The following is a 144179-nucleotide window of genomic DNA, read 5'->3' as shown; positions in this document are numbered from 1 at the left end:
ACAGAACGAAAGCCAAGGAACAAAAGATACAAAGAATGCAACTAATTGGCAGCAGATTCCTCTCTGCTGCCAGCACTGTGCTTAGAGTAACTTGCGTCGCTCCCACACACACACAGTAGACAGGATCTCCAACACGAGCAATTCAGCCAAGGATTGTAGAAGTAGAGTAGACCAGTTCCGTTCCGTAGATCAAAGCCAGAAGCAGACGTTTGTAGTTTTTCCAAGTCCAAGAAGGGGGGAAGACAAGCCGTGGTCAGTTCAGTCCGGGTTCTCAAAGCAGGAGATGGCGTCCGTCAGAAAGACGACGGAAGGTCAAGCTAATAAGAGTAAGCACAGGTTTGCACAAACAAATGCCCACACAATCCCTCCCGCCGTCTGACCTTGGATTCCAATCAACTTACGTCTCAGCACAGGAAAGCACACAAGTCTTCAGGGAAGCGTCCCACACACACACACGGATCCCAAGCGTTTGCCCAGATTACCTTGCCCGACGCAATTTGCAATTGCTCCCAAGCCCCATTTTATGCCAGTTACAAATCTTCATCACTGTCAGCTGTCCTCCTTAACCCGGGCGTTTCCTCATCACTTTCCTCGTCAGAGCTGGAACACCTCTGACTACGCCCAACAGCATCTCCAGCTGTGGATCCCGTCCCATCCCTCCAGCTAAGCCATGGGTCTAATCCTGAAGGTCCCCATTCATCTTCTGTCCCATCATGGCCAGTGGCACCCAATTCCTCCCTTACCCGAGTCCAATCCATCTCATCCTCCTCTGAGCTAACCAGCCCCTCCTCCATTCTCTCCGTAAACCCTTCGAAAGATTCTTCGTCAGATGGTGCTGCAAATATGTCTCGCAGTCTTTTTCTCTCTCGCTCCTCGAGAGTATCTGACTCTCGAGGAGTCTTACGCCCACGTCTGTCAGTAACAGAGCCATGAGGCTCAATCATAACAAAATCTTTGTGTGTGAGTATGTGCCAATGTTCAAAACACTCGTGCCAAAAACACACACATATATTTCTGTACATGATAACTTTCCAAAATACTTCAGAATCTGTGCCTATCGCCCAAAAGCTGAGCGAAATACTCAGCCCAGTATGATTCTTCCTGGCCAGTTTCGCAAAGGTGAGGGACTCCGAGAAGGGAACACAAAGGGAACTTCTCCGAGAAGGGAACACCAAGCGTGCAGAACATCTGTTCAGATTTCGCAACCGAGAAGGACGGGCTTGTTTCTTTGGAACCTGAACTAGCAAAGCCCATCGAATGGCACCAGTAATGGCCCAGGCCAATTAGGATAAGTGTCACAGAGCCATTCGGAATCCACCGCATCATTATTTATAACAATAACTAATCTCATTATTGGAACGCACACTTTCCACTAAAGCACAGCAGATGCGGCACGTTGTCTGTCTCCGAGCAGTGTAAGGTTTTAATCATATCACCAATGAGTCCGAACGGCTGATATGTTTTCTTAAAAGTCCATAATTACTGTGCGGCGCATTTATTAACACTAAAAATCGTGGTGGGCGGCCATTTGGTGGAATTGCCGTGAGCCATAGAAACCACCTGCGCAGGTCGCCTTGTCCCAGGCAAAGATGCTCTAATTGACTTTGGCCAAATGCTTCGTTGGGTCCGGCGGAGGAGACAGGCCATCGCTGGTAGATTGACTGCGTGCAACCTGGACAAACAATGCCTCGATTGGCAGGGCAAATGCGCCAAAATGATGCATTTAGTGAACACATTCCCACCAAAGAGCCTTTGCCATCGGACAGTGTTCAACGGCCGGATGAAATGATCCAAACGGGGTTCGGGTTTCCTCCGGTCTCCTTTTTATTGTGTTCTTGGCTTTGCCAATGTTTTCAGATCTTCTACATAGAACCTACATCTATATATATAAAAGAGTGATGGAATCCTGGCGACCGACAAAACAACAAAACTAAACACCCTACAACCTCGAAAACTGACAGCACAACCCCTCATCCACGCCTCTAGGTTGATACAACAAAAAGAAAAGAAAAATAAAGTCCTAATTAGAGGGAGAGGAATAATTGTTTTTATCCAATTGCTGCCAGTTAGAAGGCTAAGATCTGCCCACTTGGTCTCCTAGCAACCCACTCAGCCCAGGGGACAGGCAGAGTTTGGCCTCAGTTAGGCCTCTTCCACACTGCCTATAAAATACAGACACCACCAGACAACGCCACAGCAACGCGTGGCCGGGCACAGCTAGTAGAATTATAAAGTTGGAAGAGACCACATGGGCCATCTAGTCCAACCCCCTGCCATGCAGGAAAAGCACAAAATACCCCCAACATGCCATAACATGTCCATGTGACCACATTGACCTGGATTTGGAGGTCAATTTTTTGGACTCAATCATCTAGACTTATACATGAGTCATCAGGAATGGTGGCTTTGCTTGGTTAGCAGCAGATTCGCACAGATGACTTCCCCTCACATCTGGATCCATGGCCCTCATGATGTCTCCTCTCAGCCTTCTCTTCTGCAGGCTGAACATGCTCAGCTCTTTAAGCAGCTCCTCATAGGGTTTGCTCTCCAGACCCCGATGGTTGCCTGTCACATCTGTGATGTCATAATGGGATGCCTATGTCACCACATTGACCCGAATTTGGAGGTCCGTTTTTGGAAACAATAATCTAGAGAAGCCTCTCTTATCTTCCAACCATTGTTGAAGCCTTTCATGGGGTTGCTGTGACTTCTCCAGGCTGTATGGCCATGTTTGCTAATGCTAATCAAGGGGATTAATTACAACATCCACACCGGTCTCCAACACACAAGAGTTCTTTCTTTCTCCCTCCCTGGACCTTCCACAGATATATAAACCTTCCTTGCTTAGTTTTTCCAACATACCTCACAACCTCTGGGGATGCCTGCCATAGATGTGGGTGAAACGTCAGGAGAGAATGCTTCTTGAACATGGCCATACAGCCTGGAAGACTGACAACAATCCAACTCCTACATCCATTCCTGGAATTCATATAGGAATGCACATCTGTGTATAATAGTGAACCCTTTTGCAATGAATGACGTCTGATGGAAGTCTACCACATAACCATCCTGGAGGACCTTCAAAATATCCACAGAGAACACCTCTCTGGGTCCTCCATACCAGAGACAGGTTTTTCCAACATACTTTACAATTTCTGGGGATGCCTGCCATAGATGTGGGTGAAACGTCAGGAGAGAATGCTTCTTGAACAGCCCGGAAAACACACAACAATCCAGATCTGGCCCTACGTAGATTCCAGGATCAGATGGGATCGGGAGCCTCATTTTGGTGGAATGCCAACCCTGGACCGTTGTCGTTGCTTACCGTCCACTCCTTTTTTAAGCAAAAGAGTCCATTGTTCCAAACCGCATTGTTAACAACACAATGCAGGAATAACAGGTTCTGAAAAAGCCATCAGCCATCAATTCAGCTGCGGTGGCTCATCAATCAAACACATAAAGCTTTTGAGCTGCCGTGCTTTAAATTAAACTTTACAAAGCGTTATGTGGAATTTAAAATCGCATGTGCATTTTATCCGTTCTTCAGCCCTGGCGAAATGTTGGCCTCATGAGCATTTCCTTCTGGGCCCAGGATGGCTTGGCGCTCTTTAAGACGCTCCTCAGAGGGATTATTCATGGTCTCCAGATCTTTGATCCTTTTAGTTGCTCTTGAATTGCTTTGCCCATATCTCTTTTAGAATTGGACACAGAATTTATTCCAGGTGAAGAGGTCTGTGCAAAGCAGAATAGAAAGGCACCAAGAATTCTTCCCTCAATCCAGAGTCCTTTGGATGCAGCCCAGGATCCCATTGGCTCTTTCAGCTGCTGCATCACACTCTTGGCTCATGTTCAGCTTGTTCTCCAAGATCTTTCACATGCGTTTCTGTTGTGGAGCCAGTCGTCTCCCATCTTGCATCTTTGCATTTCATTTTTTCTGCCTAAGTGTCGTATGGATTGGATAGATAAAACAAATACTGTATATACTCGAGTATAAGCCTAGTTTTTCAGCCCTTTTTTAGGGCTGAAAAATCTCCCCTCGGCTTATACTTGAGTGAGGGTTCTGGCTGGCTTCTATTCAGGTCGGCTTATACTTGAGTATATAGGTATTCAGAGTTGGACAGTCTTATCTTATTAAAGTCTTATTATTATCTTAAATTACAGTTTTATATAAATATTCAAAAACATTTAAGCTACTGATGCCTCAAATAATACAATTGTATTAATATCTATTTTTATTTTTGAATTTGACCCGTAGCTGCTGCATTTCCCACCCTCGTCTTATACTCGAGTCAATACGTTTCCCCAGTTTTGTGGTAAAATTTGGTCCCTCGGCTTATATTCGGGTCGGCTTATATTTATTTATTTATTTACAGCATTTATATTCTGCCCTTCTCACCCCAAAGGGGACTCAGGGTGGATCACATTACACAGATAGGCAAACATTCAATGCCTTTTAACACAGAACAAAGACAAGACAAACATAGGCTCCGAGCGGGCCTCGAACTCATGACCTCCTGGTCAGAGTGATTCATTGCAGTTAATTGCAGCTGGCTTGCTCTCCTGCCTGCGCCACAGCCCGGGCCTGAGTATATACGGTAATTCAGGATTCTTCTTGGGAATAAAGGTGTGATGAGCACAATGCACAATTTCCAGCTCCCTCATGGGTCGTGCCGGCCCAAACATAGGCTGCGATGTGGAGCTAAATCCACCTGATTATTCCCAGTTAGACCCATCAAATAAACAGAAGTTATGAAACATCTCCTAACCATTTTCCCATTGATTTGATAGGCCTCTAATCTAGTTGGGAATCCTTGTTGGATTTAAGGGGTAATATTTTCAAGGACAAGGAGACATTAAAGGTAAGTAAATCATGTTGCAACACGTGTCCATTACTATGTGCATGATATACAGTACATATACATATAATATACATATGCATATATAGCTGGAGTTGCATTTAAAAATGTTCCTGTTCTGATTTACATGCAAATTCAGTTCAAGAACAAACCTACAGAACTTGTGTTTTCATAACTGCCTATATCCCATATACTCATCCATAAATCAAGGGCAGGTTTGGGGGCCAAATTACAGATTTTGATATGACTTGATATGACTGTGGTGCAGCTGGCTAGTAACCAGCTGCAATAAATCACTACTGACCGAGAGGTCATGAGTTTGAAGCCCGGGTCGGGTTAAGCCCCCGACCATTAAATAGCCCGGCTAGCTGTTTACCTAAGCAGCCAAAAGACAGTTGTATCTGTCAAGTAGGAAATTTAGGTACGCTTTATGCGGGGGGCTAATTTAACTATTTATTTATTTACATCACTTTTACCCTGCCTTTCTCCCCGAGGGGACTCAAAGCGGCTTACAATAAATAGGCAAAAATTCAATGCCTAAACTATGGTTTACAACACCATAAAACTGCCAGCAACATGCAGGAAAGGAATGAGGAAGTACAGTCACTAGTGGACGGTGAAGTAACAGCTCCCCCTGTGGCCAGAATCATGAAGCTGGAAATGTTAAATGCCTCTGTGTGTGTCTATACTGTATGTTGTTTGTCTGTTGGCATTGAATGTTTGCAATATATGTGTTCATTGTAATCCGCCCTGAGTCCCCTTTGTGGTGAGAAAGAAGGGCGGAATATAAATACTGTAAATAAATGAGAATGGAATGTCTAACTTGAATGAAATCAGTGCTGCTCAAACTCTGCTAAGAACCCACGCTTGGTTGGATGGGAGGGGATGGGAGGCTTGGGCTGAAGTCCCACGTCAACTCAACATCATCTCGATCGGATGTGACTCAAGGCCGTGACTGAACCCCAGGCTGGGTTGTAACTCCGACATTGTGTTACTGACAGGACGGTGGATGAGACATGAAAAGGCGGTGATTAATTGCTGCCTGTTGTGATTGTCTAAATGGGAAGCTAATTAAATATGTAGTGTTTATGGGTTTCGGGAGCCTTTCTGTCGTGCTGGGACACCGTGAAATTGGCTGTTCTTACAGTTGCCTCCAAAAGCCGAGGGGCTGATTATCCTTCCACGGCCACAGATGGGCTCCGTTGGGTGGAATGGTCTTAATCTGTTCCTTGCACCATCGCTTCTGAGCCGTAGGAAGAACTGCCGGTCACAGATCAGTGAGGAGACATGAAGAGGGCTCAGATCTTGATGTTTGCTTGGAGAAGCCCATGGTCCTTCTCCTGGTCAGGTCCTGCAAAGGGATCCATGTCCTCATCCGGAAGATGCTCTCCAAGGTCCTGCCTCTCCAAATGACCGTAAGAGATTGGAGAGCTGATTGGCCAAAACTGACACGATGAATTTCAACAAGGACAGACGTAAGATACTTCACTTAAGCAGGAAAATGAAATATAAAGATACAGGATGGGAGTCCCATGTGAGAAAGGTCTTGGGGTCTTCATGGAGAACAAGCTGAACATGAGCCAAGAGTGTGATGCAGCAGCTCAAAAAGCCAATGGGGTCTTGGGCTGCATCCAAAGGAGTCGAGTGTCCAGATCGAGGGAAGAAGTCCTGGTGCCTCTCTATGTGGCTTTGGTCAGACCTCTTCACCTGGAATCACACTGTGTCCCGTTCTGGGCCCCACACTTTAAGAGAGATATTGACTGTCAGATGGAAGGTATCCGGAGGAAGAGTATCAAAGGTCTGGAGACCACGAATCCTTCTGAGGAGCGGCTTAAAGAGCTGGGTCTGTTTAGCCTGCAGATGGAATCCAGCATGGAGAGGAGACATGAGAGGAGTCATGTATAAATACGTTAAAGGAGGCCACAAGGAAGAGGCAGCAGGCTTGTCTTCTGCTGCCACGGAAACCAGGACTCAATGAAGCCATAGATTCAAACAACAGTATAGGATTTTACTGAAGATCAGGAAGAACTTCCTGATTATAAGCAGGGGAACTCTCTGCCTCAGAGTCTGGTGGAAGCTCCTTCCATGGAAGCTTTTAAACAGAGGCTGGATGGCCATCTGTCAGGAGGGCTTGGATTGTGATTTTCCTGCATGGCATCATGGGGTTGGGCTCGATGGCCCAAGTGGTCTCTTCCAACTCTACTGTTCTGTGGTTCTGTGATTCTATGCAGAAGACAGGGCTACTTTGGGAAACTGCAAAAGAAGAAACACTCTGGACCATTCTGGATTCCATCTGACTTCAGAAACTGACCAGAATTGGTTTTGAGGAGAATTGAGATTGGAGGTGTGAAGGAGCCAATGAATGCCTAAGGTTCTTTCAGGCAGGGGGAAATCTTCTTATCCCACCGCTGCCACCAATTTGTAAGGAGCTAATTACGACTGCCACCAATTTGTGAAGATGCAACCACCAAAGACTCAGGGAGGAAACCTTTTACTTTTTAAAAAATTCTTCTTATTCACTTTAGGTAGTGTAACTTCGTTTATAATATATGCGACAGAGGCTTCGATGTTGGAAAAACAAGAGCAAGTTTATTCAGGCACAGAGCTTAGTGGTTACAATATTGTTTTCACTTAGAGGTATTTTTATTAACAATTACAATACTAGAATGAGATGAGTCAAACTCTCTAAAGTGTCACTTCTTTCTCTGCTACTTTTAAAACCGCAGTCACCCCTGTGGTATATGATTACAGATTCTCTGTTCCTTACCAGGACACAGACTACATTAAATAAGTCACCAAACTTATTTTAACCCGACTCAAAATGAACAATTGAGTCTCCCTGATCCCCTCAACCTAGGATCAATCTTCCCTGTGCCTCATCAGAGCACAGACTGACTCTCTTTTTTTTAAACTCTGCACTTCTTCAACTAACGGCAGTTGGGTCCGCCTACTTCTCCATGGCAACCAGCCTCTGAGTGCTGAGATGCAGTAACTGTAATACTTACCCTTTTAAAACATAAACACACAATTAAACATAACGTCTGTAAACCAAAAATTCGTACTTCATTACAGGAGGTCAGCAAGGACTTCTAGGAATGAGTTTTATCTGAAGCCCTGGAAAGTCTGTGAGGGCAGACAGAGTTGGCAATAGTGGGCCAACTGGACCAATGGTCTGACTTGGTATATAGTGTTGTTGTTGTTGATGATGATGATGATGCTGTTGTTGACCTAAACACTTGTAGAGATGTGTTCTCTCTAGCAATCTCTGGGTCCTCCAGTGCAACTCTAAGGGCAACTTCTGCCAGAGGTTCTCCATAGGATTGCATGGGAGGTCCTTGAGAAAACACTACATAATTATATCTGTAAATAATCAAATCATTAGATGGTTACAACTAGCTGGATAGTGTAACCAGGTTACAATGGGTCTGGTACTTAACAAGGAAGGATGCCATTGCTTTGTGTGCTGCATCATTTGAGTGACTTTTATATTAAAGCTCACTGGCGGGTGGAGGGCTTCAAATTATACCTCGATTGAGGGCTCACGAACTACTTTCCGAGAAGCTTAGGACTGTAACTATTTCCATTCGCTTTCAAGGGAAACTCCCCGTGATCGGCTACCGATTCAGTTGCGTCGCCTCATCCCAATCCTTGAATCAAAAACACGCTTCGGACTTTTTTTCCTTCTTCTTACTAATAAAATATCTTTATTCAACTGGAAGAGGAAAATTCAATCAAAGTGAAGAAGCAAAGAATAGGGGGAAATAATAATAATAATTTGCTTTTAAAAAGACCGAGGGAGAGATTGGGCTCCTTTGAGTTCCTTCGGGCAGAGCCATCTGCATTCAGGCGCATTTTATAATGACTAAACAAAAAGGGAAAGATAAAGCCCGTCATTGCCATCCCTCAATTAAATTGTAATTTAGAATCCACTGTGTCTGCGATAATGAAAAAGAAGGAAGGAGAGAGAGAGAGAGAGAGAGAGAGAGACAGAGAGAGAGAGAACACGTCTTGTTCATCCGAGTGTAAAACAATATTTACAGTAACATTTCATTGTTTAATATACTGCTCTTTGGTTCCAAGCGTTCTCCCACACCAATTAATTTTGTTCATTAAATATATCTTACGCTTTATGGGGAAACGCTGTCCTTGGAGCTTTACAGGCAGGTACCTCAATCCACGCATACATTCATGCGCTCCTCTTCCACACGTTCCTCTCCGTCTCCGCCTGACTTGAAGAAAGCGTCCAAAGAGTGGCTTTGACCCCATATGTTGCAGTTGTATATGTATGTGTGTGTATGTATGTGTACATATATATACACACACATACAAACACACACACATACACACACATATGCCATCCCCTCCACCAACCTGGTGGTCCATTTTATTTTATTTTATTTTAACTGATTTTATTTTTAATTGATTTATATGCTAACTGAGTTTTTATGATTTACTGTATTGTTTTGGTTAAGGTAACTGTTTTGAATAACTGCTGGTTTTACTGTCTCTGTATTGCAATGTGTTTTTAACTGATTTATTGTTTTGTATTTCAGGCTTCTGACCCATGTAGCTGCCCTGAGTCCCTGCCGGGAGATGGTGGCAGGGTAGAAAAATAAAGTATTATATATATATATATATATATATATATATATATATATATATATATATGTGTGTGTGTGTGTGTGTGTGTGTGTGTGTGTGTGTGTGTGTATATGCCCCCCGGTGGTGCAGTGTGTTAAACCACTGAGCTGCTAAACTTGCTGACCGAAAGGTCAGTGGTTCAAATCCGCGGAACAGGGTGAGCTCCCGCTGTTAGCCCCAGCTTCTGCCAACCTAGCAGTTCGAAAACATGCAAATGTGAGTAGATCAATAGATACTACTTCAGTGGGATGGTAACGGCACTCCATGCAGTCATGCCAGTGGCCACATGACCTTGGAGGTGTCTATGGACAACGCCGGCTCTTTGGCTTAGAAATGGAGATGAGCACCCACCCCCAGAGTGTGAGTAGATCAATAGGTACTGCTCCGGTGGGAAGGTAACAGCACTCCATGCAGTCATGCCAGTGGCCACATGACCTTAGAGGCGTCTACGGACAACGCTGGCTCTTTGGCTTAGAAATGGAGATGAGCACCCACCCCCAGAGTGTGAGTAGATCAATAGGTACTGCTCCGGTGGGAAGGTAACAGCACTCCATGCAGTCATGCCAGTGGCCACGTGACCTTAGAGGCGTCTACGGACAACGCTGGCTCTTTGGCTTAGAAATGGAGATGAGCACCAACCCCAGAGTCGGACATGACTATGTATATAATCATCAGTGAAGCAAAGACCACCAGCACTGGAGCCATGTTCTTCTGCCATCAACTCCGCTGGCCATGAGCGAATCATCAGATCCATTCATGGCTTCCACCACCCCCTTCCTTTCCCCATCTGTGATGTCCGTGAGGAGGTGATTCTCCCTTTTGTTTTAGCTGGAATGGCAAAAGCGCTGTCCCGGGTGCTGAATCTCCTGTGCTGAGCATGGGGACAGATCTTGGGGACTGAGGCTGAAGTGTCTTCATCTTCACCTCCGACCGAAGCCACTGTCCGGTCGGACATCTCAGGGGTGCTTTCGCATTGTGTGCTGCCCTGGGTCCCTTCTTGGAAGGCAGGCGGGATAGAAATGATATAAACACATTTTCCAAAATCTTCACATTGCTTTGTAAAAATTTGGCAGAATGAATTTGAGGATTTTTTATTTTCGAAAAGGAAATAGTGGGAGAAACGTTTGCCCTTCTGCCGAGACCGAGATTTCCCCTTTCCCGTCCTTCTGCCGATCTGCCCTGTTCAATTTGGAACGGAATAAATTCCGCAAACACACTCCCACTCCGGCTGGAGAAGAAAAATCGCTCTCTGCACTTACACAGCTCAAAGCAGCAAATAACCCAATTCTTTAGTGTAGCATATGAATTAATTTAAATGCAGCATATATAGCCATCAAAGCCGGCTTTTATTATGACTGTTTTTCCAGGCAAAAGCCTTCGGTCTATAATTTCGGCATATTGTTTTTAAAGCTAATTCGCCCCGGGGTTCATTATTCCATTCTCTCCCACAGCCTTTAAAACCGTATTGCGATGAACGGTCTCCCTGCAATCCCACAGACCCTTCCATTCAGCCCCACGCAAGGAAATAACCACACATTTTGATGAGATGATGCATTGTCCTGGTATTTTTAACACTATCTATTAGGGTTTAGACTATCAGAACAGGGCGGCCATGCATTTAAAATGGAGTGAATCATATTTCAGCCTTGAAACACTTGAGATGGCGACAGAACAGATCTCCATCTCCATCTCTCACTATTTTTGCTCAACAGCAAAGTTTGGCAAAGTTACTCTTTGGGACTAAAGTGCCCAGAATCCCCAGGCAGCTTGGCCTCTAGACCTGCTGGGAAGTGTAGTCCTCAAGGGAAAAGTTCTCAAGTTCTACTCATACGTCAGGCCAGCTTCCTTTAATTGGAATTAATTTCCTTTAATTGGCCCGGGCTGTGGCGCAGGCGGGAGAGCAAGCCAGCTACAACCAGCTGCAATGAATCACTCTGACCAGGAGGTCATGAGTTCGAGGCCACTCGGAGCCTATGTTTGTCTATCTTTGTTCTATGTTAAAAGACATTGAATGTTTGCCTATATGTGTAATGTGATCCGCCCTGAGTCCCCTTTGGGGTGAGAAAGAAGGGCGGAATATACATGCTGTAAATAAATAAATAAATAAATTACTCCCAAGTAATGGCTTCCGTCAATCCATCTGGAATGGGGTCTTCCTTTTGCCTACGGACCTCCACCTTCCCAAGAATTATTTCCTTTTCTAGTGAGTCAGGTCTTCCCATGATACAGCCAACAGCCTTGGTTTAGCCATCTTTGCTTCTTGTGAGACTTGGCACAACAGTTATGAATGTTCTAGATATGATCCTGATACGTAAAGTAGTAAAGTTAAGGTGGTCCACCATATTGTATTTCCCATTGCTCTATATAGTTACGAGTGCTGGACAATGAAGAAAACTTTCATACTAGCAGGTACTTCTGATCGGTTGCACCCGTATGGTTACTTTTTTGACATAGCCTCAGGCTTCACCCCATTTTAAGGTTTTCCCCATGATCTTATAGCACTTTAACTTTCTGCTAAAGCTGTGGCGCAGGCTGGTGAGCAGTCAGCTGCAGGCAGCTGCAACAAATCACTCTGACCAAGAGGTCATGAGTTCGAGGCCAGCTCGGAGCTGCGTTTGTCTCTGTCTTTGTTCTATGTTAAGGCATTGAATGTTTGCCTTATATGTTTACTGTGATCCGCCCTGAGTCTCCTTCAGGGTGAGAAAGAAGGGTGGAATATAAATACTGTAAATAAATAACTTTCTCACTCAGTGCACTTTCGCCCAGTTCATTTTATGATTGTATCGCAGCGTTTTAACTTGCGTTTTACAAATGTCTGTGACTTTATTTTATGCCTTTTAATTTTCATTTGCATGTTTCTCAATACAGTAGAGTCTCACTTATCCAAGCCTCACTTATCCAAGCCTCTGGATTATCCAAGCCATTTTTGTAGTCAATGTTTTCAATATATCGTGATATTTTGGTGCTAAATTCGTAAATACAGTAATTACAACATAACATTGCTTCGTATTGAACTACTTTTTCTGTGAAATTTGTTGTATAACATGATGTTTTGGTGCTTAATTTGTAAAATCACAACCTAATTTGATGTTTAATAGGCTTTTCCTTAACCCCTCCTTATTATCCAAGATATTCTCTTATCCAAGCTTCTGCCGGCCCGTTTAGCTTGGATAAGCGAGACTCTACTGTATTTGATATTATTGTATGTTTGTTTTGTATCTGTAAACCGCCCTGAGTCCCCCTGTGGAGATGGAGACGGGGTATAATAATAATAATAATAATAATAATAATAATAATAATAATAATAATAATAATAATAATCCAATAGGAAGAAAATCTACTTCTAAAATAAATATGGTGTTGATGGGTTCTGGAGCAGATCAGGTCCAAACTGAAACAAAGGCAGATATATCTGAATAAATTACAAGGTTATAGGAACAGAAATGTTCCTCACCAGAAATAAGTCGGGCCTTTGGTCCATCTACTCAAACAATATCTACGTATGATCTCTTCATGTTCTTCAAACGGAGATGCCAAGGACAGGGCTTGGGAGGTGTGCAAAGATGTTCAAAGGCCACTTGATTTTCAAAGTTCATGATTCAGCACCCACCCGCTATCATGGTGGGGGGATTTTCTGAGAGCCACAGCCCTTAATTCAATGCAATGCAAGATGTGGTTCAATGGGCTGCAAGACCCACCAGCTCTCATGGGGAGGATTTCTTGAGAGTGACAGCCCTTGATTCAAGGGAATGCAAGATGTGCTCCGGAACTTCTCGACAGACCACGATGCTCAAGACGCCTTCAATGGCGGGTCTCACTGAATCGGAGGCTATTAGCGCTCCTCGCCCCATCCCTTCCCTTTTTATATCTATTAATACTCCCCGAGTGACAGCAAAGTTCGATTCTGAAGGACAGATCCCAGTCAGTCGGGGAAGGTTCATTAGCATGCAAATCGGAGCAAACTCATTAGTCCTGCAATGGATACTCCAAGAAAGTGGTAAAGGTCCGCCTGAGTAAATCAGGCCATGCTAATGAGCCTGTTAATGAAGTTTTTGTAAGGCTGGCCCACCCACCCCCATCTGCCTCAGCCAACGTGATAAATACTCCATTGACTTAGAATCATAGAATAGTAGAGTTGGAAGAGACCTTATGGGCCATCCAGTCCAACCCCCCGCTAAGAAGCAGGAAATCGCATTCAAAGCACCCCCGACAGATGGCCATCCAGCCTCTGCTTGACACGGCTCCGGCCTTCCTTGCCTGGAGTGAGGGGTCTGTGGTGGATCCCCTGCCTCCAGGAGACGGAGAGAAGAAAAACCAGACCTTGGGATAGAGGGTCTGTATAAATTCCATATTGAACTGGATTATATGGCAGTGTGGACTCAGATAACCCAGTCCAAAGCCGATATAATGGGTCATCTGCCTTGATGTTCTGGGTTATATGGCAGTGTGGAAGGGCCCTCAGAAGGACTCTGAGGAATGGAGACGGAAAGGCATCGGTCCAAGAGACAAGGAGTCTCTCAACCTCTCATTTATAGTGTCTATATCCTTCTTTATAGTGTCTTTATTCTTCTTTGGGACCCCGGTGGTTCAGTGTGTTAAAGCGCTGAGCTGCTGAACTTGCAGACCGAAAGGTCCCAGGTTCAAACTCTGGGAGCAGAGTGAGTGCCTGCTGTTAGCTCCAGCTTTTGCCAACCTAGCAGTTCAAAAACATACCAATGTGGGTAGATCAATAGGTACCGCACTCGCAGGTCATGCCTGTGGCCACATGACCTTGGAGGTGTCTATGGACAACGCCGGCTCTTCATCTTAGAAATGGAGATGAGCACCAACCCCCAGATTCGGACACGACTGGAGTTAACGTCAGGGGAAACCTTTACCTTATACCTTATATTTTTCTTTTATGTTGTAGTTCTTGTTCCTTCTTTGCCAATTTCCAAAATTGTCCATATATTAAAAGAAAAGCTGACCATACTATTGTCTTAGGCCCACAATGAGGTCACTGAGGTTGAGAGGACAGGACATGTGCTGAGAGGTCTTGGAAACAGCCCTGGCTCAAAACTACCTTTTGCATTAGGAGAGCAATCAGGCTGAGATGACACCAACCTGAATGATACTCTAGTGCCATCTATAAGGTGGCCAGATACAGAACTAGAGCTCTGTGGTCCATCTCAGGCCACGTGGCAGCAGCAGTTCCCAACACACAAACGCCCCAGCCAGCTTGACCAACAGCCCAAAAACATCTGGGTGACCAATGTTTGGCAGCCCCAGGCTTACAGAATGAACAGGGCATGAGTGGATATGCAATACATCTATAACTTCTGCCCCAAGCGTAGTCCCTGATCAGATCTTGGATTAGTGCAGAATCTGCACCAGTGGTCTTGGTTTGCAGCTAATTTGTGACACATCACCAATGACCTTTCTGGCCCTGCGTTGTTGGTCCACCAACATTCAATACATCTTTGAATCGTGCCTCAAAATCTTGATCCTAGAGTCCAGCCTGCTCCTCATCTTTGACCACGTCATCGGTTTTGGGGTGCTTTGTCCACTTTGGCAGAATCAAACCCTCGTCTTGAAGAACTACTACCTTACCCAATCTACTTTTACAACCTCTCCATTTTAATCCATGTTTTTATTAATTCTTGTCATTTGTTTTTATTGGCTAATATTTAAATTTTTATAATTGTGCATGTCTCTTGTCTATTGTTGTGTTCTATATTGCTATTGTTTTTATTTGGGCTTGGCCCCATGTCAGCCGCCCCGAGTCCTCTTTGGGGAGATAGAGGCGGGGTATAAAAATAAAGTTGTTGTTATTATTATTATTATTATTATTATTATTATTGGTATTTGAACTTCTCAATCCTTTTTGGTTCCACTCTTAATTCAGTACATCACACTGGGTGATGCTTTGATACATTACACTGGGCGATGCTTTGAAGTCATACCAAGGATAACACAAATATTGTAAGTGCTATATAATATAATATATATAATATAATATAATATAACTTTATTGTTATACCCCGCCCCATCTCCCCGAAGGGACTCGGGGCAGCTTACATGGGGCCTTGCCCAACACAACAATGTAAACAACAACAACAATGTAAACAACAACAACAAGTGCTACCCTGTGTTATGTTTCCAAGACTCGGCATCGCATTCTTGGTGCACACCATTCTATCGAAAAGAAATCCTGCCAACTCAATGTGTGTGTGTGTGTGTGTGTGTGTGTGTGTGTGTGTGTGTTGAAGAGGGCAGTTGTATCCCCTTGTTCCTCCAGCCAATGAACAAACGTAATAGAATTTCTTAATCAAATTGCCCTCTGCATGGCGAGGAATTTTCCTTTTCTCATACAACATTTCCCTGCTGACTTGCATTAAGAGGTCTGAAATGGCTTCATGTACTGGAAATGCAAAAGAGCCGCAGAAATGGTTAGAATGACCCTCAGACGTTTTCCTGCAGAATAGCCTTTCCATCCGAAATGAGCTCCGGGGACTCGGCGACAGGAAGGGCAGCGTGAAGAGGAAACACACAACGGAGACGGAGCATTCGCTCCAAGCACTTTCTAGACGCCGTTGGTGCCGAAACAGGACATTTTGCTCTCCTCAAACCAAGCCTAGGCATCATGAGTTTCGAGGATACAACTCCCAGGAGTGTGTCTCTGGAAAAGGAGCAGAGCAAACTGTGGGCATGGCCTCTGGTCACAAAGAAAGCTTTCCTTCAGTCCCCAAACATCAAGTGTTGAAGAAGTTAAAAATTTGCACCATTTCGGTGCCTCACTCTTTGTTCTAGTAGAAACCCATGAAGGAAAATGTTGATGGGAGGTGGAATCCCCCCATAAAAACCACAACCCAACTCCTACATCCATTCCTGGAATTGCCATGGGAATGCACATCTGTGGATCATAGTGAACGCTACTGAAATGAGTGACGCCTGATGGAAGTCTACCATAGAACCATCCTGGTGGGCCTTCAAAATAACTATAGAGAAGATGTGCTCCATACCAGAGACATGGAGGACCTTAAATTGCATGGAGAGGACACTTATGGGAAAGTGAAACCTCCATGGAGCCGACTCTTCCTGGAGAAGACACACTTGTCTGACTTCCCTCCGGCCGACAAGAGCCGGGCCTCCTTCTGCACCGGGTGGCCCTGTTCAGCAGCAGACAGTTAGTAAGTGATGCCAACGCCACGCATTGCAGGGGGAATTGATGCTTCGTTCTTTAATTAATGAGAAAACAACGGCATGGTTATTAATGCCTGGCATCAGGAACAAGACTTAGGAGAGAACGTGTCACAATGATTAAGATTGGATTAATCTACTTACACACCGTGGACTTGAGATGAAGAAGCTCAGCATTCAGCTCCATGCCTATTGTGCTCCTATCTTGCGGCAAATAATAGGTAGATAGGCAGGGAATATGGCGCATTCAGTCAGGACGCAGGGAAACAAATGGGATTACTTTCAACATCTGAGGCCAACTCAGATTCAACAAGTGGGACCAAAACATGTTCTCTTTACAAGCCAAACAGCTGTCTTGATTGAAGCCGGGTACCAAGCCAAGTGGAGGGTGGCTTAAGCCAACCCAGGATTTTATCAAAGCATGTCTATTTTATGTGATTTCATTAGTTTTATTATTTGTTTTATTGTTGATTAATTTGTTTTATTGTATTTTATTATTTTATTTTCCTGGCAAGAACTGTCTAGAGGGGATTTGACTTCCTTTGGGGCTATTATTATTATTATTATTATTATTATTATTATTATTATTATTATTATTATTATTAATACCCTGCTTTATCTCCCCAAAGGGGACTCAAAGCAGCTTAACATAAAAGCATCATCATCATATTATTATTATTATTATTATTATTATTATTATTATTAATACCCCACTTTATTTCCCCAAGAGGTCCCCAGTGGCGCAGTGTGTTAAACCGCTGAGCTGCTGAACTTGCAGACCGAAAGTCAGCAGTTCAAATCCGGGGAGCTCCCGCTGTCAGACCCAGCTTCTGCCAACCTAGCAGTTCGAAAACATGCAAATGTGAGTAGATCAATAGGTACCACTCCGGCGGGAAGGTAACAGCGTTCCATGCAGTCATACCAGTGGCCTCATGACCTTGGAGGTATCTACGGACAACGCCGGCTCTTCGGCTTAGAAATGGAGATGAGCACCAACCCCAGAGTCGGTCACAATCTTGGAGCCCCCAGTAGCCTAGGAGATAAAAGCCTTGTGACTTGAAGGTTGGGTTGCTGACCTGAAGGCTGCCAGGTTCGAAGCCCAGCCTGGGAGAGCACGGATGAGCTCCCTTCTATCAGCTCCAGCTCCATGCGGGGACATGAGAGAAGCCTCCCACAAGGATGGTAAAAACATCAAAACATCCGGGCAATGTCCCTGGGGCAACATCCTTGCAGACGGCCAATTCTCTCACTCCAGAACCAACTCAAGTTGCTCCTGACACGGAAAAAAAAAAATATTTACCTTTACCTTATCTCCCCAAAGGGGACTCATAGAGGCTTGGCATAAAAGCATTAGTATACAATTTAAAATATACAAGTATGCAGCTATTAACACAGAATTAAACACAAACCGGACTAAAAGATTCATAGTTAAAATCCATCAAAACGTAAGTTTCAAACCACAGCAGCCCCTGACTAAGGTGCCTGAGATTCGCCAAGAACAGCCAGTTTCCGTGTCTGAGTGAGAATCGGATCCTGCTCTCCAAAGTCAGAGTCCAATGCTCAAACCAGTGGAGCACAATGACTCTCACACTGCAGATTGACACCGCTGAACGTATTAATTCAGCATTTCCTTTTCAAAGCAGACCCAGGTGGGTCCTAGACCTTTGCTATTTATTTTATTTATTTATTTACAGTATTTATATTCCGCCCTTCTTTCTCACCCCGAAGGGGACTCAGGGCGGATCACATTACACATATAAGGCAAACATTCAACGCCTTAACATAGAACAAAGACAGAGACAAACGCAGGCTCCGAGCTGGCCTCAAACTCATGACCTCTTGGTCAGAGTGATTTGTTGCAGCTGGATGCTCACCATCCTGCGCCACAGCCCGGGCTACTGCTGATCGCATCTCCAGCCTCCAGAAGGGCGCATTATTCCTGATGGTGAGGTCTCCATGGGATGGTCCAGGTTTCACTTCCAAGACAAACTGGGAGCTGCCTGGGGCTACTGATCTTGAGCCACTGGTATCCATTCTGCTAGTCGCTTTCTTCATCAGAAGAAGCTCTTCCAGGTGGATCGCGACAGGTCGCAGAGGACGTCAAAGGCAAAGGCACGGTTGTCCCTGCTAATCATAAAGTGCCCAAACACTGACCTTGGCTCCCTTTGCCATGTCATGAGAAGTGAAGGAGAAAGAGGCCCACCTGCCAGGGAGTCCGTACCTGAGAAAGCGGAGAGCCTTTGAGGGAGTGTCGGGGGTCAGCCCTCAAAGAGGGGCCTGGGGCGCAGGTGAGCCTTTGGTGCCGCGAAGGAAAGGACGGAAGGCAAGGCTTCCTTTCTCCTTCTTCCTCCCACAGAGTTCAGTGGGAGTGAGTGGGGTGGCTGACCTCCATTAACATTCATCGGGCGAGAGAACACATCAAAGGGAGAACAAAGTTGAGACTTTGGATTGAGGATTTAGCCAAGGATTAGTGGGGAAGAGGCTTCGTTGAGAGCGCGGAACTGGCGCTAATCTTCCGATGTCAAGGGACGGAACAAGTGGTGAGTGTGTTGTAGATGATAAGAGATATAATAATAATAATAATAATAATAATAATAATAATAATAATAATAATAATAATTTTATTCTTGTACCCTGCCTCCATCTCCCCGCAGGGACTTGGGGCGGCTTACAAATACAAAACAAGCATACATACCATAACATCAAATACCGAAAACGCACAAATGAAAATTAAAACATACGATAAAATCATAACCATTAATAAGACAAAATTAAAACACAGCAATAAAACATAAGGATGGGCAGGTCAAAAGTGCACTAAGTGAGACTTGTAAACATGAAGGAAGTTAAAAGTGCTATAAGAACATGGGGGAGAACCCAAAAGTGAGTTGAACCCTGAGGCTATATCAAGAAATTACCCATGCGGATGCAACCGATCAGGGATAACCATTAGCATAAGAATGTAACATTCAAGTGGTTGGTACTTATACCAAGAGCGATCCTTTGAGAGGCCAAAAAGTCCGGTTTATTATTTTCAGCTGAAGACTCTGGGGTGGACTTTCATCCAAAAGCAAACCAGAGCCCCGATCAAGACGTTGACATTGCCTTTTATACATTTTCAGACAAAGAACATACTTCTACATACATCTCATCATCAGTACGTCACTTCACATGTTTACATACATGGGCATAAATATGCACGTATCAGCATTTTCCTATCTAAGCCCTCTAAAAGCCTGTAGCAAGTTACAGATTTTTTATTTTATTTTATTTTTTCGTGTCAGGAGCAACTTGAGTCATTTCTGGAGTGAGAGAATTGGCCGTCTGCAAGGACGTTGCCCAGGGGACATTTCCCAGATGTTTTGATGTTTTTACCATCCTTGTGGGAGGCTTCTCTCATGTCCCCACATGGAGCTGGAGCTGACAGATGGAGCTCATCTGCACTCTCCCCGGGTGGGATTCGAACCTGGCAACTTTCAGATCAGCAACCCAACCTTCAAGTCACATTTCAGTGCTTCTAATGTGCATACAATATATGTCTAAAAATCTATATTTTCCCGTTCCTCATCAAGTGAGTGTGGTGAAGGGTTAACCCTCCTCTGTCCATGCCCAGGCTCATCCTCCTCCCTTTTGAGCAATCCACTTGGTATAATAACTACATCCCTTGATGTCAATGAGGACAAACTCGCTGAAAAACGCACTCGTCCATCACGTCATGTTCCAATTGGAAGCCCAACCTATTCCAGCAGACGAAACATCTCTGGATGCTACTAGTATCCCGAAATGTCCCATTGAGATAAGCTTGTCTTAATATGACCCAGATTGGGTATGGAAATGTGTGGACTACAACTCCCAACATTCCTCACCATGGGCATGGAAGACCCATCGTGCCAGCATTTGCCATAATTCTTGATAATGATTCATCCCTAGGTCGAACAAAAGATGCGCTCCTCACCAACCAGGATATTTTTTGTCAGGGTATTGTGTATTGTGAAATGTTAAAATCAATCTGGGTTGTTAGAAATGCCTTCTGTGTTAGTTTTCGGCAAGGCATTCCAGTAGTTATGGAGTTAATGAGAGCCTGCTATGATTGATGTATCACAGGACCAATGGGGTCAAGTTTGTTTTGACATGGACTTTCTTCTTGTCCTGTGGAATGCAGAGGAGTGTCTTCAGTGTGTGTGTGAGTTGCTTCGGCGAGAGCACTCATGGAGAAAGGACTTATTTGTTCTATTTGTATATAGTTATGTAAATAAAGATTTATTGCAGTTGATTTTCAACCGAACCTTCGTCTGCTGGAGTGTGTTTGACCAGTGCTGTTTTTCCACACGGGAAGACAGTCTGGATAAGGAGGTGAGACCGGGATGAAGAATTTTTGGAATCCACTCTGCACCCCATCCTCCCCTGACATTTTTGTCAAGTGAGATTTCCATGCAAAAATCCCAGTCTAGGAACTTTCAGGATCCTCCAAGGGCCTCCCGCCAAGTGTTTTGGACTCCAACTCCCATCATTCCTAACAGCCTCAGGCCCTTTCCTTTTCCCCCTCAGCTGCTTAAGCGGCTGAGGGGGAAAAGGAAGGGGCCTGAGGCTGTTAGGAATATAAGGCGGATAAAATAATCCCTCTTTCTCTCTCCTCTGTGACTCAGTCTGAGCTTCACCATTCCTAACAGCCTCGGGCCCTTGAATTAAAACTGCCGATATTCGTCCCGTGGATACAGGAACGATACAGTTTACCTTTTCAAATCCCTTAACAGATGCACATTTTGGATTTAGCAAATCGTGCTTGCTTTCATGCACATTTTCGGGCTCCAAAATGCAAGGAAAGATGCATTCCCTTCCACTGCAATCTCTAGAGATACTGGATGGTTATTTCTGCGTCGATGCAAAACCCAACGGTTCCTAATTCCACATGACCTCATCGTGACTAAAATGATTGACGGGATGGGAGGAATCGTTGGTCGGAATTGTAGCCCGAGCTTAACACTTTGGATCAAATACAATAGACCTCCCCCTCCACTCAGTTTGGGTGCCAACTTCTTCTTTCTTTCTTGGCCTCGTTCCCGTTTCCTTAACAGCAGCTTGATTGTCAGATATTAGCCGGTGATAATGTGTGAACTATCTATACACTGAGCAAGGGTGTTTCTGCACTGAAGAATTAATGGGTTTGGCATCACTAAAAGGCCGAGGCACACGGCTAGGGAGCAGCGGGAGCTGTAGTTTCGCAAAGTCTTAGTCGTCCTCTGCCAAAGCGTGACAAAGAGAAGGCCATTGCATCGAGCCATTGCTGTTCACGTGGTATCAGGCTGCATTATTCCTACAGTGCAGATGCCTCTGCTTCATATGCTGTTGTTTATAGGAGTATTTTGATACACAGCATATCCTTCTTCCCTTCCTTCCTTCCTTCCTTCCTTCCTTCCTTCCTTCCTTCCTTCCTTCCTTCCTTCCCTCTCTTTCTTTTTCCTTCTTCCTTCCCTCCCTAACTCCTTCCTTCCTTTCTTCTTCCCTTCCTTCCCTTCCTCCCTCTTTCTTTTTCATTCTTCCTCCTCCCTCCCTCCCTCACTGCCTGAACTCCTCCCTCTCTCCTTTCCTTCTTCCTCCTTCCTTTTCTTCCTACCCTCTTTCCTACCTTCTTTTCCTCTTCCTTCCTTCCCTCCCTTCCTTCCTTCCTTCCTTCCTTCCTTCCTTCCTTCCTTCCTTCCTTCCTTCTATCTGTCTCCTTCTTCCTTCCTTCCTTCCCTCCCTTCCTTTCCTCCTTCCTTCCTTCCTTTTTTCCCCCGAACTCCTTCCTTCCTTTCTTCTTTTCTTCCTTCCTTCCCTCCCTCCCTCTCTCTTTTTCATTCTTCCTCCCTCCCTTCCTTCCTCCCTCCTTTCCTTCCTTCCTTCGCTCCCTAACTCCTTCCTTTCTTCTTTCCTTCCTTCCCGCCCTCCCTCTTTTTCATTCTTCCTTCCTCTCTCCCTCCCTTCCTTCCTACCTCCTTCCCTTCCTTCCTTCCTTCCTTCCTCCCTCCCTCCCTCCCTCCCTCCTTTCCTTCCTTCCTTCCTTCCTTCCTTCCTTCCTTCCTTCCTTCCTTCCTTCCTTCCCTACCTGCCTTTCTCTGGGAACTGGGAATGCGGCTGTTTCCAAGAAACCTCAGAATTTCAGAAATTGTTAATAAGGAATAATATCTATGTTGCTTTTGCCTGAGCCTTCTGGGAAGTGGCTAGTCATCCTTTTCCCTCATCCTTTCCGCATGTAAAAAGGGAAACAATGCTCAACCTTTCTCATTCACAAGGGGAAGGCCCTCCAAAGCGGCCTGGGCAACCATGTGTCTGCGGATCCCCCCGCCTTGCCCCCCGTGGCTGCAGACCGGGCCCGACTCCTCCAGGCGCGACTTGGCTCAATCGCAGCCCTGGACACAGACAAGGGACATTCGCTGCGCTTCCCTGGATGGCTGAAACCAGAGTTTCCACCCAGCACTAAATAATTTCCTTCTGGCTCGCAGTGAAAATTTATAGAGCCGAGCAGCCCTCCACCGCTTCTCATTTTGTCCCCGCGGAGCAGTGCGCTTGCAAACACATGTCAGGTGCCGTGGTAGTAAACATATATGCCGTACTTATTTAAGATGCCTTTAAAAGCTTCTCTCTGTGCCTGGAAATTATGCCTGTGCTTCTTTGCATGTCGTGGGGCCGTCTGGCTGGCTTCTCCCCTCGCTCTCTTCCCAGGCCTTCCCGTCACTCCCAAAGATGCTCTAGGTCTTATTTTCAGGGGATGTCTTATTTTTCCATGAAGAAGAATTCACATTTATTGCTGTACAAAAAAAAATGAACATTTATTCTATACTGTACAGTAGTTGTCATCACAAACCAACATAACCAAACCAGACAAACTGTGACTCCCGTCAAGAATTTCTTGTTCCTACCATTATTTCCATGTACAACTGGTATGTACATTCACCAATCCTGCATGCTCTGGAGTTCTCTTTGGTGGTCATGCTTCCAAACAAAAACTTTGCTAGGTCTTACTTTCGGGGGAGTCCTTATATTTAGCAATTCAGCAAAACCTCTACCAGGTCTTATTTTTTGGGGATGTCTTATTTTAGGGGAAACAGGGTATGTAGGTAAAGGTAAAGGTTTCCCCTTGACATTAAGTCCAGTCCTATCTGACTTTGGAGGTTGGTGCTCATCTCCGAAGAGCCGGCATTGTTAATAGACACCTTCAAGGTCGTATGGCCGGCATGATTGCATGAGCACCGTTACCTTCCAGCCAGAGCAGTATCTATTGATCTACTCACATTTGTTTTGTATGAATGTTTTCGAACTGCTAGGCTGGCAGAAGCTGGGGCTAACAGCGGGAGCCCACCTCACTCCCCGGATTTTAACCACCGACCTTTTGGTCAGCAAGTTCAGCAGCTCAGCGGTTTAACCCACTGCGCCACTGGGGGTTCCTATACCATGTATGTACACACACACCAACATGCATACATTCACAGAGAGAAATTAGAATGGGACGCAACTGGGCCCTGGACAGAGAGGCGCCAGGCCTCTTATTTTGCAGATATTATTATTATTGGTTTTGAAGGTCCTTCTTTAGCGAGATCCAGATCGTGGTTCCCAGCTGTAAGCCGTGGCATTGCCTTCATCCCATTGCACAGAACTGGATCAGCTGGCTTTTTAAAGAGACAGGCTTGTCAGTATCCATAACATGCACGTGTCAAGTGATTTTCCACTGGAGGTATAACAAGCTGATGTGCAGGGCAATTGTGGCGCCGTCTGAGCAGCCAGAAATTGCTACATGACAGCAGCTGACATCCCACATTAGGGTTTTCCTGGTGCAAATCTCTGCATGCGGAGTTATGGACGGGTGGCGTTGCGCAACCGGAGTCTCCAATGGCAGTGGAAAGCACGACCACGTGCACAACGAACGGCACATCTGCATGTGCAAATGGCATCGCATGCTTCACCATGACATATGATCGTCTTGTTGCTCCAAATCTTATTGAGCTACACAGTGGAGATGGAGCTACACAACACCAACGCATCAGTGATTAGGACCATGCAGCTGAATGTACACTCAAATGCCCATGTGCCTCTGCAAATGCACAATGCGCATGGACAACCATGTATGACATTCAAAGGCATGTCTGTCTCCACAAATCCAAACACGGGCTTTCGGAATCGGACACAAATGTACAACTTCTTCTCTAGATCAATTTGTTGATGATGATGATAATTTACACATTCATCTGTAAAGATACTTTTGAAGCTAACTGAGAAAACAGAGTTGGTAATATAGGCTTTTGTAGATTGATGTTGCGCCTCCTCCGTCGAATTAATGTATCTCAACACCACTTTAATGCCACGGTTGAATGCTATGGATTCCTGGGATTTGCAGTTTGGCAGAGAAGGCTAAAGACCTTGAGGAACCACAATTTCCAAGATTCCATTGCATTGAGCTGTGGAAGTTAAAAATGGTGTCGAACTGCATTAATCCTACACCCAACGTCCAACAACAAATGCTTTGATCTGTATCTTTTATGGAAATGAATTTGAATGTGTGTTTGTAGAATTTTTATAGTATTTGTGTGCTGCGAACCACCTTGAACCATAGGGAGAGGGGGGTAAGAAATAAATATTTTTGATACATCAACATTGCATGACACAGCAAACAAGACAGATATGCTGGATTCTGTATCACAAAATCACAAGTCAAACACTTCCCAAGTGTCTAGGACTGTGTGATGTATTTTCGGATGATGTGCGCAGATCCCAGTCGGGTGGCCTTTTGCAGTTGGCAGATCGTAATTTTGTCCATGTCTATTGTTTCCAAATGCCGGCTGAGATCTTTTGGCACGGCACCCAGTGTGCCCATCACCACCGGGACCACCTGCACTGGTTTCTGCCAGAGTCTTTGAAGTTCAATCTTGAGGTCCTGAGAGCGGCTGAGATTTTCCTGTTGGTTTTCGTCAATGCGACTGTCACCTGGGATGGCGACATCAATGATCCAAACCTTTTTCTTTTCCACAACTGTGATGTCTGGTGTGTTGTGTTCCAGAACTTTGTCAGTCTGGATTCGGAAGTCCCACAGTATCTTTGCGTGCTCATTTTCCAATACTTTTGCAGGTTTGTGATCCCACCAGTTCTTTGCTGCTGGGAGGTGGTACTTGAGGCATAAGTTCCAATGGATCATTTGGGCCACATAGTTGTGCCTCTGTTTGTAGTCTGTCTGTGCGATTTTCTTACAGCAGCTGAGGATATGATACATGGTTTCGTCGGTTTCCTTGCACAGTCTGCATTTTGAGTCATCAGCTGATTTTTTGATCTTGGCCTGAATTGCTTTTGTCCTGATGTCTTGCTCCTGGGCTGCAAGGATCAGGCCTTCTGTCTCCTTCTTCAGGGTCCCATTCGTGAGCCACAGCCAGGTCTTCTCCTTATCAGCTTTTCCTTCAATTTTGTCAAGGAACTTTCCATGCCGTGTTTTGTTGTGCCAGCTGTCAGCTCTAGTTTGTAGTGCGGTTTTCTTGTACTGGTTTTTTGTCTGCTGTGCTTTGAGGAGTTTCTGATTTTTGACTTCAATCAAAGCAGCTTCTTCACTTTGTTATTATTATTATTATTATTATTATTATTATTATTCCAAGGCCCATTGGCTAGGTTCAAGCAAATTTGGGAGGGCTTCAACTTCTTTCCTTTTTCAGCGACCATCTCAATGCCTCTGCCTCCCATCCTCACCACCACACTCTGATATTTACGAAGCCCCTCAAATGCCAGAAACTCTTGCAAGGAAGGCAGCACATAAAGCTTTATTTCCTTTCCGAGGACCATTCGGGGAGGGGGGAGGAGGGGCTGTGCTTGCATGACTTAACAGTGACATCCAGCGGTCTGTGGGGTTTCTCAGGAGCCTATTTTCCTTTTCCCGAAATGCATGGGCTCCCCTTCTGTCCACGGAGCATGTCTGATTGGAACCGCCTGTGAGAACCACTAAGTAGAGCACATTTCCTCAGTTGACGCGCACCTCATTTGTCATGTACTGTCCTACATCTTCTTTGCTGGCGTACACAATGTTTAATTATGTTTACGTCTCCACTGCCCGCAAACTACTTTCTCTCGCTTCTTCCCCTTGTTCTTTCTCTCCGTGGTGAATTTCATGTGCATGCAAATTGCCTCGTGAACATAACTCTTAATAAATATGGAAATATATTCTTTCATTTAAGGAAAATGCATCAAAATAAAATACGTTCCCCATGCAATATAGGAGAAAAATGCTCTTAGGTGTATTTCAGCCTGGTGGGTGCGAACCTTCATCACGGTCTACGTCTCACAGCTTTACGAAAATATCGCTCTGTCGCAGAAGTGCGTTGAAGCTCTATTCGCGTATTTCGAAGATAATATGCTTCCAAGGCTTCAGATGCTCATTGAGTACAAGTTTGTTTTAGCCCCAGTTCAGTTTAGCCTTAGTTTCTTTTAAGTCTTGGAGTGCATCTACACTGTCAAATTAATGCAGTTTGAAACCACTTTAATTGCCTTGACTCAAGGATTCGAATGGCCAATGGCTTGGTGCTGACCTCTGAGAGACAAAAGAAGAAAACGAGTGACAGACAGACAGACAGAGGGTACATCTACATTGTAGAAATAATGCAGTTTGACACCACTTTAACTTTCATAGCTATGTGTTTATGTTTTAGTAATGCTGTAACCCACCTCAAGCCAAGAAATAGAACTATTGTCATTACTATTATTGTTATTATATTTTATTATATATGGTTTATTATTATATATAATATATTATTATATATTATGTCATTATTATAATATATAATAATATAATATATATTACAGTAGAGTCTCACTTATCCAAGTTTCTGGATTATCCAAGCCATTTTTGCAGTCAATGTATTCAATATATCATGCTATTTTGGTGCTAAATTCGTAAGTACAGTAATTACAACATAACATTACTGCGTATTGAACTCCTTTTTCTGTCAAATTTGTTGTATAACATGATGTTTCTGTGCTTAATTTGTAAAATCATAACCTAATTTGATGTTTAATAGGCTTTTCCTTAATCTCTCCTTATTATCCAAGATATTCGCTTATCCAAGGTTCTGCCGGCCCATTTAGCTTGGATAAGTGAGACTCTACTGTATTATATATTGATACAGATATATGCATAGTACTGGGATTGCATCTATTATAATAATTATTATATAATTATATTATTATTATTTTATTATGACACAGCAAACAAGATAGACATGCTGGATTTCGTTTCACAAAACCACAAGTCGAACACTTCCCAAGTGTCTAGGACTGTGTGATGTATTTTTGGATGATGTGTGCAGATCCTAGTCGGGTGGCCTTTTGCAGTTGGCAGATCGTGATTTTGTCAATGTCTATTATTGTTGTTGTTGTTGTTGTTGTTGTTGTTGTTGTTTTTATATACAGTCCCAATACCATGCATATATCTATATCAATTGAGAGATAGATAAATAAATAGCTAGATGATGATAGATGATAGATATAGATAGATAGATGATAGATAGATAGATAGATAGATAGATAGATAGATAGATAGATAGATAGATAGACAAGCCCAGGTTTAGGATGTAATTTGAGCATTTGTGGCAGCGAAGGAGAAAAACATCTCTTCAAGCGCCAACTCCGGCATCCAGCGCCAAAGAACTGGAGGCTTCCTGAGATATTCTGTTTCCAAATCAACATATTTCCAGATTGTTGGTGCTGTTTTTTTAATGTTTTGTTTTATGAGCTGCTAATTGTTCAGAACACTGTCAGATGGCCGGGCAAATAGAAACCGACAACGTCAACCTGTTCCATCCGTTTCAAAAACCTCTCCAGGATCTTGAGGGACCTTGTCGGGCAAGTGACGCGGGCCATCCCCGGTGGTGGAACCATCTTATTAATGACCGACAGGCTTTACATGGGAACAGATTTTCCTGAGCAGAGTCCCTTCCCTGCGATGAGCTGTCGGAAGAGGCAGCGAGGTTGCCGAGCCCAAGAGCCCAACGGCGATGCTCCTTCTCTCCACGCTCTTGATGCAGAAGACAAAGGAATGCAAATTAACGGGGAACCTGTGACACGGGCTTGGAGGAGGTGGAGCACCGAGGTCCCAGAATCCCATAGGGCCTCCTGAAAGTGCGAAAGGGCCAGCATTACAATGTTCAATGACAATAAAGTTATTGTATTCTATTAGGAACCAACCCGCTGAAGTCCAATGGGAGAGGTCCGGCTAAGGATGGAGGTCATGCCTTGGTGACTTCCAAGGTTGATTCCTTTAAAGAAAGAAAGAAAACTTCAATTTGGATTGGGATGCCAATGAAAAACTTGAGTTGTTTAGCCAATAGGGTTGTGCACAATTTCATTTTTGTGTACCGGATTCGGAAGATTCAGCTCTAGTTTGTAGTGCGGTTTTCTTGTACTGGTTTTTTGTCTGCTGTGCTTTGAGGAGCTTCTGATTTTTGACTTCAATCAAAGCAGGTTCTTCACTTTGTTGTTGTTATTATTATTATTATTCCAACACCTATTTGCTAGTTTCAAGCAAATTTGGGGAGGCTTCAACTCCTTTCCTTTTTCAGCGACCATCACAATGCCTCTGCCTCCCATCCTCACCACCAAATTCTGATATTTACGAAGCCCCTCAAATGCCAGAAACTCTTGCAAGGAAGGCAGCACATAAAGCTTTATTTCCTTTCCGAGCCCTAGTCGGGGAGGGAGGAGGAGGGGCTGTGCTTGCATGACTTAACAGTGACATCCAGTGGTCTGTGGGGATTAGGCCAATTCAGTTGCCAAATGCATGAAAACGAACCTGGAGACAGCAATCAAAGCCTTCACCGGAACAGATCACAGCAGCTGGATCTTTTCGATAATGAGGCTAATCATGGTAACCAATGGGGCTGAGTGGCACTCACAACTCGCTTTCCCAGCAGCACTTTGAAGGAGCCTTTTTATCCAATGGTGCATCTGTTCCTGGTATGGGCCAACTTCAGCCCTCCCTCCGGGTGTTTTGGACTGCAACTCCCACAATTCCTAACAGCCGGTAGGCTGTTAGGAATTGTGGGAGTTGCAGTCCAAAACACCCGGAGGGAAGACCCGAGCTGGCCCATGCCTTAGCAAGTTACAGTGAGCAACGTAGTTGCAGCTCTTTGGACAATGTCATTACATTGTTAGATATACTTTGGATGGGACTAACAATACAATACATGGTTTCCATGGGAGTTGCAGTCCAAAACACCTGAAGGGAGGGCCGAAGTTGGCCCATGCCTGATCCTTTGGCAGAGAGTGCTCAAGACCTTATAAAACTAACGGCAGCCAGAATGGTGTTTGCCAAACTCTGGAAACAAGATTTAATCCCTACTAAGATACAATGGATCAATAAAATCATGGAAATAAAGGACATGGATAAATTGACATATATGATGAAGCAGAGCAATGGAAAGGGAATCAAAATGATGGACTGGACTATGGTTGATAGTTACCTAAAGGTGGATGAAAAATAAATTAATAACAATATGAAGGACGGACTTTAGATAAATAGAAGAAAATGCGATTCATTTTCAGAAGTTTATGATATACGAAGATCAGATAGTTATGGGGTAAAGGAAGAGCAACTGAAGTCAACAATTTTTCTTTTTCTCTCTTTTTTCTTTTTTTTTAATTTTAATTTGAATTTTTTTACTTTTACTTTTATTTTTATTATTATTATAATTCTTTTTTCCCCTTTGGTGTGTTTTTTTTGGAGGGTAGTAGGTAGGGGGAACTTCGATTATTGTACTCCTTATTGTATTAGTCTCCTGTTTTAATATTGTATGCTTTATGTCGATTTTATCGATTGTTTTACTGATAATTGAGGTTTTATTGGTATAATTGTTTTATTGTTCTATCATTGATATTTGATTGTTTTATCGGGCTAGGCCCCATGTAAGCCACCCCGAGTCCCTTCAGGGAGATGGGGCGGGGTATAAAAATAAAGTTATTGTTATTATTATTACTCTACTCTCTTTTCTTCACTTTCCTTTAAAATTTGTTTTCACTCTTTCGCTGTACAGTCTTGAAAATTATAATAACATTATTATTTTTTTTAAAAAGACCTTATAAAACTACAACTCCCACAGCTGCGTAGCATTGAGCCATGGCAGTATTGCATTGACTCTATAACATAGGTGACGGATTGAGCAATCAGACTCCAAATATTCTGAGGGAAACATATCCATAGAATCATAGAATCATAGAATCATAGAATAGTAGAGTTGGAAGAGACCGCATGGGCCATCTAGTCCAACCCCCTGCTAAGAAGTCCAACCCCCTAGTCCAACCCCCTGCTAAGAAGCAGGAAATCGCATTCAAAGCACCCCCGACAGATGGCCATCCAGCCTCTGCTTAAAAGCCTCCCAGGAAGGAGCCTCCACCACGGCCCCGGGGAGAGAGTTCCACTGTCGAACAGCTCTCACAGTGAGGAAGTTCTTCCTGTGAGAGCTGTTCGACAGTGGAACTCTCTCCCCGGCTCCGTTTCAAGGGCAACTATTCTGTGCATTTCATGCTGCAACACTTAGTTACCAATTTTACTCATACCCTATTAAATCTATTGTGTGTATTCCAAGTTCATTTCCAAGAGGCCCTGGAAACTGTCCCATTCCCTGTTCATTTATTTCCCATTAGTGTTTCAACGTTGAGTATTGTGTGATCCAACAACCCAAGCCAACGACGTGCATGAGAAATTAAGACTTTATCAGGGTTTCCTTTTTTTTCCCCTCCTAATGGAAACAAGCTCTGAGGATGCCTGCCATAGATGTGGGCGAAATGTCAGGAGAGAATACTTCGAGAACATGGCCATACAGCCCAGAAAACATACAACCACCCTGTGATCCCGGCCATGAAAGCCTTCAACAACACACTACTTATATTATTGCAAAAGAGGAGGAGGCTGTTTCACAGAAGGTATCATGATTGATGGTAAAATGGAACCAACAGTTTCAGGCTATATCTTCACTGTGGAATGAATGCAGCGTGACACCGCTTGAACTACAACTCCCAGGATTCCATAGCATTGAGCCATGGCAGTCCAAGAGGTGACAAACTGCATCCATTTTATTTATTTATTGACAGTATTTATATCCTGCCCTTCTTTCTCACCTCGAAGGAGACTCAGGGCGGATCACAGTGCACATATACATGGCAAACATTCAATACCATTAGACATACGACATACAGACACAGACACAGAGGCTATTTAAGATTTTCCAGCTTCCGACTTCATGATGGTATGTTCGATTCCGGCCACCAGGGGGAGCTGCCGCTTCATAATCTACTGTGACACCGAGTCCTTGATGAAGTACTTCCTCATTCTTCTGCACACTGCTGGAAGTTTTTATGGTGTCGTAAATTAGTTAAATTAGCTTCTCCGCATAATGTGGTACCTAGATTTCCTACTCAACAGATGCAACTGTGACGCCTCTAGGCTGCGAGAGCACAGGGAACCAGACACGGAGGCCAATAAACAATGTAATATCTTTATTAAGGAAATAAAAGAGTCAAACAAAAATAAGCAGAGTATATAGTCCAGCAATAGTACTTTTAGGAAAGGTCAAATATAGTCCAGTAATATGAAGTTAGATGTCCAGTATTAGAGTTCAAAGTTTTAAATCCAATAACTGAAACACACTCAAACTTCCAAACAGTTTGAGTGGGGAATTAAGCAAGGTCTTTCAAGGAGTCCCAGGTTCAATGTCCGAGGCTAGGATAACAAGGCAAGGCAAAGTTGGTCGTGGTGGAACTGAAACACAGTCCAGACTTGGCAGGGAGACGAGATGCAACGTCCGGTCTACTTGAGAGTAGCGGCTGCAGGAACTGGAGACGGTGTTGGTTTCCCAACTGACACGTTGACACCGTAAAGGCCAGCCTGCGCGCAGAACTTTTATGAGACTTCGAATCTCCCCTCAAACCAGGTGCCTGAACTCTTTTTCCCAAGGGAAAACGGACTGAAGACAACAACTTGCCAGATGCAATCCTCCCTGGAAACTCTCAAGGGAATTGGTTTAATTAGCGTTCGCTCTCTCCGCTAATCTCCCGCTTTTCCTCGTATTCTGCTTCTCAGAGCAGGATGTTTCCCAAAACAATCTCCTATCAAACGGAGCACTCTCCGGGGAACCAGGCTCCATTTCAAGGGCTTTCGTAATTAACTGTGGGCTAAAACTGTCAACAGGGGACATCTGGAAAGGAGCAGAATCTTGCTGAGTTGGCACAAAACCCATATCTTCTTCAGTCTGATCCATAATGGCTGTGAGGTCATGACTCGAGGGTCTCTGAGACATCACAGCAACTGTCTTTTGAGTTGCTTAAGTCAACAACGAACTAGGCTATTACTGGTCGGGAGCTCAATCCGACGTGGGCTGGCTTCAAACTCGTGACAAACTCACCCTTTGAAAACTCCGCTGTATGTTTCTTAGGGACCCCTAACAGGTCATTATTGGAACCTGAACCAACACGGAGCCCTGCTCTAGCAGAGTGACTCTTGGTCTCCCGAAAGCCCAGTCTCCCTTATTTATTCTCTGCACCAAAACAGCCACAGCTGAGCCCATTCCATTAATAAGATTAATCACCCGCACGGCTCCGTTCGATGAGTGAACAGACCAACGGGTTCAAGCGTGCGCAATTAGAAAGGGACACTTCAATCAATTAGGACACGCTCCTGATGCTTCGCGTTGTGTGATGTGCCTTATCCTTCTGGCCTCACATAACAATCCTTCCTTCCTTTTGCACCTTGTCAAAAGCTTCCCTGGCCTTTTATTATCCCTGTCCTTGCCATTGCCGACAAAGCGTCCAAGGCGTTTTCCTAACAATGTGACCTGACGCAAGCATGCGCCTCGTTGTTCCGCGCCTTGTCTGTGGCCGTCCGTCCCTCTCGCAATGCGACGGCCTCCTTTGAAGACGGAAATATCTCCAGTTTCTATTTTCCCCACAGTTGTAAGCAGTCAGATCACTGAAATACACACAGCCCTTCCTGCGGCTAAAAGGTTCGGCCGGGATATTTATGGCCCTTGTAAGGCTGCTCACAACGTATCCGTAGGTTGCGGTTAGGTGAGAAAACGGTAGTCAGAGCTAAGGAAAAAGCACGTTCCTTTCCATTTATTCAGGAAAGGACAAAGCCTGGCTCCCCAGACTTGCATTTTGTCGGCCGTCCCGAGTCCCTTCGGGGAGAGGGTGGTGGGGTAGAAATAAAATTTGTTGTTGTTGTTGTTGTTTTGTGCCCTATACTCCGGATTGTCCTGGGCTCAATGGTGGCTGCAGCATTCCTTATCAATCATGCAAGGAACCCTGTTTTGTATTATATTCAGCCATCTGCATCCATTGATTCTGTATCCACAGATTCCACTCTCCGTAGTTTGAAAATATTCCCCCAAAAATCCAAAAAGCTAATCTTGAAACAATGGCTTCAAACTACAGGAAAGGAGATTCCACTTGAACATCAGGAAGAACTTCCTCACTGTGAGGGCTGTTCGACAGTGGAACTCTCTCCCCGGGGCCGTGGTGGAGGCTCCTTCCTTGGAGGCTTTTAAACAGAGGCTGGATGGCCATCTGTCGGGGGTGCTTTGAATGCGATTTCCTGCTTCTTAGCAGGGGGTTGGACTGGATGGCCCATGTGGTCTCTTCCAACTCTACTATTCTATGATTCTATGATTTTGCAATGTTATATAAGGAAGGGATACTATTTTACTATGCCATTGTCTACAATGGGGCTTGAGCATCCGTGGAGTTTGGAATTCAACCTCAGTGTTTATACCAAGGGCAGACAATAATAATAATAATAATAATAATAATAATAATAATAATAATAATAATAACTTTATTTTTATACCCTGCCCCATCTGCCCGAAGGGACTCGGAGCGGCTTACATGGGGCGTTGCCCGACACAACAATATAATAATAGCAATAAGACAAAAAAACAAATATCCCATCAATAAAACAGTCATAAAAATCAACATACAGCATAAAATGTTAAAAACAGAGGCCATTCGGACTCAGAAGGAGTTATCCAAGGTGCTGAACCCTATGCAGAGAAACAAGTTCAACGTCACAGCTTTTTACAACTTTGGGCTTTCCTCGAAAGTGGATCTATGGTATGAATGCCACCGCCTGGTACCATTATAGACACTGCTATCATTGTCCATAGCAACACCATGGCATGACCTCACAACCACTGAGGATGCCTGTCATAGATGTGGGGAAAACATCAGGGGAGAATGCTTCTGGAACATGGCCAGGCAGCTCAGAAAAACTCTCAGCAACCCAGTGATTCCGGCCATGAAAGCCTTCCACAACACATTGAACATGGCATTATTTATTGGAAAAGATGGCCATGCTTGGTAAAGGGAAAGGCAGTAGGAAAAGAGGAAGGCCACGTCGCAAATGATTGACATGCCTTGAGTTTGCAAGACCTGGAAGGGACCGAGCATGACAGGGTGTCTCACAAGTTTCCCATCCATAGAACATGACAAGTCAAAGCCAGTTTGACGGCACGTAACAACACGCTATTCCTTTTGCATTTTGAGTCTCATTAGACTCAAGCTGACAAGTGGGTCATTCTTAATTAGCGCAGAACCAGTGGCGAAAGGCTGCCTTCCTTCAACTCCCTATTGATCCCTAAAAGCTTTGACATATTTATCCATGCTTTAATTGCAAAGCATGTCTCTATGGTAAACATGCATCTCCACACATTGATTCTGGTCTCCGGTGTCGGCTCTCTTTCTTGGCCCAAGACTTCCAACATGATCAAGCAGCCGAGGGGGAAATGGAAAGGGCCTGAGGCCAGGAATGGTGGGAGTTGGAGTCCAAAACACCATAAAGAATTCCATTAATTTCACCGCAGCATAAAACTGTTGGAATCTATGAGCGGTTAGGCTCAAAAATAACCCTCTTTCGGGGGTGATTCCTTAAAAATACAGCAGAGTGGCAGAACCACGATTCATAAACAGCAGAAACGTATGCGTGGTGAGGATGGAGAAGCCTTTGTTTCTTATGATCGCAAAGGATCCCAAAGTCTCCTTGAAAGTTCAAAAAGCATTTATTGAGGTAAAAAGACATCCATTGTAGATAGAAAAGTTTCTTGGAGCTAACTAGCTGTCTAAGCTAGCATCTAAGGAAGGTAAGCAGGTAAAAATAACAAAAATATCTAAATAGCTACATTTTCCCAGGAGAGTGGGCAAAATGTGTTCTTCTCGTGGTGAAGACAAAGGAGAGAAAGATATGGCTACGACCACATGGTCAAACCTTTTGGGGCAATTAACATTCCAATCTAGATAGAGGAAGTTGCCTCGTTCCTGAAGGATTACATTGCTAAAACAACAAGATGGATGTAAACAGGAAAGCAACAGAGGGAAATCAGCAAAGGCCTATCTAGGCATGCATGGAATATAGAGAGGTTTCCCTCCGTCTAACCTATCCACTACATAATTAATAGATGAGACTTGCATAGTCCAGGATGATATCCAACAAAAACCCAGCCTTGCAGCTCAGAGAGAGGCAAAGGCAAACTCTCCAGACTTTGCAACAAGTTGAAGGCACACAGCAGCAACAACAACAAACTCCCATCCCAGTTATTTGTATTCTCGGTGGCACATTTCTCCTCTAAAACCTCAAATGAAATATGAGTAAATAGAAAGGATAACATAACTTAAAGTGTAATGAGTATATGGGTGCCTGGGAATGATCAATGAATACTTGGGGGGGGGGGGGCTTTCCTTCTTCTTGGCGGAGGTTAAATGACTTGTGAAATGGTGCGCGGAGGAATGGAGAGCACAAACAAAAGGCAATCCTCTGCCAGCAATCCCTTAAATGCAATATTGATTTTAAAGATTAACCATATTTTCAGAGCGCGCGGATGTCAAAAATTAAGCCAGATGCCCAACTACCCTGCTATACAAGTCAAATAAAGCCTTCGAATTAACATCCTAGTTGAAATAAATGCTTCTTTTGTTGTTCCCTAATCCTGTTTGAAGCTCCAGGGAGTTCTGCCATCCTCAAAACCAATCCGCAGTCAATAGACAAATAAACCCCTGGTTGGATTAGCGGGTTTTGTCTCTCTCTGGGGAAGGACATTTGCATCCCGTGTGTTTGCTTCCTTCCTTCCCTCCCGTCTCAACATCAAGCCAAAGCGGCCCTTGCGACTGCACGGAATAAGCCACAGCATAGACCACGTTTTGCACAGAGACGGGAACACGTTGCCACCAACCAAAAGCTCACCCAGAAACACATGTCGGCAGGAACAATTTGGAGAGTGATTTTTTTCGTGTCAGGAGCGACTTGAGAAACTGCAAGTCTCTTCTGGTGTGAGAGAATTGGCCGCCTGCAAAGACGTTGCCCAGGAGACACTGCCCGGATGTTTTGATGTTCGTACCCTCCTTGTGGGAGGCTTCTCTTATGTCCCCGCATGCATGGGGAGCTGGAGCTGACAGAGGGAGCTCATCCGTGCTTGCTCTCCCTGGGTTGGATTCAAACCAGCAACCTTCAAGTCAGCAGTCCTGCCACTGGCACAAGGGTTTAACCCACTGCGCCACCAGGCGCAGTTGGCAGCATGTATGTCTCCAGCATGTATGTCTCAGGTTGGCAGCATGTATGTCTCCATTTATGGTGTCCACCCATCTTCTCTTTGGCCTTTGTCTACGTGGCCGCCATCCTGCAATCTCCAAATGCAGTGCTGTAGGATCCACCCATCCATCTACCCATCTATCCATCCATCACCTATTCATCTATCATCCATCCATCAATCTCTCCATCCATCCATCCACCCATCCATCACCTATCCATCTATCATCCATCCATCCATCTTCTCCTTTCTAAGTTATTTTCCCAATGGAGGGATGATCATGGCGACATTTCCACAGGGCTTTGTTTTGGGCCTCCTTGGGTCTCAGGTTGGCAATGTGCATGTCTTCATTGATGGTGTCTGTCAACCTTTCCTTTGGTTTTTGTCCACTTGGCCACCATCCTGAAATCTCCAAATGCAGCGCTGGAGGATCCACCCATCCATCCATCCATCACCTGTCCATCTATCATCCATCCATCCATCAATCTCTCCATCCATCCATCCATCCATCCATCTTCTCCATTCTAAGTTATTTTCCCAATGGAGGGATGATCATGGCGACGTTTCCACAGGGCTTTGTTTTGGGCCTCCTTGGGCCTCAGGCTGGCAGCGTGCATGTCTTCGTTGATGGTGTCCATCCACCTTTCCTTCGATCTTTGTCCACGTGGTCACCGTCCTGCAATCTCCAAATGCATTGCTGTTTGTGCTCCTGATGTTGGTTCTCTTCCCATGACATGGCCGTACCACTGTAATCCAGGAGTCGTGGTTTTGACAGTTTCGTGGTTGATGCGACTGTTGACGTGTTGCACGGCCTATCACTGGAGACCGTTGGCCTGTTGGTTGGCTGGTTGTCCATCCGGCAGTGCTGGGCGGCGGGGTTGGGTTCCAGATCTCCTGAATGAAGTGGACTTCCTTCTATTTCTTTTTCCAAAGGGAATGGGGAAATGCAAATACTGTCACAGGGACCTTGCCTACCCGCTTGGAACTCACTTTGCGTAGTTTCATGCAAATATTGCAGTTGCACTTGCAAGAACATGCAAAGGCGGGGAAGGAAGATGCAAACAGAAGGCCACCAAAATGCATATATGGATGTATATATTTGGATCCATTGTCCTCACTGTTTGCCCATCTGTGACTCTGAATTGATTTTTTAAAGAGTGCGAAACACAAGCACACAGGCAGTGCAAGTCGTGGTGTGCAATTCTGGGAATCAGATAGAACTCTTTGTTGGTCCCGTTCCCTCCTCCCCAACTTTCTCTCCTTGTCGCCGTCCCGCTCTCGGCCCATCGCGTCACCATCCTCTTATTCGCGTCTTTGCTTCAACATCACAGAGCGGGTGCCTTCTGCTGCGCGTGATATGCCGCTTATCGTTTCGGTAGACCATCCCTTTCTTTTCAAACGAGAGAGAGAGAAATGAAAGGAAGAAAAAAAGAACATTGTCAAGTCACAAAGAACGTGGCAACTGTCCAGGAAAAGCACATCTTTTCTCTTTCCGCACTCGCTCACTTCTGTCATAATTCCATTTTTCATGGGTTGTTTGTGTTGCATCTCATCTGCGTGGCTATAAAAGCAGAGGCAATCCTGTGCGGAGGAGATTGTCTGGCAAAGTGGACGGAACAACTACCTGGACGGAAGGGTGGAACAAGCTTTCCCAAACTGGCACCGTTGTTTCGGACTGCAGAAAGAGTCTTGTCAATAATTGGGGGTGATGGTGGGTGCAGCCCGTAACATCTGCATGGCTTCTGGGATGAGAAGGCTTTAGGGAAGGAGGAAGTCCAGGGAGGAAGGAGGGCAAAGTCTGTCGGGGATTGTGGGTGATAGACAGAAGCTCTTACGTGTGCCCGTGAGCCCAGAGTCATCCCGCAGAATGATGCACCACTCAGCTTTGCAGAACAAATAACATGGGAACTTTTACTAAGTCCAAGAGATCAACAGAACAATGGTATTTACAATAGTCGTTCTGATTGCTTACAGAAATCGGCAGTCATAAGCAGTCCTTTCTTAGTCCATAAATCCGCTTCAATGAAGATCAGCAGTAAAAAAGGCCACAGAAATAGCCAGGCCTCTCTGAGTAGAGAGCCAGCTTCTTTCCATCCAGTACTCAGTAGTTGCACACGCACATGCACACATACACACACAGAAACCTGTTCAAACTGGTTCTCCAGCAGCAGGACAGCAACAGTTGCAAACTGATTCCCAGGTCCTTGCAAATTCAGCATTTGATTTTCCACTTAACACACATATAGTATCTTTACAAACCATGACAAAGTCCAGGGTCTATAGACTCACAGCATGTACCTGGTGGCATAAATGCAGTTTGACACCACGTTGAGATGCCATACGTCAAAGTCAACTTCACGGCAGTTAACCACGGATACTAGAAGCGATGGAGAGGAAGGCGCAAGGAATGGCCCTTTTGGAGACACGAACATGAAGAACATTCTCTGCATTGCCAAGCGGCTGTAACATTAAACATAGAACTCTTGGGCTCTATTTCGGGGTCCGGATGCCTCCTGGGAACCACGGTGCCGCCGGCCACCCCTCCGCCTCCCTTCCCTGCCGCGGAGCCGTGGTTCACAGATGCCGTGAAAGCCCGGCGGGATCGTTGGCCAGAGATCCCTCCGGAAGAGTAATCGCCACGTTGAGAAGAGCTTCCTCATTACAGGTAATGGGATGATGAACCGAAAAACGATCTCAGCACTTATGCGCCTAAAAGCCCTCGGTCTGCATGAGCTACGATAATTCAGAGATAATACCTGCAGAAGGAATAATGAATTTGGCAAAATGGACATGTCCCGAACGACATGATTAGCCATAGACTTTCGGAGCTGTGAAAGTTTAAAGGAAATCGGATATATTTCCGAACCGGTTTGAAGCCTCTCGTGTCATCACCCAGATCCCTTCCTAACCCCACAATTGGCCGATTCTTGCTTTCTTGGTATTTGTATCGTTAAGCGGCTGAGAGGGAAAAGGAAGGGGCCTGAGGCTGTTAGGAATGGTGGGAGTTGGAGTCCAAAACCCCTGGAGAGGGCCCAAGTTGGCCAATGCCAGGTGACTTTTGGAGGTCTCAGGGCCAGGCTTTGCCTCAAACTAGTTTCAGTGCAGTTGACTCGTTGCAAGAGCCTTATTATGTGGAATGAATAGAAACCAGTAATTTCTTCTTTTGCACAAAATGCCGCCTAATAGGCTTCTTTTTAAAAAATATTTCATCAATGCCTTACGGCGCGATAATGGGCGACACAGACGAGCAGAAACATTAAGCACAATGAAGGATGCTGTTCTGTCACTTCTGATCACAAATACCTTTTCAAATGGGTTGACGCAGGTAGGCAGTTACGTGGGCCAGGTATCTCTCTCTATCTCTTTGCCTTTCTTTCCTTTTTTTTTTCTTTCTTTCCGGAAATGCAAAATAAATAAAGCAGCCTTGAGTTGAATTTAAGTAATGCTACCGTGTGCCCCTGCTTTCCATTGTGTCGAATTATACAGACGAAAAGCAAAACGGGGAGCAGGAAGGAGAAAACAATAAAGACTGGTTATTTTCTCAAGAATGGGATTTAATAACTTTGGGACGCGGCTTCCTTGGCAGGCTGTGCGTGTGCCTGGTGGTCATTATCCCATAATTTCACATAAAGACATCTCCATTGAAGGATGATTTCAAAATTGATTCCTCGTTTATTGTTTAAAACTCGGTGAAAAAAGAATGCTTTAAAAGGGGAAAGGGATTTATCTTTCTCTCGCTCTAAATCAGCCCCCAACTTGTACGAGGGTTGAATGAAAAGTAATGCCTCCACCGTCATAATTCCTCAAGAGATGGCAGCCCTGGTCTGCGGCAGGTCCTGGCTTGTTCAGGAGACTCTCCTCTACAGTTAGTTCCATTGGGCGGCACTTTAACAACACAACCGTCCAATGCTAAGGCTTCCCCGTCTGTGCAGGGTTCCGTACTTCGCACTTTAACAACACAACCGTCCAATGCTAAGGCTTCCCCGTCTGTGCAGGGTTCCATACTTCGCACTTTAACAACACAACCGTCCAATGCTAAGGCTTCCCCGTCTGTGCAGGGTTCCATACTTCGCACTTTAACAACACAACCGTTCAATGCTAAGGCTTCCCCGTCTGTGCAGGGTTCCATACTTCGCACTTTAACAACACAACCGTTCAATGCTAAGGCTTCCCCGTCTGTGCAGGGTTCCATACTTCGCACTTTAACAACACAACCGTTCAATGCTAAGGCTTCCCCGTCTGTGCAGGGTTCCATACTTCGCACTTTAACAACACAACCGTTCAATGCTAAGGCTTCCCCGTCTGTGCAGGGTTCCATACTTCACACTTTAACAACACAACCGTCCAATGCTAAGGCTTCCCCGTCTGTGCAGGGTTCCATACTTTGCACTTTAACAACACAACTATTGAATGCTAAGGCTTCCCCGTCTGCGCAGGGTTCCACACTTCGCCCTTTAACAACACAACCGTTCAATGCTAAGGCTTCCCCGTCTGTGCAGGGTTCCATACTTCGCACTTTAACAACACAACCGTCCAATGCTAAGGCTTCCCCGTCTGTGCAGGGTTCCATACGTCACACTTTAACAACACAACCGTCCAATGCTAAGGCTTCCCCGTCTGTGCAGGGTTCCATACTTCGCACTTTAACAACACAACCGTTCAATGCTAAGGCTTCCCCGTCTGTGCAGGGTTCCATACTTCGCACTTTAACAACACAACCGTTCAATGCTAAGGCTTCCCCGTCTGTGCAGGGTTCCATACTTCACACTTTAACAACATAACCGTCCAATGCTAAGGCTTCCCCATCTGCGCAGGGTTCCATACTTTGCACTTTAACAACACAACTATTGAATGCTAAGGCTTCCCCGTCTGCGCAGGGTTCCACACTTCGCCCTTTAACAACACAACTGTTCATCTGCTGAGGAGTTACGAAGGTGGAGCCATTAGTTTTCATTCAACCCTCATAATGCTATTATCGAGCACCACTACCCCCCCCCCCCAAAATAAAAAAGGATCTATAGTCTCATAGACTCTCCAGACTGGTTTGTCAAGTCAATTTTCCTCCTGAGCAGACCCTCCTTTGGTGAGTTAATTCTAATCTGGGAACTGAATTAATTGGTAGCGCTCCTTGCCAGGCAGGATCCTCAAATTATTGCGGTCTAGATTCGATAGCGAAACCAATGCCAGTAATTGTCGCTGCTCTTCCTTCCCTTGCAGATCCGAGTCCTGGAAATGTTTATATATTATCAAAATGAGGTTTCAGAATGAGCTATCGCGGCTATAAAGAAGAGGGATAATATTGTTTCACCGAAACTAATTGGAAACTTGTTTTTGACTAAAGCCGTTATTATTTCCATTAAGGCCGCCCGGAAGAACACGAGGTTCACCTTTTATCTCTCCTCCAGCCTCCTGTCGCAGGTTATTTATTCACGACAAAATTAAAACCTGACAAAAATCCCGGGGAGGCATCTCGTGCCCGTAAAAGATTATTCTTCTGGGGAGAAACTTCCCTGTGAAATTCCATTATGTTGTTAGAGGTGCGTTTATTATATCAAAAACGGGATGCATAATTCAAAGGGATGGGCTTGGACGGTCCAACCAGAAAGCACAAACCAGGGAAAGGCAACTATATTGGATTCCATGCGTTGCCAAAGGCTTTCATGGCTGGAATCACTGGGTGGCTGTGAGTTTTCTGGGCTGCCTGGCCATGTTCCAGAAGCATTCTCTCCTGACGTTTCTCCCACATCTATGGCAGACATCCTCAGAGGTTGTGAGGTCTGTTGGAAACTAGGCAAGAGGTATATATATAAATATATATATATATATATATATATATATATATATATATATATATATATATCTGTGGAATGATGTCCAGGGTGGGAGGAAGAAAGAGCCCTTGTCTGTTGGAGGAAAGCGTGAGTGTCGCCACTGGCCACCTTGATTAATAATAACAAATAAATAATAAACTTTATTTATTTCCAGCCACCATCTCCCCAATGGGACTCAGGGTGGCTTATAAGACACTCCAGGGTATGCATATCACATTGAATGGCCTTGCAGCTTCAAAGCTTGGCTGTCTCCTGCCTAGAGGAATCCTTTGTTGGGAGGTGTTAACTGGCACTTGGTTGTTTGCTGTCTGGAGTTCCTCTGTTTCCGAGTGGTGTTTTTTTATTTAGTGTCTCGATTCTGGTATTTTTTTTAATACTGGTAGGCAGATTGTGTTCATTTTTATGGTTTCCTCCTTTTTGTTGACATTGTCCGGTAGGCTGTTAGGAATTGTGGGAGTTGCAGTCCAAAACACCTGGAGGGGGGGACGAAGTTGGCCCATGCCTACATGAAACAGAGCATGGGAAGGAATGACGAAACCAACTTACAACTTACTGCCAAGCCCTTCTTCTCTCCTCCTGTCCTCGCCCTCCTTTACTTTATTTCATCTTGATTTATTAATATCGTGCAACTGGGCAATTTCTGGACAGAAAAGGGAAGGCAGAGCGACAGCGGCAGAGAGAGTGAAATTAATGTTTTGCTGCCGTTTCCCATCATGAAATTCCGCCCAAAGTCAATTGATTTGTACATACCTCAAGGCGATGAATAATGCAACTTTGTTCATGTCAATTATATTTAAGTGATGTATAGCATGGATTTTAACATGCGAGATCGTTGGCCAATTCAGGTGTCTTTATCCTAAGCATCAAAGTGTGGGCCACGCTTTGCATGCAGCCTGGGATCCATAGTTACCCGGCACAATTTTCAGGCATGTAGAATGTCCCCTGAACATGTAAAGACATGCCAAAATAGGCCCATTCCATGCTGAAGTATCCTCCGCCCCCAACCAGTGTGGAAATCATCTATTGGACAGATGGCAAGCTATTTAACCTCAGCAGACTGAAAGCCAAAACCAAGGTCACAAGAACATCTGTTACAGAACTCCAATATGCTGATGATAACGTGGTCTGTGCTCATTCAGAAGAAGGCCTACAATGTCTGTTATAGAACTCCAGTATGTTGATGATAACGTAGTCTGTGCGCATTCAGAAGAAGACCTACAATGTCTGTTACAGAACTCCAATATGCTGATGATAACATAGTCTGTGAGCATTCAGAAGACCTACAATGTCTGTTATAAAACTCCAGTATGCTAATGATAACGCAGTTTGTGCTCATTCAGAAGAAGACCTACAATGTCTGTTATAGAACTCCAATATGCTGATGATAATGTAGTCTATGTGCATTCAGAAGACCTACAATGTATGTTAATAGAACTCCAATATGCTGATGATAACGTAGTCTATGTGCATTCAGAAGACCTACAATGTATGTTAATAGAACTCCAATATGCTGATGATAACGTAGTCTATGTGCATTCAGAAGACCTACAATGTATGTTAATAGAACTCCAATATGCTGATGATAACGTAGTCTATGTGCATTCAGAAGACCTACAATGTATGTTAATAGAACTCCAATATGCTGATGATAACGTAGTCTATGTGCATTCAGAAGACCTACAATGTATGTCAATAGAACTCCAATATGCTGATGATAACGTAGTCTATGTGCATTCAGAAGACCTACAATGTATGTTAATAGAACTCCAATATGCTGATGATAACGTAGTCTATGTGCATTCAGAAGACCTACAATGTATGTTAATAGAACTCCAATATGCTGATGATAACGTAGTCTATGTGCATTCAGAAGACCTACAATGTATGTCAATAGAACTCCAATATGCTGATGATAACGTAGTCTATGTGCATTCAGAAGACCTACAATGTATGTTAATAGAACTCCAATATGCTGATGATAACGTAGTCTATGTGCATTCAGAAGACCTACAATGTATGTTAATAGAACTCCAATATGCTGATGATAACGTAGTCTATGTGCATTCAGAAGACCTACAATGTATGTCAATAGAACTCCAATATGTTGATGATAACATAGTCTGTGCGCATTCAGAAGACCTACAATGTCTGTTATAGAACTCCAATATGCTGATGATAATGCAGTCAGTGCTCATTCAGAAGAAGACCTACAAGCCATTCTAAGCCTTTGCAGAAGCATACAAGAAGTTCGGCTTCTCCCAAAAGTCAACACCTTCAAATATCTCAGATTGACAATAATGTTAAATGGCAACCTTTTTGACAAAGTCACCGTACAAATTAATGTGGCTTGGATGAAATGGCACTCGGTAGCAGGTGTACTCTGGGACCAAAAGATGGCCGATCACCTGAAATAAAAAATTTATCAAACTGCCGTAAGACTTGCTGTAATATATGGAGCCAAATGTTGGCCGGCAACCAAGGAAGCAGAACGCCGCTTCGGTGTTATGGAGACGAGGATGCTACAACTCACAGCAGGCGTCACACGCCTTGACCACACCTGCAATGATGACATACGGTAACGCTTTGGCATTGCTCCAATTGTGGACAAACTATGAGAATCACACCTCAGATGGTATGGTCATCCTCTCCAAGGTGAAGACGAGCCCATCCGCAAGATTGCCAAAGGGATGACCAAAGCAAGGCTGGCTGGACACGCTGCACGATGACCTGAAGACGTCTGGCATACACCCTGACCGGCGCACGGCCGGATGAAACGGCACCAACAAATCAGGAAAGCGGACTCTGCCATCAAGCGGGACAAACACTGAAGGAGAAACATGAATATTGAGTCCTTGGATAAAGGAGGGCGTTGTAGTCAAATGACACCTTACATGGACTAGAGATATGTTTATCTAAATCCAAACATTGATACCCAATTGAAGAAGAACTATTAATTTATTATTTATTTATTTACAGTATTTATATTCCGCCCTTCTTTCTCACCCCGAAGGGGACTCAGGGCGGATCACATTATATACATATAGGGCAAACATTCAGTGCCCATATACACATAGAACCGAGACAGAGACAGACGCAGAGGCAATTTAACCTTCTCCTGAGGGGATGTTCGATTCTGGCCACAGGGGGGAGCAACTGCTTCATCAGCCACTGTTACAGCACTTCCTCATTCCAACGTCGTAAATTAGTTAAATTTGCCTCCCCACTTTATAAGTGGTACCTTATTTCCTACTTGATAGATGCAACTATCTTTCAGGTTGCTAGGTCAGCAACGAGCAGGGGCTATTTTTTATTTTTTTAATTGGCGGGTGCTCACCCCGCCACAGGCTAGCCTCGAACTCATGACCTCATGGTCAAAGTGATTTATTGCAGCAGGCTGCTCACCAGCCTGTGCCACAGCCCGGCCCCATTAAATCAATGGGAACTTGATAAGTTAACACATGTGCAGCCTCCACTGATTCAATGGGTTCTCCCACGTTAGGACTCAACCCTTGGATTCCAGGCCAGTCGGGTTGAGGAAGCCTGTGGCCTAAATAGGGCCAAAGCAAACACAACAGACTGAGCAAATGCTACAGTTCAAACAATCCTTTCTTAAGCGTAATGTGTGGGGAAGGGCAGAAGCGCATGACTCTGGGAATCAGAAAGCTATACTGTTAATTGTGTTTCTTGTTTCCGTTGCCTTGTTGTAATCCAATTGCGGTTTAATCTGTTTGCCGGTGCCAAACATCCCCACCAGGCAAAATGCTCTCTGTTCCCCAAAACCCTGCGCTTGTCTCGCATTGATAAATACATTTTTCACGCCGCTTGCTGAAATTCTGCAGCCGGGATGACAGCCTAAACAATGAACTTAATGTCGCCAAAGGTTCCTATTATCTTTGTCATTATTAATAATATTAATGCTGTCACCGTCCTCCGTGGCTGTTAAATCATAACAGATTTTGGGGCAATTGCCAGATATTTCATAAACTCTTCTCTGCTTTATAAATTATATAGGAAACAAACAATGTGCCATTGAGGGCGCATAGTTTTATGCAGACCTGAATTATGACATTACTTGTCCTTCTGAAATCAAGGGAATGTGGATGTTTGTATTTGTATCTGTGTGTGTGGCCCGGGCTGTGGCGCAGGCTGGAGAGCAAGCCAGCTGCAACCAGCTGCAATGAATCACTCTGACCAGGAGGTCATGAGTTCGAGGCCCACTCGGACCCTGTGTTTGTCTTGTCTTTGTTCTATGTTAAAAGGCATTGAATGTTTGCCCATATGTGTAATGTGATCCGCCCTGAGTCCCCTTCGGGGTGAGAAAGAAGGGCGGAATATAAATGCTGTAAATAAATCTATATATATATAAAAGGGTAATGAAATTTCGGCCTAGGACAAAACAACAAAACTACACATCCCAGAAACACTAAACTTGGCAGCACAACCCCTCATCCATGCCTCTACGTTCATACAACAAAAAGAAAAATAAATTCCTAATTAGAGGGAGAGGAATAATTGTTTTTAGCTAATTGTTGCCAGTTAGAAGGCTAAGCTCTGCCCATTTGGTCTCCTAGCAACCCACTCAGCCCAGGGGACAAGCAGAGTTAGGCCTCACTTAGGCCTCTTCCCCACTGCCTATAAAATACAGATTATCAGATTTTAACTGGATTATATGGCAGTGTAGACTCAAGGCCCTTCCACACAGCTATATAACCCATTTATAATGGACTTAATGTCAGGGGAAAACCTTGACCCTTGACCTTAACTACCACCAATTCCTCAAGACTTTATTTCCCAGACCACCAGACTTCGCCACAGCAACGCGTGGCCGGGCACAGCTAGTAAATAATAAATAAATTTAAAAGCAAGCTGCCCATGATAGGGTCACCACAAGTCAGAAGCAACTTGAAGGCAAACAACAACAACAACAACAACAACAACATGTTGTCGATTGTCCGCAGCACCTTCTTCCAAAAGCATGTTTTGCCCGGCGTGAGAAGAAGGCCTAGAATATGTCTCCTCTGCTGGAGGCAAACCAAACAAGGTGCAACTCTGACATGTTTTTGCAAAGTGTTGTGATTCTGTTGTGAACGGGGTTATTTGCGTTCTCCGAAATCTCGCTCTCCAACCTTGTTGATGTCCTTCAAGTCAATAGCCTCCGGAAACACCTCGCTGCATTATACGTTTGACGTGATTAATCAAGAAATGCCTCCAACAGATTGGAGAGAATTTTTTTTCAGTTTTTTATTTAAATTATTGAAAAAAAATGAATTTTACATATTCAGTACTTAAAACTTATACATTCTTTAACAAATTTGTAATACATATTATTTACCTTTTGTTACCCTTCACCTAGTGCTATCCCTTCACCCCAGACAAGCCAATTACAATATTTATTTCCAAAATTCCATTGTTTCTTTTACAGATTTCCCCCCTTTCCTTCTACGTATACAAACTCTATAAATTTTCCCCATATCTTCCCAAAATCATCCTTTTTAATAACCCTCTTTTAATTTTAATATTACAGGTCAATTTATCATTTATCGCAATATACCAAACCTCCTTATACCATTCTTCCAATTGGCACTCCTCACTTCCTTTCCATTTTTTGGCTATTAACAATCTTGCTGCTGTTACCAAGTTGGCGATTAGTTCCTTTAACTCTTTTGATATTTGAATATTATCCATAAATGACAACAGTGCTATTTCAGGCGTTCCTATTATTTCTGTTTTGGTGATTCCCTTTATTTCTTTAAAAACATTCTCCCAAAATTTTTGAACATATTTACAGGACCACCACATATGTATATATGTACCGATTTCCTGACAGCCCCTCCAGCACTGCTTAGAGTATTTCTTATCAAATTGATTTAATCTAATTGGTGTGAGGTACCATCAGATTGGAGAGAATAAGACGGAGATATTGCGTTGAGAGATGTAGACGTGGAAACGTGGCTCCACCGCGCAGTGAGGCCTCCTTTAGAGTCTGCCCTTCAAGCCAAGCACCTTCTTCTCGTGGAGGGTTTGCAAGGCCCTGGAACACAATGGGGTTTCCAAGGCTAGAGGGGTCATTGTTTTCCACCTCGATCTCCACACTTTGGAAATTCCTCTCTTGGGCAATAATGCCCTAACAGGCCACTTTGGGGGAAGCTTTCTCTCATTGTGGTGGTGGAATTGCTAAAATCGAATTAGTGTGATTATGACATTATGAATCAGCTTCACAATATCGTAATTAACAGGATGCTAGTCTATGGACTTCATCACACCAGCCGGTTGTGTCATTGTAATCGTGTTGTTTAAGACATGCAACATGCCAATATTGGAACAATCTCCAAGACACCTCAGCGCAATGCCGCAATCCTGCCACTTTGTCGATGCAAATTCCTAAGGTTACTCTTCCGCACAGCTTCGCTTCCTACACATTTATCCTAACCCACACATACAACCTTTGTTTTCCTAATTTTTTTCTATTTTGCCACAATTGCGCAGGTATTCTCACGAGACGTTCCTCCACTTCGCAATGCTGGAACTACAGCAGTAGGAGATTATCACACGTACAAGAACAATGGGACAACAGCAATGCTGAACTCACAAACTGAGCACCATGCACCTATGTGACAACCATGACATTGTGTGGTAAGCCATAACCTGTCAACAGAACTTTCCTCCTACAGTAATTGCGATTATGCGGCCCACTGCGATAAAGTCCAATACTCTAGAAATGCTGTACACTTTTTCCAAATGAAATGCCTCAAAGTGATTTCCGCCGACATGTCTCAAGTCCAACCTCACCAGGGACACAGCGTTAATTCTTGTATTGACTAAGTCTCTTCTCCTTATGTTTGGTGTCCCACTCGTCTATGGATGCATCTTTTTTGCACTCGTGTCTATTTTTACCAACGTCTCTATTTTTGCACATGCCGGTATTTACATATGCCAGCCAACACTTGGCATATAAAGATATATAAGCAACTTTAATCATATGTCTCTCTTTTTTTGTATGTTCGTGCTGCTGATTATATTTAAATGGCAATTTCAGTGGAAGGGGTGTCTGTCCAATCTGGTTTGGCTTGAACTTCTGTCCAATCTCTCTCTTCCTAAATAAAACTTGAGGAAGAATCTCTTGACCGTAACCATTTCTAATATGCAAAAGGGGACTGTCCTCGTGCAATAGTCTCTCGAAACTTTGATTCATGACTTCCAGAAAGTGTTGACTATCAAACTTTAGTGGGAGGTGGGGGGATTCTTATCCCCAAAACCCATTCATTGACTTTAGTTTGGACTAAAACTCAAAGAAACGACATTTCCTTCTGACATGGCACTGGACCGATCTACATTTAAGTAGTCTTCTTTGAGTCGTAAGAAGTCTGTATTCTGTCCTGTCCTATCCGATTTGTCATTGATCCCTTCCGTTGGGCTTCATGCGAATCTACTGTTTGCCAAACAATACGATGCTGTGCTTTTCTTTTCGATTTCTAGCCAAACAGCTTAACCATGGGTTCATCCCATTGAATAAGAGGTCTGCCCAAGTAGATGGTCAACTTGAAGGAACTCATAGGTGTTGGGAATCATCCTGGACTATTCAAGTCTAGATGTAGTCAGATAGATGATAGAGTTAGATTGAGGGGATCCTTTCCCTGTTTCCAAAGCATGCCTAGATAGGCTTCACTGTGTTTCACTCTATCCTGTTTACGTCACATCCCTTCCTTTGAAGTTAGTAGAAATGTCAATCTTTAGGGACACTAACTTCCCATTGGTCAGAATGTCTTTTATGGCCCCAATAAACTGGACCATGAGGTTGGAACCATTTTGGTTCTCTCTTCTCCTTTTGTTCTTCTAGCTAACAACACGTCTTGCCATCCCTCCTGACAAGATGTAACTATTTAGATGTTTGTTATTTTTACTTTCTTATTTTTCCTTAGAAACCAGTCTAGAGTAGACTAGACAGCTCCCAAGCCTTTCTATCTACAATGGAGTTCTTTTTACCTGAATAAATACTTTTTGAACTTTTACTGAGACTCTGCAATCCATTGCAATCCTAAATGGTCAAAGGCTTCTCTTGCTCGCCCTGTGTAAGTAACTGTTGCATTTGAAAGCTTTGCTTTTGCTACTCTGCTGATTTTTGGTGGAATCTTCCCCAGAGAGGGTTAAATTGAGTCTAACCGCTCAAAGATTACCACAACAATAGGCACTTGTGCATTGCACACTCCCAAACCACAGTGTGGGTTTTTCTTTTTGCAATTATAGTTGAGTTCCGGTTATCCGACTTCCGGTTATCCGACCTACCATATTATCCAACGTGCCAGGCCGGGCACTTTGGAGAAGCCAGTTGCGTGTTGCTAGGTAAGTTAATTTTTAACTGATTTCTAGTGTATTGTAAAGGTTTTATATGTGTGTTTTACTGTAAGCCGCCCTGAGTCCCCTGTTGGGTGAGAAGGGCGGGATATAAATGTTGTAATAAATAAATACAATAATAAATAAACACACCCCGGGCTTCTCTAAACTGGGTGCGTGCCGGAGGGATGAAACTCTTCCCTCCGGCAAGCACCCGGCACTTTGGAGAAGCCTGACGCATGTTGTTAGGCAGCAACACACACCGGGCTTCCCTAAACCAGGCCTCCCTATTATTCAACAGATCCAGTTATCCGACATTCGGCCCGCCCGTTTATGCCAGATAACCGGAACTCTACTGTAAAGTGGAAAGGAATTTACTCCTGCAAAGTCACAAGATGCAACCAGATCTAAAATAACACTAAATGCTTGCTAATTATTATTGGTAGAAATGTCACTTCTTGCCTTTCCAGCACACAGCCAAGACACACTAATTGGCCAGACTGCAGAGCTGGTGGTGACAGCACTAATTGGCCCCGCCGTCCGCCCGCCCACCCGTCCGTCCGTCCGCACAGAAGTCTTGTGGCTGGAACGTCTTTTTCCTCCCTTCTTTTCCTACCTAATGACTCTGTTCTCTCTCGCGGGCGCACGGGGAAGAAGAAGGACAACATCCTCACAGTCGGGCCATTAGAGGCACCAATCAGAGCTTCTCTCCTCCACCACGTCCGCAGGGATCACACAACGATATTCAGGCTGCGTCAATGCGAGGTCATGGCGACGTCCCTGGTTCCCAATACGGGGCACCGGAATCTGTGGAAAAATCCAAAGCACAGTTATGATTGTCATGGGTAGGTCAATATTTTAGAATGGAAAAAATAAAAGGAAAAGACGATCAGATGCAGGAAAATTAACATCAGCAGACAGGATATTTGTGCATCTCCTCACAGAAGCCCACTTTGGTGACAAGTCACACTCTCTCGGCCTCAAAGGGAGTCCAGGGCAAACCTCTCCGCATAAACCAGGCCACGGAAACTGTACGTTGGAGGCAACAAAAGTCAAATTGTTCAGCTGCTCTTTCTCCTCCTGCTAATAACACTCATACAAGTTCAAAGAACTTTGTTTCACAGCAATAAAAACAACCTGCTGACAAAACACTTTATTTTTTGGCTTCCCATTTGAATTAATTTGGGTTTCTGACAATACATTTATGGCCATGGTTTCTTTGGCTGCGGAGCCTCAATATGTTTTCTCCTCGTTACTAATGATCTGCTAATGACGGGTCAATTGCTTATGCAAATGGGGGCCGTGGTCACCCAAGGGGCAACGCAGGGAGGTAATGGTCCGATATCAATCACGGATATTCTTCTGAATGTTTTACCGAGAGAGGAAATGCAGAAGGGTTTCTTCCTGCCCGACAGCCACTAACCTTGGCTCCTCCGCTTTATTCTCTGTGGCCGCACAGGACGGCCAATGCGCCGCGCACTGGAAGGCGCCTTCCTTCCTTCCGACCCACTCCGGTCATTAAAAGTTGGTATTTTTATGGGAATCCCACTGTGATTTCTAGAGCGGCCGAACGGCACAGGTGTTCGCTGTTATAAGACTCGCCGCAGTGGATCCGAGGAGCCATCCATCACTCAGACCTCAATTCTGGCTGTCGAGCGGGTTTCGTGTGAAACGCAATTGGGCAGAGACGGCACGGGAGGCATTTCGACACCTCGTTCATTTAGGAATCTAAAACAAGTGGAAGAACTTGTGCCTTGGAATAAAGTCATAATTCCTTATGCAAAGTGCTTGGGGCCAGAAGTGTTTCAGTTTTGGAACATTTTGTATGATGATGATGATAATAATAATAATAATAATAATAATAATAATAATAATAATAATAATCTCGCATTGACGAAAAACAGGAAAAACTCAGCCAAGTACCCCGGACAGCTCCTTTTGAGACCAAAACCCAGGCTGCGTCTACAGCAGTGTTTCCCAAACTCTGATCTTCCAGGCATTTTGGGTAATAATAATAATAATAATAATAATAATAATAATAATAATAATATCAGGACCTCAAGATTGAACTTCAAAGACTCTGGCAGAAACCAGTGCAGGTGGTCCCGGTGGCGATGGGCACATTGGGTGCCGTGCCCAAAGATCTCAGCCAGCATTTGGAAACAATAGACATTGACAAAATAACGATCTGCCAACTGCAAAAGGCCACCCTGCTGGGATCTGCGCACATCATCTGAAAATACGTCACACAGTCCTAGACACTTGGGAAGTGTTCGACTTGTGATTTTGTGATACGAAATCCAGCATGTCTATCTTGTTTGCTGTGTCATAATAAAATAATAATAATAATAATAATAATAATAATAATAATAATAATAATAATAATAAAAAATACATCACACAGTCCTAGACACTTGGGAAGGGTTCGACTTGGGATTTTGTGATACGAAATCCAGCATATCTATCTTGTTTGCTGTGTCATAATAATAATAATAATAATAATAATAATAATAATAATAATAATAATAAATACATCACACAATCCTAGACACTTGGGAAGGGTTCGACTTGGGATTTTGTGATATGAAATCCAGCATATCTATCTTGTTTGTTGTGTCATAATAAAATAAATAAATAATAATAATAATAATAATAATAATAATAATAATAATAATAATAATATACATCCCACAGTCCTAGACACTTGGGAAGTGTTTGACTTGTGATTTTGTGATATGAAATCCAGCATATCTATCTTGTTTGCTGTGTCATAAGAAAATAATAATAAGTTAATTTATATCCCGCCTCCATCTCCCCCGAAGGGGACTCGGGGCGGCTTACAGCAAAATCAGATACAAAACAATAACAAAATACGAAACATCAAAATACAGAACAAAAACCAGTAATAATTCAGCCGTAGAGATGGACTCCCGGTTGAGTCCGCAGCAGCTTTGATGGAACTCTGAGCTTCCCTGCGTCTGTTCACTCCGGCTTCGGTTCATTCCTTGATGTTCACAGCCTTCCGAGGTAGAGGCATTCTTCTACATTTTCAACGTCAGTGCCATCTACTGTCACGGCATCACCGTCTTGTGAAGTTGCTTTAGATTACCTTCATCTCTCGCACGTTCATCTTTAATCCAGTTGACCTGAAGGGACCATAAGCCAGAAAGTAGTACACCTTTGCCTGTGTAGCTTTGCCTGTGCATATGCCCCTCCCTCCCTGTGAGCTGGTGCCTTTCTCCAGAAAGTTCCAAGACCAAACGTTAGCTTGAAATCAACAAGTGAGGTCACAGGTATCACTTATGCCAAGTGGGTGTGGAAGGTGAGGAAGACCCTCAGGCGTTGGTCAAATTTTAGATAAGCCAGAGGTATATCATCTTTGTTTGCTACGCACATGAGGCTTGTTTTATTGCTCTCCTGGAATTCTCTCCTTTACTTCCCCTCCAGGCTAGTCTCCAACAGACCGACTTATGCTACAAAGCTTGGTAAGCATGCTGGAGGCTTCCGAAGGTGTATCTGTGATTAGAACTACGTTGTTGGAGATGCACAGGTGATTACGCCTGCGCCCATCGATGAGGATACCTTTGTCCGGCCAACTGCAGCCTCTAGAGCGCATCAACACCCCTAATGTTGGTCCCAAAACCTACCCTTGACTTATGCATGAGATGGCCTATAAATACTGTATATACTTGAGTATAAGCCGGGCTGTGGCGCAACTGGCTAGTAACCAGCTGCTATAAATCACTACTGACCGAGAGGTCATGAGTTCGAAGCCCGGGTCGGGTTAAGCCTCCGTCCATTAATAGCCCCAGCTTGCTGTTGACTTATGCAGCCCCGAAAGACAGTTGCATCTGTCAATTAGGGAAATTTAGGGACACTTTATGCGGGAGGCTAATTTACAACACCATAAAACTGCCAGCAAAACACGAGGAAAGGAATGAGGAAGTACAGGCACTAGTGGATGGTGAAGCAACAGCTCCCCCTGTGGCCGGAATCGTGAAGCTGGAAAAATGTTAAAAATGCCTCTGAGTCTGTCTAATGTATGTTGTTGTCTGTTGGCATTGAATGTTTGCCATATATGTGTTCATTGTAATCCGCCCTGAGTCCCCTTCGGGGTGAGAAGAAAGGGTAGAATATAAATACTGTAAATAAATAAATAAATAAGCCGACCCAAATATAAGCCGAGGCACGTAATTTTACCACAAAAAAAACTGGGAAAACATTGACTCCAGTATAAGCCGAGGGTGGTAAATTTCAGAAATAAAAATAGATACCAATAAAATGACATTAATTGAGGCCTCAGTTGGTTAAATGTTTTTGAATATTTACATCAAGCTCTAATTTAAGATAAGACTGTCCAACTCTGATCAAAACATTATTCTCATCTTCTTCAATGTAAATGTGCTTATGCATCCTTTTAATAATAATAGAGTAAAATAATACATGTAATAATAAATAGAGTAAAATAATAAATGCAATAATAATAATAATATCAGAGTGAAATAATAAATGTATTAATAAAAATAGAGTAAAATAAATGTAATAGTAGCAACAATAATAGAGAAAAATAATAAATGGAATAATACCAATAATAATAGAGAAAAATAATAAATGTAATAATACCAATAATAATAGAGAAAAATAATAAATGTACCATATATTCTCGAGTATAAGCCGACCCGAATATAAGCCGAGTAAAATAATACATGTTATAATAAATAATAAATGCAACAATAATAAAATAATAAATGCAATAATAATAATAATAAAAATAGAGTAAAATAAATGTAATAGTAGCAATAATAATAGAGAAAAATAATAAATGTAATAATGCCAATAATAATAGAGAAAAATAATAAATGTGCCATATATTATCGAGTATAAGCTGACCCAAACATAAGCCAAACAGGACCCTCACCCGAGTATAAGCCAAGGGGGGCTTTTTCAGTCTTAAAAAAAGGGCTGAAAAACTAGGCCTTTGGAGATACAGTCATTAATTAATCAGCCCTACAAGGTTTTAAATAATCTATCCTATATTTATTACGATTTTACCATTTATGTGTTTTAAATGCAATTTTTTATCCTGTATTTTTGTTTTAATTGATATGTTGTATTACTGTTTGATCTTTTTATAGTGTGATTTGTATTATGTTGCCTATGTTTTGTCCTATGTTGTTTGGGCCTCTGCCCCATGTAAGCCGCCCTGAGTCCCCACGGGGAGATGGTGGCGGGGTATAAATAAAGTTTTTTTTTTATTATTATTATTATTATTATTATTATTATTATTATTATTATTATTATCATTATTATTATAGTCTTATACTCGAGTATATACAGTAAGTCTGAACTGATCTGGGATTTGACCCTTGGTTGCCTCACTCACTGCTCTTCTTATGCACGAGGCAACCTCCTGAATGAGCATATTATACGCTATTTGGCACCAGACTCAGAACAGATGAGATGAACTTATACATGAATATATATGGTAAAGCCACTCAATCCGTGGGATTCAACTTCACTTGCCAACAAATGCAATGGTTCTCCTCTAGTTCGAAATAAACAGCGTGATATCATTTTTAGTGGTAAGCGGGAGCTTCGTAGAGTGGTCCATGGCAGCGATGGGCTTTGGGGCGTGGTGTCCTCCAAGGGCAACCCTTTGGCGCTTCTTCTCTCCTTTCCAGGTGCGATGTCTCCCGTTTCTTTTTCCCTGGCTTTGCTTTATGGAGAAGCTGTCTCTTTAAACAAATGGCGCTGTTAAAAATACCAGGTTATATTTCAGCAACTAACTTTGAAAAAGAAAGAAAGAAATGACAGTTTAATCAATCTGCGCCTCTCCCTCTGGAAAGGAAAGGGAGAGAGAGAGAGGGAGAGAGAAGCCCCGGCTGCCCAAAATAGCCCATAAACGTCGGGAGGCTCCATCACTCCGCAACAAGCCTGCAGCATCGGTGTTTATTAAAGTCCGGGGAGCGCTGCAGCGTTGACCTCAGAAGCGGCCCTGGCAGCCGGATCGCGCTGGTTTCGGTGCTTTACAAATAGGATGTTTCCCCCTTCACACCGGTTCGGATTTATACTTGCTTTGGGAAATGGCTCAAGTCACGCTTAAGTCCTTCTATAAGTTTTTTTGGAGCATTGGCCACGTTGCCAGAGAGAGAAGCGGGGGAGGCTCCTGCGCATCTCAGCAGGCACGGCTTCTTCCCTGGGGATGCCGTTCACACTAGAGTTACTGAAAATATTGTAAGTGTTTACGTTGTTGGAGATGCATGGCTTCCGTGTCAGAGTGTATCTACGCCAGGCCTGGCTGGAGGCGGACCGCTTACACTGGGTGCTGACCTCAGACCCTCCTCATTTTCCCTGCCCTCTTCTCTCGGCATGAAGACACGGTGGCCAGACACATCCGTAGGCAGAAAGGACCGGGGAGGGAGGGACGCAGCCCCCGAGAGCCCTCTGGAGCACTCTCAGCCACAGGCCTCGCCCTCCTCCCGGCATCAGGACAGTGTGCGAGCTGCCATGTCCCTATGCCAAGAGGAGGCCCGAGGAAGGCACACGGTGGCTGAGAGCCTCCAGAGTGCTCTCGGCTGTCGCCTGCCTCGTCCTTCTCCTGCCATAAGGACAGTGTGCGAGTGGCCCTGTCCTTGTACCGAGAGAAGGCACGCGGTGGCTGAAAGCCTCAGGGTTGCTCTCGGCCGTCTCAGTGTGCGAGCTGCCATGTCCCTATGCCAAGAGGAGGCCCAAGGAAGGCATGCGGTGGCTGAGAGCCCTCTGGAGCAGACAGCCCGAAGACTGGAGAGGAGGAGGATCGGGGCTATTGCCCCATGTCCCGTGTTCCTCTTACCCAGCGTAAGAATGGGGCAAGCAACCCCACCCAAATGCCAGGACAACCTGAGGGTGACCCGGGCAGCCCCAAGGCCAAAACGTTTGGCCATGCCTGATCTGCACTGTGTAATGAATGCAGTGTGACACCACTTTGATTCTCATTGCTCAATACTATGGAATCCCGGTGGCGCAGTGGGTTAAACCCTTGTGCCAGTGGCAGGACTGCTGACTGGAAGGTTGCCCTCAGATCTGGGAGTTGTAGTTCACCCCTATCCAGAGAGCCCTGAACCCAGCCGACAACAGACCTGGACCAAACTTCAGTGATATGACCTATCATCCCAAAACAAACAATGCCTTCTTCCAATCACTCAGGCATTGCCGGCTCCCCAAGCTAATAATAATAATAATAATAATAATAATGGTTGTTGTATGTTTTCCGGGCTATATGGCCATGTTCCAGAAGCATTCTCTCCTGACGTTTCGCCCACATCTATGGCAGGCATCCTCAGAGGTTGTGAGGTATGGAGAAACTAAGCAAGGAAGGTCTATATAGATCTGTGGAAATTCCAGGGTGAGAGAAGAAACTCTTTGTCAGTTGTAGGCCAGTGTGAATGTTGCAGTTAATCACCCAAATTAGCATTGAAAAAGCTTCATCTCCTGTCTTCTTCTGCCTGGGGGCATCCTTTGTTCAGCGTCATTAGCTGCCCCGGAGCTCTTCTGTTTTCAGAGTGTTGCCCCCCACTTACTGTTCTGATTTTTGAGTTTTTAATAATAATAATAATAATAATAAGCACATCTACCTTGTTTGCTGTGTCATACAATATAATAATAATAATAATAATAATGTGGTTTCATGAAACGAAATCCAGCATGTCTATCTTGTTTGCTGTGTCATACAACATCGTTGTGTCAATAATAATAATGTCAGTTGTAATGTGCATGGCAAGGTCCCTTTGCATTATCATAGGAGGAGGGGTGGTTGTTGTTGTGGTTGCAGCTCTTGCACCATTCAATGGGGAAAGTCAGTGACTGGTTCTGGCTGCCTGGGGAGCTTCTGCGCATGCTCCCCTTCTTTAGCCCACCAGGTTCTGAAGGGACCGGAAGAGCAGCTTCACTGCCAACACTGCGCATGCGCAGAAAACCCACTCCGCGCCTGCTCAGTTGCAGTGAAGCCGAGGCCTGCCGGCTTTGAGGAGGTGCCGCGGCGCCGCGTGACGAGCCAGGCCGGCCCTCGACGTCCTCTTCCCGCCATGGCTCGCGACGTGAAGAGCAAGCTCTCCAAGAACCTTCTCCGCATGAAGGTAACGGGGCGGCTGGAGGGAAGAAGGCCCAGTTTCAAGGCCCTTCCAGGAGTGGGCGCGGCCTAGCCGGCTCTCCCCGAACGGCTTCGGCAAGGCTCGGCTAGGCCCCGCCCACTTCCGAAGACCTATGGTAGGCCGTTAGGAATTGTGGGAGTTGAAGTCCAAAACACCTGGAAGGCCGAAGTTTGCCCATGCCTGAGCTAAACAGTTTGAAAAGAGCTATACAAAAGTTAGAAAGACAATTAGATAATAGCAGTGTGCTAAAAACACAATCAAAATACAGCAAATACATTAAAATGGCCTTTAAAACTCATATCTCCCCAAAGGAAAGCTGGATTTCGTGTAAAATCAGAGTTGGAAGAGACCCCCAAAGGCCATCCAGCCCAACCCTCTTCTGCCAAACAGGAAGACACCATCAAATCCCTCCTAGAATCATAAATTGAGTTGGAAGGGACCTCTAAAGGCCGTCTAGTCCGAACCCCTTCTTCCATGCAGGAAAGGCACAATCAAAGCACCCCTGACAGATGGCCATCCAACCTCTGTTTAAAAGCCTCCAGGGAAGGAGCTTCCACTGGAATTTGAGGCGGAGAGTTCCACTGCTGAACAGTCAGGAAGTTCTTCCCAATGTTGAACCCTAATGTAATCTCCGGGGCAGCGGAAAGGAAGCCCCCCCCCCCCCCGGTCCCTTAGGGCACCCTTCCACATGTTTAGACACGGCTCTTCTCGTGTCTCCTTTTCTCCACCTTCTCTTCTAAGTCTAAACAGACCCAGTTCTTTAAGACGCTCCGCATAGGGATTATTCATGGCCTCCAGATCCCTTCTCTGGAGACATCCCCATCTCCTTCGGCCATTCCCCGGAGAGATCAATGGTTTCTAGACCTTTGTGCCTTTCGGTCACCCTTCTCTGGACATTTTGCAGGTTGCCCATGTCCTTGCGTTCGATAACCGAGAACTGGGCACAGGGTTATTCCAAATGCGGTCTGGCCAAAGCGGCCGTCCTATGATTTCTCTTGATCTAAACGCTAAGCTCTTATTGACGCAACCTAGCATCACACAGGCCTTTCTAGGCACCACATCCGGGGAACCCAGAGAACGTTGAGCCCCAGGCGCACATGGGCCGGGATGCCCAGCTCCGTGAGGCTGCATCTACACCACCATATAATCCAGATTATCTGCTCTGAACTGGATTATATGAGTCCACACACTGCCATATGTTCAAAGCAGATGATCAGGTGAAGTCTGACCAGATTAGAAGAGGGTCGGACTGTGACTTCTCTTGCTCTCCAGTCAAGATCCATCTATTAATGTAGCCTAGAATTGCATTAGCCTTTTTAGCAGCTGCATCACACTGTTGGCTCATGTTCAGCTTGTGAATGCATAGCTGTTTATTATTAATAACATTAAATGTTGAATTCTTAATAACATTAAGTGTTTATTTTTAATAACATTAAATGTTGGATTAAAAGTCCATCTAAACTCCATTCCTTTAGGAGGTAGTCAAGTCCAAATTGCCAGAGGTCCACCAATTTGCATATTGCACACATGAAGCTGATGTTTAAAAATACTAGTCTTCTTCAGCCTGCTTCCATAGGAAGGTCTTACCTTGGTTCCTAAATGAATGTGATATTACTAATAATATTACAACATATTGATATAGTTCAGTATAGTAATTTATTGCCAGTATTGTACTATGCTAATAATATAATATTGTATGTAGATTTAATTTGTAAGCCTCTCTGAGTCCCCTTCGGGGTGAGAAGGGCGGCATATAAATGTAGCAAATAAATAATAAATAAATAAATTATGTGTAAATGTTTGTATATTTTGTTTGTATATTTTGGGGTTTTGAATTGTATTGAATTGGTTGTAAACAGCTTTGAGTCTCATTTGTAAATAAACATAATAATAATAATAATGTTACTCTGGATATATTTGTAACCAGCATGATCAAAGTCCTCCTCCTTTGCATTTTAGCTTAAGGTGTTTAGTTCAAAGCAAGTGCTGTTCTTGTTTTACTTGGAGCAAAAGGCCGTTCTTGTTTTGGCCAAAGCTTTGCCTCCGCTTCCTTCCTTCCTTCCAACGGCAGGGCCTGCAAACTCGCCGTCTCCTCGTCTCATCTAATTTCTCTCTCTGCTCTGACTCATCAGCGTAGCCATGTGGCGATGGTGGTCTAGGGAGAGATATTAATGAGAGCCCTGACCTCGCCGTTGCCCTTGGATTTGCGAATCCGGTGCCGAGCCCAAAGTGGAATTAGTCTCGGCTCAGCGGTTAATGGACTCCGTTCCTGTCCTATAATGTAACACATAATTCAGGGGAAGAACGCGGCAGCGTGATTGATGATCGCTCCGTTTTCCCACAGAACAACATCTGAGCCAAGATTGCCATTAATTTTTAAAAATATAAATATTCATTAAATATTTATAACTCAATATCGTCGGGCCTTCATGGTTTGTTTGCTCCGGTTCTGCACAAGCGCCGTTCTGTTTGTATCCCCCTCTTTCGGGATGCGGCGCCTTCGAGCTCCCTTCTCGCTCTTTTTTGCACACGTCCTCCCCAAGCCCAACAGCCATCGAAAGCGGGTCTCTGTGAATTGATTATTTATTTATGTATTTATTTATTTACAGCATTTATATTCCGCCCTTCTCACCCCGAAGGAGACTCAGGGCGGATCACATTACACATATAGGCAAACATTCAATGCCTTTTAACATAGAACAAAGACAAACAAACATAGGCTGGCCTCGAACTCATGACCTCCTGGTCAGAGTGATTCATTGCAGTTAATTGCAGCTGGCTTGCTCTCCCGCCTGCACCACAGCCCGGGCAAAGGGCGAAGACTCCCTGTCTTACATCATATTTGCTTGGGAGTGAGTCCCACTCGCTCAGGATCCTCCTTTGGAAGTGAATTTGACTGCCTTCAGTCAGTGAGGTTTCATATTGTTACAGCAGAGTCTCACTTATCCAACACTCGCTTATCCAACGTTCCGGATTATCCAACGCATTTTTGTAGTCAATGTTTTCAATACATCGTGATATTTTGGTGCTAAATTCGTAAATACAGTAATTACTACATAGCATTACTGAGTATTGAACTACGTTTTCTGTCAAATTTATAATAAATAATAGTAATTTTATTTTTATACCCCGCCACCATCTCCCCAGAGGGACTCGGGGTGGCTCACAGATATAAAACAAGCATACAATAGTATCAAGTACAGAAAAACACGCAAATAAAATTAAAGGCATAAAATCACAATCATTATAAAACACATGATAAAACACAGCAATAAAATCATACAATGGACTGGGCAAAGTGCACTGAGTGCTATAAGATCATGGGGAGAACCTTAAACTGGGGTGAACTCTGTGGCTATTTGTTGTATAACATGATGTTTTGGTGCTTAATTTGTAAAATCCTAACCTAATTTGATGTTTAATAGGCTTTTCCTTAATCTCTCCTTATTATCCAACATATTCGCTTATCCAACGTTCAGCCGGCCCGTTTACGTTGGATAAGCAAGACTCTACTGTATAAGTTATTATAAGTTTATTTATATCCCGCCTCCATCTCCCCCGAAGCGGACTCGGGGCGGCTCACAGAAATATCAAATATAAACAATAACAGCATAAAATACATCAATAGACAAAAACATTGTTCCCATTGTGAGAAAAACATCTCTAATATTCCCACACAATACATTTCCCATATTTGCAATTCAGTTCAGCCCACCTTCCAGGGTTGTTTTGATAGAGTAAAATAAATGTAATAGTAGCAACAATAACAGAGTAAAATAATAAATGTAACAATAATAAATAAATAAATAAATAATACATTTCTGTGTCTCTCTTTTTCCGTTTCAGTTCATGCAACGGGGTCTCGACTCTGAAACCAAAAAGCAGCTTGAAGAAGAGGAACAGAAAATCATCAGCGAGGAGCATTGGTTCCTGGATCTTCCCGAACTGAAGGAAAAGGAGTAAGTGGGCTGGTTGGCATTCTCTTCGGCCAGTTGACCAACTGACCGACATGAGGGTTTGGTTTCATGCTGCGTGGCCAACAGTGCAGCCGGTTCCTCCCTCCCTCCCTTCTGTCTGTCCGTCCGTCCGTCCGTGCGCTCCCTCAGGCCTCTTCCCTTTGGTTGCTGCTTTGCAGGAGCTTCATCATCGAAGAAAGGAGCTTCACCCCCTGCGAAGACCTCCTCTTCGGCAGAATGTCCTTTAAGGGGTTCAACCCGGAGGTCGAGGTATGTCCCGCGGGCGGCTCTGTCCTTTTCGTGCTGACCCTTGTGTGCGTCCAAAGAGGCCCAAAGCCCCTGCCTTGAGCCTCAGCTCTGCTCCCGATGCAGGAAATATCTGCTTAAGGCAAGCCACTGAGCCTGCCCATTATTATTATTACGATTATTATTATTATCCTCTTTATTTGTATCCCGCCTTTCTCCCCAACATATATTTGCACTAAACTGTTTAAAAAGAGCTACACAAAAGTTAAAAGAACAATTAAATAACAACAGTGTGATAAAAAACAATCAAAATTCAGCAAATACAATTTTTTATTTCCATGTCGGGAGCGACTTGAGAAACTGCAAGTTGCTTCTGGTCTGAGAGAATTGGCCGTCTGCAAGGACGTTGCCCAGGGGATGTTGCCCGGATGTTTTGATGTTTTACCATCCTTGTTGGAGGCTTCTCCCGTGCCCCCGCATGGAGCTGGAGCTGACAGAGGGAGCTCATCCATGCTTGCTCTTCTTGGGTTGGATTTGAACTGGCAACCTTCAGATCAGCAACCCAACCTTCAAGTCAGCAATCTGCCACTGGCACAAGGGTTTAACCCATTGCGCCACCCGGGGCTCCTAGTAAATACATTAAACTGTCCTTTAAAATTCATGTTCTGTTTTGGCGCTTTGTGCCGTGTGTAAGCCGCCCCGAGTCCCTTCGGGGAGGTGGTGGCGAGATACAAGAATAAAGTTGTTGTTGTTGTTGTTGTTGTTGTTGTTGTTGTTGTTGTTGTTATTATTATCATCATCATATTTATTTATACCCCGCTGTATCTCCCCTGAAGGGAACTCAAGGTGGCTTAACATAAAATTGAATTGGTGGTTGTTTGATATTATTACTGTTGTATAAACCTTTGTTTTAACTTCTGTTTTATCATCTTCTTGTGTTTTAAACTCTGTATATTGTTAATGTATTTGCCCTGTTACTTTTGTAACATTGTGAGCTGTCCCGAGTCCCCATGGGGAGATGGTGGCGGGGTATAAATAAATTATTATTATTATTATTATTATTATTATTATTATTATTATTATTATTATTATTATCGTCCTACCCATGTAAAATGTACAAATATACGAACATTAAAACAGGATTAAAACAATCCCAGTTCAAAACCATTCTAGCAGATCCAAACCTAAAGGCCACTTTTCCTCCCAAATCTGCCTCCCGGACTCCCTTCTCGGGCGCCATGCTCAAGATGATGCTCTTCTCCTTCATTTCCAGAAGTTAATGATCCAGATGAACTCGAGGTTCCAGGAGGCGGAAGGAACGGGCGAGGGCGACGCTGCCATGGAAGCGGACGTCTCGGATGAAGAGATGGCCAGAAGGTACCTATTCCCGTTTATGGCACACGCAGCATCACCAAGAAGATGAGTTGCTGCTTTTCCCCCTTGTAAAACAAAATCCCGACCTGGAACGGCCAATTGCTTGCTGTACAAAACATTTTTTTTTAGAGGAGAGCCATCCATTGTGGAAATAAGCTGCTGACCTGATAAGTTGTGTCTCCGGCTTGGAACCTTTTACTTCCTCCAGGCACTTTGGCTAGAATTCGGTCACAGTGCTTATTTGTTTCCTTTCCTGGCTCTGTGTTTCTGTAACAAAAGGCTCGGAGGGAGTAAAATGCATCAATTCCTTTAAAAATATGTCTTTCCGTTTCCACCAGAGTAGGTCACACACAGTCCCTAGAAGTCATTTTGGAGCCTGGGATAGGAGTCAGCTTCTGGGAAAGAGGAAGGCAAAGGCCGGCCCTCACTCTGATCTTATTATTATTATTATTGCATTTATTATTTTACTCTATTTATTATTACTCGTATTATTTTCCTGTATTTATTATTATTATTATTATTATTATTATTACATGTATTATTTTACTCTATTATTATTAAAAGGATACATAAGCACATTTACATTGAAGAAGATGAGAATAATGCTTTGATCAGAGTTGGACAGTCTTATCTTAAATTTGAGCTTGATGTAAATATTCAAAAACATTTAACCTACTGATGCCTCAATTAATGTAATTTTATTGGTATCTGTTTTTATTTCTGAAATTTACCTCCTTCGGCTTATACTGGAGTCAATGTTTTCTTAGTTTTTTTTGTGGTACAATTAGGTGCCTCGGCTTATACTCGAGTATATATGGTAACTGTATAATTTAGCATGCAGAAGCTTGCAAGGCAGCTGCAGAATCCTATATGGCAAACCAGTTTATATTAATGTGAAGGCCCACATTTGTACTTTCACATTAATATAAACTGGTTCGTCATATAGGATCCCGCAGCCCCCGATTTGCTTCTCATTCCGCATGCTGATGGGAGATAAATATTAATATCCCCATCCCGGGATTGCAAGGTTATACGGCGGCTCTTTGTGATATTTTGCATGCTTAAGAGGCCGTGTTGTGGCACAGGCTGGTGAGCAGCCTGCTGCAATAAATCACTCTGGCCATGAGGTCATGAGTTCAAGGTGAGCACCCAACAATAAAAAATAAAATAAAAAAATAAAAGTAGCCCCTTCTCATTGCTGACCTAGCAACCCGAAAGATAGTTGCATCTATCAAATAGGAAATAAGGTACCACTTATAAAGTGGGGAGGCAAATTTAACTAATTTACGACGTTGGAATGAGGAAGTGCCGTCACAGTGGATGATGAAGCAGCTGCTCCCCGCTGTGGCCGGATCCGAACATCCCCTCAGGAGAAGGTTAAATTGCCTCTGTGCCTGTCTGTCTCTGTCTCTGTTCGATGTGTATATGGGCATTGAATGTTTGCCCTATGTGTGTATAATGTGATCCGCCCTGAGTCCCCTTCGGGGTGAGAAAGAAGGGCGGAATATAAATACTGTAAATAATAATAAATAAGGTGATCTTTAGAAGGCCTTTCTTAATTTTAATTGCGCTCCTTTCCAGGTACGAAACCCTGGTGGGGACCATCGGGAAGAAGTTCCTGAAGAAGCGGGACCGCCGCGCGATGCAGGAGCCCCCCGGGGACGAGGAGGGCGGGAGCGGCGACGACAACGACGACGAGAGGCCCAGCCAGGCCAAGAAGGCCTTCCTCAAGCCCCGGGATTAAGCCCCGCGGCCGGTTCGAGCTTCCTTCCTCTTCCATGTCACGGTAACGCAAGCTATTTTTGCAAGTTGCCAGATCCCTTCGTGTCTGCTCCTTTTCCAGAGCAGCCGTCGATGTCATGTTAGGCATCTGTGGCTCCTTGCACACGTTTCTTGCCTGGGACTCTGAGCAACGCGATATTAGCGGAGAGACGGAGCACACGTTTGGATTATGATTCTTAATGACAAGAAAGGGTGTTTTAGGGTCAAGTGAGCCCCGTTGGAGTTTCTGTTATTGCAAAAATAGTTTCAGGTTTAAAATAAAAAGGGAGAAATGTTTCATTTTCAATGTTGGATTATTTCTATGCAAAATTAAAACTGAAATATATACAGTAGATTCTTACTTATCCAAGCTAAATGGGCCGGCAGAAGCTTGGATAAGCAAATATCTTGGATAATAAGGAGGTATTAAGGAAAAGCCTATTAAACATCAAATTAGGTTATGATTTTACAAATGAAGCACCAAAACATCATGTTTTATAACAAATTTGACAGAAAAAGCAGTTCAATACGCAGTAATGTTATGTTGTAATTACTGTATTTACGAATTTAGCACCAGAATATCACGATATATTGAAAACATTGACTACAAAAATAGCTTGGAAAATCCAGAAACTTGGATAAGCGAGGCTTGGATAAGTGAGACTCTACTGTATATTGAAAAAATATTTTGCTTTAAAAACAGATGACTTCTAAGCTGTTCCCTTAAACAGAATGCGAATGCAAAATGGACCCTAGGATCCGAATTTTACCCAGTGACTTAAATATAACTCTCGCAAGTGTTGTTAGTGTACATAGGAAGAGAAAGACGTGAAGACTGGGGTGGGAGCTCTGTCAGTAATACCTCCTGTCATTAAAATTGTACCAATACCCATATTTTCCTCCCCTGATTAAATATTAAATACCATGCTTGTCAAAAAGTGCATGCGCTTGCACATTTGGGAAATCAGAATAGGACATTGCCAGGAAAGCATGCTATTGCTGTAGAGTTCAGAAAAAATGGCTGGAACCTGAGAGTTCCTAAAATGTGGACATTAGAAGTGATCATATTTACAATTAACTCACATTAATCCCCTTATTTTCCTTTAACCTCCTCCACTTCGCTGAGATGTTTGAGATGTTGGACAGGCACCTCGCTGAGCTTTAATAGCAGCATAGTTTTTCTCCAATATTATCACTTGAACAATATCCCTGAATTTCAATCATTTGAAAAGGCCCAAATCCCTCCATTCTACCCCTTTTGCCCACCATGGGACTTCTTTGGCCCGGCTGACATACCGTAATATTTTTCAAGAATCTTAGGATGCCAAGAAGCAGAAGTAACTTATTTTATTTTTCAAGTAAATTATGACACTAGAAATCTCAGTATGTTCACAAAATGGAAGATGCGTCACATTAACTCTTTTGCTGACCTTACACCTTGAGTGCATTTGAATTCCCATGGAAGCAGGAAACACTATTCCAAGTTCATGCAATGCAGGCTTGTTTTGTAAATCCACCTGGAAGAGCTGAAAGCCCGGCCTGGTCAATACATGCGAACCTCGCAATTTCCCATCCATGCAAAGTGTTCTGCATTCCCAGCCTCTAAATGAAGCCAGTCCACGCGGAAATGCTCTCTTCCACCTGCAGAGTTGCTTCCTCTGCAAAAAGGAACAGCACGTGTTGTGTACAGATACAGTAGAGTTCCAGTTATCCAACTTCCAGTTATCCGACGTACCATATTATCCAGCGTGCTCGCCCACATGGCCCAGGGTGCTTGCTGGAGGGACAAGACTCTTCCCTCTGGCAAGCACCCGGCACGTTGGAGAAGCCCAGTACATGTTACTGCCTAGCAACACGCACCGGGCTTCTCTAAATGGGTGCATGGTGGAGGGACAAGACTCTTCCCTCTGGCAAGCACCCGGCACGTTGGAGAAGCCCAGTACATGTTACTGCCTAGCAACACGCACCGGGCTTCTCTAAATGGGTGCATGGTGGAGGGACAAGACTCTTCCCTCTGGCAAGCACCCGGCACGTTGGAGAAGCCCAGTACATGTTACTGCCTAGCAACACGCACCGGGCTTCTCTAAATGGGTGCATGGTGGAGGGACAAGACTCTTCCCTCTGGCAAGCACCCGGCACGTTGGAGAAGCCCAGTACATGTTACTGCCTAGCAACACGCACCGGGCTTCTCTAAATGGGTGCATGGTGGAGGGACAAGACTCTTCCCTCTGGCAAGCACCCGGCACGTTGGAGAAGCCCAGTACATGTTACTGCCTAGCAACACGCACCGGGCTTCTCTAAATGGGTGCATGGTGGAGGGACAAGACTCTTCCCTCTGGCAAGCACCCGGCACGTTGGAGAAGCCCAGTACATGTTACTGCCTAGCAACACGCACCGGGCTTCTCTAAATGGGTGCATGGTGGAGGGACAAGACTCTTCCCTCTGGCAAGCACCCGGCACGTTGGAGAAGCCCAGTACATGTTACTGCCTAGCAACACGCACCGGGCTTCTCAAAATGGGTGCATGGTGGAGGGACAAGACTCTTCCCTCTGGCAAGCACCCGGCACGTTGGAGAAGCCCAGTACATGTTACTGCCTAGCAACACGCACCGGGCTTCTCTAAATGGGTGCATGGTGGAGGGACAAGACTCTTCCCTCTGGCAAGCACCCGGCACGTTGGAGAAGCCCAGTACATGTTACTGCCTAGCAACACGCACCGGGCTTCTCAAAATGGGTGCATGGTGGAGGGACAAGACTCTTCCCTCTGGCAAGCACCCGGCACGTTGGAGAAGCCCAGTACATGTTACTGCCTAGCAACACGCACCGGGCTTCTCTAAATGGGTGCATGGTGGAGGGACAAGACTCTTCCCTCTGGCAAGCACCCGGCACGTTGGAGAAGCCCAGTACATGTTACTGCCTAGCAACACGCACCGGGCTTCTCTAAATGGGTGCATGGTGGAGGGACAAGACTCTTCCCTTCGGCAAGCACCCGGCTTGCCGGTAGGGATAAAAGGGTCTCCCTATTATCCGACAGTTTCAATTATCTGAAATTCTGCCCGCCCATTGATGTTGGATAACCAGAACGCTACTGTAGATGGGATTTAGGTGTGCATCAGAACACGTTCTGTTCTTCATTCAGCTGTTGCTGCTGTGTGCCTTCAAATTTAATTTATTGATTTATTTGCTTTATATTCTGAATGGGGCACAAACCTCAGGCAGGCTTCTCAGGTGTTTATTGAGAGGGGGGTTGTTTGTCTTTGCCCCCCTCTGAGGCTGAGAGAGAGTGGCTTCCCAATGGGTGTTCATGGTTGAACCTGGTCTCGTGGTGTATTTGTCCAGTGGTGAAACCTTTGTATGCAATGCCATCTTGGCTCTTCCGAATTCAGATCAGTGTGGATTAATAAAATCTGAATGACACGTTCCTCTGTTTTCAAGTGCGTAAAATCTTCCTTACCTGAGACAAACAGTCTAATTTCCTTCCATGAAGACGAAATGCACCCTCACCCTATCCTTGATCTAGTTTGGGAGCTTTGATCTCGGGCCAGAGTTCAATCTATCACTTGGCTAATCATTAGACGGAGAGGCATCCTTCTCATGCCAGGCGTGACCCTACCGGCTAGACGTCATAGTTCCCGGGGAGGTTAATCGAGGCCAGCTTCCTCTCCAAGGAGATGCCAAACTCCTCTCGCAGGGTCGGCTCCACCTCCTCGTCCCGCAAGGCCTTGAACTCCACCAGGTCCGTGTCCTCCTCATAGCCGTACGTGGTCTCTGAGAAGGTCCACCCAACCAGAGCCCGGAAGCCGACCGCGGTCTGGAGGGTGCAGATGGACTTGCGTGTAAACAGGGAATTGGGGGACGTTTGGAGGTTCAAACATTGGGGCTGGAAGTCCTCCATCGTAACCGGCTTCAGGTTGAACGAGTAGATGTTCCTGCATCCCACCTTCCCTACAAGATGGCTGAAGTCGGGATCGGGAACGTGTTGCTTCCTCCTGACTTTCTCCAAGTACCACGTCCCCTTCTCTTCCGTGAAGCGAAAGATCCCCGGTGTTTGAGGCTGGTCTTTGCCGGACACCAGCTCCATCGGCTCCCACATTTGGTAGTAGGAGCCGTAACCACCGTCAACAATATACGTTGTGCTGTCAATTACAACCTTCATGATGAGGTGGTTCATGTCCGTCTCGTATTCGCCTTGCTGTGGGTTGTAGACATAGGACCCCAGGGGGGTGGTGTCGAACCCCAGGGTCTGGAGAACCCAAAGGAGCAGCTGGTTGTTCTCCATGCACCACCCACCCCGCCTCTTGCGCACGATCTTCTCGTAGACGTCCTCCAGGTCCAGCGTGATGGTCTCCCCGCAGTGGACGCTCAGGTTTTCAAAGGGAACGGCCCGGATGTGGTGCTGGAAGATGGCCCTCAGCGTTTCCAGATCGAGCTTTTCCAGGGAGCCTTTGTAGCCGGTTCTCGCGAAATACTCTTCCACGTTCATGTTTCCTGCAAAAACAATGTTAAGAGAAGTAATTTACAAAGACGGTGATACTACTTAATGTTTCTGATTTCATTATAGGCAATGATTAATCCTATGTTTGCAGATCGGACAACCCTTCTCCCTCGCTGCCGACGTCCTTGGGGTGACAATGGCTCCTTACCTTTGCTTTCTGTCCAAATAACTTATGTTTTATGTCCTTCGCATGATCTGAATGAATCAGAAACCATGCGTAAAGCCTTCTGTGATGCAGGGTTGTTGTATGTATTCTGGGCTGTATGGCCATGTTCCAGAAGTATTCTCTCCTGACGTTCCGCCCACATCTATGGCAGGCATCCTCAGAGGTTGTGAGGCTTGGTGCCTGTGTTGCATTTGCTCACAACACTAAGGATCCTTTCCTTCTTGCACTTGTTGCCATCCACCCATCTTTGTCATCTTTGTCTCTGATCTCACGCTCTTCCCTTGTAATGAATGTCAGAAACAAAAAGTCCTGCCAAAAGCCGGCGTCTCCATTCATGAGCGGAGGACTGGAAACCAGGGCTGTAGCCAAGGGGGGTGGGGTTAGGGGTTCAGCCCCCCATCCCTGAAATTTTTCAGGTTTTAAAATTCAGGTTTACTCATGAATTTTAACTAGTGAACCAAATCCCCATAAGTGTCCACTGCAGTTTATCAGTGGAGCCTGATTTCTAAATTATTTTGCGTTAAGGAACTTCTCTTCATGATTCGCTAAAAAAAAGTTTCCAAACAGCCCGCCCCCTCTGAAATCTTTTTCTGTCTATGGCCCTGATGAAAAGGCAGTTTGAAGAGAAGAGGCTTACCTGCTCAGCGGGACAATCTCTGCTCTTTGGAGATCTTTGCTTTTGGGGAACACCGAAAACACACCACGGAAACAAGCGGAGTCTTGCACCTTCGGATCTGCAAACTATTCACTTTTCGTTGCTCCTTTTGCGAGGTCTGTGAGAGGAGGTGCTTCTCCGGAGAGCATGAGAGACAAAGTCCATTGGCAGCATTTCTGCACATTCCCCTTCCGCCAACTCCGCCAATTGAACTTTGGTGCTTATGTTCCAATGAGGCCGACTTGTGATTAGGAAGCAAGACCAAGGGCTTTCCATTTGGCTGAGAAGGAAGGGAGATTATTACTTTCTAGTTGAGAGTCTTCTTTCTGTTTCAAACAGGTGGAACTTGGAGGCCCGTGCGCGTGGCAGAGAAGAGGGGCTTTGTTGTGAGGCAAGGCAGGGCTGGCCGGACACAACAAGGAGTCTTATTGGGAAATCTCTGACTACAGTCAACCGGAGGACCCAGAAAAGGCCTATTTTATTGGGCATGGATAAATGAAACTGCCGGTATCAGGCACAGATGTAGAGATCACCCTGCGCTGTTATTCAAGGGAGAGAGCCACTTGATATCTACTGCGTGATGTTTCTGATTTCGTTACAGGCCATGATTCATCTTGTGCCTGCAGATCGCACAACCGTACTCCCTCGCTGATGACATCCCCGAATTTTTTTTTCTGGCTTTGGCTCTGCTGAAAAGGTAGTTTAAAGAGAAGAGACTTACCCTCAGGAAGCTGGAGAAGTTTAAACTGCTTCTATGTCTGTCTCTGTTCTATGTGTATATGGCATTGTATGTTTGCCAATTATGTGTATAGTGTGTTCCGCCCTGAGTCCCCTTCAGAGTGAGAAAGAAGGGCGGAATATAAATACTGTAAATAAATAAAATAAATAAATAAATAAATAATACCTGCTCAGCGGTACAATCTCTGCTCTTTGGAGATCTCTTTGCTTTTGGGGAACACCGAAAACACAGCACGGAAACAAGCCAAGTCTTGCAACTTTGGATCTGCAAACCATTCACACTTGTTTCCTCCTTTGGTGGGGTCTGTGTGGGCTATCACGTCCTGACATCCGGGGAGCAGGAGAGACAAAGTCCATTGGCAACATTTCTGCACTTTCCCCTTCTGCCAATTGAATTTTGCTTCTTACGTTCTGACGAGGCCGACATTCCCTTTGTTTGCATGTGATTAGATAGCAAGACTAAGGGCTTTCCATTTGGCTGATAAGGAAGGGAGAATATGACTATCTAACGGAGAGTTTTCTGTTTCAAACAGGCGGAACTTCAAGACCCGTGCGCATGGCAGAGAAGAGGGGCTTTGTTGTGAGGCAAGGCAGGGCTGGCCAGGCACAACAAGGGGTCTTGTGGGGCAATATTTGGCAATGGGGTCCCAATGGGGGAGAGCACAAGCACCCCTTTGCCAATCAGGGCCTGACAAATGCCCTTAACCTGCCCGGTCATGCTCATGCGCATGCACACAGGGTGCACGCACGCACACACACGGGACCTTGTTGATATTATTATTATTATTATTATTATTATTATTATTATTATTATTATACTGGGATCTGCATGAATCATCTGAAAATACATCACACAGTCCTAGACACTTGGAAAGTGTTTGACTTGTGATTTTGTGATGCGAAATCCAGCGTATTTATCTTGTTTGCTGTGTCATACAATAATAATAATAATAATAATAATAATAATAATAATAATAATAGATCACACAGTCCTAGACACTTGGGAAGTGTTCGACTAGTGATTTTGTGATACGAAATCCAGCATATCTATCTTGTTTGCTGTGTCATACAATAAAATAATAATAATAATAAATACATCACACAGTCCTAGACACTTGGGAAGTGTTCGACTTGTGATTTTGTGAAACGAAATCCAGCATATCTATCTTGTTTGCTGTGTCATACAATAAAATAATAATAATAATAATAAATACATCACACAGTCCTAGACACTTGGGAAGTGTTCGACTTGTGATTTTGTGAAACGAAATCCAGCATGTCTATCTTGTTTGCTGTGTCATAATAAAATAATAATAATAATAAATATCACACAGTCCTAGACATTTGGTAAGTGTTCGACTTGTGATTTTGTGATACGAAATCCAGCATATCTATCTTGTTTGCTGTGTCGTACAACAACAACTAATAATAACAACAACAACTTTATTTTTGTACCCTGCCTCCGTCTCCCCGCAGGGACTTGGGGCAGCTAACATGGGGCCAGGCCCAAATTTCCAGAATAAACAAGATAAAATACGTTCACAGTAAAACAAACATAATTTGCATTTAATATTACGCAGATTAAACCAACAATTTTAAGCAACAATATAATGGTAGGTAAAACCGCCAAATTAAAACAATACAACAATACCCTATTAAAAGGCTGTGCAGTGCAGTGGGCCGTGCATGATTAAAACCTGATGAGGGAGATAAGAGTTTTGCAGCAAAGAGGAGAATCCAAGGTGAGATCAATGCTGAGGAGGTTATTCTTGTGGTCAGTTGTTGAAAGCACACGGGAAGAGCCAAGTTTTCAGGTCTTTCTGTTGATCTATGCGCTTCATGTCCCGAATGGGGCTCAGATCTCAGGCAAGCCCCTCAAGTGTTTTATTGAGAGAGGGTCTGTCTGTCTTGGCCCCCTCTGAGGCTGAGAGAGAGTGACCTCCCAATGGGTGTTCATGGTGTGGTTGTCTCGTGGTGTATTTGTCCAGTGGTGAAACCATTACATAGAACGCCATCTTGGCTTTTCCAAATTCAGATCAGTGTGGATTAATAAAATCTGAAGAACAAGTTTGTCTATTTTCAGTTGCTTGAAATCTTCCTTATCTGAGACAAAGATGAAATGCACCATCATCCTATCCTTGATCTAGTTTGGGAGCTTTGACGGAGAGCAAACCCTGCTGCCATGGGCTAGACGTCATAGTTCCCGGGGAGGTTGATGGGGACCAGCTTCCTCTCCAAGGAGATGCCAAACTCCTCTCGCAGGGTCGGCTCCACCTCCTCGTCCCGCAAGGCCTTGAACTCCACCAGGTCCGTGTCCTCCTCATAGCCGTACGTGGTCTCTGAGAAGGTCCACCCAACCAGAGCCCGGAAGCCGACCGCGGTCTGGAGGGTGCAGATGGACTTGCGTGTAAACAGGGAATTGGGGGACGTTTGGAGGTTCAAACATTGGGGCTGGAAGTCCTCCATCGTAACCGGCTTCAGGTTGAAATAGTAGATCTCCCTACGTCCCACCTTCCCTACAAGATGGCTGAAGTCGGGATCGGGAACGTGTTGCTTCCTCCTGACTTTCTCCAAGTACCACGTCCCCTTCTCTTCCGTGAAGCGAAAGATCCCCGGTGTTTGAGGCTGGTCTTTGCCGGACACCAGCTCCATCGGCTCCCACATTTGGTAGGTAGAGCCATAACCACCGTCAACAATATACGTTGTGCCGTCGATCACAACCTTCATGATGAGGTGGCTCATGTCCGTCCTGTAGTTGCCTTGCTGCGGGTTGTAGACATAGGACCCCAGGGGGGTGGTGTCGAACCCCAGGGTCTGGAGAACCCAAAGGAGCAGCTGGTTGTTCTCCATGCACCACCCGCCCCGCCTCTTGCGCACGATCTTCTCGTAGACGTCCTCCAGGTCCAGCGTGATGGTCTCCCCGCAGTGGACGCTCAGGTTTTCAAAGGGAACGGCCCGGATGTGGTGCTGGAAGATGTCCGTCAGCGTTTCCAGATCGAGCTTTTCCAGGGAGCCTTTGTAGCTGGTTCTCGCGAAATACTCTTCCACGTTCATGTTTCCTGCAAAGACATTGTTAAGGGAAGTAATTAAGAAGAAGGGTGATTGGAAAGACAATGATACATCTGGAACTAGGCTGTGATCCTCATATCTGCACAGAACAGGTCCTCGGTCTTTGTGTGGATAAATAAAACCATATATGAATGGTGGACCTCATTGAAGTGAAGGACGTCCAGTTAGAGAAGACTATCGTCAACGGGAGGACCCAGAAAAGGCCTGTTTTATTGGATGTGGGTAAATGAAAATGCCGGCCTCAGCCACAGATGTAGGGAACTGTTTTTTGCTGTGTTTTTCATGTGTTTTATAATGATTGTGATTTTTAATGCCTTTTAAATTTATTTGTGTGTTTTTGTAAAACTGTATACTGTATGCTGGTTTTATATCTGTAAGCCGCCCTGAGTCCCTCTGGGGAGATGGTGGCGGGGTACAAAAATAAAATTATTGTTGTTGTTATTATTATTATTATTATTATTATTATTATTATTATTATTATTATTATTAGGGAATAGCCTCAATTGAGCAAGGCCTCTCTGTCTCTGATCTCAGGCTCTTCCTTTGCAATGAACGTCAACACCAAAGAGTCCCACCAAAAGCAGGCGTCTCCATTAATGAGAGGCATAGTGAAAAGTTATTTTGAATGGAAGAGGCTTACCTGCTCAGCGGGACAGTCTCTGCTCTTTGGAGATCTCTGCTTTTGGGGAACACCGAAAACACACCACGGATACAAGCAGAGTCTTGCACCTTCGGATCTGCAAACCATTCACTCCTGGTTCCTCCTTTGATGAAGCCCGATTGGGCAGCGCTTCCCTGGAGAGCACGAGAGACAAAGTCCTTTGGCGGCATTTCTTCACTTTTCCCTTCCGCAGATTGGACTTTGGGTCTTACTTTCTGATGAGGCCGTTGTTGTTGTCTATTCCTTCTGTCGCTTCCCACTCTTGGTGACCTCGTGGATCAGCCCAGGCCAGGGCTCCCTGGTGGCCATCAGGCCGGTCCCTTTCCTTTATTGTGCGCATGATTTTTCTAAAGGTTTTCCCCTGACGTTACGTCTAGTCGTGACCGACTCTGGGGGTTGGTGCTCATCTCCATTTCTAAGCCAAAGAGCCGGCGTTGTCCGTAGACACCTCCAAGGTCATGTGGCGATAGGCATGACTGCATGGAGCGCCAATGTTACCTTCCCGCCGGAGCGGTACCTATTGATCTACTCACATTTGCATGTTTTCGAACTGCTAGGTTGGCAGAGGCTGGAGCTAACAGCGGGCGCTCACTCCGCTCCCTGGATTTGAACCTGGGACCTTTTGGTCTGCAAGTTCAGCAGCTCAGCGCTTTAACACACTGTGCCACTGGGGCTCCTTAGTGAATAAATATCAGGTAATAAATTGGTAGATAATGTTATAATATTGATATTATAAGCAACTGTTATAATACTTTGTTTTATATTGTACTGTTGTTGTTTTTACCTATGTTAAACTGTGAATTGTATATTATGTTTTTGTCTACTCTATTTTAATTTGTGTTGTTCGGCTTGGCCCCATGTTAGCCGCCCCGAGTCCTCACGGGAGATGGTGGTGGGATACAAAAATAAAGTTATTATTATTATTATTATTATTATTATTATTATTATTAATGCGATTTCCCTGCTTCTTGTCAGAACGGGGTTGGACTGGACGGGCCGGACGGATGTCGGATCTTCTCTGCATCCTTCCTCCCTCCCTCCCTCTCCTCCACTTCCCTCCCTGCTCTCCATTCCTGGCCAAGACCGGCTTGGCTTCCCTTCCAGGCCAAGAGCGTGCGCTTGAGCCACGAGTGACCGCCAGGTGTCACCCGCCCACCACCGCCCGTCCACTTGCTCCGCTCCTTCCTGCTCTGACTCCTGAAGATGCGCCTCAAACCCAGCAAATACTATTCAGAGTACAGTAGAGTCTCACTTATCCAACGTTCTGGATTATCCAACGCATTTTTGTAGTCAATGTTTTCAATGCATTGTGATATTTTGGTGCTAAATTCGTAAATACAGTATTTACTACATAGCATTAATGTGTAATGAACTACTTTTTCTTTCAAATTTGTTGTATAACATGATGTTTTGGTGCTTAATTTGTAAGATCATAACCTATTTTGATGTTTAATAGGCTTTTTCTTAATCTCTCCTTATTATCCAACATATTCGCTTATCCAACGTTCTGCCAGCCCGTTTATGTTGGATAAGTGAGACTCTACTGTATTTCAAATGGGAATGGGTGGGAAGTGGCACGCTCTCGGGCTTCCTTTTCTTCAGCGGCAGAGCAATCCGTCGGTCTTTGTCCTGGAACGAAACCTGTGCCATAAAACATTTCAACAGGATGCCCTGAACCTGTCGTGTAATGAATAATATCACAGAAAGACCCGTCCTGCGCATTTGCTACAACCATCATTCACTGAATGCGATGCGTCTTGTTTCGTTCTCGCCATAGAATTTTATCTTGTAAATCACCTAGAGCATCTTGGATGGAGGGCGATTAATAAGTAATTAAATGATGATGATGATGATGATGATAGAACGAAGTTCCGGATATATTTTGGGTTCATTAAGATAGATCGCTCTTTGCACAGCACACAAATACGTGAAAGTACAACATGGCCCCTGTGCCTGCAAGATACGTATTCCTAGGCTTTGTGTGGATGCGCGGAACTGGATACTGGCAAATGGGACTGAAATTTGGAGCCTCTGGCCCACAAATGCCACAGAATTGCCCTGAAGGACCTTAAATGAACAGGCCCATCAGATTTCTCATCAGACTATTTTTCTATGTTTACAAAATTGTATGGCACTTTATCTCCATTCCTTATTCCATGTGTTATTTTGTTTACTGTTGAATGTTTTAATTTTGCTGTTATATTTTGAGTATGTAATGTTTTTTGCTATGTCATTTTGGGCTTGTCCCTGTTGTAAGCCACCCCGAGTCCCTTTGGGGAGGTGTGGTGGAATATAAGAATAAAGTTGTTGTTGTTGTTGTTGTTGTTGTTGTTGTTGTTGTTATTATTATTATTGTTATTGTTATTTTATTATGACACAGCAAACTAGATAGATATGCTGGATTTTGTATCACAAAATCACAAGTCGAACACTTCCCAAGTGTCTAGGACTGTGTGATGTATTTTCGGATGATGCGTGCAGATCCCAGTCGGGTGGCCTTTTGCAGTTGGCAGATCGTAATTTTGTCAATGTCTATTGTTTCCAAATGCCGGCTGAGATCTTTTGGCACGGCACCCAATGTGCCCATCACCACCGGGACCACCTGCACTGGTTTCTGCCAGAGCCTTTGCAGTTCAATCTTGAGGTCCTGAGAGCGGCTGAGTTTTTCCTGTTGTTTTTCGTCAATGCGACTGTCACCTGGGATGGCGACATCAATGATCCAAACCTTTTTCTTTTCCACAACTGTGATGTCTGGTGTGTTGTGTTCCAGAACTTTGTTTATTATTATTATTTAAAAGGCTGTGCGCTGATGAAGCCGTGTGTTTTGTTTCTGTTGTATTTGCGTTGGGCATTTTCCCCCAAACTTCTCCAAATGGATACACACCTTATGCGTCACCCTGGTCCCATCTACACATCCTTTATTTTTATTGCTCCTCCATCTCTATGACTCTATGACAAAACTCCAAAGGACACGGATCCTGTTATAACTTCACTCAGTAATTATGTCAACGATTACCATAGCCTTTCCCCCTTGCGGAGTCCTTTGCGTGATCATGAGTCGTAAAATACTCTATCCTCCCATAGACATCCCTCAATATTGTATGAAATGGTGAGAAGCGTGGCCGTTGTGTGTCTCCTTCGCCAAAGGCCCACTCGGAGGATGCAATTGCCTCTGCGTCTGTCTCTGTCTTGGTTCTATGTGTATATGGGCATTGAATGTTTGCCCTATATATGTATATAATGTGATCCGCCCTGAGTCTCCTTCCGGGTGAGAAAGAAGAGCGGAATATAAATACTGTAAATAAATAAATAAATTTTCCGGCAGTCATTACCAACCATTTCACAGCGATTGATGGCGGAGCCCGGCTTGCTTTTGGGCGGGTGCCAGTTCGCAGAGAAAGGCTGCCAAGCCCTTTCAAAAAGGAAGCGCACGTGTTTGTTTGCCAATTCTGCCTGCAGATGGAGACAGAAATTAAGCTGTTTTCATCCAAGGAAAGAAGAGACAATGTTCACAATATTTCACGTCTTAAGCACCTTGCCCAAATTGTGCTCTCTCTCTCTCTCTCTCTCTCTATATATATATATATATATAGGTAATGAAATTTCAGCCTAGGACAAAACAACAAAACTATACATCCCACTAAACTTGGCAGCACAACCCCTCATCCATGCCTCTATGTTCATACAACAAAAAGAAAAGAAAAATAAAGTCCTAATTAGAGGGAGAGGAATAATTGCTTTCTTTTTCCAATTGCTGCCAGTTAGAAGGCTAAGCTCCGCCCACTTGGTCCCCTAGCAACCCACTCAGCCAAGGGGACAGGCAGAGTTAGGCCTCGCTTAGGCCTCTTCCACACTGCCTATAAAATACAGATTATGTGCCTCTACGTTCATACAACAAAAAGCTCCAGCTACTCCAGAAAACGGCCAGGCTTTGAGACTGCAAGGCTATTGGCTGCTATTCCACCTGGCCATCAAAGGATTCCCATAAGCCACAGCAACGCATGGCCGGGCAAAGCTAGTATATTTAGCTTATATATATATATTCATCCATTAACTAGTGTTCGTCCCACTCTATAGCTGTGCGTTTCACAGTGGATGATGAATAAAAGCAGCGCAAAGAACCAAGTATGGGATTTACATCCATCTAAGTGAAGTCTGCAAGAAATGGGACTGCGTCTGCATTCAGCGAAAGGGTGTCCTGGTGTTCCTTTGCAGGAGACTCGGCAAAACCACGACTGCGCATTAGGGCAGTGCAATGGGTCACAATGCACACGGGGTGCTCATGATGCCAATCCGGACAACGGGTTGAGACTGCGAACGCGCATGGATGGAGCCATTGGGCATTAAGAACGGGTTAAGGATACTCTGCATGCCCGTTGGCGATGCGATGATTCACACCTTTAACTCAAAGCGAGGCTGTCTTGGAGTTTTCTTGGCAAGACGCGTTCAAAGGGGGGTTCACCCATGCCTCCGTCTGAGGCTGAGAGAGTGTGACTTCCCCAAGTTCACCAAGGGAGTTCCCACGAATGGCATTCCCATCTCCATCTCCAGCACTCAACCCTATTCATCCCATTCATTTCCAACACTCAAACCTACACACCCCGTGGCCCTTGCTGCCACTGTATGCAGGTGTTGTGTGCCTTCAAGCCATTTCTGATTTATGGTGGCCCTAAGCCAAACCTACCTTGGGTTTTCTTGGCAAGGTTTGTTCAGTGGATGTCCAGCCTTGCAGTTGCAAGCAGAAATGAGGAAGACTGGGGTCCGTTTCTCAACCATTTTGAGGTTCTGATGGCGGTCCCTCATCTGTCGGATCAGCCCAGGAAGCCTGCAGGGTAAGTACTATTTATTTATTTATTTATTTTATTTACAGTATTTATATTCCGCCCTTCTTTCTCACCCCGAAGGGGACTCAGGGCGGATTACAATGAACACATATATGGCAAACATTCAATGCCAACAGACAAACAACATACATTAGACAGACTCAGAGGCATTTTTAACATTTTTCCAGCTTCACGATTCCGGCCACAGGGGGAGCTGTTGGTTCACCGTCCAGTAGTGGCTGTACTTCCTCATTCCTTTCCTCGTGTTTTGCTGGCAGTTTTATGGTGTTGTAAATTAGCCTCCCGCATAAAGCGTCCCTAAATTTCCCTAATTGACAGGTGCAACTGTCTTTTGGGGCTTCATAGGTCAACAGCAAGCCGGGGCTATTAATGGTCGGAGGCTTAACCCGACCCGGGCTTCGAACTCATGACCTCTCGGTCAGTAGTGATTTATAGCAGCTGGTTACTAGCCAGCTGCGCCACAGCCCGGCCAGAGTACTATCTCTGCTGTGCTGAGCCATGTACATCCTGGCCAACTGTGATTCCCTTGAGACCACTATGCATGGCCGTTATGTGCTTTATAGCAAGCAAACAGTGTCAAAAAGGTCTATGTCCTGCAAGTCTGCAAGAAATGGGACTGCGTCATTTAATAATAATAATAATAATATGAATAATAATAATAATAATAATATAATAATAATAATAATAATAATAATAATAATAATAATAATACAACTTTATTTTTATATCCCGCCACCATCTCCCCAAGGGGACTCGGGGCAGCTTACATGGGGCAAGGCCCAACAACACAATAAAAATAAAAAGCAATTCACAATATAAAAATAGGATAAAAACAGAAATATTGTAACAATAAATAATAAATGAAACTGAGATAAGGAACTTTATTGAAATGAAGGACAACAGACTCAAGAATTCCATAGAGTTGTATTGGAGGACCTAGAAAATTCTTAGAGGATCTATTTTGCTAAATGTTGACAAATGAAACTGCAGATACCAGCTCACAGTTATGGGAATTCTAATGTACTTGATCCTTATTACATCATTGTTTTACAGGGTTTTACTGTCTTAATTTTTGTATCACCTCGGTAAATTTTCTCTTCAATAATGTCTGAAAATATGTTTTGAAAAAAAAAAATATATATATATATATATATATATATATATATATATATATAGGTCTGTATATAGGCTACTAGCCAGCTGTGCCACAGCCCGGCCAGAGTACTATCTCTGCTGTGCTGAGCCATGTACATCCTGGCCAACTGTGATTCCCTTGAGACCACTTTGCATGGCCGTTATGTGCTTTATAGCAAGCAAACAGTGTCTAAAAGGTCTATGTCCTTACATCCTCATAGCCAGAAATGTTGAACGTAGGACCTTTGGAAGCCCTTGGAAAACCCTGCAAGGTCTCAGCCAAAGATGAACCATTTGCGCCCGGATGCTTCTCCAGGTTAGGAGACTGTACTCACATCGACCCAGTTTTTGGGGCTGAATGCTGAGGCATACACATGGGTAGCATATGGGGTAAATGTACACATTTGCCAAATTCCAGGCAGTATTCCCAAAACACGCCAAAGAAGACGCAAGGACTCCATCCATCCCATGCTTCTCCTTCTCAACGCTGTTGGAACATGACCGCAGGGATGGCCGTTCTGTGCCAAGGCCAAAACCATTCACACAAATCTGAGAATTTGCATTGATGCTACTTGGAAATACCTCCCATTCTTGTAAACAAGGAGGAAAGGAAAGCCTCTGTGGTTTCCCATTCTCAGAAGAAAGACCAGCGAGGATTTTGTGTCGCTAGCAAAAACACAGCTGCGGAAGAGATAATCGGAAAGAAACAGCAAGAAAAACAAAACGGCAGGATGAATGCTGGCAATAAAAAAAGGAGAACAAGGAACTACACAGAACTGAAATAATAGTAAAGCAAAACATATTAAAAGTTTATAAGTCCTGGGAAAATGGGAAGGATGCTTTTGTTGGATGCCAGGAAGACATTCAACACGTCTAATTATGCAAAAATGTTGGCCAAGGTGCTGCGTTTGGAGACTGAAATGTTGCTAGCAAAATCTATCAAGAAAGATTGAAATCTCTCAGCCTCTTCCAAAGTGTTTCCCAAAGTTCTGTCCTCAAAGCAAGCGCGACAAGGCTCCCAGTGTCAGCCGCTTGGTTGTATTTTGGTCTGTTGTCATCCTGCTTGTGAATAGCCAGATGGATGGCCAGTGTGACCGACAACCTAAACGCAATAAAACACATCGAGCCCCATGTATTGCGAGACAAAACAAAGCCACTGGAGTCCTTCCAACAGTAAAAGTTTCTTACACACAGCAAAGGAAACAGAGCTGGGGTGAAAATTTTAAAAGGTGCTTTTAGGATGTTTTTAAGATGTTTTTAAATTGTTGATTTTAGCCGGTTCTTGTAAGCCGCCCCGAGCCCTAGGGGAGTGGCGGCATATAAGTTTGAAAAATAAATAAATAAATAAAATGTAACACAATCTATGAAACACTGAGACATTTCTTGGGCAACACAAAACCCCAGCTGTGTCTTCCTTGTGCAAAGAGCTTGGGAGTAAAAATGTTCTGGATTCCTTCAGATTTTGTGCATGAAACAAAGTTAGTGAGCTTATCAGTTAGGACAGGCATGGGCAAACTTTGGCCCTCTCTCCGGGTGTTTTGGACTGCAACTCCCACCATTCCTAACAGCTTCAGGCCCCTTCCTTGCTTAAGTGGCTGAGGGGGAAAAGGAAAGGGCCTGAAGCTGTTAGGAATGGTGGGAGTTGCAGTCCAAAACACCTGGAGAGAGGGCCAAAGTTTGCCCATGCCTGAGTTAGGACAACCCACAGGAAATGTTGAAACACAGGGGTTATGGGCCCAGCTCGCTTCCGCTGCGCAGATGCTGAGTTGCTGGACGGAGGGGAAAATTGAGACAGATGGCTATAAGTGTCTCAATTAATCCAACTCACATCCACATCAACAGGAAAGTTTCATCAAACTTCTGACCGAAAGTGAACCCTTTGACGGCTGATTTCGCTGCTGTGCATGCTTAGAAAACAACACTGCTTTTTACTGCTGCTCAGTATAACCATATTCTTCACACGCGCTCCCCAAGTGCACTGGCCCAGGTTTGACCCCTCAAATATTGACAAACCAAAACAAAGCTCACTCTGGAGCAGCCTTAATAAATAGCATATGGTTGAACTTTAGCTCCATTCACACCCAAGTTAAAGTTTAATCGCTCGCCATTCATCAAGGGTGGCCATTAATGCCGTCGCTTCTCAGCTCCTTGGCACGCCACGAGCAATGCATCTCCTAACGCTGAGACAATTAGCAGAGACATATGATTTTCACTGGCATGCCTCCCCACTGCATCCCATTGGCCTCACCAACTCATCCATACATCCTGACGATGATAGAATTGGAAGGAAAGCCATTTATGTGTTTCAAATGCAATTTTTTATCCTGTATTTTTGTTTTAATTGATATATTGTATTACTGTTTTATCTTTTTATAGTGTGATTTGTATTATGTTGCCTACGTTTTGTTCTATGTTGTTTGGGCCTCTGCCCCATGTAAGCCACCCCGAGTCCCCGCGGGGAGATGGTGGCGGGGTATAAATAAAGTTTTATTATTTTATTATATTATTATTAAGGAAAGGACTGGATGTCTAAAGGGCCTGGCAGTGGCACAGCTGGCTAGTAACCAGCTGCAATAAATCACTACCGTTGGAGATGAGCCCCAACCCCCAGAGTGTGAGTAGATCAATAGGTACTGCTCCGGTGGGAAGGTATCGACACTCCATGCAGTCATGTCTATGGCCACGTGACCTTGGAGGTGTCTGCGGACAACGCCGGCTCTTGGGCTTAGAAATGGAGATGAGCACCAACCCCCAGAGTGTGAGTAGATCAATAGGTACTGCTCCGGTGGGAAGGTATCGACACTCCATGCAGTCATGTCTATGGCCACGTGACCTTGGAGGTGTCTGCGGACAACGCCGGCTCTTGGGCTTAGAAATGGAGATGAGCACCAACCCCCAGAGTGTGAGTAGATCAATAGGTACTGCTCCAGTGGGAAGGTATCGACACTCCATGCAGTCATGTCTATGGCCACGTGACCTTGGAGGTGTCTGCGGACAACGCCGGCTCTTTGGCTTAGAAATGGAGATGAGCCCCAACCCCCAGAGTGTGAGTAGATCAATAGGTACTGCTCCGGTGGGAAGGTAACAACACTCCATGCAGTCATGTCTATGGCCACGTGACCTTGGAGGTGTCTGCGGACAGCGCCGGCTCTTTGGCTTAGAAATGGAGATGAGCCCCAACCCCCAGAGTGGGTCACAACTGGACTTCATGTCCAGTCTTTTACCTTTACCCACCTGAGAAGGGTGGCAGGAATGGGGATTGTTTACGAGAGGCTCCTCCGCACTTCCAGCTTCCAGTTGCCAAGGATCCTTTGCAGGAGGCCTTGCAGTTAAACACACGCAATAAACCCGAGACAGGCGTGTGATGCAAATAAAGCCGAGGAGTCCCGGGAAGACGATGGTTCACGGGTGCGCTTCTTCCAGAGGGACTGTTTCTGTCACCACAGGAATCGCTGCCTGGGTGGATCATTCCTTTTTATGTTCCTGGCTTAAAACCATCCCAGTTAGTAAGATCCCAGCACAGAAGAACATGCCTCTGTGGAACAGTTGCTCCAGCCCTGACATACAATACGGGGCCGTAATGGCCTTGTCCTTTCAGCACCTCATAAAAGATAAGCCCAGTTTCATCCCGTCTGCGATGCTCATTGAGCCATTATTTATTGGTGCGTCTTGTCCTTCTTGCAGGACCGAGGGCCTCTCCGAGCCACAATTCCCACCGTTCTGTCGGCTGTTCCGGTGACAATTAAAGTCTTATAGCATTACTAGCTGTGCCCGGCCACGCGTTGCTGTGGCAAAGTGGTGGTGGTATTGGTTAAAAATTGTTGTGTAATTTTTATTTGACGTTATTTGCAATTTTTAATTAATTTTATTGTAAGTTATATTTTTATTTATTATATTTTATTATTTTCTTGTATTATTTTTAGTTATTTTCTGTTATTATAGTATTTTATTGTATTAATTTTTAGTGTTTATTATTATTTTTATTGGGTTGCTAGGAGACCAAGTTGGAGGAGCTTAGCCTTCTAACTGGCAGCAATTGGATAAAAGCAATTATTCCTCTCTCTCTAATTAGGACTTTATTTTTCTTTTCTTTTTGTTGTATCAACCTAGAGCCGTGGATGATGGGTTGTGTTGTCAAATTTCGAGGTTGGGGGGCCTGTAGTTTTGTTGTTTTGTGGGTCGCCGTGATGCCATCACTCTTTTATATATATAGATAGTATTGTTTACTATGAAAGGACCCTGGTGTGCTGGGGACTTAAAGGGTTCCCATGTCATATGTCATCTCTTCTAGGAATCAAATGGGAATTGCATTGAAAGGCTCGACCAGGCACGGACAAACTTCGTTATATGCTTTTAAATAAAGTAGAGACTCACTTATCCAACATTCTAGATTATCCAACACACTTTTGTAGTCAATGTTTTCAATAGATTGTGATATTTTGGTGCTAAATTCGTAAATACAGTAATTACAACATAACATTACTGAGTATTGAACTACTTTTTCTGTCAAATTTGTTGTATATCATCATGTTTTGGTGCTTAATTTGTAGAATCATAACCTAATTTGATGTTTAATAAGGTTTTCCTTAATGCCTCCTTATTATTCAACATATTTGCTTATCCAACATTCTGCTGGCCCGTTTATGTTGGATAAGTGAGACTCTACTATATTGTCTTAATACTTGCATATCTGAATACTTTCGGTTGTATCGCAATGCTTTTAGATGTGAGCTGCTTTGAGTCTCCGTATGGAGAGGAAATCAGAATATACTGTATATACTCGAGTATAAGACTAGTTTTTCAGCCCTTTTTTTAAGACTGAAAAAGCCCCCCTGAGGGTCCTGGTTGGCTTATATTTGGGTCAGCTTATACTCGAGAATATATGGTACATTTATTATTTTTCTCTATTATTGTTGGTATTATTACATTTATTATTTTTCTCTATTATTGTTGCTACTATTACATTTATTTCGCTCTATTTTTATTATTATTGTTCATACATTTATTATTTCACTCTGATCTTATTATTATTATTATTATTATTGCATTTATTATTTTACTCTATTATTATTAAAAGGATACATAAGCACTTTTACATGGAAGAAGATGAGTATAATGATTTGATCAGAGTTGGACAGTCTTATCTTAAATTTGAACTTTATGTAAATATTCAAAAACATTTAACCTACTGAGGTCTCGATTAATGTAATTTTATTGGTATCTATTTTTATTTCTGAAATTTACCAGTCTCAGCTTATACTGGAATCAATGTTTTCCCAGTTTTTTTTGTGGAAAATTAGATGCCTCGGCTTATATTTGGGTCAGCTTATACTCAAGTATATACGGTAATTTTATTGGCATCTCGGCTTATACTGGAATCAATGTTTTCCTAGTTTTTTGTGGTAAAATTAGGTGTCTCAGCTTATATTCGGGTCGGCTTATACTCAAGTATATACGGTAATTTTATTGGCATCTCGGCTTATACTGGAGTCAATGTTTTCCTAGTTTTTTTGTGGTAAAATTAGGTGTCTCAGCTTATATTTGGGTCGGCTTATACTCAAGTATATACGGTAATTTTATTGGTATCTCAGCTTATACTGGAGTCAATGTTTTCCCAGTTTTTTTGTGGAAAATTAGGTGCCTCGGCTTATATTCGGGTCGGCTTATACTCAAGTATGTACGGTAATTTTATTGGTATCTCGGCTTATACTGGAGTCAATGTTTTCCCAGTTTTTTTGTGGCAAATTAGGTGCCTCGGCTTATATTCGGGTCGGCTTATACTCAAGTATGTACGGTAATTTTATTGGTATCTCGGCTTATACTGGAGTCAATGTTTTCCCAGTTTTTTTGTGGCAAATTAGGTGCCTCGGCTTATATTCGGGTCGGCTTATACTCAAGTATGTACGGTAATTTTATTGGTATCTCGGCTTATACTGGAGTCAATGTTTTCCCAGTTTTTTTGTGGCAAATTAGGTGCCTCGGCTTATATTTGGGTCGGCTTATACTCGAGTATATACGGTAAATAAACATCATAATGATGTCAGGTTCGGTGCCGTGAAACGGGGAGTGCAGCCTATGTCGGCGCAGACCCCGGGGCCTGGCGTCCCCCCCACAAGCCTTTTCCGAAGCCTCTTCCGAGGCCACTCCACCCGTGCAGCGTGGTTGGCACGGTTCGTTATCCCTCCAGAAATTCCCCAAATACCTCGGCAGGACATATAGTTCTGCCTGTTAATGAGACAGGATGAGAAAACAAGGAACCCAAGAAGGCCGCGGCAGGCAGGCGGCCGGAACGGCGCTCTCTGATTTCTGGAACTCGCCTTGAGTGTTTACCTCTCTCTCTTGCGCTCTTTCTCTCTCTCTTTGTTTTGCTGGCTTTGCAAAATAATTCCTGGGAATCCATCTCGGGAGATGCTCAGAAATGCATTAGGCTGGAATTCCCAGCAGAGAGGAGCGGATGGGGCTCTCCTTCCTGCGGGGAAATTCCCTCCGCTGATCCCGAAGAGAAGCACAACGTGTCCTCTGAGCTTTGGCTTTGGCTCTTTCCTTCCACAGACGGACAGGCAGGAAGCCCACCTTGCAGGGACAGGTGAGCCACACCTAGTGAATGGGCCACATGTTCCATTGTCTTATTTATTTATTATAATATTTATATCCCACCCTCTCTCCCCTTAAAAGGGGACTCAGGGCGGCTTACAATAAAACGCATATATAAAAATTATACAGTGCAATATAAATCAGTTAAAAAATTATTATTAACTTACATCGGTATTCATAAAACACATTATAAAATACAGGTAGGCGTGTTCAGTTCAAAAAAACTGGGTCTGTCGATTTGAGTTCCAGCGTACATGAAAATCAATATATTAGTATTATTTATATTATATTTAGGTACCACTTATATGTGGGGAGGCTAATTTACAACACCATAAAAATCTCCCAGCAGCATCTTCCATTATTATGGGCTGGAAAGGTACTTACTTACTTACTTACTTAGGCAATCCCTCGTAGTTCGAGGACGATTGTCTTCCATCCTTGGTGTCTTGGGGGTGGGTTCTTAGGTGGCTGAAGAGACCCGTTCTTGATCCACATGTTCTCCCTTCCGCAGTGAGGACATCGGTTTCCAGGTGGAAGGCGGTCTCGGTCAGGGTTGGCTTGACGGGCCTTCCTCTTGGCACGTTTCTCCCTTAAGCCCTCCATTCGTGCCTCTTTGAACTCCGCAGCACTGCTGGTCACAGCTGACCTCCAATTGGAGCGCTCAAGGGCCAGGGCTTCCCAGTTCTCAGTGTCTCTGCCACAGTTTTTAAGGTTGGCTTCAAGCCCATCTTTCAATCTCTTTTCCTGCCCACCAACATTACGTTTCCCGTTCTTGAGTTCGGAGTAGAGAAGCTGCTTTGGGAGACGGTGATCTTTGGGCATTTGGACAACGTGGCCTTCAGTCCAGCGGAGTTGATGACGTAGGAGCATGGCTTCAATGCTGGTGGTCTTTGCTTCCTCAAGCACGCTGGCATTTGTCTGCCTGTCTTCCCAAGAGATTTGCAGGATTTTTCTGAGGCAATGGCTTTATAAACAAGCACCTTGGTCTCTCTACGGATGTCCCAATCATCAAACCCTCTCTGCTTCATTCTGAAAAATGCTGCGCTCGCAGAGCTCAGGCGATGTTGTATTTCAGTGTCGTCTGTAGACCATCCACGTTTCGCAGGCGTAGAGCAGGGTTGGGAGGGGAATGGCTTTGTAAACAAGCACCTTGGTCTCTCTACGGATGTCCCGGTCATCAAACCCTCTCTGCTTCATTCTGAAAAATGCTGCGCTCGCAGAGCTCAGGCGGTGTTGTATTTCAGTGTTAATGTTGACTTTTGTGGAGAGGTGGCTCCAAGATATCGGAAATGGTCAACATTTTCTAATGTTTCTAAGTGTCTTTGCTTCCTCAAGCACGCTGACATTTGTCCGCCTGTTTTCCCAAGAGATTTGCAGGATTTTTCTGAGATGAGCACGAACCCCTAGAGTCGGGCACGAGGGGACTTAGTGCCAGGGAAGGCCTTGACCTTGACCCTATGCCCATGATTGGCTCCCTTATGTTCTGCTTCCTGGCCATTGATGATCACTCTGGGATCAGCTCCCCCTCCTCCTCCTCCTCCGGGCCAGGCAGGTGTTCTCGCAACCATCCCATGCCGTTCTTTTTCCCTGCGGCTATGACTCATGACCCTTGTTTATCGCAGTCCAAAGAACACCTCGGTGATTTAAATTCCACCGCAAACGGCCCAACCTGCCTTTCAGGTGCGTCCACTTTCCTTCCTGTTTCTTTCCATTCGAGGACGAGAGGCTGGTCGTCGCTGCCTCCGCCGCGCATTCCTTCCTTCCTTGGCCAGCGCAACCCAGCGCTCGAAAGGCAGAGCTCTGGACGTTGGAAGAAATGTTTTTGAAATGGTCTGAAAGCACGATTCTTAAGCATAGAATCCTCCTCTGGCCAAAAGAAATCCAGGACTGATGGGGATCTTTGCAGGTTAAGGGTTATTGTCGGCAAAAAGTCTTGCTCAGAAAACAGGGCATTTGCAGGCATCCTGTTCTATTTCTTTGCAGAAAATGCCAACTGTGCAAATTTATTAAAATGCAAAGTGGTTTTATATCAATGTGTTGTCGAAGGCTTTCATGGCCAACAACCCTGTGATTTTATATCTTTTATAAGGAAGTTTTTGGGCAGAGATAGGGCAGGTTACAAATAAGTTGTCGTTGTTGTTGTCATTATGAAATCCTGGGATTTGTAGTTTTACCAGGGTCTTTGTCTCCTCTGCCAAAGAAGGCTGGTGCCCGACCAAGCTACAAATCCCATGATTTCACAACAGTTAAAGGAAAATCTTGGGTCCGTGCGTGCTGTCAAATGGTTCAATGCTATGGAGTCACGGGAGCTGTAGTTTTGCAAGGCCCTCTCAGCCAAAGAAGGCAGGTGCCTCACCGAACTACAAATCCCAGGTGCGCATAGCATAGCATTGACCCAAGGCAATTGCATGAGGGATGGTGTCCTTCCAAGGGGCGCATTTTCCCTTTGGCGTGGGCTCAGCGCTAAGATGACCACATTCTGAAAACCTCATGCGCACCCTCATGTTGTGAAGGTAATTTCTCCCAAAAAGGTGAGCATTGGGTTCGAGTAAATAGAGTCCCGGTTGGCCTTGTTGGGCTGTGAACCCAGAAGACGTTCTCTGGACCTTGGAGGCTTCGCCGCCTTGCTCGAAGGCTCGGCGCTGGATTGTTAGTCGGTTGTCGCCGGGAGCGCTGGCTGTCGGTCCTTGGCATGCAACTCTGATGGGAAACTCGCAAAGAGACACGATGGGATCGCGGCCCCGCCTAGCACGGCAAGGGCTTTATTTTCCCTCTCGGCTGCCCACAAAACCCACGCCTTCATGGGCTTGAGAGACGCTTCCTGGCACCGGTCCCGCCTGAGTGCTAATGACATGCTTGCCGGCCCCGTAAATGTTACTTTGCCTTGGTTGAAGCGTTCCCTCCGGCAATTTGGCAAGGCTTTGACCTACACCCTGTTCGGAGCATGTCACAATGACCCAGGTCAAGTCGCACCGCTAAGCGGAACACGCTCAAAATGCCACGGCACGTGACGTGATGGGAGCTTCTCTCCGTGCCGCTTTCCGTGCAAAGGGCTGGCGCAGGTCTCCGTCCCGCAAGGTGCGCGGAAGCCGAGGAACCCGGCCGGCCTCTGCGCGGAGGAGGACGAGAGGAAGACGCGGGCACGACGGAGCCCCGGGCGGTTCCCAGAGAAGACAGCCGTTCTTAATAAATAGGATTATTATCTTATTATATTGGTCAACCCAATGGGAAAATTACCCCTCATCCGGTTTTCCCCAAGGTCATTAATTCCTGCAATAAATAATTAATGTCATTACGTTGATGGTTGCTTTGATCCATTTTGGGAGTCCAAACAAGTATCGGCACCATCATGGTTATAATCATCGCCACAATCTCCGAATCAGTCTTCCCTTTCCGTACAGTATGTTTATATCGCATTTCAATTCGTCGTCCTGGGTGGAAATCGATTGACTCAGTCGCTCAAAGGCAGCCCTTGCCTACCTTGCATCCGTTAAGTAGACATTCTCCAGAAAAGGCAGCTGATTGTTTTGATACTCCGCTTTAATTTCATTGATTTAATCTGCTTAAACCTATCCCCGTCTTGCTATTCCTTGAAGTAATTACCAAATCAGAGGTCACTCAGCGACTTTTTCTATGAAAATCTATATATTTAAAAGAGTGATGGAATCCTGGAGACCAACAAAACAACAAAACTACAGGCCCCCCAACCTCGAAATTTGACAACACAACCCATCATCCATGCCTCTAGGTTGATACAACAAAAAGAAAAGAAAAATAAAGTCCTAATTAGAGGGAAAGGAATAATTGTTTTTATCCAATTACTGCCAGTTTAGAGGGCTAATCTCTGCCCACTTGGGCTCCTAGCAACCAACTCAGCCCAGGGACAGGCAGACTTAGGCCTCACTTAGGTCTCTTCCACAGATTATCAGATTTGAACTGGATTATATGGCAGTGTAGACTCAAGGCCCTTCTACACTGCTATATAACCTATTTATAATGGACTTAATGTCCGGGGAAAACCTTGACCCTTGACCTTAACTACCACCAATTCCTCAATACTTTATTTCCCATAACACCAGACTTCACCACAGCAACGTGTGGCCGGGCACAGCTAGTGCTGAGTAAAGTGCAAGGATGGACTGAGCACAGTCAGGAAGGCATGATGCACGTCAACCACGGGCTGTTGCTTCACCTGTTGGAATTCAACCCCAAGTCTGCAGTCCTCAATGAGGAGTAGTTAGTTTGCTTAGCATAGGCTGAGGGCGTCCCCCCTTTTAAATGTAAATAAACCTTTTGTGATTTTAAAAAGAGAACTCTGCACGTTTGCCTCTGCAGCTCTCAATTCTTTCTCGCCACGTGGCACTTCATGCTCTGTGTGCTGTAAGCTGAATGCTCAACTGTAAGTATCCTGCTGTTGTATCTTTGGATGTGCTGCTGTATTTTGGGAGCTTCCCCTAACACACAAAATCTTAACACAGCCATGGCTGGATAGGAGATGACCAAGCAAACTCTGGTTCGCCTTTTCCCTTTCTCTTGTGTTTCTGACTTCTTGGAGAGCTTGGAAAACAACCCATGTTTCGGAGTTCAGGAGGGAAGATGGACGGAAAGGATCCCAACGCATGAAAAGGAGCGTGTAAACAGAATGATATCGCAGTGGCATGTAGCCAAGCGGATTTGGAAGTACGTACGTGTGCATCCGTGAGGCAACCGGAAAGAAGAAGAATATAACGAGAGCCACGAAGTCGTTGGAAAAGGAAAACATTTATTGGCATTGCAGCAAGTGCTCATCAAATACAAACAAGCTGCGGGGAGGGGAGACCAAAAGGAGAGAGTAAAGGATATAAAAAACGGAAAGAAAGTTAAAATACACAAGGCACTGATATACGAAAATACTTGTCGTAAAGCGAAACACGTCCTGCTTGTTCCGTACCAACCAGTGGGGTTTCAAGTGCCGCAGAGCCTTTAAACCCCCTCCGAACCCCCTCCGTTCACAGCCTGACAGATTAACTCGGCAAACAAAGGTCGCGGATCAAGGCTTCCTGATGGATCATCCGCCGCTGAAGTTGAGAGAAAGGCTCCCACTGCTCCGGGTCTGGCGCTTAGTTCTTGGCGACTCTGAGGGCGCTGGGCATGCTGGGAAGGCTCATGCACCGGCCGATGAAAAAGTCATAAAACCAGAGCGGGGAGTAGCAGAAGATGAGGAGGTACTTGTAGGCGTTCTTGCCCGGCGTGTACAGGCCGTAGGGACGCATGGCCAGCAGTGCGTGCAGGACGTCGTGCAGGACGGGCGAGAAGTCGGAGGCGGAGAAGGAAGGCATGTGCATCAGCAAGGTCTTCATGGAGCAGATGTAGTCGTCGCCGTAGTCCCTCCGCACGTCCGGAGCCAGGCTCTCGAAAAGGTTCTGCTCCTCCTTGTTCCAGATCTCAGGGTTGCCCTGGATGCCTGGAGAAATCGACAGAAATGTACACAACCTGATCTCCAGTCCTTGACATCTCTGGTCGGCTGGCAAGGAACAGATGCCAGCCATAAAACAGGCCGGCCATAAAACCTCAATTACCCTCTGGTATGTGAGAGCCCCTATATAAATGGGCTAAAGAGAAGGTTCTGGCATTCGGTACAATAAAACATGTTATGTCATGATCTCCAATCTTTGACATCTCTGGTCGGCTGACAAGGAACAGAAGCCAGACATAAAACAGGCCGGCCATAAAACCTCAATGACCCTCTGGTATGTAGGAGCCCCTATATATGTGGGCCAAAAGAAGGTTCTGGCATTCGGTACAATAAAAATCTGTTGGAATCTATCAGCGTGTGTGTCTTGGCGTTCTTTCCTGTGGAAGACTGACCCACAGCACAGCTGGGAGAAGAGAACCCAACAGCTTCCTTCATTGAGAAGGTCGCTCTTATGAGAACGGCACAAGAGAGAGCACGGGATGGAGCTCTTGCGCGTGCAAGTGTTGAGCATCCCTTATCATCTGAAATGCTCGGGACCAGACGTACTTTGGACTATGCATTGGTGAGGCACAAAATTCCTTTTATGCATAGCTTTAAACACAAGGTAGCTTTATACACAATGCTCTTAATGATGTTGTGCATGAAACACACGTTATGTACACTGAAGCCCTCAAACAGAAAGGCGTCCCTCTCTCAACTGCCCAGGTGGACAATTGCACATTTCGGACAGGCGATTTGAAGGCCGAAGCGGTGTGACTTGCCCGCGATCCTCAGTGAGACTAAACACAAAGGATCTGTGATATGTGTTCATCCCAATCCCGAATCCGACTAAGAATGATAAAGTGAGAAAATACGGCTGGAGCTCTTGTAGGCCAAACTCCAAGCCCATGCCTTATCTGAAATGCTTGGGACCAGAAGTGCAACCTAGACTAGAGATGGGATTCATGCCCTTTCCTCCTGCATTTGATGTTTTTAGCCCCAGGAGCCCACAATACATACTTACTTACATGTGAGCCCGGGAAGGAAATAAGCGGCCAGCGACTTACATGTCCGGAAGCCGGACGGGTGGACGACGGCCACTTTGATGCCCCAGCTGGACAGCTCTTGCCTCATGACGCCGGAGAACATGGACAGGGCGGCTTTGGAGGATCCGTAGGCGGCCAGGCGCGGCATCGGGATCCCTCCTGCGGAGGAAGACATCAGACTGCCTGGTCAGCACCAGGGCTTGGCCATCCCTTTTTTTTAATAATAATTTTTATTTATTTCTTGCAAGTATAGATACAGCGAAAGTGGGAGAACAAAAACCAAGTAGTAAAGAATGGTGAGAAGAAAGACAGAGTGAAACAAAGAGGAAAAGTTAAAAAAAATTAAAAATTAATTTAAAAAATGAAGTGCTGTTTGACTTCCCATCTGTGCTTTGGAAACTCTTTTTTCGTTTTCCTTTAACTTTTGTCATTTTTTCCGGCCTCCTTTCCATGAGCTCGCTTCTATATACAAGACAGATCTATCGTAAGATCCATTTTTTCTTTTTCTCAGGAATTTTATAACATTTGTCCAATCGGTCTTATTTTTCCCCTTCTCTTATTTTTTGTGTCAAAATGTCCATTTGTATAATGTCCAATATTTTGGTTAGCCAATCTTTCGAATTTGGAGGTTCTTCTCTTTTCCAAACTCTTGTTAAGGTCTTGCTAAGCTCTTGCTTTGCCATCCTTACAATGAAGGGTCATATCGCCTCGGTGGGCTTTATGGATATTATTATTTATTGTATTGTTCACTGTGTTGTGATGTGTTGTGATGTGATTTGTTGTTCTTTTATATGCTGTTTATATTGTACTGTCCTGGGCATGGCCCCATGTAAGCCGCCCTGAGTCCCCGTTGGGGAGATGGTGGCGGGGTATAAATAAAGTTGTATTATTATTATTATTATTATTATTATTATTATTATTATTATTATTAAGCCGAGGTTAAATGTGAGGTCTGGAAAGGGATCTGTTTGCGGACGGCGGTGAAACAAAACCAAGAAGCAGTTGGGAAGGTCTTGCCAGTGGAAGCCTCTGCCTCTTGGTTCCTTCGCCTTGGATCGGAGCCGGGTCGTGGCTTCCCCCAGAATCGGAAGCCTGTGCGCTCGGAAGGAAGCCCACCCACTTGAATGGGCTTGCTCCTGGGTAAGATGGGAAATGGTGGTATGATATTCGTTGCTTAGCTACAAGGGCGAGGATGGCCACCACCTCAGCACTGTGTCCTGCAGGGAACACAAATCACATCAGAAGCCGCACCGGGCAAATCACCGCCCGAGTATGTTTTGTTCCCTTGTGACAGACAGGAGAGCACAGACCCTTCGGAGGAGGCTCGTACGTGGCCGGTACAAGGCGCCGAGGGTGGAGGAGTGATCGCCCCATTCTGCTTGCGTTGGATTCGCCTCCAAACGAACGGGATGCTTTCGCCGTCACCCACTCTCTCCCCAAAACCTGGGAAGCTGCCCACTTGCATTCTTTGTTATTAAGCGTTTTCCAAGATACAACCAAGACTTCGGATATGAAGGAAGAGGGGGAGAGCGAAGGGGAGGGAAGGGAAGAAAGGAAAATGGGATATGCCAGAACATAGGGGAAGCCTGGTGCCCCCGGTGGCGCAGCGTGTTAAACCTCTGAGCTGCTGAATTTGCTGACTGAAAGGTCGGCGGTTCCAATCTCCTGCTGTTAGTACCAGCTTCTGCCAACCAAGCAGTTCGAAAACATGCAAATGTGAGTAGATCAATAGGTACTGCTCTGGCACTCCATGCAGTCATGCCTTTGGCCACATGACCTTGGAGGTGTCTATGGAGAACGCTGGCTCTTGGCTTAGAAATGGAGATGAGCACCAAGCCCCAGAGTCAGACATGACTGGACTTCACGTCAGGAGAAAACCTTTACCTTATATTTTTAAATTGGATGCTAATGCTTTTATGTCAGGCCGCTTTGAGTCCCCTTTGGGGAGATAAAGCTGGGAATAATAATCATAATAATAATAATAATCATGGAAAATGAACACGCAAAGATACTGTGGGACTTCCGAATTCAGACTGACAAAGTTCTGGAACACAACACACCAGACATCACAGTTGTGAAAAAGAAAAGGGTTTGGATCATTGATGTCCTCAAGATTGAACTTCAAAGACTCTGGCAGAAACCAGTGCAGGTGGTCCCGGTGGTGATGGGCACACTGGGTGCCGTGCCAAAAGATCTCAGCCGGCATTTGGAAACAATAGACATTGACAAAATCACGATCTGCCAACTGCAAAAGGCCACCCGACTGGGATCTGTGCGCATCATCCGAAAATACATCACACAGTCCTAGACACTTGGGAAGTGTTCGACTTGGGATTTTGTGAAACGAAATCCAGCATATCTATCTTGTCTGCTGTGTCATACAATGTCATTGTGTCAATAATAAATATTTGAAAGGACGGCACATTGAAGATGGAGGAAGTTTGTTTTCCATGAGGATATGAAGCAGCGGATTCGAATTACAGGGAAAGAGATCCCACTGATATGTTAGAAACAACTTCTTGCTGGAAAGAGCCATTCGATGGTGACCCTGTTGGAGCCTCTTTCTCTGAAGGCTTTTACAGAGGCCAGATGGCCATCTCCCAGGAGAGAGTGCGTTGTGTATTGTGTATTCCGCGTGGCGGAATGGGGTGGACTGGATGGCCTTTGGGCCTCCCAACGCGATGCATCCCTGCGTCTGTGTGTTGCTTCTCCGTTTGCCAAGCTGTCTCCTCGCGTTGGGACACACAGTTTGGGAGTCAACTTTCCCAGCTCTCTACCCCCCCCCCCCCCCCCCCCGGCTCCCAATGCAAAAGTGCTCAAAGAGACAAATCAGATGAGAGATAAGAACGTCAACAATGTGCCGCCGTAACTGCATGTTCAGGCAAAACCCATACTCAACGTTCCCCTTTCACTTTATTACCTGTAATGAGCGCAAGTTGGTTATGGGCCCATCGGTGTGCGCTCAGGCAAGTACAGGCGGGACCGAGTGGGTCTGTTTCCCTGCCGAGCGCGGATGACAGTCAGGAACGCATGCTCAGCGTGGTTTGCCTGATGGCCATCGCTCTGGCCGTTCCCATCGCACAGGTGGGGCCGAGGTGCACGCTGGCCGGGGCCCAGGCCACCGCCGGCGGATGCGAGATGCGTGCGCACGAGGCCATTGCGAGACAGGCAGATTATTACCCGTTTCCTTTCCTTTGTGTGTCTGCTGCCTGCTCGGCCACTCGCCACGGCTTCCACCACCGGCTGGTTTCGCCGGGAAGAAACACCAAACCCTTGAGCCCGGGCGGCACAATGGTATCAGTTGTAGATCACCACTTTCCAAGTACTGCTTTCGACTTTCTCCTCTCCTTCTGTCTGTCACTGAAGCACTGTATACGTTAGCATTGACAAAAGTCTTAACTGCCTCAAAATTACCGTATATACTCAAGTATAAGCCGACCTGAATATAAGCCGAGGCACCTAATTTTATCACAAAACTAGGAAAACCTATTGATTCGGGTATAAGACGAGGGTGGGAAATGCAGCAGCTACTGGCAACTTTCAAAAATAAAAATAAAAATAGATACTAATAAAATTACATTATTTGAGGCATCAATAGGTTAAATGTTTTTGAATGTTTACATACAAATGTAATTTATGATAATAATAATAATAATAAGACTTTAATAAGATAAGACTGCCTAAGTCTGATTACCAATATACTTGAGTATAAGCCGACCCAAACATAAGCCAGCCAGGACCCTCACTCGAGTATAAGCCGAGGGGAGCTTTTTCAGCCCTAAAAAAGGGCTGAAAAACTAGGCTTATACTCGAGTATATACAGTAATACATCTTTTGCCTGGTGCTTTATTCCTCTACAGAAGATACTAATTAGATAGATAGATAGATAGATAGATAGATAGATAGATAGATAGATAGATAGATAGATAGATAGATAGATGGATGCAAAGGTCTTCCCCTGACCTTAAGTCCAGTCATGTCCGACTCTGGGGGTTGGTGCTCATCTCCATGTCTAAGCAGAAGAGCCAGCGTTGTCCATAGACACCTCCAAGATCATGTGGCCACGAGCATGACTGCATGGAGAGCCATTACCTTCCCACCAGAGCAGAACCTATCTACTCACATTTGAATATTTTTGAACTGCTAGGTTGTCACAAGCTGTGGCTAACAGTGGGAGCTCACCCCACTCCCTGGATTCGAACTGCCAACCTTTCAGTCCGCAAGTTCAGCAGCTCAGTGGGTTAGATAGGACAAGGATACAAATGTCTAGATTAAAATAAATAATAATTAAGATGATAGATGGTGAGAAAGAATAGATAAGGTGGATAAATAAATAATAAAATGATGATGATAATACCTCTAATATCCCAGGTCTTGGGAAGAGCCTGATATTTGGAGACGAAGCCCAGACACTTGTGCCTCATGTGCACATGTGCTATGATGTTATGTACATGTAAATAAATAATATATTCATGGATTACCTGCCTCTTCTATCTGTCTTCTAGATAGATAGATAGATAGATAGATAGATAGATAGATAGATAGATAGATAGATAGATAGACGGACAGATGACAGATAGGTGATAGATAGATAGTAGCTGGTGATGACCTCTGAAGTCCTATATAGCTTGAGCCTGGCTTCTGTGTCATGTCTCCCTTTATGTCCCCATTCCAGTTCTGAGATCTTCCATCCATTCCACCACCTTCTTTGGTTCATCTAGATGGAAGCTCCAAGTCTTGGGAGCTCCTTCTTCAGATGGTCTGAGATGACTCCCTCCTTGTTGTCCCTCAACCTTCACCTGAAGACATGCCAGTCCTGGCAGGCTTTGGGCAATTCACTGTGATGGGCTGCTTTGTGTCACGACCGTGATGGACGTTCTAGTGCAGCATCTGATAAAAAGCAGTTCATCTCAATGACCCTGGGTCATCTTGCCCTCCGGGTTGAGCGTTGGGCTGCAACCCGAGGTCTTGGTCGGATACTCCAGTTGGAGATGGAAATCAAGCCCAATGGATTTCCATCTCCAACTGGAGTATCTGACCGAGACCTCGGGTTGCAGCCCAACGCTCAACCCGGAGGGCAGGATGACCCAGTCGTGGCCCAGAAAACCCCAAAATCTAGTCAAAAATGACCTGAAGGTCTGGACCTTTATAAGATAGTAAGACCATTCCGGAGGGAGCACCGTGGCTCCAGTGGGTGACTCTGGAATGGAAATGCTCGCCCTGGGCATAGTGAGCCAGCCCGTGTTGGCAGTGACCGCAGGGCGAGGTGGATTTATCATCTTGCCATTCCCAAGATGTTTGGTCGGCCACTTCCTCCACTGCTTTCTGCAGAGCCTTAAGCGATGCTGACACTTTTGACAAACCCCTTCTTTTCTTTTCTTTTTCCACCTGCTGAAATTGATAAATGCATCTGCCATTTGGCTCGGCGGCTGGACGGCTGCCATGCTGAAAACGAGCCCAAAACAGAACTGAGGAGATGAGGCGATGTTTTAACAAGCCGGCTAGTGCCTCGTTTTGCCTTCTCTTCATCAATCCCCGGCGTCAAGGAAGGGAAACTCACAGCCTGAGTGACATTCCAGGAGAAAGAAAGAAAGAAAGAAAGAAAGAAAGAAAGAAAGAAAGAAAGAAAGAAAGAAAGAAAGAAAGAAAGAAAGAAAGAGAAAGAGAGAGAGAGAGAGAACTCCTTGGCTGCCAAACAAAAGTGCCGAAAGCGAACTCGTGTTTCCATTATAACAAAGGCTTAAGAGGCCCCCAAAGACAGGTGAGAATTTTAAAGATGCCTAATGCGCTGGTGCTGACATTGTGCAAATGACTCTCAGATATGTTGGGTGAAATTGCTGCATTGTGGGTTGTTTTTGTGTGTGGAGCGCCTTGTTTCTACAACCATTCCCACAGGCCTCTAGCCAACAACCGGTCCCGCTTGGAGCAGTCCCATGGGTTCAACTGCCGAATGGTAGGTCAACACCTATGCAAATATTGATTCAGCAGGTCTATTAGTGTTGGGAATTGGACCGAGGCCATGCGCTACGAGCTACCTTTCCTACCACAGCCTACGCCTTGTGGAGAACTGTGTGAGTTCATAATACAGAGTTCCTGGGACTTGATGGAAGATGCATCTACACTGTGGGATGGATGCAGTGTGCCACCGCTTGAGCCGTCATGGCCCAATGCAGCAGAACCACGGGAATTGTAGTTTTACAAGGTCTTCTCTACCAAAGAGTGCAGATGCCCCACCAAACTCAAAGGATTCCATATTGACCCATAAAGATCCCGGCGCGATTCACCTGCCATGCTCGAAATGTTGATGAGCCTTCCTTTGGATTTCCGGAGCAGGGGCAAGAACGTCTTTGATAGCTCAACGGGACCGAAGAAGTTGACGTCCATGCACTGTTTGTACGAACGCATGGGGAGCAGTTCCCCATCCGCGGTGTAGCCCATGATCCCGGCATTGTTGATGAGGCCCCAAAGATCTAAGAAGGAGAAAGACGGATACACACTTTGACCAATGTGTCTTTGGACTCTAGGAAAACCCCACAGAGATCTACGTGGACCCACAGAAATACCTCCGTTCTGCAGCTTTCTTTGAACCGTGCGATACACCTCCTGAATCTGAGCCGAGTTGGTGATGTCCATTTGCAGGATGGACAGCCTCTCGGAGCAGGACTTCTTCAGGGCTTCGGCCCCGGGCCCTTTCTCGTCCAGGACGGTGGCAAACACCGTGAACCCCAAGCGGTCCAGGAACTTGGCCAGCTCGTGTCCTATTCCACTGTCGCTTCCTAAAGGGAATAAAAATCGGGAAGAGAAAGGCATCGGAAGGGGGCTCTTACAACATTCCGCATGGAATTTTGGTCCAACAACATGTAAGTGAGGCGCATGGACCCGTGAGTCCGGCTTTGGGTGGGATGCGGGGGATATTCCACCGCCTCCCCACCCTGTCCAGCAAGAGTCACGTTTTGGGAAGGGTCCCTTATGTGGTTGCTTACTGGTGGAATGGGGAAGAAAAGGTGAAATGGCACCCAGGAAGATGGGGGTCCTCTGAGCTTTCAGGGGAAGGAAATGGGGGGATCCTCTCCCTTTGCGGGGGGACCCTTGGCAAAAAATTGCTTCCCCCTTCCTTCCTTCCGCCCTGCTTTCTTTCTCCATTTCCTTCAGGGGTTCCTCACAAGATTTGACAGCGACCAAGTGATAGGACCATAAAAAACTATGCGCCATAAAGATGCACCAATAAGGAGCTATGCACCAGTGCGACTGTGTCATTATGGGATCTCAGCCTTTCAGTATTTCAGGGATCAGCACTCTCATTGTTACTGTTCATACTCTGCACGGACACTGCTACATACATTGCAGACTTTGCATCCCTGGACACTCCTATACGCAGATGACATAGCACTCGGTCACAGCTGCAGACATGGAGTGATAGTCTCAGTGAAAATGGACTTCAACTGAACAGAGTATCTGCAAGGTGGCCTCCAAACTGGGGAAACAATTCAAATCAATGGACAAGAACTAAAGAAGGAAGGCCACTCAATTTAAATGCCTAGTGTCACTGTTCTCCATAGATAGCGACACAAATCCAGACATACAGCCACAAATAAATGGAGCCTGGCTGAAATGGCAAAAAACTACCGGCATTCAGTTTGACTGAAAAATGCCTGAACAACCAAAGGCTAAGACCAGTTGTCCGCTCAGTAGCCCTCCCTCTATGGGGCAGAGTGCTGACCAGCAACAAAGAGACCCAAATAAGCCCTGAACACAATGGAAATGACAATGCTGAGATGGACACTTGTCTTGACACTTCTGGACCGTGAGCCCAATGCGGATATCCATCAAAGACTTGAAATAAAAGCGATCAGCAAGAAAATGCAGGAAGCAAGACTACAGTGGTACGGCCATGTCGTGAAAAGAGAACCAGCATCAGGAGTACAAACAGCACTACGTTTGGAGATTGAAGGATGGCGACCACGTGGAAAAAGGAAAGGTGGATGGAAACCATAAACGGAGACATACATGCTGTCAACCTGAGACCTGAGGAGACCCAAACAATGTCCTGTGGAAACAGTACTCACAATGTGTTGTCGAAGGCTTTCATGGCCGGGATCACAGGGTTGTTGTATGTCTTTCGGGCTGTGTGGCCATGTTCCAGAAGCATTCTCTCCTGACGTTTCGCCCACATCTATGGCAGGCATCCTCAGAGGTTGTGAGGTATGTTTTCTCCATACCTCACAACCTCTGAGGATGCCTGCCATAGATGTGGGCGAAACGTCAGGAGAGAATGCTTCTGGAACATGGCCACACAGCCCGAAAGACATACAACAACCCAGTACTCACAATGCTCACCCCTCCATGGGAAAGTAGCTTAGAAAGAAGAAGATGGATGGCTAGATGGCTGGTTAGTTGGTTGGTTGGATGGATGGATGGATGGCTAGATGGATGGTTGGATACTACAGTACTGCATTTGGATGTTGCAGGACAGTGACCATGTGGACAAAGACCAAAGAAAAGATGGATGGACATCACCAATGAAGACATGAGAGCTGAGGATGCCCAAAACAAAGCCCTGTAGAAACGACACTTACAATGCTCACCCATCCATGGGAAAGTGGCTTAGAAAGAAGAAGATGGATGGCTATATGGCTGGTTGGATGGATGGATGGATGGATGGATGGATGGATGGATGGCTAGATCGATGGATGGATACTACAGTACCGCATTTGGATATTGCAAGACAGTGACCATGTGGACAAAGACCAAAGAAACGATGGATGGACATCATCAATGAAGACATGAGAGCTGAGGATGCCCAAAACAAAGCCCTGTGGAAATGACACCTACAATGCTCACCCCTCCATGGGAAGGTGGCTTAGAAAGAAGGACGGTATAAGATGCAGGCACCCGCCTTTATGGCCAGGAGGGAAACACCTGGAAGAGCGATGATTCTAAAAGCTTCCTCTGCCCATGAATATTGCCTTGGTTTGTTGCTTCTAATGTTGTTTCCAGGTGAGTGGAAGAGGGTTATTGATGGCAGTCTCCCAGGCCTGGTCCTGGAGGTACGAACGGGCAGTCAGGCGCAGGTAGTTGAGTTCCTTGCTCTGAGTGCTGAGGCTGCGGCGGAGAGTGACGAAAGCGCTAATTTATCCAATTACCCCCTTGGAGAACTTATCGGGCCAGATCTGCCAAGCAGAGAAGTTGTTGGAGGCGGCTCAGAAGTCTCCCGGCAAAGGCCGCCCGCCGTCACCGCTCGCATCCCTTGAGCCAGAACAGCGTGTGCCTGAGATCACCAGGCAGGAGGAGAGAAAAGCCCCAGGATTTGGGAAATGTGTTTGTACAAGGCTGCAGCGGTGTCAGCACATACCTCTTGGAAAGAAGGGAGGAAGACAAGGCTCCCAAGTGAGACCGAGATCAGTTTTGCATGGATTTGGGGAAGGAGATAAACCGAGAGAGGGAGGGAGGGGGGGTCCCCTTCGGTCTTTAAGGAGCAAACATACCAGTGACTTGGAGGAAGAAAGAAAGAGAAAAGCTCAGCTTTATTGTAGGAACTCGGTTGCATGATGAGACCGCATCCCTTTGGCGGCCACTTGATGACATGATGACCTGACAGCATCAAAGCATTGGACTCGTTTTGCCATCAGACAGAGCTGAAGTAATTCCCTAGACCCAGTTATCATCATCTTCATTATTAGTATAAGACGTGAAATTTCCCAAAGTGTCTCAGTCATATTTATCCCAAACATTCCCAATTCTAGCAGTATGCAACTTGAGCTGTTTGAAAGCTAGATCTGATGTGCAGCCATTTGCACCTCCTGTCCTTATTCATCTGGATGAGCCGGTTGCACCCCGAAGTTTCGTGGAAATAAGGAATCTGGAATAAGGGGACAACATCAGCCTTGTTGTGATTAGTTATTCCTGGAAGGAGAGTAATTTTACACGACCACATGCTGTGTGCATAGCTCTTGCCATCCGCCAGTGCCTCTTTTAATTGTTGTAAGATGAATACAGGCAACGTCTTGTGGAACAGGATGATCCCATTGGTTTGCTGAGTTGGACACACTTATTTCTTGGGAGTGAGGAGGACTCCGGGTCAGGGGCGGTTCAACTGAGAGGCAGGCAAACTGATTGTTTCCTGTCTGGATTTCCCCTGTTTTCAGAGTGTTGTTCTTTATTTAGACTTTTCCTTAATCCCTCCTTATTATCTAACATTTTCACTTATCCAATGCTTTTATTTTTCAGTGATTGGCTTGGGGGGGGGGGGGGGGGTGCCAAAATTCTGTTCGCCTATACTTGAAAATTACCTTGGGCCGGCCCTGCTCCGGGTGTAGTCCATCTCCAAACACAACGGACTCTCCCCACTCAAGAAGTCACAACTGGGTTTATAATGGACAGTAAATGGGTTTTGTCTTCTGAGAGACATCAAGAGAAAGAGAAAAAAGACAGAGACAAACAGATGAAGGGTGTGTCTACACTGTAGAATGAATGCAGCGTGACACACAAACACATGCCTCTAACTGCCATGGTTCAATGCTACAGCAAAATCTGCCACAAACGCAGTGAGGTCTGCTGCTACGTCTTTCTCTTGTGAATGGGCCTTGTTTCCCAGTGGATTCCCCTCTTCATCGCTATGATACTTCACCTTGTTAATGGAAAGCTTCCCACCGGAGTGGAAATCATCTATTGGACAGATGGCAAGCTATTTAAGCTCAGCAGACTGCGAGCCAAAACCAAGGTCACCACAACATCTGTTATAGAACTCCAATATGCCGATGACAACGTAGTCTGTGCGCATTCAGAAGAAGACCCACAAGCCACTCTAAACACCTTCGCAGAAGCATACGAGAAGCTCGGCCTCTCACTGAACATCGAGAAAACCAAAGTGCTCTTCCAACAGGCACCAGCCAATCCCTCTGCAATTCCTAGAATACAACTTAATGGTGTTACTTTAGAAAACGTTGACCATTTCCGCTACCTTGGCAGCCACCTCTCCACAAAAGTCAACATCAACACAGAAATACAACACCGCCTGAGCTCTGCGAGTGCAGCATTTTTCCGAATGAAGCAGAGAGTGTTTGATGACCGGGACATCCGTAGAGAGACCAAGGGGCTTGTTTACAAAGCCATTCTCCTCCCAACCCTGCTCTACGCCTGCGAAACGTGGACGGTCTACGGACGTCACACCAAACTCCTGGAGCGTTTCCATCAGCGTTGCCTCAGGAAAATCCTGCAAATCTCTTGGGAAGACAGGCGGACAAATGTCAGCGTGCTGGAAGAAGCAAAGACTACCAGCATTGAAGCGATGCTCCTACGCCATCAACTCTGCTGGACTGGCCACGTTGTCCAGATGCCCAAAGATCACCGTCTCCCAAAGCAGTTACTCTACTCCGAACTCAAGAACGGGAAACGTAATGTTGGTGGGCAGGAAAAGAGATTTAAAGATGGGCTTAAAGCCAACCTTAAAAACTGTGGCATAGACACTGAGAAGTGGGAAGCCCTGGCCCTTGAGTGCTCTAGTTGGAGGTCAGCTGTGACCAGCAGTGCTGCGGAGTTCGAAGAGGCACGAATGGAGGGCTTAAGGGAGAAACGTGCCAAGAGGAAGGCCCGTCAAGCCAACCCTGACCGGGACCGCCTTCCACCTGGAAACCAATGTCCTCAGTGTGGTAGAACATGCAGATCAAGAATAGGTCTCTTCAGCCACCCACAGATCCATCCTCAAGACAACAGAGATGGAAGACAATCGTCCTCGAACTACGAGGGATCGCCTAAGTAAAGTAAGTAAGTAATTCCCCTCCCTCCCTCCCTCCCTCCCTGCCATCCACAGAACAAGAGCACTAGACTTTCTTTGGCACGGCACCACGTAGTCAAATAAGCAATTTGTATCTAGGTGCTATACACACCCACAGAAGGGTTTGCTTTTTCCTTCACTCGGTTTGCAGCAATCTATCAAGTTTGCAGCAATCTATCAGGTCAACCAAGCTGTCGGGCTCTTTGGAGCAGCAAGTGAACGTGGTCTGTCCCTGACTCTGGCCGAGTGGATGGACATCGGCAGAGAACAGGCCGGGAGTTCTCTCTCCGCAGCAGAGAACTTCTCGATCTGTGATTCTGGGACTGAACAGGCATAATAGGAATGACAGGCACCTAGTTGAGGATGTCCGGCCGCTGTTTCTCAGGGCTTGCTGTTGCTTTGCGCTTCGTGACGTCCGAGTCCGGACCTGAGAATTCAATGGGCCTCCTTGCGGGCACGCAACAGGCAGGACACTCTGTGCCGGGAGCGAGGGAAGCAGAAATCGCATGTGGCTTTTGCATAAAGCCCACAGGCCTCCTGCTGCCATGCCAAACGTATTGTTTTGAAAGCCAGTGAAGAATGGAAATTGATATTAATAAATGGAGGAATGTGTTCCCCAGGGAGGCAAAGGAAGTGGGATCGTTCTATCCCAGAATCGAGCAGGTAATGTTTTGCCGCCTTTCCCAAGAGATGGCATTTCCAATCTTGTCGTTTTAGTACTTTTAACAAAGTATTACAGTAGAGTCTTACTTATCCAACACTCGCTTATCCATGTTCTGGATTATCCAAGGCATTTTTGTAGTCAATGTTTTCAATACATCATGATATTTTGGTGCTAAATTTGTAAATACAGTAATTATTACATAGCATTACTACGTATTGAACTACCTTTTCTGTCAAATGTGTTGTATAACATGATGTTTTGGTGCTTAATTTGTAAAATCGTAACCTAATTTGATGTTTAATAGGCTTTTCCTTAATCCCTCCTTATTATCCAACATATTCGCTTATCCAACGCTCTGCTGGCCTGTTTATGTTGGATAAGTGAGACTCTACTGTATGTATGTACGTGTGTATGTGTGTGTATGTACACCGTGTTTCCCCAAAAATAAGACAGTGTCTTATATTAATTTTTGCTCCCAAAGATGCACTAGGTCTTATTTTCAGGAGATGTCTTACTTTTCCATGAAGAAGAATTCACATTTATTGTTGAGCAAAAAATGAACATTTATTATAGACTGTACAGTACTTGTCATCACAAACCAGCATAACCAAACAAACTGTGAATCGTATCAAGAATTCCTTGTTACTACCATTATTTCCATGTACAGCAATCTATGGTACGTACATTTACCGATCCTGCATGCTCTGGTGTTCTGTTCGGCGGGCATGCTTCCAAACAAAAACTTTGCTCGGTCTTACTTTTGGGGGAGGCCTTAAATTTAGCAATTCAGCAAAACCTCTACTAGGTCTTATTTCCTGGGGAGGTCTTATTTTAGGGGAAACGGTATATCGCCTTACCTGTGATGAGGACAGCTCTGCGGTCCACGGGTAGCATGGCTTGTGTCGGTGTGTAGACACAGAAGGCGAGGCACACCAGGGAGAACAGGCTCAGGCCCAGGTAGTTCCTCAGGGTGGCAAAACACAGGATCTCCAGCGCCAGGAGCAGGAGGATGCCGCAGAAGAAAGGGATGGCCGCCTGCACCCGGGACTTCTTGACGCGGTAGAGGATCGTCCCTCCGGAGAGCAGCGTGGCCCCGGCGTAGATCAGCAGGGAATCGTCCGCTTCGGAGTGGTAGAGGACCATGGTGGCGGGTCAAGGTGGAGCAGGGACCCCAGTGGTGGGAGAAATGGGAACCGAGTCCTTCTCAAGGCCCCCAAAGGCACACCTTGCTGAAGAGACCAGCCTTGGATGTGAACAGATGGGAGAGGAGAAGCGGGCCGAGGAGGGTCTCGGCGAAGATGCGGGAGGGCTGCTCCCAGGGCTGCAAACAATCAAGTTGCCTAAAGAGAGATGAGCACCTTATCTCAGCTGCCGCTCGTCAGGCAGGATTTGGGAGAAGAAGAAGAAGAGAAGCCTGTGGACACTTTCTCTCACCTTTTTATATCTGATTGCCAGAGGGCTCCGCCCTCCAAGGGACACCCGGTGCCGGCTAATGATTGACAGAACTAGCAGTGAGTCGCTCTTGCCCACTGGGAGCCTGGAGCGGCTGCATAATTTGCACGTCTGCAGATGTTGCGGAGAGGCAGAGAGAGGCTGCTCCTCTCCAAGTGGACAGTTTCCCTTTGCCCTTTGGTGCCTACCGGGCTTATATAATGAACGAAGGCGGTGGCGTTGGCTCTCTCGACAGCTCCTTCCAAGTTGCTGCACGTCTCTGGGAAAAGGTGATGGGTTCTCCAAACTGTGCACCGGGACTCCAATCATCTCACTTTGATATCTTGGGAACAGAGTGTTCTTCTGCATCTGAGGCTAGCGCGCACGCTGTTTTTGGAAATTTAACCGAGTTCCCAGGAATCCCGGCCAAGGGATTCTCTGAAGCTCTGAGCGTCTAAAAAGAACTTGGAATCGTAGAATCGCAGGGTTGGGAGAGGGCGCAGCTCCCTGCCGTGCAAGGACACACAAGCAAAGCCCTCTCGAGAGATGGCCATCCAGCTCTGCGAGAAATCCTCCCGAGAAGGAAGGAGACTCCACCAGGCAGACTCCAGAACAGTCCTTATTGTCGGGAAGTTCTTTGTAATGTTTAGGTAGAATCTCTTTTCCCGCCATTTGGACCCATGGCTCCCTTGTGTCCTGGGCTCCAGAGCAGCAGGAAACAACATGCTCGATGCGACATCCTTTCAGATAGCAAAGCATGACTTCCATGTCTCCTCTCTGCCTTCTTTTCTCCAAGCGAAGCCTCCCCAGATCCCTCGGCTGATCCTCAAAGGGCTTGGCTTCCAAATCTTGATCCTTTGGTGCCTTTCCCGGGACACCTTCCACCTTCTCAATGTCTTTCTTGACTTCCGTGCTCAGAAATGGACATTGTGTTCCGGCTGAGATCTGGCCAAAACAGAAGAGAGCGGGACCAGGACTTCCTTCCCTCGGTCCAATGGACGTTGCCTAGCATCGCATGGGCCTTTTTCCCTGCCGCATCACGCACTCTTGTTTGGTTTGGGGTCTAATAAGACTCCTAGGTCCCTTTCACGTGTACTATGTCCAAGCCAGGTGTCACCCATCCTATATCTTTTCTGCCTAAGGGTAATAGGACCGGGCTGTGGCGCAGGCTGGAAAGCAAGCCAGCTGCAACAAATCAACAAATCACTCTGACCAAGAGGTCATGAGTTCGAGGCCAGCCCGTGCCTGCGTCTTGGCTCTGTCTGTTCTATGTCATGGCATTGAGTGTTTGCCTTTATGTGTGCAATGTGATCCGCCCTGAGTCCCCTTCAGGGTGAGAAGCACGGAATATAAATGCTGTAAATAAATAAATAAATAAATATCTTACATTTATCCTTGTTGAAATTCATTTTGTTAATTCTGGCCCATCAGTTCTCTCATTTGTGAAGGTCATTTTGCATCCTGATCCTGTCCTCTGAGGTATCGGCCACCCTCCCAATGCGGTGTCATCTGCAAATATGATGAGCACGCTTTCTATTCCATTTCACAAGTCAATGGTAAAGATGTTGGACCGCACTGGGCCCAGATCAGGCCCCGAGGCACCGCACTGGTCAGTTCTCTCCAGAATGAGGGCAGCCATTGGTCAATGCCACTTGAGTTTGGCCAGTCGCCCAGTGACGGAGTCGGCCAAATCAACGTAATCTGCTCGCTTATACAGGAGCAAAAGGACAAGCACCCTTCGACCATAGCCATCCTCCTTTTATTCCTTCTATTCCCATTGCCCACCTTTGTCCTGTCTAATCACCTTCTGACGCCCTTATTCTTTCCTCTCTATGATCAGACTTCTTGAATCATAGCAAGCCTTGTGGTTTGTATAAACAATATATGTGTCAGTCCCTGTGGTTTTCTGACTCACAACATCTGTGCCCACAATAATAATAATAATCAGCTGATGACCCAAAATGCAGACTGTGCAAGAAAACCGACGAAACCATTGATCATATCCTCAGCTGCTGTGAGAAAATTGCACAGACAGACTACAAACAGAGGCACAACTATGTGGCCCAAATGATCAATTGGAACTTATGCCTCAAGTACCACCTCCCAGCAGCAAAGAACTGGTGGGATCACAAACCTGCAAAAGTCTTGGAAAATGAGCACGCAAAGATACTGTGGGACTTCCGAATCCAGACTGACAAAGTTCTGGAACACAACACACCAGACATCACAGTTGTGGAAAAGAAAAAGGTTTGGATCATTGATGTCGCCATCCCAGGTGACAGTCGCATTGACAAAAAACAGGAAAAACTCAGCCGCTCTCAGGACCTCAAGATTGAACTTCAAAGACTCTGGCAGAAACCAGTGCAGGTGGTCCCAGTGGTGATGGGCACACTGGGTGCCGTGCCAAAAGATCTCAGCCCACATTTGGAAACAATAGACATTGACAAAATCACGATCTGCCAACTGCAAAAGGCCACCCGACTGGGATCTGCACGCATCATCCAAAAATACATCACAGAGTCCTAGACACTTGGGAAGTGTTCGACTTGTGATTCTGTGATACGAAATCCAGCATATCTGTCTTGTTTGCTGTGTCATAATAAAATACATTTTATTTATTACCAACCTCTCTTGATGGCTCAAAGTGAGGTACAACAGATTCAGAAACAAATGAAGATACAATAACTTATGTAGATAAACACATACACATATTCCCTCTTGTAGAGTCTGCTGAATTTTATCTTACAGTTTGTATATTATGTTCAGACTCTAATGTTCTAATGTTTTATGGTGGTTTGTATGTTTATACTATTTTACCTGTTTTACATTGGTTTAATTATGCTGTATTTTATTGTATTTTGGAACTGGGCTTGTCCCCATGTGAGCCGCCCCTCTGGGGAGATGGGAGCGGGATATAAAAATAAAGTTCTTATTATATTATTATTATACACAGACCAATAGGGAATTGACTGATTGTGGCAATAGAATGTAAATCAAAACTCATGATTGACTGGAGCCGAGCAGGCCTGCATTCCGCGTTCCGACACCTGGCCTGGCTCTCGGATCTCTTCCCGGAGGTCATTCCATGCTCTCCTTCTGGGGCCGAAGCAAAGGGCCTCCGGGTGGCGGTTGGAGTAGAGTGGCCGGTTGGAGTAGAGTGGCCGGTTGGAGTAGAGTGGCCGGTTGGAGTAGAGTGGCCGGTTGGAGTAGAGTGGCCGGTTGGAGTAGAGTGGCCGGTTGGAGTAGAGTGGCCGGTTGGAGTAGAGTGGCCGGTTGGAGTAGAGTGGCCGGTTGGAGTAGAGTGGCCGCTCCAGAAACCCTCGGGGGCAGCAGAAGGTGACCCTGGAGGTGACCTGCACCCAAACCATGGAGGGCCTTAAAGGTTAAAGCGAAGACTTTGTACTTTACCAGGAAATGAACTGGCAGCCCGTGGAGTTGTGTTTAATATGGGTGTAATACGATCACTTCTGGATGTTCCTGGAACCAATCTGGCTGCTGCTTTTTGAACTAACAGGAGCTTCCGAACTTGATACAGAGGCAACCCAGTGTCCAGCCTTGAGGTGACCAGCACGTGCACTGACTTCTTCAGGGCCTCTGGCGCATCAGCCGAAGCTGATAGTAAGCCCCCCTGACCTGATAGTAACCCCAACCTCATAGTAAGCTGATAGTAAGTACTCCTGACCTGATCATAAGATGATGATGATGATGATGATGATAGTAAAACTTTATTTATATTCCGCCCTATCTCTCCGAGGGGTGGGAAGGAGGAGGTCTACGTTTTCCCTCCATCTCTTCTCACGTGACGGTTGTGTCCCCATTACATTACTTTGGGACCACTTGAACCACGATGCCTCCATCCTATGGAGTCCTTGGGTTTGTACTTGGGCAGCGGCTACTTAGCCATTTATATCGGAGAGCTCTAGTTTGCAGCCTCCAAGGGCTCCGTTTCTGCCCAATTTCTTATCTGCCCGCTGTCCAGAAGACTGAAGCTCCGGCTCCACGGTTAGAGATAGTAAAGCAAAGGCCTTAGTAGGCAGATGCCGGCCGAAGCGGTGCTTCACGCTGCCCGCTCAGGATTATCCCAGGTCCTGGGCGTCTGGATCGACACCAAGTGGCACCCTTTTCCGTGTCATTAAATGCAAGACATCGTGTACTATCTTCTTGTTTGGAAATCAAGATGCAAGTCGTAGCTCAAGGGCTTGTTCCCAGATCGAGGTGAAACAAGGAAGTTATTTCTTTCGACAACTGCACTGGCGCACAGAGTAATCTAACCCTCTTGCTTCTGGCCAGAATCTGGATGGAGAACAAGGTGTGTCGTGACAATGAATGGGGCCGGGGGGGGGGGGGGGAGGACGCTCACGAGGAAATAAACAAGCCAGCAAGCTCCTTGGAGAGCCTTCGCCAGTTGCAGAACAAATCAACCAAGCTGGAAAGATATTAAAATGCCTCTGTGTCTGTCTAAAACTGAATGTTGTTTGTCTGTTGGCATTGAATGTTTGCCATATAAGTGTTCATTGTGATCCGCCCTGAGTCCCCTTCGGGGTGAGAAAGAAGGGCGGGATATAAATACTGTAAATAAATAAATAAATAATAAACCAAGGCTTGCAAACTGGAAATCTGCAACTGGTGTTTTTCTCTTTTCTGGAGCCGAGCCCTCCAAGACATAAGAGTGACTGCAGTTATATTGCGAAAGTATCGTCGTTCTTTCTGCGTTGCCATCGCAGTTTTGCCTAATTGCACCCTAGCAGTCACGAAAGAGAAGCTCATTGCCTGCAGGTAATTATTTACAGACTCTGAGGTGGAAAAAGCCAGGCCGTGCCTTACGACGGCATCAGCAGGGCAGGCGAAGGACACCTTGGGCTTGACTTTCCTCTTTGTCGGGGAATTGTGCGCCAGTCGGCCGGCCGGAAACTCACCTGCTTGAATCGAGACGATGCGGGTGAGTTTGCAAGAAAACATCAATCCTTTCCAAACAAACACAATGCGGATGGCCAAATCCCCTTGACGTCGCCGACTCCCAGCCAGTTTCCACTGTTTGAAAGGATTTCTTTCCAGAGGAGTCACAATGAGACTTTGTTTATCCAAGGCCCGTTTCTCTGAATGCATAGATCAGCATCAATTAAGTCAGATTATGAAAACACAATGGCCCGTACATGCGTGATGGAAACTCCCTCTCCAGCACAGCGAACAACCAGAGCCCTTAGGGTCGCATGGAGGACGTCCAAGCCCTGTCATTTCCAACTATAATCGGATTAGACACCCAAGGAACACAACCTATATTTAGGCGATGCAGATCTTGGCACAAGGGACGCGCTGTTGTGGTCTCGCAAGTCACTCCAAAGGCTGGCACTGGATCTCTCGCATGTTTTGAACAGACTGAGGCACGGGTTTCGCTTTCATCGCTACAGCTCCCAGGGCACATCCACACTGTAGAATAGATGCAGATTGACACCACTTGAACTGCCATGGCTTGGTGCTATGGGTTCATCGGAGTTGTGGGTTTACAAGCTCTTCAGTGCCGGTGCCTCGCCAAATGGCAACACAGCATTGAACGGTGGCAGCTAAAGCAAGGCCAAACCGCATTCGTTCTGCCATGTAGATGCACAGGTGGAAGGTCCTGGGAATCACAGCCCAAAACAATACCCGTCCAAGCCCTGGCTGTACAAACCTTGCCTGGGTCAGGCCGGCGGTCAACAATCTTGGTTTGCTTTCCGCTTCTCCATGTGGGTGGAGATCCCTCTCGCGATTCCGCCCAGGTGTATTGACTTTCCCCGGCCGACTCTATCAGACAGCCAGGTAGGCTCCTTCAGTGGGACGAAGGCGGCGGCAGCAGAAGCAAGCGAAGGCCGGCGACTCGGAGGGATCTGCAACAGAATGGTCTCAACTGCATTTTATTTATTTATTAATTTATTATTCAAACTTATATGCCGCCACTCCCCTAGGGCTCGAGGCAGCTTACAAGAACAGGCTAAAATCTAACAATTTAAAAACATCTTTTAAAAACATCAATAACAGAAATTAAAAGCCTGAATTCCATTGCCTTCGTCTCTTTAATAATAATAATAATAATAATAATAATAATAATAATAATAATAATAATATTAAGTTTATTTGTATCCCGCCTCCATCTCCCCCGAAGGGGACTCGGGGCGGCTTACAGCAAAATCAAAATACAAACAATGATAAAATATAAAACATGAGGACAAAAACAAAAACCAATAAAAAATATACACAATAAGTTAAAAAACACAACGCAGAATTAAAACATCAGGTTAAAAATAATGAGGTTGCAATAGTGGATAAGTCTCTTTAGCGCTGGCTGGGCCCAGGTCGGATGTCTCCCTCCGTCTCTTAAGAAACTCCAGGCTCCGTTCCAATCAATTCACAGAAAATCACATGGGAAGATCTCGCCTTCTTTCCAAACTCATCTGGATGTGTAAATAGCATGTTATGATTGCCATCCTCTTTCTCTCACCAGGGCCGGCCCTAGGTCACTTCCAAGTGTAAGCAAAGAGTATTTTGACACACACACACACACCCCAACCAATCACTGAAAAATAAAAGGTAGAAGGTAGAGGTGAATAGAATAGATAAAATACCCGGCTTATAGCTTCTCACTCCGTCGCCCCGCCGTTCCTTCTAACCCTCTCCTGGGAGCCCTGGCCATTTGGTCAGAGGGGCAGCCATGGTGGCCAGTGCATCTAGACGCTCCCTTGGGTGGTCAAGGCGACCACTGTGATCTCCCCCACAGTTTGTGTCACAGCGTGAGTGGGCATCCGGTCTCAGCCATGCTTGGTCTAAGACCCTTCCATGGATACCCAAACCCATGGAGGTTTGAGTCCCCTGATATACAATGCATAGTAAAGCGGTGGCTCTCCTATGGTGGGTCGTTCAAACTAGTCAAGAGAGATCCTGAGCATCTGTGAAATGGTGGCAACCTACAAACGGGTGCGGCAAAAGTATGGCTCATTATTTGCAATATTTTCCCGAATATCTTCAGGCCGTGGTTGGTTGAATCCATGGATGAAGAACCTGTGGCTGTATTAACTTCTATATGGCCCAGTGGTGTCCAACCTTTGGTCCTCCAGGCATTCTGGACTTGAGTTCCCATCATTCCTAAGCATTGGACAAATTGACCAAGGCTTCTGGGAGGTGGAAGTATTATTATTATTATTATTATTATTATTATTATTATTATTATTATTATTATTATCATCATCATCATCATCATCATCATCATCATCACTGTATGACACAGCAAACAAGATAGATATGCTGGATTTCGTATCACAAAATCACAAGTAAAAAACTTCCAAGTGTCTAGGACTGTGTGATGTATTTTCAGATGATGCACGCAGATCCCAGTCGGGTGGCCTTTTGCAGTTGGCAGATTATTATTATTATTATTATTATTATTATTATTATTATTATTATTATTATTATTATTTTATTATGACACAGCAAACAAGATAGCTATGCTGGATTTCGTATCACAAAATCACAAGTCGAACACTTCCCAAGTGTCTAGGACTGTGTGATGTATTTTCGGATGATGCGTGCAGATCCCAGCAGGGTGGCCTTTTGCAGTTGACAGAGCGTAATTTTGTCAATGTCTATTGTTTCCAAATGCCGGCTGAGATCTTTTGGCACGGCACCCAATGTGCCCATCACCACCGGGACCACCTGCACTGGTTTTTGCTAGAGTCAGTATTATTATTATTATTATTATTATTATTATTATTATTATTATTATTGGTTTATTTATATCCTGCTTTTTCTCTCCATACAGAGACTCAAAGCGCCTCACTGCTAAAAGCATTTACACACACATATTATTGGACAACATCTCCCAGCATTTCTCACCAATGTGGTTAAGGTGGCTGGGAGCTGCAGTCTGATAACATCTGGAGCGCTGCTCCATCCCTCCCATTGGTTGATGCTGCGTGTAAGTATGTATGTATGTATGTACGTTTTAATGGGAACACCTCACACGCTCTTGTGAAATCTCAGGGCGGAGTATAATATAAGCAATCTAAAGCCAAATGAAAGCCATAAATAACTCAAGAAATATATATTAACCATGACAATATTTGGAACAGCTTGAAAAGCTTCTTTATTATAACATCACAGGCTCAGATCCTTCCTGCAACAGAGTTCCCCAAAGGCTTTAATGAAAAGTCACGCCTTGCGAGAAAGGCAGTGTGGTTGCCGGTTGGGCACCATCCATAGGAAACACCAACCCTCGAGGTTCCATCGCGTTGTGCCGTGACAGTTAAAGTGGGGTCGAACTGCATTCGTTCCTCAGTGTAGACGTATCCTGGGATCACTGTAGCTGCAACAATTTATGGGCAGTTTGGGTGATATTATTATTATTATTATTATTATTATTATTATTATTATTATTATTATGTTTATTTTTATCCTGCTTTTTCTCTCAATACGGAGACTCAAAGCGGCTCACAATTAAAACGTTGCAATATTGCTTAAAAAATACAAATATACAATATTTTATATATTTTTATGCTGAATATGCATGCCCAGTATGGAACACATCTCACCACGTTAAAACAGTGGATGTGGCTCTTAAAGAGACATGCCGCGTTATTACAGGATGTCTAGGCCCCACACCGCTGGACATCTGCCGGGAAGTAGCAGCCAGCAATGAAAGTATATTGTATTATACTATTATACTGCAATATTATTAGTAGTATTATATATATTATTAGTATATTATGCTATTAGTATTCTATATTATATTGTATTATTTTATAAGTTGTAGTGTATATAACATATTGCATTACAACATGTTTAGTATTCTATATAATATACTAGCTGTGCCCGGCCACGCGTTGCTGTGGCAAAGTATGGTGGTATGGGAAATAAAGTATTGAGGAATTGGTGGTAGTTAAGGCAAAGAGTAAAGGTTTTCTCCTGACATTAAGTCCAGTTGTGTCCGACTGCACACTGAAGTGGATTATATGCCAGTGTGGAGTCAAGATAATTCGGTTCAAAGCAGATAATATAAGATTATAAATGGGTTATATAGCTGTGTGGAAAGGCCTTGAGTCTATACTGCCATATAATCCAGTTAAAATCAGATAATCTGTATTTTATAAGCAGTGTGGAAGAGGCCTAAGTAAGGCCTAACTCTGGCTGTCCCCTGGGCTGAGTAGGTTGCTAGGAGACCAAGTGGGCGGAGCTTAGCCTTTGAACTGGCAGCAATTAGCTAAAAACAATTATTCCTCTCCCTCTAATTAGGAATTTATTTTTCTTTTCTTTTTGTTGTATGAACGTAGAGGCATGGATGAGGGGTTGTGCTGCCAAGTTTAGTGTTTCTGGGATGTGTAGTTTTGTTGTTTTATCCTAGGCCGAAATGTCATTACCCTTTTATATATATAGATATTAGTATTATTGTATTACGGTCTTTTTATTTATATTATTATATGGTATTACATTGCACTTTGCCACTAGAATGCAGGTTCGAAGCTATTCAAACTCATCTCACGAAGCAGGAAATGCTCAACGCTCTTCCAAGAGGAATCGGTTGGCTGTTCTTCAAAACAGACTCAAAAGGCATTGACTTTGATGTGTTCGGAGGAAGAAAGGAAGCCTCCTCCTCCTCCGGACACGAGTCCAATTCCATATGAAAGGGGCTCCTTCCATCTGATGACAGAAGATTGGAGATGGAGAAGAGGAAACCCTCCCTCGCACCGCATATAGATAATTCACATCTGGAATTTATTGCCGCGAATGTTTCATTTATCCAGCTACCTCTGATGCTTTCTGACAGCCGAATAATCAAAATTCTCTGGATGGCAAATTGCACGCCTGGAAGCAATCATCGGGATCAAGTCGAACCCATACGTTTAATCTCTTACATTAAACCCATCAACTGCCTTCCTTATTTAAAAACAAAAAAAATAATGGTTTCTTGTATTCTCATTAATTGATTGCAAATGTAAAAGTAAACTACATAAAAACAAACGAAAGGGAAAATCACAAAGTGCCGTTATGTGTGAATTAAAAGCGCAAATTACGCTTCACACTTTCAATATACAATTAATGCCGCAAATTAACTGTGTTTGTTTTTGGCTGATTGGAAGCGTCAGGATCATCAATTAAAACAATAATAGTAATTCATGAGTCTGGGATGGGACCAGAAGCCATGGCCTCAAAGCCGAACACAGACACGCTCTGGACTTTGGCTGCATCTACACTGTCTTTTGAGAAACATGTGTGGCAAGTTTGGTCCAGATCCGAAGTCGGCTGGGTTCAGTGCTGTCTGTTTAAGGGTGAACTACAACTCCCAGAGGAAAAGGTGAGTGAAGCTACTTGGTCCATCCTCCCCCAATCTACCCCCTGACGGAAAGGGGTTCATGGGGATTCTGTGGGCCAAATTTGGTCCAGTTCCGTCACTGCTGGGCGTCGCAGTGGCCTGTGGGAGTCGTAGCGATTGAAAGTACTACAAATCCCATCAGCAATGGGCCATCGTCCCGCCAACAGCACCAGGCCGTAAAGTGCATCATGGGGGTTAAGCGTGCCAAGTTTGGTCCATGTCAGTGATTCCTGGCGGTCACAGTGGCCTGTGAAAGTGGCGGCCAATCAGAAAGCTGGCACATACAAACATTCACTTCTATATATAGATGAATGAACAATACGATATTTAAAAATTAAAAAAAACAATTTTAACCAATATAAACCTATCAGGATTTCAATGGGAAGTGTGGGCCTGCTTCTGCCCAATGAGATAGTCTAGTTAAGTAGGATTGTGGTTGTTGTTGTTGCGTGCCTTCAAGGCATTTCAGACTTTGGGCGAGCCCAAGTCTCCAACTGAGGGCAGGGGCCAGGTCAATGACCCTGGAGGGCCGCACCCGGCCCCCTGATGTAGATGCAGACAAGACGCATTCTGAGATGCAGAAACACACATTCCCTGCGCCATAGAAGAAGGTCCAGGTCGTGAGAGACCCAGAAAGAGTTAACCCCACGCAATGCCTCCAGATCAAAGACCCTTATCAGTCCCATCAAAGGCTTCCCAGACGGAGCAGGAGTATCCCGAGCTGCGCCAGAGATGAAGGAGAGAAGACGGGGGTCGGGATTGTTCTAATTGTGTATTCATATGGTACGTTGTATGTTTCAATTGTGGCTGTAGACCACCTTGAGTCTTCGGAGAAAGGCAACATAGACATTTCCCAAATGCAGTAGAGTCTCACTTATCCAAGCCAAACGGGCCGGCAGAATCTTGGATGAGCAAATATCTTGGATAATAAGGAGGGATTAAGGAAAAGCTTATTAAACATCAAATTATTTATTTTATTTTATTTCTTTCCCTCCCTTCTCACCCGAAGGGACTCAGGGCGGCTCACAGTCTGGCAAAAATTCAATGCCAATATACAATAAAAAAGTATAAAACATAAGCAATTAAAACAATTGGATAATTTAACAAAATACAATAAATACATTTAAAACAATAGAATATAAAATACTTCAACCATTAGGTTATGATTTTAAAAATTAAGCACCAAAACATCATGTTATACAACAAATTTGACAGAAAAAGTAGTTCAATACACAGTAATGTTATGTTGTAATTACTGTATTTACGAATTTAGCACCCAAATATCACAATATATTGAAAACATTGACTACAAAAATGGCTTGGATAGTCCAGAACCTTGGATAAGCGAGTCTTGAATAAGTGAGACTCTACTGTAAATAAATAGTCAAAATGGAGTCAGATCAATAGGAAGCAATGAGGAATGTTGCGATAAAGCAGGAATGAGAATGTTCTAATTGCCAAACTGTGTCACTTCTCTTTTTTTTATTTCCCAATAATGTTTATGAAACATTTACTATTAAAGTTTGAGACTGGGGGGGGCGGTGTGTAGGGGCGCATGTTAAACCAAAAGGTCACATGTTCGAATCCGGGGAGTGGGGTGAGCTCCTGCTGTTAGCCCCAGCTTCTGCCAACCTAGCAGTTCGAAAGCATGCAAATGTGAGTAGATCAATAGGTACTGCTCCTATTGGCGGGAAGGTAACATTGGCGCTCCATGCCAATAATAATAATACCCTAGAGTGTCACTTATCCAAGACTCGCTTTTTCCAAGGTTCTAGATTATCCAACGCAATTTTGTAGTCAATGTTTTCAATACATCGTGATATTTTGGTGCTAAATTCATAAATACAGTAATTACTACATAGCATTACTGCGTATTGAACTACTTTTTCTGTCAAAATGATGTTTTGGTGCTTAATTTGTAAAATCCTTACCTAATTTGATGTTTAATAGCCTTTTCCTTACTCTCTCCTTATTATCCAACATATTCGCTCATCCAACGTTCTGCCGGCCCGTTTATGTTGGATAAGTGAGACTCTACTGTAGTAATAATAATGCCCTATCCCATACGAAACCTCGAGCGGCGCAACACCGCCACCCAGCGGCTCGAGGGGGAACCGGTTCGTGGCGCGTGGGAATGGGAATCCCCGGCCTAGTTGTACGGAAGCCGCGCCTCAGGAGTGCGCCATCTTGTTGTAGGTCGATGTGCATTTGCTACGGACGCCGATGAGGGTCCGAAAGGCCTCCGAAGCCTCCGGAGCCGGCAAGGAAGCGCCCTGCCCACAGGGGAGGAGCCGCCATGGGCCGAGGGGGCGGAGCGTCTGCCAAGCTTCGGGAGGGAAAAAGGAACTTTTGGCGGTGGCTTTTGGGCTGAAGACGGGTTGGTTGCGAGGTTAGAGCTCGGTTTTGGGTTTGGGGCCAATGGCGAGCCTGGGACTGGAAGCGGGAGCCTGGGCTGCGTCTGCACGGTGGAGTTAGTGCGGGTTGGCGCCACTTTAGCGCCGTGGGACCCTGGGAGGTGCGGGCGAGGCCGAAGACCTTCCGGAACTACAGCTCCCAGGGTCCCTTCGCATCGCGTCAGGCGCTCGAGGCGGTGCCAAGCCGCATTAACTCTGCCGTGTAGACGCACGCCTTGACCCGGATTGGGCCCCCTGGTGGAGCTCTGTGTCTCTCCAGCCAGGTTTGCATTTCGGTCCTTTCATCGTTCTATTTTATTTTTTATTTTCTATTTTTAATTCCATTCATTGTATTTTCTGTTTTCATTTTGTTCTTTGCTTTTCATTTTTGTTTCCTATTTTTATTTTATTTTCTACTTTCCATTTTAATGTTTCTATTTTTATTTTCCATTTTATTTCTTTTTTTCTATTTTTAATTCAATGTTATGTCATTATTTTCTAGTTTCGTTTCTGCTTCCTTGTTTTTATTTTCCATTTTTCGTTTTTGTTATAATAATAATAATAATAATAATAATAATAATAATAATAATAATAATAATAATAAAAAATTATTTTTGTCTCCCCGCCAGGCTCACACGGGGAACAAGCCCAATATAATCACATAAAATCATAAAATAACAATTTAGACATCAGACAAAACAATTTAAAAACAATTTAAACACGTTATAGTTAAAATTGACATTGTTGAAATGTTAAACAATCATAATTATTTTTCCTATTTTATCTTCCATTCCATTTCATTCCAACCCAAGATTTTATCATTATATTTTTTGTATGTGATTTTTTATGACTTGTTTTTATTGCTGATTGATTGTTTTATTGCTCTGTTTTTATATTGTTGATGTTCCGGGCTTGGCCCCATGTAAGCCGCCCCGAGTCCCTTTGGGGAGATGGAGTATAAAAATAAAATTATTATTTTATTATGACACAGCAATCAAATTAGATATGCTGGATTTTGTATCACAAAACCACAAGTCAAACACTTCCCAAGTGTCTAGGACTGTGTCATGTATTATTATTATTATTATTATTATTATTATTATTATTATTATTATTATTGTATGACACAGCAAACAAGATAGATATGCCGGATTTCGTTTCACAAAATCACAAGTCAAACACTTCCCAAGTGTCTAGGACTGTGTCATGTATTATTATTATTAATATTATTATTATTTGTATGACATAGCAAACAAGATAGATGTGCTGGATTTCGTTTCACACAATCACAAGTCGAACACTTCCCAAGTGTCTAGGACTGTGTCATGTATTATTATTATTATTATTTATTGTATGACACAGCAAACAAGATAGACGTTCTGGATTTCGTATCACAAAATCACAAGTCGAACACTTCCCAAGTGTCTAGGACTGTGTCATGTATTATTATTATTGTTGTTGTTGTTGTTGTATGACACAGCAAACAAGATAGATATGCTGGATTTCGTTTCACAAAACCACAAGTCAAACACTTCCCAAGTGTCTAGGACTGTGTATTATTATTATTATTATTATTATTATTATTATTATTATTATTATTATTGTATGACACAGCAAACAAGATAGATATGCTGGATTTCATTTCACAAAACCACATGTCAAACACTTCCCAAGTGTCTAGGACTGTGTATTATTATTATTATTATTATTATTATTATTATTATTGTATGACACAGCAAACAAGATAGATATGCCGGATTTCGTTTTACAAAACCACAAGTCAAACACTTCCTAAGTGTCTAGGACTGTGTATTATTATTATTATTATTATTATTATTATTATTATTATTGTATGACACAGCAAACAAGATAGATATGCTGGATTTCATTTCACAAAACCACATGTCAAACACTTCCCAAGTGTCTAGGACTGTGTATTATTATTATTATTATTATTATTATTATTATTATTATTATTATTATTATTGTTGTTGTATGACACAGCAAACAAGATAGATATGCCGGATTTCGTTTCACAAAACCACAAGTCAAACACTTCCTAAGTGTCTAGGACTGTGTATTATTATTATTATTATTATTATTATTATTATTATTATTGTATGACACAGCAAACAAGATAGATATGCCGGATTTCGTTTTACAAAACCACAAGTCAAACACTTCCTAAGTGTCTAGGACTGTGTATTATTATTATTATTATTATTATTATTATTATTGTATGACACAGCAAACAAGATAGATATGCTGGATTTCGTTTCACAAAACCACAAGTCAAACACTTCCCAAGTGTCTAGGACTGTGTATTATTATTATTATTATTATTATTATTATTATTATTATTATTATTATTATTATTATTATTGTATGACACAGCAAACAAGATAGATATGCTGGATTTCATTTCACAAAACCACATGTCAAACACTTCCCAAGTGTCTAGGACTGTGTATTATTATTATTATTATTATTATTATTGTATGACACAGCAAACAAGATAGATATGCCGGATTTCGTTTCACACAATCCCAAGTCGAACACTTCCCAAGTGTCTAGGACTGTGTGATGTACTTTTAGATGATGTGTGCAGATCCCAGTAAGGTGGCCTTTTGCAGTTGGCAGATTGTGATTTTGTCAATGTCTATTGTTTCCAAATGCCGGCTGAGATCTTTTGGCACGGCACCCAATGTGCCGATCATTATTATTATTATTATTATTATTATTATTATTTTCTACTCTTAACTCAATGTCCTTTTATTTCCTGTTTTCCTTTTAATCCGACTCTTTGCAGGTGGAGAACGGTGTGCGGTTGTCATTGGGCATGGGCCAACTTGGGCCCTCCCGTTGTGGTGTTTTGGACTCCAACTCCCATCATTCCTGGCCTCAGGCCCCTTCCTTTTCCCCCCCCAGCCGCTTAAGCTTAAGCGGCTGAGGGGGAAAAGGAAGGGGCCTGAGGCCAGGAATGATGGGAGTTGGAGTCCAAAACACCACAACGGGAGGGCCCAAGTTGGCCCATGCCTGGTTGTTATGTAAGGACCCCCTTTTTCTTGCAGGCGTTCGGAGGCCGAGGGCTGACATGGAGGAAGAGCGTCCCGCCCGAGAGACAGCCGTCATCACCGGGGGATCCGGATACTTTGGCTTCCGGTCAGTCTCTTCACGCGAGTATCCTGGACCCAGGAATTGTGGGAGTTGAAGTCCAAAACGTCTGGAGGGAGGGCCCAAGTTGGTCCTCCAACACAACTCCAACCCATTTATAATCTTACTAGCTGTGCCCGGCCACGCATTGCTCTATGCTTCTATTATTATTATTATTATTATTATTATTATTATTATTATTATTATTATCATCATCATCATCTTCATCATCATCATTATTATGTAGAGGCTGGCCATCTGTCAGGAGTGCTTGGATTGTGTCCTCCTGCATGGTAGAAGGAATACCACCACTACCTCAACAATTTCTCACCAACACCACCAGACTTTGCCACAGCAACGTATGGCCGGGCACAGCTAGTACTATATAAGTCATTAAAATGCTACATACATCAATGGCAAGATGCACCCTTAAAATACTTTGTAAAATACTATGTGAACTACGCTCTTGCATAGTTAAAACCAATTAAAATTCAGTATTGTAACTTGAGCAAGAAACTCTTTGGATGTTTACAACCGCACTATGATGATGATGCAAAAGCATCCCAAGAAGAGTCGACTGCAAAATCGGAAGTTAATTTCGCTTGGGTTTTGGGTGCTGCCAGGACAGAAGGAGACACTTTATGTGTAACTAACCACCGGTGTGGGCAAGTCCATTACGTTTACAGTAGAGTTGCACTTATCCAACATAAACGGGCTGGCAGAACGTTGGATAAGCGAATATATTGGATAATAAGGAGAGATTAAGGAAAAGCCTGTTAAACATCAAATTAGGTTATGATTTTACAAATTAAGCACCAAAACATCATGCTATACAACAAATTTGACAGAAAAAGTAGTTCATTACAAATAAATGCTATGTAGTAATGACTGTATTTACAAATTTAGCACCAAAACATCACGATGTATTGAAAACATTGACTACAAAAATGCGTTGGATAATCCGGAACGTTGGATAAGTGAGACTCTACTGTATTTAGTTTCCAGCTATTCCTGTAGTGCTGGTTGTGTTTTAATCTATAATTTGTTTTATTGTGGTTTGATTGTCTCATTATCTTTTGATTGTTATTGTTGACGATGTCTATTTCCTTTTTGTCCTAATGTACCTGTATGTTTTCTACTTTGTTGTTTGCTGGGGGAGGATGGTGGGATATAAATTTATTTATTTATTTATTTATTTATTTCGTGTCAAAAGCTTTGCATAATAAATAAGTTTAAAAGTGATAAAATAAAGGAATCACAAACAGCTAAATAGTTTTGGACCAAAAGCGGGCAACAGCAATCGCATTGTCCGTAGCTTTAATCAACTCCTCCTCCATGCATGAGGCAGGGCATTGTGGGCAAGCAGACATATGAGGAGTTGTAAATTATAAATTAATAAATGATGATGATGATCCGGGTCCCTCCCGTTGTGTTGCAGGCTGGGCTGTGCGCTCGCCAGCCAGGGCCTGGACGTGGTCCTCTTTGACGCCTCGGAGCCCCCCCGGCCGCTGCCCGAAGGCGTGCGTTTCGTGCGCGGCGACGTGCGCGACCCCTCTGAGGTGGAGCGGGCACTCCGAGGGGCCACCTGCGTCTTCCACGCCGCGTCCTTCGGGATGTCCGGGCGGGAGCAGCTCAACCGGAAGCGCATCGAGGCCGTGAACGTGGGCGGGACGCGCAACGTGCTGCGGGCGGCGCGGGCGGCGGGGGTCCGGCGGCTGGTGTACACCAGCACCTACAACGTGGTCTTCGGGGGGCAGGTGGTCCGAGGCGGGGACGAGTCCTGGCCGTACCTGCCCCTGCGCCTGCACCCCGACCACTACTCCCGCACCAAGGCCCTGGCCGAGATGGCGGTGCTGGGGGCCGACGGGGCCGGCCGGGAGCCCTTGCGCACCTGCGCCTTGCGGCCGGCCGGCATCTACGGCCCCGGGGAGCAGAGGCACCTGCCCAGGATTGTCCGCTACGTCGAGCGGGGCTGGTTCCGGTTCGTGTACGGAGACCCCGAGAGCCGGGTGGACTTTGTGCACGTGGACAACCTGGTGCAGGCGCACCTCTTGGCCGCGGAGGCGCTGGGGCCCGGCAAGGCCCACCGGGCAGCCGGGCAGGCGTACTTCATTTCCGACGGCCGGCCGGTCAACAACTTTGAGTTTTTCCGTCCGCTGGTGGAAGGCCTGGGCTACCCGTTCCCGGCGCTGCGCCTGCCCCTCGGCCTGGTCTACTTCCTGGCCTTCCTGACGGAGATGCTGCACCGGGCGGTGGGGCGCCTGTGCGACTTCCAGCCCCTGCTCACGCGCACCGAGGTCTACAAGACCGGCGTGACCCACTACTTCAGCACAGAGAAGGCCCGGAGGGAGCTGGGCTACGAGCCCCGGCAGCACGGCCTCGAGGACGTGGTCCGGTGGTTCCGCTCCCGCGGCCACGGGCGGAGGGCGGGCGGGGGGGCTGCCCCAAGGCGCTGGCACCGGTGCGCGGCGGCGCTGCTGCGGCTCGCTGCTGCGATCATCCTTATGATTATCACATATTGTATATTCAGATAATATTAATAATATTATTTTGTAATACAATACAATACTAATCATACAATATAATAATGTTAATTATATACAGTAGATCAGGGGTCCTCAAACTTTTAAAGCAGAGGCCGGTCCACCATCCTTCAGACTGTTGAGGGGCCGAATTATCATTTGGAAAAAAAAATTCCTATGCACACTGCAAATGTTTTATTTGTAGTGCAAAAAAAGAAAACCCCAACAATGAAAGAACAATACAATATTTAAAAATGAAAACAATTTTAACCGACATAAGCCTATCAGGATTTCAATGGGAAGTGTGGGCCTGCTTCTGGCCAATGAGATAGTCAAGTTGATTAGGATTGTGGTTGTTGTGTGCCTTCAAGTCATTTCAGACTTTGGGTGAGCCTAAGTCAAAAATTATTTATTCATTTACTACATTTATTTACTACATTTATATCCCGCCCTTCTCACCCCGAAGGGGACTTGGAGCACCTGTATGTACATACAATATATAATAATAAATAATAATAAGTTTATTTGTATCCCGCCTCCATCTCCCCCGAAGGGGACTTGGGGCGGCTTATATTATTAGCATAGCACAATATTAGCATTATAAATAATAATAATAATAATAATAATAATAATAATAATAATAATAATAATAAACTTTATATACCGCCCTATCTCCCGGATGGCACTCAGGGCGGTTTCCAATCATAAAAACAACACAAACATTACATAGCAACATAATAACACATTATTAAGCAAAGTAAAAATACAATTATAGAAATAAATAACGCTGACATGACCCGATCAAAGGGATACCACTATATACTATACAACTATACTGTAATATTATATGTAATATACAAATGTATATTTGTATTACAAATGTATTATATGTAATTGACAGCAGTGTGTGCGAAAAAGACCTTGGAGTCCTTGTGGACAACAAGTTAAACATGAGCCAACAATGTGATGCGGCAGCTAAAAAAGCCAATGGGATTCTGTCCTGCATCAATAGGGGAATAGCGTCTAGATCCAGGGAAGTCCTGCTCCCCCTCTTTCTATTCTGCCTTGGTCAGACCACACCTGGAATCACACTGGGTCCAATTTTGGGCACCGCAGTTGAAGGGAGATGTTGACAAGCTGGAAAGCATCCAGAGGAGGGCGACTAAAATGATGAAGGGTCTGGAGAACAAGCCCTATGAGGAGCGGCTTAAAGAGCTGGGCATGTTTAGCCTGCAGAAGAGAAGGCTGAGAGGAGACATGAGAGCCATGGACAAATACGTGAAGGGAAGTCAAAGGGAGGAGGGAGGGAGCTTGTTTTCTGCTGCCCTGCAGACTAGGACGCAAGGGAACAATGGCTTCAAAGGACAGGAAAGGAGATTCCACCTGAACATCAGGAAGAACTTCCTCACTGTGAGAAGGGCTGTTCGGCAGTGGAACTCTCTCCCCGGGGCCGTGGTGGAGGCTCCTTCCTTGGAGGCTTTTAAGCAGAGGCTGGATGGCCATCTGTCGGGGTGCTTTGAATGCGATTTCCTGCCTCTTAGCAGGGGGTTGGACTGGATGGCCCATGTGGTCTCTTCCAACTCTACTATTCTATGATTCTATGATTCTATGTAATATGTAACATATAATTAATATTATTATATGGTATTATTAGTATTATATTGTACAACATGATAATATTATTAACAATATTATATGTATATACAATATATTATTAAAACTGATATAAAAATATATTATAAAACTGAGGGCAGGGGCCAGGTCAATGACCTTGGAGGGCCTTAGTTTGGGGACCCCTGCAGTAGAGTCTCACTTATCTATGTTAATTTTATCAATATTTGTATGTATGTATTTTTATCCTTTACAATTTTATCTTGTAAATCGCCTAGAGCATCTTGGATGGAGGGCGATTAATAAGTAATTAAATGATGATGATGATTTATCCAAGCTAAAGGGGCCGGCAGAAGCTTGGATAAGCGAATATGTTCGATAAGAAAGAGGGATTAAGGAAAAGCCTATTAAACATCCAATTAGGTTATGATGTTACAAATTAAGCGCCAAAACATCATGCTATACAACAAATTTGACAGAAAACGTAGTTCAATACGCAGTAATGTTATGTTGTAATTACTGTATTTACGAATTTAGCACCAAAATATCATGATATATTGAAAACATTGACTACAAAAATGGCTTGGGTTATCCAGAACCTTGGATAAGCAAGTCTTGGATAAGTGAGACTCTACTGTATTATATATTACATGTATATATAATATAGAGATATAATACAATATGGTAATTTATTGCCAGTATTGTGCTATGCTAATATAATATTGTATGTACATTTAATTTGTAAGCTGCTCTGAGTCCCCTTCAGGGCGAGAAGGGCGGGATATAAATGTATGTAAATAAATAAATCAATAAATGATGCTTTGGCGATGGCCATTTGCATAGTACGGACCCATTGAGATGGGTGCCTATGGCTGTTTGGCTTTATCATCAGCTGTGATAACAATAAAAGGCTTGTTTTATTGCTCTCTTGGAATTCGTTATGACTGTTTTTATCCATGTTGATGTTTTATTGTTGGCTGATTTGTTTATTGTTTTTGTTTTGATTTTGTGCTGTTGTGTCCGGGCATGGCCCCATGTAAGCCGCCCCGAGTCCCTTCGGAGAGATGGAGCGGGGTATAAGAATAAAGTTGTTGTTATTATTATTATTATTATTATTATTATTATTATTATTATTATTCATTCTCTCCTTTACTTCCCCTCCGGGCCAGTCCCCAACAGTATAACTTAAAATATTCACAGAAAATAATCCTTAAAATATTTGCAAATATATTACAGAAATCATCAAAATAAAATATTCTCAGAAATATTTGGGGGGGGGAATATAAAAAATATCAGCAGAAATATTCTCAAAAATTAAAACGTGCAAATATATTCACAAAAAAATTATTAAAATAATCTAAAATATTCACAAAAAGAATAAAATGATTATTTCTATTAAATGCAATATTCGTAATGTTATAGCAGTATAGTGGTATGGTACAATGTAGTCATATATGATACCAGAGGGAGGGAGGGGGAGGTGAGCAGCACTCTCTCCTGACGTTTCGCCTGCACCTAAAGAGAGGATGAGGTCAGTTGGAAACTAGGCATTCATGGGGCTAGATATCGCATCTAAACCTTCCACTGAGGTTTGTGGGAACTGGCCTTTGCTTCGGGAGCTCTCGTTCGCCCTCATCAGAGACCACGGAACCACGATGACGCCGGACCTGGACCACGCTCCGCACACTGGGAATACCGGCACGGCATCTATGGCCCGGTACGTACTCCCAGAGCGGCGCCATGGGGACGCTCAGCTTCTACTCCTCCGTTTCCGGCATCTATGATCTATACAGACTCCTAGAGCGGCACCATGGGGACGCTCAGTTTCCTCTCTTCCGTTTCCGGCATCTATGGTCCGGTACATAATCCGTTTCCGGCATCCATGATATATACAGACCCCTAGAGCGGCGCCATGGGGACGCTCAGCTTCCACTCTTCCGTTTTCGGCATCTATGGTCCGGTACATAATCATAGAGCGCGGCCATGGGGACGCTCAGCTTCCTCTCTTCCGTTTCCGGCATCTATGGTCCGGTACATAATCCGTTTCCGGCATCCATGATATATACAGACTCCTAGAGCGGCGCCATGGGGACGCTCAGCTTCCTCTCTTCCGTTTCCGGCATCTATGGTCCGGTACATAATCCGTTTCCGGCATCCATGATATATACAGACTCCTAGAGCGGCACCATGGGGACGCTCAGCTTCCTCTCTTCCGTTTCCGGCATCTATGGTCCGGTACATAATCCGTTTCCGGCATCCATGATATATACAGACTCCTAGAGCGGCGCCATGGGGACGCTCAGCTTCCTCTCTTCCGTTTCCGGCATCTATGGTCCGGTACATAATCCGTTTCCGGCATCCATGATATATACAGACTCCTAGAGCGGCGCCATGGGGACGCTCAGCTTCCTCTCTTCCGTTTCCGGCATCTATGGTCCGGTACATAATCCGTTTCCGGCATCCATGATATATACAGTCTCCTAGAGCGGCGCCATGGGGACGCTCAGCTTCCGCTTCTCCGTTTCCGGCATCTATGATCATACATACTCCTAGAGCGGCGCCATGGGGAAGCCCAGCTTCCGCTCCTCCGTTTCCGGCATCTATGATCCGGTAGATATTCCTAGAGCAGCCCTATGGAAACGTTCTAGCATTCAGACGTCTGTGGTTCCTGCGTGTGGCCCCGCCTTCTTTTCCGAGGGAGGGGGAGGGAGGGAGGAGGCGCCGCTCTCTGTCTCCCTCCGGTGGCGAAAGGCGCGCATTGCGGGCGGAGGGAGAGTGAATGGGGAAGAAGCCGCTGTGTGTGTTTGTCTCCATCCAGTGGCGAAATGCGCGCATTGCGGGCGGACTGGAAAATTCCCCGCGTTGCTCTCAATGGAGAAGGAGAAGGAGTCCGAGCGGCGGAGGAGGAGGAGGAAGGCCTCTCCATCTCATATGATTCAAAAAATAATTGATATTATTTGAATATGTTTTATATCTTTTCTAATATTTTATTCCTTATTTATTATTTTCATATTTTTTATTCAGTGCTCCTTAATATTACCTGTGATATTTTTTCAGTATTATTTCCATTATTTCAGTATTATTTTAATAAGTATTATTTCCAATGCTTTAATATTATTTCAAAAATACTTGCAATATTATTTCCAATACTATTTTAATAAGTAAGAGCATTTCCAAAACTATTTCATATTTTTCAATATTGTTCTCAATCCTGCAATATCATATTAATATTTTAATATTATTTCCAATATGTAATATTGTTATAATATTAATAATTTATACTATTATTGAATTGTATTCCTAATTTTGTTTTGACACCCATTAAACAAGTCTGAACATCCACGTTTATTTCTGTTTTTATTAGAATGTATCATGTTTCAACAATATGCTTCCTCTTTTCCTGCGGCAGGGAGTTACAGAGATGGATAGATAGATTTGTTGCAAATTCCTCATAAAGTTCAAACAATTATTTAACTTGTAGAGATAACTTTTGATCATGCCGGGGTGTCAACCGCAATGGCCTTTGCTTGGCAGCGGACAAAAACAAGATAAAGAGCAGGCCCAAGGAATGAATAATTAAATAAAAATATATATTATTTTAAAATAATTATAGTAATATTAAATGAATAATAATGTCCACTCCTGCTCTTGTTTTCTCACATGTACCTACCTATTCATCTACCCACATTTGCGTGTTGTCAAAATGCTGGGATTGCAAAAGCTGGAGCTAACAGCTGAAGCTCACCCCAATCCCCAAATTTCAACTGCCGACCTTTTGGTCAGCAAGTTCAGCTACCTGCCGCACCTATTCATCTACTCACATTTGCATGTTTTCGGAATGCGGGGTTGGCACAAGCTGGGGCTAACAGTGGGAGCTCACCCCGCTCCCCGGATTCGAATAGGTACCTGCCGCACCTATTCATCTACTCACATTTGCATGTTTTCGGAATGCGGGGTTGGCACAAGCTGGGGCTAACATTGGGAGCTCACCCCGCTCCCGGGATTCGAATAGGTACCTGCCGCACCTATTCATCTACTCACATTTGCATGTTTTCGGAATGCGGGGTTGGCACAAGCTGGGGCTAACAGTGGGAGCTCACCCCGCTCCCTGGATTCGAATAGGTACCTGCCGCACCTATTCATCTACTCACATTTGCATGTTTTCGGAATGCGGGGTTGGCACAAGCTAGGGCTAACAGCGGGAGCTCACCCCGCTCTCCGAATTTGAATAGGTACCTGCCGCACCTATTCATCTACTCACATTTGCATGTTTTCGGAATGCGGGGTTGGCACAAGCTGGGGCTAACAGTGGGAGCTCACCCCGCTCCCCGGATTCGAATAGGTACCTGCCGCACCTATTCATCTACTCACATTTGCATGTTTTCGGAATGCGGGGATGGCACAAGCTGGGGCTAACAGCGGGAGCTCACCCCGCTCCCCGGATTCGAATAGGTACCTGCCGCACCTATTCATCTACTCACATTTGCATGTTTTCGGAATGCGGGGTTGGCACAAGCTGGGGCTAACAGCGGGAGCTCACCCCGCTCTCCGAATTTGAATAGGTACCTGCCGCACCTATTCATCTACTCACATTTGCATGTTTTCGGAATGCGGGGTTGGCACAAGCTGGGGCTAACAGCGGGAGCTCACCCCGCTCTCCGAATTCGAATAGGTATTTTTTAATGTGAATTTTAGAGTGAATGGCGAGGAAGCCGCTGTGTGTTTGTCTCCCTCCGGTGGTGAAATGCGCGCATTGCGGGCGGAGAGAAAGTGAATGGGGAAGAAGCCGCTGTGTGTGTTTGTCTCCATCCAGTGGTGAAAGGCGCGCATTGCAGGCGGAGAGAAAATGAATAGGGAATAAGCCGCTGTGTGTGTTTGTCTCCATCCAGTGGTGAAATGCGCGCATTGCAGGCGGACTGGAAAATCCCCGCATTGCCCTCAATGGAGAGGGAGGAGGAGGAGGAGGAGGAGGAGGAAGGCCTCTCCATGGAATATTCTTCAAATACCCTATATACTCGAATATAAGCCGACCCGAATATGAACCGAGGCACCTAATTTTAGCACAAAAAAAATGGGAAATCATTGACTCCAGTATAAGCAGAGGGTGGGTAATATCAGAAATAAAAATAGATACCAATAAAATTACATTACCGTATACACTCGAGTATAAGCCGACCCGAATATAAGCCGAGGCACCTAATTTCACCACAAATAACTGGGAAATCATTAACTCCAGTATAAGCTGAGAGTGGGAAATTTCAGAAATAAAAATAGATACCAATAAAATTACATTGTGGGCGAAACGTCAGGAGAGAATGCTTCTGGAAACCAATTATTATTTCTAACATTGTACTATATTAATCATATACCACAATATCTATAATACACCACTAGTATATTATATTATTAGTATTATGTAACATACGAGTGCTAAATCATAAGTTGCATAAGAGATGTGGGCGAAACGTCAGGAGAGAATGCTTCTGGAAAACCCATTATTATTTCTTAGATTGTACTATATTAATCATATACCACAATATCTATAATGCACCACTAGTATGTTATATTATTAGTATTATGTCAAATACTAGTGCTAAATGATAAGTTGCATAAGAGATGTGGGCGAAACGTCAGGAGAGAATGCTTCTGGAAAACCCATTATTATTTCTTACATTGTACTATATTAATCATATACCACAATGTCTATAATACACCCCTAGTATATTATATTATTAGTATTACATAATATAACTAGTGCTAAATGATAAGTTGCATAAGAGATGTGGGCGAAATGTCAGGAGAGAATGCTTCTGGAAAACCAATTATTATTTCTTACTTTGTACTATATTAATCATATACCACAATATGTATAATACACCACTAGCATGTTATATTACTCGTATTCTGTCACATACCAGTGCTAAATGATAAGTTGCATAAGAGATGTGGGCGAAATGTCAGGAGAGAATGCTTCTGGAAAACCCATTATTATTTCTTAGATTGTACTATATTAATCATATACCACAATATGTATAATACACCACTAGCATGTTATATTATTCGTATTATGTCACATACCAGTGCTAAATGATAAGTTGCATAAGAGATGTGGGCGAAATGTCAGGAGAGAATGCTTCTGGAAAACCCATTATTATTTCTTAGATTGTACTATATTAATCATATACCACAATATGTATAATACACCACTAGCATGTTATATTATTCGTATTATGTCACATACTAGTGCTAAATGATAAGTTGCATAAGAGATGTGGGCGAAATGTCAGGAGAGAATGCTTCTGGAAAACCCATTATTATTTCTTAGATTGTACTATATTAATCATATACCACAATATCTATAATACACCACTAGCATGTTATATTATTCGTATTATGTCACATACCAGTGCTAAATGATAATTTGCATAAGAGATGTGGGCGAAATGTCAGGAGAGAATGCTTCTGGAAAACCCATTATTATTTCTTACATTGTACTATATTAATCATATACCACAATGTCTATAATACACCCCTAGTATATTATATTATTAGTATTACATAATATAACTAGTGCTAAATGATAAGTTGCATAAGAGATGTGGGCGAAATGTCAGGAGAGAATGCTTCTGGAAAACCAATTATTATTTCTTACTTTGTACTATATTAATCATATACCACAATATGTATAATACACCACTAGCATGTTATATTATTCGTATTCTGTCACATACCAGTGCTAAATGATAAGTTGCATAAGAGATGTGGGCGAAATGTCAGGAGAGAATGCTTCTGGAAAACCCATTATTATTTCTTAGATTGTACTATATTAATCATATACCACAATGTCTATAATACACTCCTAGTATGTTATATTAGTATTATCTCACATACCAGTGCTAAATGATGTGGGCGAAACGTCAGGAGAGAATGCTTCTGGAAAACCAATTATTATTTCTTAGATTGTACTATATTAATCATATACCACAATATGTATAATACACCACTAGCATGTTATATTATTCGTATTATGTCACATACCAGTGCTAAATGATAAGTTGCATAAGAGATGTGGGCGAAATGTCAGGAGAGAATGCTTCTGGAAAACCCATTATTATTTCTTAGATTGTACTATATTAATCATATACCACAATATCTATAATACACCACTAGCATGTTATATTATTCATATTATGTCACATACCAGTGCTAAATGATAAGTTGCATAAGAGATGTGGGCGAAATGTCAGGAGAGAATGCTTCTGGAAAACCCATTATTATTTCTTAGATTGTACTATATTAATCATATACCACAATGTCTATAATACACTCCTAGTATGTTATATTAGTATTATCTCACATACCAGTGCTAAATGATGTGGGCGAAACGTCAGGAGAGAATGCTTCTGGAAAACCAATTATTATTTCTTTCCCGCCCAATTTGACCTGTCTCAGCCTGTGACGTGCGGGAGAATTGTCCAATCGGGCGGCGACACATGGCGAAGGGGTGGGACCAAGGCCAAAAAAGGCGGCCGGATTGGGAGGCTAACATATATTTTAAATCACAACGGAGTGCGCATGCGTCAAACAGCGCCCTGTTTTCGCGCCCAAATTGGCGAGCAGGAGAATCGTCCATTCGGGCGGCGACATATGGCGAAGGGGTGGGACCAAGGCCAAAAAGGCGGCCGGATTGGGAGGCTAATATATTTTAAATGACAACGGAGTGCGCATGCGTCAAGCAGCGCCCTGTTTTCGCGCCCAAATTGGCGAGCAGGAGAATCGTCCAATCGGGCGGCGACAGATGGCAAAGGGGTGGGACCAAGGCTAAAAAAAAACGGCCGTTTTGGAGGCGGGGCTTCTTCTTGGCTGTAAATTGTAAAATTTGCCTCAGACAATCTCGGGACGCCGAGAGAGAAGGCAGCTTGGCCTGGGAGCCATTCTGAAGGCCTGGGTCGGAAGAAAGAAAGAAAGAAAGAAAGAAAGAAAGGGCAGCCGCGGCTAGAAGGCCCGAAGAGACAGGCTCCGTTTCTGAAGCAGGTGAATAAGGGCCCCTTTTTACAGGCTCACCTGGTTCATTTTAAATTAATCTGGAGTTTAAAGAGACGCCTTTCCTTTTGGGAATCACTTTTACCTCAGGAAAGGCTTCTCTTCCAATCGCACTTCATTTTATGTTGCTTTCCTTGTTATTTTGGGAATTCTTTACCTCAGGAATCTCCTCAAAATTGAAATACAAAGAAGAAAATGCCTATTTTATATATTAGTCTTATCTTAATTTTATCAAAAATGGCCTCAAATAGCACAAGATAAGGTTGCATAAAGGCTTTGTGAAACAGAAAGAAAGAAAACTATTTCATTTATTAATATTTCATTATTTTTTGCCTCAAATCGCCTCAAGTCACAAAGCCTTGAAATAGAAAATACAATAGAGTCTCATTTCTCCAAGCTAAAGCTTGGATAAGCGAATATCTTGGATAATAAGGAGGGATTAAGGAAAAGCCTATTAAATATCAAATTAGGTTATGATTTTACCAATTAAGCACCAAAACATCATGTTTTACAACAAATTTGACAGAAAAAGTAGTTCAATATGCAGTAATGTTATGTTGTAATTACTGTATTTACAAATTTAGCACCAAAATATCACGATATATTGAAAACAAAAATGGGTTGGATAATCCAGAAACTTGGATAAGCGAGACTCTACTGTACCGTAAAATATTCAGGGGAAAAAATGTTCACTGAAATATTTACAAAATCATTAAAATATTAATATTGAATTAATAAAATATTTGCAGAAATATTTGCCAAAAATTAGCAAAGTATTTGGGGAAAAATATTCACAAAAATATTCATAAAAAATATTCACAAATACATTCAGAAAAAAACAATCATGAAAACATTCACAAACATTGAAATAAAATATTCACAAAATATTCACCCAAAAAATCATACAAATATTTGTGGAAATATTTGCCAAAAATAAGGAAAATATTCGGAAAAAATATTTACAAATACAGTAGAGTCTCACTTATCCAACACTCGCTTATCCAATGTTCTGGATTATCCAACACATTTTTGTAGTCAATGTTTTCAATGCATTGTGATATTTTGGTGCTAAATTCTTAAATACAGTAATTACTACATAGTATTACTGCCTATTGAACTATTTTTTCTGTCAAATTTGTTGTATAACATGATGTTTTGGTGCTTAATTTGTAAAATCCTAACCTAATTTAATGTTTAATAGGCTTTTCCTTAATCTCTTCCTATTATTCCCTCAGAAATGGCAAAGCCTTGTGAAACAGACGGAAGAAATAAAGGCAAAATTTTTGAAAATTTCCACAGCTTTTTCTGAAGGGACCAGGTGAATATTGTTCTTTTTTATTTATTATAATCTGAATTATTTCTTATCCAGATCATTTCTTTTCACTTCTATTTTATGTATTGATATTTTATTATATCAAACCAAAAAAAAAAAATAATTACAAGGTCTTTTCCAGAGAAGAAGAAAAAGGCTAAAATTTTGGGTTGTTGTGAGTTTTACGGGCGGTATGGCTATGCCCCAGAAGCATTCTCTCCTGACGTTTTGCCCACATCTATGGCAGGAAAGTAGGGGAGTGATGAGGCTTTTATATATCTGCGAAATGTCCAGGGTGGGAGAAAGAACCCTTGTCTGTTGCAGGCAAATGTGAATGCTGTTATTGGCCACCTTGATTAGCATTGAATGGCCTGCAGTTTCAAGGCCTGGCTGCTTCCTGCCTGGGGGAATCCTGTGTTTGGAGGTGTTAGCTGGCCCTGCTTTTTGAGGTGGCAGCCCAGAAACTCACAACAACCCATGAAAGCCTTTGACAACACATGGCAACATTTTTGAAAATTCAGACAGCTTTCTAGAGGAAAGGAGTAGAATAATAATGGCATTTTTTTACCAATCTGATTTATTTCCAGCCTTAAGACCCATAACATGATATGCTGAAAATTATATATATATATATATATATGTGTGTGTATATATATATATACACACACACACACACACATATATATATATATATGTATTATTTTGTATATAATGGACAATGTAGTTTATAATAATGATTTAATGTATATACATATAATATTGATAATAATATTGTAATGTAATAAAATATAATAATAACACATAATATTGATTATATATTATATATAATTTTATATGTACATAGAAAGTATTAGCATTCACAATAATAGCATTATATATAACTATATTGTACTATACCATCATACTGTAATGTTATTAGAAATATTACAGGTAATACATAACATAATTAATATATTGTATTATATTGTATGTATATTCAATATATTATATTGAATATAATATAATAATATAACATATTAATAATAATATATAACATTAATAATAATATAATAATATAATATATTGTACGTATATTCAATATATTATTATATATCATTGTCTATTGTATTGTATATTATATACGCTATATATATACATAATACATATTATATTATTAGCATAGCATGTTACAGGTACAGGAGACAAGATGGGAACTGCCTTCCTGGCCTTGCAAAATAGATAGAAGACAATGTCTGGTTTTTTTTCTGAATGCTTTTTTCCCACTCACTCTTCTCCCAGCGCTGAATTCAAGTCAACGTGAAGAAAGAAACAAAAGGTCGAGAGACAGAGGACGGAAGATGCTTGAAGACACCCTCGCAAGGACACCGCCTGCCTCCCAAAAAAGGTCGTTTTCAGGGTAATTGGTGTAAGGGTAGGCATTTAATGTCTATCTTTGCATTAAAAAAAGGGTTACCTTTGCACACGGTTCCCCTCGCGTGTGGCATCGAAGAAGTCCCACTCGGGAACGGACGGGTCCTCCCTTTGTTCTAGGCAGATGATGGGTCTTCCTATACGGGCCGTAGGGGTCACAGCTTGGGGGTCAGCGGGGGGGCCCGCCCTGGCATCGCGGGGGGCAGCACACGTTACGGGCATTTTAAGATGTCCTTGCAACTTAGAAATAAAAATATTAATACCTTAACTCACTAACATCCTACTAACACCATTCTAAATAGGGTACCCTGGCCTTTTAAATAGGACTGTTCTGCCTGATGGCAAGAACCAAGCTGGGAAGGGAGGGGGCCTCCTGGCCCCCCATAAAAGGGCCCCCATGTAAGGACATTGCAAAAGGCCCCTAAGGTGTCCTGAGAGCAGCCTCTTGGTCCTTAGTGTGTTCCCCACGGAGCCAGGTCTGGGCCCCTTGCTCTCCCCCAACCCATGGACCCTGCCGCTTGTATATCATCCGTCCAGGGCCAACGGACGCCCCCTCCCTCCCCGGGCGGAGCTTCGAGGCCACACTCAAGGGGAGACCAGAGCCGTGTGCCTCATGCCAACGCCTAGCACGTGGCGAACCTTTTTTTTTACTGCAAACATAGGCATCATGATTGTGATTTTTGTTAATTCCTTTTAAATTTAATTGTTTGTATTTGATAGCATGGTAGGCTGGTTTTATATCAGTGAGCCGCCCCGAGTCCCTCTGGGGAGACGGTGGCAGGGTACAAAAATAAAATTATTATTATTATTATTGATTCGAGGCACCTGGAAAAAGAAATACCAGGAAGCAGATAAAATTATTATTATTATTATTATTGATTCGAGGCACCTGGAAAAAGAAATACCAGGAAGCAGATAAAATTATTATTATTTATTATAGGCACCTGGAAAAAGAAATACCAGGAAGCAGATAAAATTATTATGATTATGATTATTATTATTATTATTGATTCCAGGAAAAAGAAATACCAGGAAGCAGATAAAATTATTATTGTTATTGTTCTTGTTATTATTATGTATATTTATGTAAGGCCACACACCCAGGGGACCACTATTCCTAATTAAAGCCTGGTTAAAGGGGATCCTCTATTCTTAAAGTTAGGCGTATAGAGATCTCCTATCCAGAAACTAATGCGGCCTGCCCTATAGAGATCTGTTAAACCAAGGCGGCCTGCCCTATAGAGATCTCCTATTTCACGTAACACCAGGCAATATGGAGATCCCTGGTTTTTTTAACCATTAAATCCCTTACGTGGGGATATCCCTGGTTATTTTAACCGTTAAATCCCTTACGTGGGGATATCCCTGGTTATTTTAACCTTTAAGTCCCTTACGTGGGGAAATCCCTGGTTTTTTTAACCTTTAAGGCCAGATGTGGGGATTTCCTTGCTTCTTTTAACCCGTGAGGCCAGCCATGGGGAGATATCTTAGGCTGTTTTCATGAAAAGTCAGGTATAGACGCACTGTTTTCTCTCCCGTTCCATGTGCCTGGACTCCCGGAGGGCTCCTGCCGGACACCGTCTCCCATCGGCCGAGAGGGATCCTTCCTGTCTGGGAAGGATCTGCAACACAGGTAAAAAGAAGATTCCGGGAAGGAGATTCTACAGCGCAGCCCTTAAGCCAGGTGAGACACTCCTTCCAGCCTCCACGGCTGCCTTGCACACACACACACATGAGACACACAAACACACATGACACACACAAACACATACACATGTACAGCTGGTGCCCACGGGGACTCTTCCCCAATAGATCGGGGACTCCCACTCCGGCGATTGGCCATTGTAAATGCCTTGAAGCAGTTTGGGGCTTCCGGCCAAGCGCTTGCAAAGAGAATCCATTCAAGGTTGCACCCCCTTTTAAAGGGCCTGGCACGTGGTATTTATTCCTGGCACGTGGAAAACTCCATTTGTAAGGCAAACCCTCGTTAAAGGAGGTTTGCAATTAGTTTAAAACCAGGCTTCTGAGGGACCCCCTGCGTTTAAAGCCAAACCTAGCAGGTAGGAACCCCTTGGTTAACGTAAGGCGAGGGACCCTCCATATTTAATAAGATGCCTGGCAGAATCTTAACCTAAATGCAGGCCTATGGGCTACAGCCTATTCTGCATAGCCAGGCATGGGGGGACCCCAGATTATTAACTTGAAGCCTGGGAAAAGGAGATTTTCGTATTTACATATTTATTTATTACAATATTTATATCCGGCCCTCTCTCCCCTTAAAAGGGGACTCAGAGCGGCTTACAAGTGATATTTACATATTTATTACAATATTTATATCCGGCCCTCTCTCCCCTTAAAAGGGGACTCAGAGCGGCTTACAAGTGATATTTACATATTTATTTATTACAATATTTATATCCGGCCCTCTCTCCCCTTAAAAGGGGACTCAGAGCGGCTTACAAGTGATATTTACATATTTATTTATTACAATATTTATATCCGGCCCTCTCTCCCCTTAAAAGGGGACTCAGAGCGGCTTACAAGTGATATTTACATATTTATTTATTACAATATTTATATCCCGCCCTCTCTCCCCTTAAAAGGGGACTCAGAGCGGCTTACAAGTGATATTTACATATTTATTTATTACAATATTTATATCCGGCCCTCTCTCCCCTTAAAAGGGGACTCAGAGCGGCTTACAAGTGATATTTACATATTTATTTATTACAATATTTATATCCCGCCCTCTCTCTCCTTAAAAGGGGACTCAGCGCGGCTCAACAATAAGACGCATATATAAAAACCACACAGTGCAATATAAATCATCACTAACTTACATCAGTATTCATAAAACACATTATAAAATACAGATAGGTGTGTTCAGTTCAAATCCATTTAAGGTATACGTGGACCCCCTTTTAATGCCAACCTTTCCACGTGGAAAACTATTTGTAAGGCAAACCCTCGTTAAAGGAGGTTTGCAATTAATTAAAAACCAGGCTTCTGAGGGACCCGCTGCGTTTAAAGCCAAACCTAGCAGGTGGGAACCCCTTCGGTTAACGCAAGGTGAGGGACCCTCTATTTTTAATAGGATGCCTGGGAGAATCTTAACCTAAATGCAGGCCTATGGGCTACAGCCTATTCTGCATAGCCAGGCATGGGGGGACCCCATATGATTAATTTGAAGCCTGGTAAAAGGAGATTTTTGTATTTATTACATTTATATCCCGCCCTCTCTCCCCTTAAAAGGGGACTCAGAGTGGCTTACGAGTTATATTTACATATTTATTTATTTATTACAATATTTATATCCCGCCCTCTCTCCCCTTAAAGGGGACTCAGGGCAGCTTAACAATAAGACGCATATATAAAAAACCATACAGTGCAATGTAAGTCATCATTAACTTACATCAGTATTCATAAAACACATCATAAAATACAGATAGGTGTATTACATACACTATATCATTAGCATCGCACAATATTAGCATTATATATTACTACATTGCATTATACCACTATACAGAAACGTTATTAGCAATATTACATTTAATATATTATATGTAATTCATATTATTATATTGTATCATTGTTAGTATTATATTGCATTACTTATTTATTTGCTAGATGTATACGCTGCCCTTCTCACCCCCAAGGTGAACAGCTTACAAATTAAATGTACATACAATATTAATATTATTACCATAGTACAATACTGGCAGTAAATTACTATATTGTACTATATGAATATATGGTAATGTTATTAGTAGTATTACATGCAAAATGTAATACATAATTAATATTATTATATTTTATGAT

General features: G+C 44.2%; 5 protein-coding genes and 2 long non-coding RNA genes across 11 annotated transcripts in view; 4 read left to right on the top strand and 3 right to left on the bottom strand.

Annotated features, from left to right (window-relative positions):
• The first annotated feature begins 59354 nt into the window (after nucleotides 1–59354).
• On the top strand, nucleotides 59355–78977 carry mphosph6 (M-phase phosphoprotein 6). 3 transcript variants are annotated; one of them, XM_062961545.1, is made up of 6 exons: nucleotides 59355–59522; nucleotides 63384–63496; nucleotides 63673–63763; nucleotides 65013–65120; nucleotides 66699–66899; nucleotides 72791–78977. In XM_062961545.1, the coding sequence occupies exons 1-5, from the start codon at nucleotides 59472–59474 to the stop codon at nucleotides 66855–66857; spliced, it is 522 nt and encodes a 173-aa protein (XP_062817615.1). In that variant the 5' UTR covers nucleotides 59355–59471; the 3' UTR covers nucleotides 66858–66899; nucleotides 72791–78977. The 3 variants fall into 3 exon arrangements, with proteins under 3 accessions (XP_062817615.1, XP_062817617.1, XP_062817614.1); XM_062961547.1 differs by lacking the exon at nucleotides 72791–78977 and adding an exon at nucleotides 72529–72784; XM_062961544.1 differs by lacking the exon at nucleotides 72791–78977 and having other exon boundaries at nucleotides 66699–67181.
• Nucleotides 68207–76700, bottom strand: LOC100565405 (arylamine N-acetyltransferase, pineal gland isozyme NAT-10). 2 transcript variants are annotated; one of them, XM_062961543.1, is made up of 2 exons: nucleotides 76637–76700; nucleotides 68207–71361 (listed from the first exon to the last, which is right to left on the bottom strand). In XM_062961543.1, the coding sequence occupies exon 2, from the start codon at nucleotides 71354–71356 to the stop codon at nucleotides 70490–70492; it is 867 nt and encodes a 288-aa protein (XP_062817613.1). In that variant the 5' UTR covers nucleotides 71357–71361; nucleotides 76637–76700; the 3' UTR covers nucleotides 68207–70489. The 2 variants fall into 2 exon arrangements, with proteins under 2 accessions (XP_062817613.1, XP_008120442.1); XM_008122235.3 differs by lacking the exon at nucleotides 76637–76700 and adding an exon at nucleotides 72172–72530.
• LOC100565208 (arylamine N-acetyltransferase, pineal gland isozyme NAT-10) lies at nucleotides 74354–76771 on the bottom strand. Its single transcript, XM_003228522.4, has 2 exons — nucleotides 76637–76771; nucleotides 74354–75986 (listed from the first exon to the last, which is right to left on the bottom strand). The coding sequence occupies exon 2, from the start codon at nucleotides 75979–75981 to the stop codon at nucleotides 75115–75117; it is 867 nt and encodes a 288-aa protein (XP_003228570.1). The 5' UTR covers nucleotides 75982–75986; nucleotides 76637–76771; the 3' UTR covers nucleotides 74354–75114.
• A 14994-nt stretch (nucleotides 78978–93971) lies between the features above and the next one.
• On the bottom strand, nucleotides 93972–112027 carry hsd17b2 (hydroxysteroid 17-beta dehydrogenase 2). Its single transcript, XM_062962000.1, has 5 exons — nucleotides 109004–112027; nucleotides 102273–102485; nucleotides 101994–102179; nucleotides 95731–95868; nucleotides 93972–94672 (listed from the first exon to the last, which is right to left on the bottom strand). The coding sequence occupies exons 1-5, from the start codon at nucleotides 109287–109289 to the stop codon at nucleotides 94329–94331; spliced, it is 1167 nt and encodes a 388-aa protein (XP_062818070.1). The 5' UTR covers nucleotides 109290–112027; the 3' UTR covers nucleotides 93972–94328.
• A 1902-nt stretch (nucleotides 112028–113929) lies between these two features.
• LOC134293684 (uncharacterized) lies at nucleotides 113930–120308 on the top strand. The gene is made up of 3 exons (XR_010000640.1): nucleotides 113930–115454; nucleotides 117367–117522; nucleotides 119049–120308. It is a non-coding gene; the product is annotated as an uncharacterized LOC134293684 (long non-coding RNA).
• A 1789-nt stretch (nucleotides 120309–122097) lies between these two features.
• Nucleotides 122098–130526, top strand: sdr42e1 (short chain dehydrogenase/reductase family 42E, member 1). Of its 2 annotated transcripts, none has more exons than XM_062961998.1 (3): nucleotides 122098–122302; nucleotides 125378–125468; nucleotides 126898–130526. In XM_062961998.1, the coding sequence occupies exons 1-3, from the start codon at nucleotides 122137–122139 to the stop codon at nucleotides 127991–127993; spliced, it is 1353 nt and encodes a 450-aa protein (XP_062818068.1). In that variant the 5' UTR covers nucleotides 122098–122136; the 3' UTR covers nucleotides 127994–130526. The 2 variants fall into 2 exon arrangements, with proteins under 2 accessions (XP_062818068.1, XP_062818069.1); XM_062961999.1 differs by having other exon boundaries at nucleotides 122210–122590.
• A 6901-nt stretch (nucleotides 130527–137427) lies between these two features.
• LOC134293683 (uncharacterized) overlaps nucleotides 137428–144179 on the top strand; it is a 9427-nt gene continuing 2675 nt past the window's right edge. Inside the window, exons 1-3 of the long non-coding RNA XR_010000639.1 lie at nucleotides 137428–137626; nucleotides 138871–138953; nucleotides 140226–144179. The exon at nucleotides 140226–144179 is cut by the window's right edge and continues 2675 nt beyond it. This is a non-coding gene — a long non-coding RNA (uncharacterized LOC134293683). The remainder of the gene's footprint in view (nucleotides 137627–138870; nucleotides 138954–140225) is intronic.

Source organism: Anolis carolinensis, unplaced genomic scaffold, assembly GCF_035594765.1.
Source record: "Anolis carolinensis isolate JA03-04 unplaced genomic scaffold, rAnoCar3.1.pri scaffold_9, whole genome shotgun sequence".
NCBI classification, from domain to species: Eukaryota; Metazoa; Chordata; class Lepidosauria; order Squamata; family Dactyloidae; genus Anolis; species Anolis carolinensis.
The sequence above is the reverse complement of the archived record's forward strand: the minus strand, read 5'-3'. Positions and strand labels throughout refer to the sequence as shown.

What these genes read in the sequence shown, in the direction of transcription:
- hsd17b2 (XM_062962000.1), bottom strand. Translation starts at nt 109,289, where the DNA reads ATGGTCCTCTACCACTCCGAAGCGGACGATTCCCTGCTGATCTACGCC. An exon ending in CAGAGCTGTCCTCATCACAG is followed by an intron (nt 102,486 to 109,003) that starts GTAAGGCGATAT and finishes TATTCCCTTTAG; the next exon opens with GAAGCGACAGTGGAATAGGA. An exon ending in CAACATTTCGAGCATGGCAG is followed by an intron (nt 95,869 to 101,993) that starts GTGAATCGCGCC and finishes CTTCCTCCGCAG; the next exon opens with GAGGGATCCCGATGCCGCGC.
- LOC100565405 (XM_062961543.1), bottom strand. Translation starts at nt 71,356, where the DNA reads ATGAACGTGGAAGAGTATTTCGCGAGAACCGGCTACAAAGGCTCCCTG.
- LOC100565208 (XM_003228522.4), bottom strand. Translation starts at nt 75,981, where the DNA reads ATGAACGTGGAAGAGTATTTCGCGAGAACCAGCTACAAAGGCTCCCTG.
- sdr42e1 (XM_062961998.1), top strand. Translation starts at nt 122,137, where the DNA reads ATGAGGGTCCGAAAGGCCTCCGAAGCCTCCGGAGCCGGCAAGGAAGCG. An exon ending in GAAGACGGGTTGGTTGCGAG is followed by an intron (nt 122,303 to 125,377) that starts GTTAGAGCTCGG and finishes TTTTTCTTGCAG; the next exon opens with GCGTTCGGAGGCCGAGGGCT. An exon ending in TCCGGATACTTTGGCTTCCG is followed by an intron (nt 125,469 to 126,897) that starts GTCAGTCTCTTC and finishes GTTGTGTTGCAG; the next exon opens with GCTGGGCTGTGCGCTCGCCA.
- mphosph6 (XM_062961545.1), top strand. Translation starts at nt 59,472, where the DNA reads ATGGCTCGCGACGTGAAGAGCAAGCTCTCCAAGAACCTTCTCCGCATG. An exon ending in AGAACCTTCTCCGCATGAAG is followed by an intron (nt 59,523 to 63,383) that starts GTAACGGGGCGG and finishes TTTCCGTTTCAG; the next exon opens with TTCATGCAACGGGGTCTCGA. An exon ending in GGTTCAACCCGGAGGTCGAG is followed by an intron (nt 63,764 to 65,012) that starts GTATGTCCCGCG and finishes CTTCATTTCCAG; the next exon opens with AAGTTAATGATCCAGATGAA.